Genomic DNA, 120,736 nt, shown 5'->3' with positions numbered 1-120,736 from the left:
TATGATGAGGAGAGAAGGAGACGGGGAGGGGCAGAAAAAAAGTCGACTGATAACCAATACCAAACGGAATGGACTCCCCAATAGGGAGGCCTACGGAGTGATAGAACCCCAAGCACATCCATGCTCACTGTAAAATATGATAACAACAAAATTGATTTGCCAAATTTGGAATTGAGTGTAGATGGGAAGAAATATTGTTTTCTTATTGACACTGGTGCTAGTTGTTCCTCTATTTCTGGTTTAATATACGAGGGCCCAGTTTCAGCAAGAATTACACGCTCCGTGGGTATAGATGGGGTTCCGATCTCCTGCCCAGTGACACATCCTTTGCCTGTGGTCACAAGTGATGGTCAACATTTAATGCACAAATTTACTATTATTCCAGAAACACCTCTGAACTTGCTGGGAAGGGATTTAATGCACAAATTGGGGATGGAAATTGTGTTTACTGAAACTAACGTGTCTCTTTTCTTCCCTTCTGTGCTGATGGTGTCCACTGAGCCTCACCCTCTTCATGTTGATTACATGGCGAGTGAGGTTGAGGGGGAGGGAGAGGAGATAGTGCAAGACGAGTGAATCCAAAACTATGGGCTAGGACGAAGCAGGTTTTATCAATGTTAAACTGTACACTACGTTACTAAAAACAAAAACACCAGTCTATGTAAAACTATTTTTGGTGCAAAACAACTGAACACGCGTGAGAGTGGAATTTGTATTTGAAGAGCATATCCACATATGTGTATCAATAAATTTGAAGTCACAGAGAAAAATATTTTAGGAGTTGTAAACTTCTAGATTTTTTTCTCACCTACAAACACAACACAACAGTTCCACCTTCACACATTCTTCACTGCAGGTGTGTAGCTACAAATCCTATTCTACCAATCACACATGAAAAAACTCATACGCTCAAATTTTTTGCTACAGTTGCTGCAGTGAATATGGTGCAAAACGCATTCACACACCCGAATCAAAAATGTGAAGTCACAGACAAATTTGCACATCTGCAAATTAATATGTGAATCCATGCAATGAGAGTTGCACACTTGTATAATATTTGGTCACAAATGCATTTCTTTTCTTGGATATTTTTCTAACACAATCACAAGTCCAATTACTACAACTGCTTGAATCTGCTGCTACGAGTCTCAAACGCAGTTTTTTCGCCTTCAAATTACAAGTTACGCGCGCTCTCACTTTTGCACCATATACTACGCGAAATGTGGAGCAAAAGTGATTTGTGCATCTGTGAGGCAGCAGTTCAGAGAGCAGAGAATGTCGGCCAATCAGAAGAGCTCTTTTAAACTGGCGGCACGCGACCATAGACCGTAAAAAAATATGGACGACGCGACTTCATTGACTTCCGCTAACCATAGTTGAAGCTTTCATAGGCCCGCTCACGGCGCTGACATCTTGGGACCGTAGGGTTGCCACCTATGTCTGATAAAAAACCTGGACCCGATGACCTGACTGACCGCTTTGCTCACAAGTGAAAATGTCCATTAGACATTAGACCCATAAGACAAAATTGGCCTTTGTGCAGTAAGATTGTGCATAGTCGTGACTTGTGAATATTTTAAACATCTCAAGTATTCTCACTTATCTTACTTAACTTATAGCTTACCTGATTGCTTAGATACTGGTGCTTGTGCTTGCTTTTGCTTCCTCTTTGCTAAAGAAATAAGTAGAGGGATGACCTGATTAGATTTGCATTTGCCATACCTTAGCCACTTTTATTTAGTATGTCTCAATCAGACATTGGAATAACAAAATCATACATAAATAGGCCTTAGCTTACCTAGTCTTCCATCTATACTTGGCGTTTCCCTTTGCTGCAGCTATCAGTGGTTTCTGTTCTTCAATGAATGTCTTGAATTCAGTGCATGACAATTTGAAATTCAATCTGACCTGAAGCTCAGACTTCACCATTGCAACTGACAGTCTGTTTCTTTTATCGGACCAAACATCCTCCATATGACTGAACACTCTTTCTGCATAGGCATTACTGACTGGTATGGAAAAAACAAAAGCAACTACTTTCAACAGCTCGTGGATTCAGTTGCCTTGCTAAAAAAATAGGCCCACTTTCTGTCTGGGGAAAGGTCTGTTGGAATGGTGTGTAAGACCTGATTCAGAATGACTACATCACCATACAGCTTGTCTACTTCAACATCCAGGGCCAGTTTTTCCACTAAAACGTCCAACTCTGACCACTGGAGTGATTGTCCTTCATGAAGGCTGAGACAGCCAATGTGTGCAAGAACCTGGTCATTGAAGTCAAATTTATCCTCAAGATACAGCACTGCCTTCTGAAAAAATCTGTCCACCAGGCTCCTGAACTGTTCCTGTTGCTGGGGTAAAAGGCTCCTCAGTATTTGTTTTGCTTTGCTGCCATAGAATTTGTCTGTGCGCCTTGCGATCAGCTGACTGCGCAATCGGTTCATCACAGAGTAAACGTCAATCACAGTAGCACTGTCACTCTCGAGCACCCTAATAGATGAATCAAATTCTTGCATCACATTGTGCATGAATGCAAGGATACATTCAGCTACAGTACAGTCTACATTTTCTGCATCACTTGCACCACACACAAATGTCCAGATGATACTAGGGCAGTCTTCCTTTCCTAGGGATACAAAATAAGACTTTAAAGCTGGCCAACACTCCAAAATCCTCTGTATCGCTGGCAGCAAAGACAGCCAGCGTGTGGGGACATGCCTCAGAATCTCCCTGTATTTTGTATTAGTAAATTCACAGAAGTCCTTAAGCAATTCCACTTTTTTAGCAGAACAACTGAATTCACTGTACACCTTCAGCACAAAGACCTCCACGTCACACCCTCCAGCACTAAAGACACGATTAGCTGCTTTGACAGTGTTGTTTATGATGTGACACTTGCAATTGCCCTTCACAATTTGTGGGTTAGCTTCTCTGAGTTTCTGAAAAACTGATGCGTTATCTGCACCATAGGCACTGATCTGGCTGACTGAAAGTCCATTGTTCTCAGTAATAGACACTATTTGTTTGAATATGGCTTCACTAGATTCGTTGGAGTCGTCGTAAAAGTCTAACAATCCATACTTCACACCCTCGGATACACAGAAATACTGGACTGTGTAGGGAAACAATTTTGTGTGCCCAAAATTGGATGCATCAGAACATACTGGAAAATAGTGCGCTATCTGCAACTCTGCAGCTAATATTTGCTGACTAAATGGTGCCAACACATTTTCCACTAAGGCCTCACTTTTAGTTCTGCCACAAGACATTTTAGTTGCAATATCAGAGTCACTGAATATTTTTGCACTGACCTTGTTCCCACAGTCAGTTGACAGGTAGCTATGGCCATGTCGCACACCGTGATAGGTAGCTGTTACATTTACATTTACATTTACATTACATTTAGTCATTTAGCAGACGCTTTTATCCAAAGTGACTTACAAATGAGGGCAATAGAAGCAGCTAGAACAGTCAAAGGGCAACAATATCAACAATATGTTGATTTTTTTTTTTTTTTTATAAATAAATTAGACAGACAGACAATGAATAGAATGATAAGTGCTATTCTCGATCGGTCAGGTGTTGTTGGAAAAGATGTGTCTTTAGACATTTTTTGAGAATGGCTACAGACTTCTTCACTGCTTCAATTTGCCGCCTGTAGTAACTGGCTAGCTGCCAAGATAGATGCGCTAGATGACGTGCCTACGTCACGTCACACGACACACCCGACCCGTCCCAGAGCCAATGATAGCACATTCTACACACAAGAGACACCCGATGAGAGACACCGACCACTCTGTGCACAATGCATAGGCTATTTCAAGTGAGAAAATAGTAAATTGAACATACATATTCACGTAGTCTTTCGAAAACCGACTGAATGTCCCGGGAGAGTGGATAAATTTCCCGGGACAGGTTATTAAAAAGAAGGACAATCCCGGTAAAACCGGGACAGGTGGCAACCCTATGGGACCGAGTCTGCGCAGTGGTGATCTCGGGACCGGAGTTGCGCAGTAGAGAACAGGAAGTAGAGGCGGGATTATCAAGAGCCCGCCCACACTCTCACAGATGCAGAACAATTCATAATGTTGGGGTGAAATAAACAGTTATAGAAATGTAGAAATTAAAGCTAAAGCTCCAATCTCCTCCCAAAAATCCCGAAAAAAGTCTGTTAGTGCCTCAGTGACAACTTCACTCAGAGAAGCCATCAAACTCAGCTGTCAATCATGACGTCACACCCCCGTTTTTATAGCATCACATAACTCACTAAAACTAAACTTATTTAAAAAACGAACACTTGAAATGAAATCATTGTAATAAAAACTGCCTAAAATGACAGAAACCATCTTTAGGAAACAATTATTTGAAGTGTAATCGAATTGTTTAGTGTGTCTCGCGTCCATTCAAATACATGGAGAGGCGGGGTTTAGGAGCTATACTGGGACCAGCCACCGGGGGGCGATCGAGGCGCGGAAGCTTCAGTTTCTGACAGGAGCGCTGCAGGCTTGCGCGCGACCAAGAACGGGAAAAATACATGAGCAATCTCTCCCTAGCAGGCGAAGTCAACTTGATCCTCTATATAGTAAAACATAGTAGGCTATAATTAATGGATATATATAGTATAATTAATGCACAATTGTACAATTAATATAGCTACAATTCAAGCAAGTAGCCTACAAACACCTACATTAACATGTTTAATGGAAACATAAATCAGAATATGAATTATATGTATCGCGCTTATATATAAGCACCAAGTTCCCGTACGAACGGAACGGACCAATTATCTGCGCACCATGATGACTTAAGTCCGGTTCATTTAATTTTGCATGCATGGCGCGCGAAAAACCATAAACTCCATAAAAACTCCAAAAGTGTGATAAGATGTGAGCCGTTCCTATCGCAGCAATGGTCTGAGAAAACATCCTCCTGCACCAACATAAAAATAAGCGTTTTAATAAACTACTCATGACCACCTTTAGTAGATCTCACATTCTACTGTAGCCTATTTATTATGTTAAATGTTGATTAACTTTATAATAGATTTATAATATATACATTTATAATAGAATATAAGATAAGGGAATAGGTTTTTCACTAAGATTTATATTACATCTGTGGCATGTTGTGGTGGCTATAGTTTCTATGTGTAGTGTAGGATGCTATTTTTCATAACTAATGCTGTAAAAAATGTTAATGTTGCCATTATGCTAATGAGGAGACATCAGTGGTCTCACTTGTAATTGTTTTAATTACTTGTTACTTATTAATTGTATTACTTTGAATGTGGATTTTGCACAAATAAACCCTAAACTCACACTTCAACCCCTCAATTATTATTGATGTAGTCTCCAGAAGCTAGAACTTAGCTTTGGCTACCTGTAAATAAGGAAAGAACTGGAGATGTATTTTATTTTATTTCAAATTCTCATGAACTAATACTCTTTTCAGCTGTGTTAAGACTTAAAGCAGATTGCCACGTTTCAGTAATGTTTTATATCCTGGTAATGCATACATTTAATCACTGCATTTGTCTGATTAAAGATATCGGAAAAAGCAAGAGTATTATTTAATCCTGGGCTCCAAAGGGTCAGTCCCTTAAAAAGATTGCCAGATCAGAGGAGGAGACAGTGGAAAAGGTAATGACAAAACAGGGAAGAAGAAAGCATTAAGTGGAGCAGCCATACTTTTAAAAGTGAGTGGTCAACCACATGGCCATTCATCGCCATAGGCACCACCAGCTCCTACTTCTGCAGACAGGAGAACTCATGTGCCCATCAAGGGGTGAACGATATGAACAGGCAAGTAAAAAGTAAAGGGCATCAGGCCAAAGAACAAGCTTCAGTCAACGAGCGGCATAACTTCAATTTGTGCTGGTCATTTATGAACAATAGGTAAAATTGGGGCAGACGGGCCGCTGCTGCAAATATCTGAGTGGCTCCTCCCCTAACAGATACAATATCACTCCAAACTTTTGATAAAAATTGAGTCCTGGAAAGGTATGTTTTTTTCTCTCTCCCCCTGCAATCACCGTTATACATTTATCTAAGTAGTTTTAGTATGTGCACTGGTCGACTAAGATGGTAATCATTGTTTCTTAGTTGGGTTAGCCTTTCTTGTTTCACAAAATGCATAAGTTACGCTAACACTAGCCTATCTGTACTGCTAAGTTTGCTATCCAATTGTCTCATAATTAAATATTCTCTCATATTAAGTAATGTATTCCTTATTTTCTCTTCAGCTTTACCTTCTAGAAAAATGACAGAACGGGGTGGGTCTTCACAAGTCAGCATCATATCAAGTAACTTATGCACCCATTGTAAGACTACCATACCATGTTTTTCTTTTTTGGTTTGTTTTTGGTGGATGATAACATTTATAGAAATACCATAGTAAAGTAAAGGGATATTTTTTGCCAAGTATAGGCCTAATTGGAACCTGCAGTGAGTCACAAAGCAGGTTAATTAACATTTTATAAAGCCTATATGGTATTTCTATAAATGTTATCATCCACGAAAAAAGAAAAGGCACAACATGGCACACATGGTAGTGTTACAATGGGTGCATAAGTTACTTGACCTGTGAAGACCCACCCTGTTCTGTAATTTTTCTAGAAGGTAAAGCTGAAGAGAATATAAGGAATACACCGTATAATATGAGAGTATCTTTAACTAGAAAAAAAAGTTTGTTCACTGTAAAAAATGTATAATCTTCCCAACTCAAAAGTTTCTAGTGACTGGTCACATCGAAAATTTTCAATTGGCCAAATTGAATTTCTGTGAATTGAATTTTATCCATTGTGGCAACAGTCTGTTAACATGGGCTCAATTAGAAATAATATGTTGAGCCAATGGAAAAATTTAATTTACCAACACTGTAAAAAATGTCAGGCCTCTCCAATTTAAAATTTTCTAGTGACCGATCACATCTAAATTTTTCAATTTGGCCAACTAAAAAATTTAGATGTGATCAGTCACTAGAAAATTTTGAATTGGAGAAATGTTTTACAGTGAAACTGTGTGGTTGGTCCAATTAAATATGTTAAATTGTAGTAACAATTGTTTATTTCTCACTGTCCCAAAAGACAAAAATGACTAAAAACATAAATATATTAAGCAAAATACAGAAACAGACAACAGGGTTGACATTTTATCACATTACTTTATTAACAAGTAAATTCCAACACAGGATATTTGGGTGAAAATACCTTATTTTCAATAAGGAAAATATCTGAATACATTCAAGAAGTCTTCTGCATAACAGGATGTCTTAATGTGGTGAAGAAAACGCGGCACTGCAGGCTAAAAACCTTTAACATTAATGACAAAGCTCCCCTGCATCACATCTGGCAAGAGACAGAACAGAAGTTTCTTCATTATATAATGAGGATGAGACGAATGAATGGAAATAAGAAAATCACGAGCTTGACGTGTTTGATATTAAAATCTAATCTAAAAGGCAATAACTTAAGCCCTGAAAGAGGCCGACGCCAAACGCACCGTGTTCAACAGTCGCATGCCGCACACATCACACAAATGACTTAATTTCCTTATTACCTATTGTTTTAGACATATAAGACATTAGGAAAATAAAACTATTGGCTACAGGCTACCATTAGATAATTATGTTGTAAACGAGTCGAGAACACACTCATGAAACCAATGAATGCATGAACTTCTGATTCTACAAACTGTCTTTTAAACTTCATACCCGGTCATAAAGCAAAACTCTGGAGAATAATTTCAGTGCTAAATACACACCAACGTCTTTGTGAGATGAATATCTCTCTATTCTCTTGGGAATGTCTGTCTCGGTCTTCAGCACCTGCTGGTTCGGCTCCGCTCGCGCTGCCGCTCCTGCGTCTCCGCATTTGAAATCGCCACACGAACGGTTTTCTTCAAGTGCATTTTGCGCATGCGAATACCGTTTTTCGGACGTAGGACTTGTTCAGCCAACATGGATTTTTCACTTCGACTTCATAGATTGACTGAGCACAATTAAATATGTTCGGTGAATATACAATTTTAATTTTGAGTGAAGACCTTAAGCTATGATTAGTACAATGCATCTTTTTGCATGGCGATAATTATTTGGAAGTCATTTATTGGGCCAATATGTAATAATCAATTTGCACAATTTTTCCCCACAATCTTTTTTACAGTGTTGAGACAAACTTTAAGCTGGCTTGAGAAAGCCTGACCAGAAAGTTTGAAGAAGTTTAAAGAAGTTAGAAGTTTAAAGTTAGATTGATAGATTAGTTGAAAGAAAGATGAATGAGTTAGAAAGAAAGAAAGTTGGATTAGATAGAAAGAAAGATACATTAGTTAGAAAGAAAAAAAGATGGATCATTTAGAAAGAAAGAAAGAAAGAAAGATGGATTAATTAGTTAGAAAGAAAGAAAGAAAGATGAATTATAAAGAAAGAAAGAAAGAAAGAAAGAAAGAAAGAAAGAAAGAAAGAAAGAAAGAAAGACTGATTAGTTAGAAAGAAAGATGGATTAGTTATTAAGAAAGAAAGATGGATTAGTAAGAAAGATAGATTAGTTAGAAAGAAAGATAGATTAGTTAGAAAGAAAGATAGATAAGTTAGAAAGAAAAAGATGGATTAGTTAGAAAGAAATATATATTAGAAAGAAAGAAAGAAAGAAAGAAAGATGGATTAGTTAGAAAGAAATATATATTAGAAAGAAAGAAAGAAAGAAAGAAAGAATGATGGATAAGTTAGAAAGAAATATATATTAGAAAGAAAGAAAGAAAGATGGATTAATTAGTTAGAAAGAAAGAAAGAAAGAAAGAAAGATGAATTATAAAGAAAGAAAGAAAGAAAGAAAGAAAGAAAGAAAGATGGATTAAATAGTTAGAAAGAAAGAAAGAAAGAAAGAAAGACTGATTAGTTAGAAAGAAAGATGGATTAGTTTTTAAGAAAGAAAGATGGATTAGTAAGAAAGATAGATTAGTTAGAAAGAAAGATAGATTAGTTAGAAAGAAAGATAGATAAGTTAGAAAGAAAAAGATGGATTAGTTAGAAAGAAATATATATTAGAAAGAAAGAAAGAAAGAAAGAAAGAAAGAATGAAAGAAAGATGGATTGGTTAGAAAGAAATATATATTAGAAAGAAAGAAAGAAAGAAAGAAAGAAAGAAAGAAAGAAAGAAAGAAAGAAAGAAAGAAAGAAAGAAAGATGGATTAGTTAAAAAGAAATATATATTAGAAAGAAAGAAAGAAAGAAAGAAAGAAAGAAAGGAAAGAAAGAAAGATGGATTAGTTAGAAAGAAATATATATTAGAAAGAAAGAAAGAAAGATGGATTAGTAAGAAATAAATATATATTAGAAAGAAAGAAAGAAAGAAAGATGGATTTGTTAGAAAGAAATATATATTAGAAAGAAAGAAAGAAAGAAAGAAAGAAAGAAAGATGGATTAGTTAGAAATAAATATATATTAGAAAGAAATATATATTAGAAAGAAAGAAAGATGGATTAGTTAGAAAGAAATATATATTAGAAAGAAAGAAAGAAAGAAAGGTGGATTAGTTAGAAATAAATATATATTAGTTAGAAATAAATATATATTAGCTAGAAAGAAATATATATTAGTTAGAAAGAAATATATATTAGAAAGAAAGAAAGAAAGAAAGAAAGAAAGAAAGAAAGAAAGAAAGAAAGATGGATTAGTTAGAAAGAAAGAAAAACGGATTAGTTAGAAAGAAAAAAAGATGGATTAGTTAGAAAGAAAGAAAGATAGATTAGTTAGAAAAAAAGAAAGAAAGATTAGTTAGAAAGAAAGATGGATTAGTTATAAAGAAATAAAGAAAGAAAGAAAGATGGATTAGTTAGAAAGAAAGAAAAACGGATTAGTTAGAAAGAAAAAAAGATGGATTAGTTAGAAAGAAAGAAAGAAAGAAAGAAAGAAAGAAAGATGGATTAGTTAGAAAGAAATATATATTAGAAAGAAAGAAAGAAAGATGAATTAGTTAGAAAGAAATATATATTAGAACGAAAGAAAGAAAGAAAGAAAGATGGATTAGTTAGAAAGAAAATATATATTAGAAAGAAAGAAAGAAAGAAAGAAGGAAGGATTAGTTAGAAAGAAATATATATTAGAAAGAAAGAAAGAAAGAAAGATGGATTAGTTAGAAAGAAATATATATTAGAAAGAAAGAAAGAAAGAAAGAAAGAAAGAAATATATATTAGAAAGAAAGAAAGAAAGATGGATTAGTTAGAAAGAAATATATATTAGAAAGAAAGAAAGAAAGAAAGAAAGAAAGAAAGAAAGAAAGATGGATTAGTTAGAAATAAATATATATTAGAAAGAAAGAAAGAAAGAAGGATTAGTTAGAAAGAAATATATATTAGAAAGAAAGAAAGAAAGAAAGAAAGATGGATTAGTTAGAAAGAAATATATATTAGAAAGAAAGAAAGAAAGAAAGAAAGAAAGAAAGAAAGAAAGAAAGAAAGATGGATTAGTTAGAAAGAAATATATATTAGAAAGAAAGAAAGAAAGAAAGAAAGAAAAAGAAAGAAAGAAAAAGAAAGAAAGATGGATTAGTTAGAAAGAAATATATATTAGAAAGAAAGAAAGAAAGGTGGATTAGTTAGAAATCCTCATGCCACTCTGGGCTCTCATGTCCTTGAGTCGACATCACAGGTCAATGCCTGAGGCTTCTTGCGTTCTTGTGCACACCTACACAACCGTAAGGGGTCCAGGCACCATCAAGCACGGCGGCGTGGGTATTCTCGTTCCCATTTGCATAAGCTTATGCAGCATTGAGTGTAGCTTTTGAAAGGGAACACTTGGGGTTACTTGACTGTAACCCTGTTCCCTGATAAAGCGGAACGAGATGCTGCATTGCTAGACCGTGCTGATGATGCTTCAGGACTGGTCTTCAAACAAAGAAGATCTGGTTTGCTCCAGCTGAAGCTCATCTATTTATAGCCTCGTGCAGCAGGTGCGCCTATGACGTCACCGGCCGAGGCTATAAATACCTCCGGGTCAATTTCATTGACGTGTTTTCACACTATTTTCACAGCTGGTTATGTCAAAGACATTTCCCATTTGCATAAGCTTATGCAGCATCTCGTTCCGCTTTATCAGGGAACAGGGTTACAGTCAAGTAACCCCAAGTGATTTAATATGTGGATGTTTGTGAACTTTTAAGTGCAAACGGAAGGCATTTCAGTGTAAAAGGAAGTCATTTGTGTGTTCACGGAAGTAACCTGCCTATTTACCGCATTTGCAACTTTGCAATCATGGAGAGGGATCGTGCTACAACTGAAGCAATTAGCATTTTGCGAAATGTGCTTGCTTCACCCACCCACTATTATAAGATAAATTGCTCATTCAGTTGAATCGAATGTGTAGCCTCAACTGCAGTCAGAATCAGAAACTGAATTGCGCACTTTGTTTCGGCCATCGACGCCTGCTGTACAAAGCATCAATAACAGGCCAACATCATCTGCCGGCGAAGTATATCGCAGGGCTCTCAAGTCTCACGCGTTGGGCGTGAGACACACGCATTTCAACCTGTTCACACGCTCACACGCCACACTTTGTATTTCTCACGCAGAGAAATTTCCAGGATAATGCCCACCAAATTGCGCTGCTATTATGCTGCGTTCACACCAAACGCGAATAGAGCGTCAAAATCGCGTCTAACGCGTCTAGTTTCACGCGCAAATATTTTTATGGAAAGCCAAGAGGGCCAAAAACACGTGAATTTTAACACGTATTTAACACGTATTTTACGTGTATTTAACACATATTTCACGTGTTAAATACGCATGAAATACGTGTTAAATACGTGTGACGAATCAGCGTGTATTTCACGCGTATTTAACACGTGAAATACGCGTAAAATGCACGTAAAAATTCAGTTTGAACGGGTCAGTGTCATTGGCTGCTGAAGACTTGGGTCTAAACATTTCTGTGAGCTTAGAGGGGTGTCCCATTCATAGACTAGGCTCCCACCATTTAACATGCTATAGATCAGCTTATTTATTTTGTCCTTTTTTTTGTTTCTTTGTTGGTATGGAAAATGTAGCCTAGATAAAAAATAAAATTGCTATAATATAAATAAAAATAAAATTCATGCCTTTTTGTGAATAAACACATTAGTGACATTCTAGCTTTAACATCAAAGCATTAACATTTGTGTGGGGAAATCAGTTAGAGATTGGACTCTCATCAGACAAACAGTAATTAGGTACACAGAATGTACACATATTATCCATTTAAATGATTTTTTAAAGACTTATAGGGTGGGTTACCAACAATTACTCTTAAATCTAGATTAAATCAAGGTTTATCTAATAATTGTATTGCACCAACTTTAAACCTTGTTTAAAAATAAGCAGGTTTACATTTAAACCATCATTTTGAACATGGATTTAATTTATATTTAAGATGGATTAACTTTAATCATGTTGCTCCATAACTTTAAACTCAGATTTAAATCTCAATTATGGATTCATTTGGTGGCCCACCAAACATGCTTTGAAGAACTTTTCCTGAAAAGCACGGCCAAACTTACTGCTGCTGACATTGTGGGGCTGTTTAAGCCAGGGGTTTTCAACCTGTGGGGCCCGCCAAATCTTCATTCATCCACTAGAGGGGGCAATCTGATTAGTACCGCAGTTAATCAGGCGAGGCGACCTTGTTTACATATTAGTTGGTTACAGAGCAGAGTTGACACGATCGAGTTCAAGCTAAATATTAAAAAACAAAACAAAAATGGACCGTTGGCTTAAACGTAATAATACCACCAGTGATAAAACGGGTGAAAAAGAAGAAGAGTGTACGACTGAACCCGTACAACGTCCGCAAATTGATGTCGAACCCTCCATGTCAACCGGGCTTTCCACGCAGAGAGGATTAATAGCAAAAACCAAAGGCCTGGGATCATCAAAACGACGAAAGTATGACGAACAGTACATAAAATACGGATTCACGTGCATCACACTTAATCACGAACCACGTCCACAGTGTGTTGTCTGTTCTGAAGTGCTTGCAAATGACAGTTTGAAACCTGTGAAACTAATACGTCACTTACAAACCAAACACTCAATGTTAAAAGATAAACCGGTTGACTTTTTTCGCCGTAAAGAATCAGGATTAAAAAATCAAAAACAAACTATGACCAGCCAAACCACTGTGACAGTCAAAGCGCTTACAGCATCATATGAGGTGGCTTATTTAGTGGCCAAGGATAAAAAGCCTCATACAATTGAAGAGAGCCTCATTCGTCCAGCAGCAATGGCCATCTGTAGAAATATGTTTGGAGATAAGTTTGCCAGTGACGTTGAACAAATTCCACTATCAGACAACACTATGAGCTGCCGTATTACTGAAATGGCAACCGACATCAAATGTCAACTAATTAAGATACGGGACGGAATTTTTTTTTTTTCAAATACGGGACGGAATTTTTTTTTCATTGCAAGTAGACGAGTCGACAGACATCTCAAACTCCTCGCAACTACTTGTATTTGTTCGCTACCGTCATGAGAGAAAATTGCTTGAAGATCTGTTATTTTGCTCCGCAATGGAAAAAACATGCACCAAGAGACATTTTTGAAAAAATCACTGGTGAATTGGATAAACTTGGTCTTTGTTGGGACAACTGTGTCGGTGTGTGCACAGACGGAGCGGGAGCCATGTTAGGGAAAAATAAAGGACTCGCTGCTTTGGTTCTTGAAGTAGCTCCGCATGTGCGTTTCACCCACTGTATGATCCACAGGGAGGCCCTTGCAGCAAAAACTCTTCCTGACGAATTGAACGCAGTGCTTAAAACAGCAACACAAATTGTCAATTTCATCAAGACTGGCCCCATAAAAACAAGACTGTTTGGCCTATTATGCAAAGAAATGGGGTCAGAATATGAATCGTTACTTTTGCACACGGCGGTACGGTGGCTCTCCAGAGGTAAAGTATTGCAGAGGATATTTGCATTGCGCGACGAACTCAGACTTTTTCTGCTCGATTGTGCATCTTCCTTTTGTAGCCGGTGCGGTGGTTACTGATGTAATTAATGGGCGTGGCCAGGTAGGGAGAGGGTTTTTAAGTAGGCACCTGAAGGGAGATCTAGAGACGGGGTCCGATTTGTTGTGTGGACGCGTGTGGTCTGGCAGCACTTCCGGTTTTTGCGCGGATGCGGTCTGGGTGAGCAGGTAGGCTGAAGTGAACCTCGATTTGTTTTGTCACTTATTAAATATTGTTAAATTAAATTAGGTGTTTTTAACATAGATGCAAACATTGGGCTGTCCGGCAGTACTGCTGTGGCTGAGTGTGCACGGACATGGTCTTGTGAGCAGGTAGGAGGAGTGAATCGATGGGATGCACATCCGTAAAGCCTTGTTTACTAAAATGAGGTATCATGTTTTAGTGCACTGCAGATGCAGAGAGCGTGGGTCTGCCTGCCGTTAGTCACGCCCGTTTTCATGTGATCGTGAGTTGGTGGCCGTGTGGCAGGTAACTGTAGAAGTTTTTTTATATAGTGTCTGTAAATGTTTTTAATGCTTTTTAGGATTAAAAAGTAAAACTATGTATGGTGTGTATTTTTTTGTTGTATAGTAATTTGTGTTTTTGTTTGTTTATTAGGCTTAGTTGATCGCTGTTCCTCCTGTGTTTGTTTTTTGTTTTATTTTCCTCAGCTAGCCAGTCCCCGTATGTGCACGCTGTTTGCCTCCAGCGCAGGGAGAAATGCGTATGTTTGTACTGAACTGGACTGGCTAGTGAGGTGCTCTTTTTTTTCTGTTGTCTTTTATTTGTTTTTGTTTGTATGCCATTTCCCAGCCTCGTATTACCAGCCAACCTTTTTATCCATACTACCGTATGGATGCTTGGAAACCACATTAATTCATTTGCATGAGATTTATGGTTGCCGTGGAGTGTATCTTTTCCTGGTTTGATTTCTAGTTTCGTTTGAGTGGTTTTCCTTTGGTGTAATATGAATTTTGGGAACACTTATGTAATTTGTTTTTCTCTTTATTTTGAATTATGTGTGATTTAAGCTGGGATTGTGTTGGGGTTTATGGAAGGTTGGTTGGTCATTGACATCTTCGAAGGGGGAATTTAACTGTTTGTTATTTGTTGTATTTTTCTGTGTTGATTAAATTCAGTTTGTTATAATTATTTTTGTATAAATAAAATAAGTTATTTTTATGAGATTTGTGTTTTTTTGGTCAGGAAAGTGGTCGCCCTTGCTTACAATTTGGCACAGTCGGCAGGGTCAGACTTTCTTTTCCCTTTTTTTGTGGTATTAAAGGCTGGGAAGTGGTTAGTGTTTTTGTTTTTTTTTCTTGTTTTTTTCTAAATTTGTAGGGAGGAACAGCGGTCAGCTCGTAGGACGACTGCTTCTGGGGACGTTGGATTCGTCGGCTGCAGTAATGGCGGAGGAGTTGCAAGAACTACGAGACCAGTTAGAGCAACTGCGACTGGAAAATGAAAGACTCAAACTGCCTCAAGCTGAAGGCGTGGCAGGTGCAGTGTCAAGTTCGGACTCAGAAAGGCAGGGGCAGCGGCGTGAACAGGCTATATATCTGCCTAGAGAGAGAAAATGTCCTAAATTTTCTGGTAAGGTGTCTCCTGGCTCTCCTTTGTTGGAGGATTGGATTGAAGAGGTGGAGAGTTGTATTAGGGGTAGATATATGTCCGAGTCAGACAAAGCCATGTTTGTCTATGACCATCTAGAGGGGGAGGCTCGGATCGAAATCAAGTTCAGGCCTGAGGAAGTTAAAGAGAATTCCACTGAGATATTTGCAGTGTTACGTGAATTATATTGTTTTTCTTCCCCTTATGTTATCCTGCAACAACAATTCTTTGATCGAAAGCAGAAGGATGGGGAATCTTTACAAGAGTTTTCGCATGCTTTGATGGACCTTATGGATAAGGTACGAAAAGCTAACCCTAATGCTGTGTCTGATTATCAGGTAGTTCTGCGAGATCAATTTTGTGAAAATGTTCAGGACCATACCCTTCGTAGAGAACTGAAAAGGTTGGTGAGGCAGAATCCTTCTTTGACCCTCCTTGACCTACGCAAGGAGGCAATGCGTTGGGTGGAGGAGGGACAGCCGCAAAGAAATAGATCAAGTAGAGTAGTTCCCCATTCATTTGAAACTCAAGTAGTGGCGACATGTGATGAAAATCGGGTTGTTAGTTCTGAATTTACAGAATTGAAAGATATGGTCCTACGACAGCAGGCACAATTGGATTTGATCCTTAAAACTTTGAGTACTTCAGAAGGGGTTGCAAGTAATGTCAATAGAGTCCCTAGGGGCAGTAGATTTCGCAGAACACCTGACGGCCAACCCATATGTATCAAATGTAATCAAGCGGGTCATATAGCGAGATATTGTACGCTCAATATACAAACCAAGTCTGTGCCTGTTTCGGGTTCTAATGGTGGGGTAGTTGCTGAATCTCTTTTGTCGGCGGAAAACTAGAGCCCTCCAGGGTGCAGAGCCACACACTGGAGATGGGGACATTAGGCTCAAAAGTTGATTCTCAAGCTTTTTCTAGTTTAGTAGGGTCTTGTCCAACATTAAATGTTAAAATGGGAACTGTTGATGTGTTGTGCTTATTAGATACAGGATCTATGGTTACTACTGTAACTGAGAGTTTTTTTAACCATCATTTTTTTGATTTGGGTAAAGGGGGTCTCCATGACTGCGCATGGTTAGCGTTGAAAGCTGCAAATGGGATGGATATTCCTTGTGTGGGGTATGTAGAACTGGATGTTAGTTTATTTGGGGTCACCTTACACAAGAAAGGTATTTTGATTGTAAAAGATGCCTGTTCTCCTAGTATGCATGCTCAGAAAGAGAAGATTCCAGCTGTACTAGGTATGAATATCATTCGGGAGTGTTATTTGAATTTATTTAATGAACATGGTGTGGAGCTTTTTCAGATTCCCCAAATGCAAGCAGCTACAGCAGCATGGAAACAAGCACTCCGCTGTTGTCAAAAAATTGAGGTGGTGTCAAATTCTTCTTCTGTATTTAAGGTGAGAGTGCAGGGTAAAACCCCCATCCGTGTTGCTGCAGGTACCATGACTATGGTTCCTGTTACCTGTCCCCAAGTTTCAGGTGCTGTGATAGAGTTTCTTTTAGAACCATTTGGGCCAGAGGAAAATGCCCTTCCGGAAGGATTGCTGTTGTCTCCCTCCTTGGTATATGCAGAAAGAGGGTTAGTGTATGCACCCATCGTTAACGTGGGTAGTACAGAGGTATGGTTGGGACCCCGGCGCATTATAGGTACAGTCCAAGTAGTGACCGTGATAACTGCCCCAGGGCCTAAGTTACAGATATGTCCTGAAAATGTTTATAGTGCCCAGGTGTCTGTTCATGTGGCTGAGCAGTTGACTAATTGCAACATGGATTTTCCTTCTTTTGAAGGACTTACTGAACAAGAAACTGAACAGGCAAAGCAGTTGCTAGATAAATATCAGGTCATTTTTTCCACGACTGAGGGTGATATAGGTTGTACAGCTCTGATTAAACATGAGATTCCATTAGTGGATGAGAAACCAGTGCGACAGCCATATAGACGAATCCCCCCCTCCCAGTATGAGTCTGTAAGGTCCCATATTCAACAGCTTTTGGACAGTAAGGTGATAAGGGAGAGTAGTAGCCCTTACTCGTCCCCGATTGTCCTGGTACAGAAGAAGGATGGAACAATTAGAATGTGTGTTGATTATCGTCAATTGAATGTGAAAACTAGAAAGGGCGCTTATTCACTACCAAGAATTGAGGAGTCTTTGGATGCTTTGACTGGGGAAAGGTGGTTTTCCACTGTAGATTTAGCAAGTGGGTATAATCAGGTTGAGGTAGCGGAGGCAGATAAGGCCAAGACAGCTTTTTGTACTCCATTTGGTTTGTTTGAATTCAATCGTATGCCCTTTGGGCTGTGTAATGCACCAGGGACATTCCAAAGACTCATGGAACGACTGTTTGGGGATAGGCGTTTCTCTTCTTTACTTTTGTATCTGGATGATATAATTGTCTTTTCCTCTTCTGTACAGGAACATTTGTTACGGCTGGAGGAGGTTTTTAAGCGACTGCAGCAGGAAGGTCTGAAGATTAAATTGAGCAAATGCAGTTTTTTCCAGAAGCAGGTGAAATATTTAGGGCATCTAGTGTCTGAGCAGGGGGTTGCTACTGATCCTGATAAAGTTGCAGCAGTAAAAGAATGGAGTCGTCCAGAACATTTGGCAGAGCTTCGTTCGTTTATAGGTTTTGCCAGCTACTATCGCCGGTTTATTAATGGATTCACCAAGATGGCTAGGCCGCTTCATGAGTTGGTAACAAGACTGAGTGGTTCTGCAAGAAAGGGTAAGACCCCACGGCTGCCTTTATCTTCTGTGTGGGATGCAGTGTGTGAGAATAGTTTCCAAACATTGAAGGCAAAGCTGGTTACTGCACCTGTGCTGGCATATGCGGATTTCCGCAAGTCTTTCATCCTGGAAATAGATGCAAGCCATCAGGGTTTGGGGGCGGTGTTGTCCCAAGAGCAGGGTGGCAAGATTCGCCCTATTGCCTATGCCAGTAGGGGTCTGCGGAGGACAGAGCGAAATATGGAGAATTATAGCTCCATGAAGTTGGAGTGTTTGGCTCTAAAATGGGCTGTATGCGATAAGTTTAGGGAGTATTTGTTGGGGAATGACTTTGTTGTCTACACCGACAATAATCCTCTCTGTCACCTGCAGACCTCAAAGTTGGCCGCTCTGGAGCAGCGATGGTTATCACAGTTGGCTTCTTTCAATTTTGTGATTAAGTACCGGCCGGGAAGGGTTAATCAAAATGCTGACGCACTGTCACGGCAGATCATGAATAGTGTGCTTCCAGGAACAGAACTTCCCCAAGCTTTACAGCAGCAAGTGAGGGGAAGATCTCCAGAGCGTGTAGTGGTGAGTGCTAGTGAAGTTGCTGCATTGCCTGGATGTGCGCAGGCAGATCTCTCTTGTCTGCAGAGAGCAGATCCAGTTATTGGGCCCGTTATGGAGGCCTGGGATGCGGGCAGCGTTTTACACTCTTCGGAGTTGGCTGGTAGGGATCGAGCTGTAAAGGAGCTGGCTAGGCAATGGGACCGATTGCGAGAGAAGGATGGGTGTCTTTATCGTTTGGCATATACACCTGATGGTCATCGTGAGATCTATCAGTTACTGTTACCTCAAAAACTTCAAAAGGAGGTGTTTAGCAGTTTGCATGACAGTCATGGACATCAGGGGAAAGATCGAACGGTAGAATTAGTGAAGCGTCGCTGTTTTTGGCCAGGGATGGTTAGAGATGTGGAGCGGTGGTGTCGGGAATGTCAGCGGTGCATTCTGGCGAAAGCGGTTCAACCGAAGGTGAGGTCTTTTATGGGAACACTACAAGCATCTCGGCCTCATGAAATCTTGGCAGTCGATTTTACCTTGTTGGAGCCTGCAGGTGATGGGAGGGAGAATGTTTTGGTGCTCACTGATGTTTTTTCTAAGTTCACTCAGGCTATCCCTACTCGTGATCAGCGAGCAAGTACTGTGGCCGATGTTTTGGTCCGGCATTGGTTTCATTTGTTTGGGGTCCCTTGTCGTCTGCATTCAGACCAAGGGCGGAATTTTGAAAGTAACCTCATTAGTCAGCTATGTAAGATTTATGGTGTACAGAAGAGTCGCACTACCCCATACCATCCACAGGGTAATGGGCAGTGCGAACGTTTTAATCGGACTCTCCATGATTTGTTGCGGACGTTGCCCCCAGAGAAAAAGAGGCGGTGGCCTCAGCATTTGCCACAGCTTGTTTATGCTTATAATACCACAGTAAATTATTCTACTGGTATGACCCCGTATTTTTTAATGTTTGGACGTGAACCTAAGTTGCCGGTTGATTTTTTGTTAAATAATCAGTTGGAAGAGGCCATAGAGGCGCCCGAACAGTGGATTGTGGAACATCAGGATAGGCTTCAGGCAGCATATGGTGAGGTACAGGAGAGATTGAGAGAAAAGGTCGCCCGTCGTAACAGATGCTACGAAGGTAGAGTAAATGATCAGGGTTTTAGAACGGGTGAGTTGGTTTATCTTAAAAGTCATCATCGTGGACGAAATAAGATTCAGGATGTGTACGATTCATGTCTGTATAAGGTTGTGCGTGTACCAGGGGAGCAGGGTGTTGTGTACTCTGTTGCTCCTGTGTCCCAGACAGGGCCTGTGAAGCAGGTCCATCGGATGGAAATGCGTAAGGCGTTTATTGACCCGGTCGTAAGTGATGGAGACTCTACTGTGTCTGAATCGGTGGGCTCGACTAGTGGGTCTATTATAGATTCAGACGATGATTCAGCCTCATGTGTATTATTGCGAGGTGAGTGTGATGCATCACCGAAGATAGCTGAGGCTAGTGTCCTGGAAAGTTCCCCGGTATCGGAGGCTCAACCCTTAGACCTGAGACGTTCTGGGAGAAGTACAGCAGGTCAGCATTCAAACCCATATAGACTGCCTAGGGCTGCAGTGGTGCCAGTAGTGGGGGATGAATTGTAATACTTGAGACCGAGTGGATGTGCTGTTTTCCCTGAGAATATTCTTTTTTTTGTGTATGTGTGCATTGGTGGGTCACCAATAAATTCCTAGGGGGAAGAATGTAGCCGGTGCGGTGGTTACTGATGTAATTAATGGGCGTGGCCAGGTAGGGAGAGGGTTTTTAAGTAGGCACCTGAAGGGAGATCTAGAGACGGGGTCCGATTTGTTGTGTGGACGCGTGTGGTCTGGCAGCACTTCCGGTTTTTGCGCGGATGCGGTCTGGGTGAGCAGGTAGGCTGAAGTGAACCTCGATTTGTTTTGTCACTTATTAAATATTGTTAAATTAAATTAGGTGTTTTTAACATAGATGCAAACATTGGGCTGTCCGGCAGTACTGCTGTGGCTGAGTGTGCACGGACATGGTCTTGTGAGCAGGTAGGAGGAGTGAATCGATGGGATGCACATCCGTAAAGCCTTGTTTACTAAAATGAGGTATCATGTTTTAGTGCACTGCAGATGCAGAGAGCGTGGGTCTGCCTGCCGTTAGTCACGCCCGTTTTCATGTGATCGTGAGTTGGTGGCCGTGTGGCAGGTAACTGTAGAAGTTTTTTTATATAGTGTCTGTAAATGTTTTTAATGCTTTTTAGGATTAAAAAGTAAAACTATGTATGGTGTGTATTTTTTTGGTGTATAGTAATTTGTGTTTTTGTTTGTTTATTAGGCTTAGTTGATCGCTGTTCCTCCTGTGTTTGTTTTTTGTTTTATTTTCCTCAGCTAGCCAGTCCCCGTATGTGCACGCTGTTTGCCTCCAGCGCAGGGAGAAATGCGTATGTTTGTACTGAACTGGACTGGCTAGTGAGGTGCTCTTTTTTTTTCTGTTGTCTTTTATTTGTTTTTGTTTGTATGCCATTTCCCAGCCTCGTATTACCAGCCAACCTTTTTACCCATACTACCGTATGGATGCTTGGAAACCACATTAATTCATTTGCATGAGATTTATGGTTGCCGTGGAGAGTACCTTTTCCTGGTTTGATTTCTAGTTTCGTTTGAGTGGTTTTCCTTTGGTGTAATATGATTTTTGGGAACACTTATGTAATTTGTTTTTCTCTTTATTTTGAATTATGTGTGATTTAAGCTGGGATTGTGTTGGGGTTTATGGAAGGTTGGTTGGTCATTGACATCTTCGAAGGGGGAATTTAACTGTTTGTTATTTGTTGTATTTTTCTGTGTTGATTAAATTCAGTTTGTTATAATTATTTTTGTATAAATAAAATAAGTTATTTTTGTGAGATTTGTGTTTTTTTGGTCAGGAAAGTGGTCGCCCTTGGTTACACTTTGCAAATTTTTTTACTGACCCAAAGTGGCTCACAGATCTTGCATACCTGTCTGACATTTTTGATAGACTCAATACCCTTAATTCGTCTCTTCAGGGCCCGAATTCAAACCTATTAACAATGTCCAATAAAATTGTGGGGTTTGTGAAGAAATTGGAGCGATGGAGAGGACAGATTGATGGGGGTAATGTAGACATGTTCCCAACCTTGGATGAATTTCTCACGGAAAATGAGCTTAATTGGGATGATACAAAAAAAGAAATAACTCTCCATCTACAAGCCCTGTCTGCACATTTCAATAAGTATTTTCCTGAGCAGCATAGTTGGAACCAGTACGACTGGGTTCGTAACCCCTTCATCGAAAGCGCAGTGAGTCTGTCATCAAACAGCAGGATGCCCTTCTGGACCTTTCAAGTGACCGAACTTTGAAGACACTGTTTGACTCGAACACACTGCCGGAATTCTGGCTGTCAGTGGAGACAGAGTATGCTGAACTTGCGAGACTTGCAATTGATATACTTTTGCCTTTTGCCTCAACTTGGCTCTGCGAAGCAACATTTTCTATATTAACTTACATCAAAAGCAAGTATCGCTCATGCTTATTGACAGTGGACGATGATTTACGGATAGCTGTGTCGGGTATCAAACCACGGATTGGTATGTTGTGCTCTCAGAAACAGGCTCAGCCATCACATTAGGTAAGCTGCTAGATATGTACTACTGTTCAATATAACTATTTTTATGCACGCTATATGCAGCACATAATACAGGTGAAACTCGAAAAATTTCAATATCTTTCAAAAGTTATTGTATTTCAGTAATACAAATTTAAAGGTGAAACATATTTAGTATATACATATGTGCATGATTTTCAGAGGGCCGACATTTCTGTATTTAAAATCCTGTAATATTCTAATATTCAAGGGGGGCGTGGTTCCGCAAGGTCTGTAACGGGAGAGTTTGACGGATCCTGTGGAAATACTGACGAGTGTAAAGAGTTTTATTGTGAGATTGTTTTGTATGCTGTAGCAACAGTGCCGGCGTTTGCTATAGGCGAGCTAGGCGGTTGCCTAGGGCGACAAATGTGTTGGGGGCGCAGCCAGGCGCCCTCTAGTGGCGCCCTTAAACTTACTTCCCATTAAGCATAAAATTAAAACAAGCGAAATAAAACATACTGTTTATTAAACATGATCATCCTTGGGCGCCCCCTCAGCCGCACGTTTAATTACTTAACCTGATTATTAGATTGAATTGAAAGTGAATATTGTCTAGCACAGGCGTTATGTCAGGCAAGTGCTCAGCACTGGCGCGTTCAGAAATGAAGCGGTCTAAACCCTCGAGTGCACAGGGACGGAAAAAGAGAAAGGCAGACGATCAAAAGAAAGCCCAGTATAGAGGTAAGTCTTCTCATCTCAGCCATAAAGGTGTCAAACGAAATAAATTTACTTCGTATTATCGATATTATCAACTAATATTGGACGGCATTGGACGTTTCATTGCTGTCACTAAGCTATCACTAGCTAGCTAGTTATCTACATATTTCTACGCATTTCACTGACAATAAGGAAATCCAGACGAGCCAAATTTTAATGCTGCGTCAATTTTGAAGGTGAATAGAAATGCCAGAAACAACTGTTCATCTTTTATTATTTGAGATAGGGATAGAGCTACAAGAACTTATATATTTTAATTTTGTAGTGGTAAGGACAGTGTATCCATAATAGCACTTTTGTTTGTAGAGGGTATAGTTAATCCAGTTTATGGGTCATAATTTGCTTAAGTGTCTTTACAGGTGCTTAAGAGAGTTTTTGCACAGTTTATGGAGTTAATATTTGGTAAATATCCTTGAACATTTTTTCTAGCATTTGTGTATGACCAATTTATTGCAGTTGATCCTTCAAGTCTTAACTTTCTTGATTAAGTGTTGGAGTGACTATAAAATCATTTTTGTTTGTTCATCCATAGTTTGAGTCATAATTTGTTAAATATCCTCCAACTTTCTTTGAAGCATTTTTGTATGTGCAATTTATTAGAGTGTATCATTTAAGTCATAATTAGCTTTTTAAGTCTTGGAGTAACAATAGGAGCATTTTTGTTTATATAGTTTTTATAAATACTTAACCCATTTGTGCCCAATTTTTTCTGAATGGCATGTTCTGCATTTATTTTCCCCAGGTTTTTGTATTTTTTCTTGAAAATCGTATTTGAATCTGTGGCAACTATAGTTGCCGGTGGGCAAATATGTTGTATGCACCCCTTCAAAGTCAAATATGAATAAGAGGAGAACATTTAGCATCTAACTCAAAATAACTGCTTTCAACAGATCAATCTTTATTCATAATCAAATTTATTATGTTTGACTAAGTATACTAAAAACTATAGATCTGTTGTAAGATGTGTTTCGTTTGGATGATTCTAGAGACCTTCATGATTATGTTGATATATATATGTCAACAAAAAATAAAACAAAACTCAATCTCGCCTAGGGCAACCAAAGAGCTAGAGCCGGCCCTGTGTAGCAAGGCTACGGTGAATGCACTGTTGGCGCGACTTTTGTTTATTGATTTGAGTTTTGTAAATAAAACGTGCGAGTGCAGTCACGCCGACCCTGTCTTCTTCCTTCCAAACACTGAACCTCTTCACAACTTGTATAGCAATGATGTTCGTTTGCACGCGAATTAAATTAGACAAACTTGGAGGGGCGCATATCCTAAAAGGTTGAAAACCCCTGGTTTAAGCCACAGTTCACCTCACCAAGAGGCTCCCACAAAAGGAGACAAGAGTCTAGGGCAGTTGCATTCTGGCGGGACTGGCTTCTGGAGGTCGAGGGTAAGACAGTCTTCAAACTCAGAATCACAAAAAACAATTTGAAATATTTACTTGTTAACTACTAAGTACTAGAGGTGCACGATTAATCGCTAAAAAATTGTTATCTTGCTTCAAACACCCACATGATATCATTCCTATTTGACAAAGATTTATCTGTCTGTTACACCTTGGACAAGTATGTTCGTTCACAAAGAACATAGTTTGGATATAAACACTGATGTCTACAGTAGTGATCAAAATAGAGTAAATCACCTTTTGAAAGTAACTGTGTGCTTCAAATAATGATTGCATCATTACACCAGCAGGTGGCGACAAGTGACTTGAAAATGTATTTGTCATTGAACTATTCAAGATAGTCATTCAAATTAATACAGTAATGAAACAAGTCTTTATGAGTTAGTCATTGAATCATTCACTCAACCCACATTTTTTTATTAGTTCATTGAAATTAATTTAACATTTTTAAAATAGACTGCAGCAACAAATTTTTTTTTAATTGTCTGTTCAGAATTGTGATCTCTATTTGAAACAAAAAAATGTCCAGAATCATGCAGCTCTACAAAGTACTTAAAGAAAAGAGTTTATATTCATAAATATGTCTTATCACTTCTGGACAGGTGGAGATGCAGCTCCAATTTCCCTGCAGCACGTTTTAATATTTGCCACAGGATTGGAGAGGATTCCAGCAATGGGATTTCAAACACAGCCAGAGCTGTCCTTCCTTCATGAACATGATGATGAACTAGCAATGTTCCCAACTGCCAACACATGTTCATTAATTTGTAGAATTCCTGTGAAAAACACCTATGCAGCATTTAAAAGTGCCATGGAAATGGGGATGGGCAGTTCAGGCCAGTTTGGTTTACAGTAGGCCTAAATGTTTAATTTTTGTTAAGTTGTATTTTCTATTAAGTTCCTTTCTAACAAGTTGCTATTTTATATTCAATGTTTTCACTGAAATGAACACAAATGTTTCACTGTTCATTTAAAGGAACACACTGACTTTTTGGGACTTAGCTTATTCACCGTATCCCCCAGAGTTAGATAAGTCCATACATACCATTCTCATCTCCGTGCCATAACTCTGTCTGACGCACCCACCGCTAGCCTAGCTTAGCACAAAGACTGGAGGTTAATTGCTCCAGCTAGCCTACTGCTCAATAAGTGACAAAATAACGCCAATATTTTCCTATTTACATGCTGTGATGTGTATAGTCACATCGTGTACTAAGACAGACGGAAAATTAAAAGTTACGATTTTCTAGGCCGATATGGCTAGGAACTATACTCTCATTCCTGAGTAATGATCAAGAGCTGTGAGCCGTCCCATGAGTGCAGCGGCGCAATGATATTACACAGTGCCTAAAAATAGGCCCCAGTAAGCGCTCTGTGTAAGCAGGTTGTCACTGGTTATGTTGACAGAAGTTAGCCTATTTTCAGGCGCTGTGTAATATCATTGCGCCACTGCACTCATGGGACGGCTCAAAGCTCTTGATCATTACGCAGGAATGAGAGAATAGTTCCTGCCATATCGGCCTAGAAAATCACAACTTCTCATTTTCCGTCGGTCTTAGTACTCAATGTGACTATACACATCACAACATGTAAATAGTAAATGTTGGCGTTATATTGTCACTTACTTGAACCCATGTACCGATCCGATACCATTTTCTTAAACAAGACCCGTGCTGCATCCCTATTCGCATACTATCCGTACTAAATAGTATTCGGAAATAGAATTAGTATGTCCCAAATTGTAGTATGTTGAAATTTATTCCAAAGATAACCAGATGGTCTACTATTTCCGGTCAGAATTTGAAGTGCAGATCGACGCACACTAGCGGCTGATATTGCCCACAACCCATTGCGAGTTGGCCCGAGGATTCGATTAGAACTACAAACGTGGATAAAAGTGTTAAAAAATGACAAACATGACGGTTGTGCGAGTCTGACGGCTAAGTAGAGAAGTTTAGATAAAAGGGTTTGAGTGACAGAGTCCGTTAAAGACGACGAAGTAGTATGTCCCAAAGCTTGCATACCCTTCTGCTACACACTCAAAAGTATGTACTTTTTCTTCACAAAAAGAGTATATACTTTTAGGTCGTAGTATAAGTAGGCGAATTGGGACGCAGCACTAGTTATGACTGCAAGCTTTGCCTATCTATTTATCTATCTATCTATCTATCTATCTATCTTTACTAGTTGTCTTATTTACTTCAGTTTTTAATTAAGTTTGTAATAATTACCTTCCAATTTACTGTAATTTATGTCAATATGATTATTTGTGCTGTACTGCTGCATAGGAATGCTATTTTGTCCTTTTTTAAAACTGAGCCAGACAATGTTTACTACTTTGTTAATAAAAATTAAAAAACACTTTTTACAACTATTTCATCCACATCCAGTCTATAAACGAATTGCTGGAGGTCTGTCACTTTGTAAATGCATTAAAGGGGTGGTAAACCACGATTTCACTATTCTAACTTTAGCTAACGTGTAATGTTGCTGCTTGAGCATAAACAACATCTGCAAAGTTACAACGTTCAAAGTTTAAAGCAAAGGGAGATATTTGCTTTTAAAGAAATCAGTTTCTAAGGACTACAGCAAACGGCCGCTAGGGACTACTACACATTCACCCAGGTTTTGCTGATATCACCAGGCCCAATATTTACATAAACCCCTCCTCCGGGGAATATTAAATGGGGGGGTGAGGCCATTTTGTATCGCGGCGCTGTTGTGGTATAACGTTAGTTAGGCTGGAGTGTTGTTGCCGCGATGCCAAGGAAACGCTGTTATTTTCATCCGGATTGCAGGTCTGGGGTACTTGCTCTGTTCAGCCTTCATAGGGACGGGGGTGCGTTGCAGAGCGTTTAACATACAGCATGTTATATGCACGTATGTTTGAGTCAGCGGGGAATCAGGCACGCGCAGGGCTCCCTGCAGCACATCCACGGAGGAGAACATCCACCGTCTTCGCGATTTCAATGCCAGATTTGCACAACGTCAGCTGTGTGAAAAAAACACTGCCGGTGCGTGGATGCATGACGCGCGCGCTGCACATTTCACGGAGGACAACACAAACTTCCACAAACTTCGCGAGTTCAATACAGGATATGCACAACGGCTTGTCCTGAAAGCTGGATTTACAAACAGAAGCTGTTCACGGGCCACAACCTGTAAGTCTGATTTATTTTTCATCGATGTGTTTTCCTGTAATAGGTTGTAGCAAGGAAGTAAACAGATGACAACGCTGTTCTGCAAACCAGTCTGTTAAATGCTCATTCATACTTAACGTTATCCAACGAACACGTTACAAACACTAACGTTAAAATCTCAACAGCGAACCTGGCATTAGTGTAAATGATTCTTTGATTAGAGCTTTTATGTATTGTTTATCTACAGGCATGCTAAACATGGTTCTGTGTGTGATTTGGCTAACTTACTAGTTTAAGCCAGTGCTTAGTGTTTGTTTTGGGTTAGTTCTTGTGACAGATATTTGGCTATAATCGTTCTAAAAATACAAAAGTTAAAGTGCCATTCAGTAGCGATCATTATAGATCCGCAGTCTTTACTCTTGAGGACTGAACAGGTTCTGCTCGATCATCTTCACTCAAATGTTCTGGGTCTGATTCGGGCTCAGATTGGTATGGTTTTATTGACGCCGTTGTTTCTAACACTGACCAAAGCACAGCCTCCGATAAAGGTAAGGGGCGTGACGTTTCCGACATACGTGCACTAGGCGTTTAGCGAATCACAACACACTGGGCCAGCTAACCAATCTGAGCCCATCGCGTATTTTTGAGGGACTGGCTTCATACAACCCGGAAAGCATCAGACCGTTTTACAAGGAGGGACTGAGCAGTGTAGAATAAAGGTCAAATATATGAAAAATAAGGCACTTTTTTTTAAAACGAAGCATGAACACATGTTACAGTGCACCCCACAAACACAGTCAAGCCTTCAAAAGAATGTGTTTTACCACCCCTTTAACACCAACGGTCACAATTCTGACAAGACATGAAATGACCCATTTCATGGAATTTAATTATTTATTTTTACATTGATTATTTAATAACTTTACAAAATAAATAAGTCCTCTCTTAGAAAAAAAAATGAAATTAAATGGGTTTCACTTAGCCAAATGTAACAACTCAGTTAACAGACATCACAGGGGGTTAACTGACCAAATATGTAAGTTGAAGATAATTCATAACTCATGAAACAACAGCAAGACTTATGGTTTCGATTTGCATCGCTATTTTGATGGTCAAAATAGCGATGCAAATCGAAACCATAAGTCTCGATAAGTCTCGTACCATAAGTTATTACGGCCTGCTGGTGCGCTAAATCGCAAAGCATCTACGCTAACCATGTGCTCAGCCGCACCGAACTCTTGACAAACTACTAATAAAGTACATAAAATCCTGCTTTCATCGTATGCAAGCCATTCGTAATATGTTTAACAGTGTTATATTCAACTCGCAAGTATTTGTGTGCTTTTTGTTCACCAATTACCTGGAAAGAAGTGTGTAATATCGTTTGTAAAAGATACTGCAATGCTGATGTAGAGTATTTGGATTCCCGTGAATGAAGCACATCACAGGCGCGCCGCGCTAGTCTTCAGATTGACGGTAGATGACGTAGGACCATTCGGTAAGCATTCGGTAAGCACTCGTTCACAATCTCATGAATAAATACAATAAAACGAAGGTGCGCATCGCCACATTAATAGTCATGAGAATGATTACAAACAGTTACGACAGGCAGTGTCAAGGTGACACAACACATTTGTTTAATTTGAATTATTCACGTAATAGTGACCCAAGCACTACGCTGAGCTTACCTCATCAGCCATCATAAAGCCAACGACATTGACGGAAGGGTAATGCACACGGGAAGAGCCACTCTAGCAGGAAACTGAATAGATAGATCTGGAGTAATAGCAAATATTTCCAAAATATGGCATAATCTCTTTATTTTTAATATTTTTATTTCCTTGTGGGTATATTCCTTGTATGATTTTACAAAAATGTAATTGTAAGGAAGACATTGTCTGATTTCAATTATTACTAATTCAAGCCACTTCAGATTTCTTTCTTTCTTTCTTTCTTTCTTTCTTTCTTTCTTTCTTTCTTTCTTTCTTTCTTTCTTTCTTTCTTTCTTTCTTTCTTTCTTTCTTTCTTTCTTTCTTTCTTTCTTTCTTTCTTTCTTTCTTTCTTTTTTTTTGCATATTGTTACGACCCTCCATGGGTTTGTAGACAATCCACCCTCCTCCACTTCAGGTGAAGGTAGGAGAAATGACCGCTCTGTTGCAAAGCTGGCGTCACTCCAGTCATTCTCCATCTTTGCGACTCGCGAGTCTGACAGCTGTCAATCAATCCGTCACTGCGGGTCTCAGGTGCACGCCCTCCGCTCAGCCCCGCCCTCGGTTCGTCCCCTCTGTCTGTGCAGGTCTTAAATGCCTTAAAATAGATTTTTAGTGTAGGTGATTAATAAATAATTTTGCATATTTTTAATGCCTAAAAATTAACGTTTCCATACCTTTTCATTTAATTGTTTATTCATATATAGTAATGATTTATAAAAAGAAAACTAAAACCAGTGTGAAATAAATGTTAAAAGCAGGAATAATAAATTAATTGTACTTTTCCTGCAGGTACTAAACATCTGCAATGTTTAGTCTGGTGTCCACAAACGACAACGGACCTTTCGCAAAAACAGAAGCATGAATTTTTTTACATTTTAAGAAACCCCATAAAAAAATAGACCCACTGTTTTGTGACTTTACTGTGTAGCCTATAGTCTCAGTTCGCCTATAGTCTCAGTTCAAGCAGTAGGCTATACGTGCACTGATCGATCATCTCTTCTACAGCACGAATATGTTGTTTAAGTGTGATAAAAACCAAGGCAGAATTGAAAGAGTATCCCTGGCTCTAAAATGTTAATTCTCTGCTAAATGATATGCTAAATAATAATAATGAACTGCTCGTCTTTCTCTTTTACATTTACATATATTCATTTTGCAGACTCTTTTATCCAAAGTTTGAGGAATAAGGCATAGGGAGGCATTTGGAGGTGTAACTGTTTTAATAATTCTGTTAACTGTCAGATCGCCTGTCAATCAAACTTTGGCGAAACTCAGTTAAAAACTAAATATTACAACTATAAAATTATTACAAATTATAAATATTATGTAGTTAGCTAAATTACCCCGAATGTTTTATAAAAACCTGATTATTGAGTATCAAGATGGTGTTGCTATTGAAGCTTTAAGGCCAATTTATACTTCTGCGTCGAGTGCACGCAGAAGGTACGGCGTACCATACGCATAGACGCGTTGGATACGCCGTACCCTACGCCGTACCCTGACACGCACCTCTCCAAAAATGTAACAACGCGTCAATTCTACGTGGACCGCAAGCACTGTGATTGGTCTGCCAGAACCCATCCCTCATAAAAAATCTGCGATAGGAGTGTGTGTATGTGTGTCCAGAAATGGGATGATAGTTCCTTACGTCTGCTATAACACAATATTTTGTAGTCCAGCGATTCTTTATGGTAGTAAATAAATACATAGATCCGCTGAGTATAGTTTATTTATTTTCTCATTAAAACCAAAGATGTTAATCAGTGATTGCATTACAAGAAAAGGGACACATTAGGGTACATTTCATGAATGAAGTCTCCGCAACAGCAATCGATTGCTCGAGCCACCGCTACTGAAAACAGCGGCCACGAGCAGTCTGCATGATTTCACAAACGCATTCCAGCACCAGATCGCCTTATTTAACTTTACTAATCAACTAGAGATGCTTAATTTGTATTAGATACAACAACTCAAGCTGCAAGAAAAGCCGCTATCTCACTGCTGCTGATAATCCGACATGAATGTACACATTCTACACAACAAGCTGCTTCTTCTTCGGCTGTTGTCTTGATTACACCAACATGCCCGTGGACACTGCCTACTAGCGTCTGCATGTGTAATTGCACATTGACGCAGACAACAGCGCAGAAGTATAAATGCTCACGACGGCGTAGCCTACGGCGTACAATCGACACAGAAGTATAAATTGGCCTTTAGCCCCTCTTCTGCCCTACACACATGAACTTTAGGACAATCCAGAAGTATAATACTATGTTCAAGCTCTGGCAAGTGTGTACACCACTAAAGTTGGCTGCAGCGTTGCCAAAGCCTACCTTGATGAAATAAAGAAGTTAGCGAAATTGAGTGGACGAGGCTTCGAAGAGGTGAAAGACATGACGTCAGAGATCAGTGAGACAATCGAGACTGATGGCAGTGGTGATAATGAGTTTGGAGCCAGACAGCTCAACACGTCTCTTGACACATTTGAACCCTCACATCCCCAGCTGCTCCCAGATTCTTCTCAGGAAAGGTTCATTCAAAGTGGTGTTGAGCAATGCCCACCAGCTGATGTGAATCGAAGTCTGCCCGTTGTGGAGAGCGACCTGAATCCACCTGAAATTCAAAAGGTCATTGTTGAGCACATTGTGAGGAGAGATGAATTAAACACACTTTCACACTTTCCCATCAAGCTTTGTTCATTCTCAGGCAAGCTCCCCAGACCCAATAGTGAGACAGACTACGACACATGGCGTTCACATGTTGAGCTTCTCAGGAAAGACCCCACCCTCTCTAATCTTCAGAAACCACGGAAAATCTTTGAAAGTGTAATGGGGTGCCCCCTGAAGGTGAGCTCTGGTGCGTGAGTGGATGGAGCTGGGCGGAAGTTAAGCTCGCGGCCCCTTTAAAAATGCGGTGATTTTCCCGTTCACTTCCGTTTTTCCTCTGGCATGATAGGCAGGTGTTGCGCAGGTGCATCTCGAGAGCATTCTGGTTTGCATTAAGCATTGTGCTCGTTCAGCGCCGTGGACCTGTAGGGCTGAAAATCCTCTCATTTTGGGCCTGAGGGTGTTCAACCGCATCGACGCATTTTGGGGGTACGTCACTGCATATGATTGTTGCCGCATTATTAATTTTAGCAGTGGCACTTATTAATGGTGGCCTATTTATTTAGCGTGATCCAGACAGTATTGGTGGATTGTTCACCACTCTTACCGAGGGCCGGTTAATTCTGCTGCAGGTAGGTTTTATGTGACTTTGTAAGTCGTTTGTTACTGAATGCAATTTAGATTCTATATTTGTTATATAATTACAAATGTGGGTAACTATTTTATAGAAATCGGTCTGCTGCTGTTTTGCTGCTGTGCTGTGCGGTGGCTCGTCACTGCGTCCCGCAAGGTTTCCTTCAAGTACACACGATCGTGTGTGTGGGTGTATGCCCAATCGCACCAACCTGAGTTAACGCGCCTCTTTGTGAGCGCGTCTTCCTTGGTGAGCACGTCCTCTTCAGAGCGCGTGTTCGAGTGAGCGCTTGCGTGAACGCGTGGTGGAGTGTATGTGTTGAGACCATTTGATGTTATGTTTCCTTTGTGATGGATTTTTATTGTATTTTGTTTCTTGTGTTGTCGTTTTATTTTCTTTTTGTGTTTTGAACACTGTGAGTGGCCATTGTCACCTTTTTGATTGTTTATCAATTTCTAACCATCAATAACCATTAAGGGCTATTATCTACTGTGACAGGAAGGTTTATATTTATTTTGCTTGTTTGTGTGGATTGTGGTGTTGGTTGTTTATTTGGGTGTGCTTGATTTCGTTTGTTTAATTATTTGTATGGTGTTAATTAAGGTTGTGTGAAACTTTAATTCTTTTTTTTCTTTTTAACCTTCCCTTCATAAGTGTCGAATTATTTATTGGGATCTTGATATTCAAGAGATACATTCACAGGTGGCCACGGGATGGTAACGTTTTGTTGTTGTTGTGTGTAAATGTTATTTGATTTGGTATATTTTCTTTTGAAGTTGTTTTATGTATGGTTATCCTTTTAAACCTCTACGAAAGGTTGATTAAAGATTTGATGTACACATCTCTGCTTGTCTTTTCCATTTGTTTGGGAGACCTGTAGTTGAACATTTACAATACATATATTTTATATTTGGCGGCGGTAGCCTCCGCCACATTTGGCGTAGTCGACAGGGTCTGGTTTCAAGCAGAGGTGTGTGCTTCTAATTCTTGGATGCTTGGTTGCTGGTTTGAAATTAGAAGTGAATTTTTTTTTTTGTTTTGTGTTTTTTTTTGTGTTATAAATTTGGATGTTGTGTGAGTATCTATTTTACAGCAGCAAAGCAGCAGCGGGCAGTGATCAAGGCAAGCTTTCTCGAGACTGGTGGTTTCGTAAAATTCCAGTGAGTAAGGTATTTTTTTTCTCCCCCTCTTCTCTTTTTGCGTTTTACTAATGGAGAGTGAGTTGGAAGAGCTGCGACAGCAGGTCCAGTCCCTGCGGTCGGAGAATGAGCAGTTACAGCGTCAAGCTAATTCTGCAGCAGGGCCCTCGGTTAGTGCTAGCTCGGCCTCTGACACAAATGTTCGTGCCCCCAGTATGGTGGATGCCCCCAGGCCCATAGCAGAGCGTGTTATTCTCGTCCCTAGAGAGAGACGATGTCCCATATTTAGTGGAAGGGGAGATGAGGATGTGTTTGAATGGGTGGAGGAGATTAAGAGTAATTTACGGGCTCGGAATTTATCAGTAAGGGAGGAAGCTCTGTTTATCCTTGATCATCTAGGGGGGTCTGCCAGAAGTGAAATTAAGTTTAGATCAAGGGAAGAGCGGGAGGATCCAGAAAAGGTGTTTTCTGTGTTAAAGGAGTTGTATGGCTGTGCGCACTCCTATATTTCCCTTCAGGAGCAGTTTTTCTCACGTAAACAGGAACAGGGGGAGTCCTTACAAGACTTCTCACATGCTCTTTTTGCTTTGATGGAGAAGGTGGTACAATGCGCTCCAGGTGGTGTACCCAACTCAATTACTTTACTCAGGGATCAGTTCGTAGAACATGTGACTGATAACAGCCTATGCCGTGAGCTTAAGCGCTATGTCCGGCTCCATCCACAGTCAACCATTTTGGATGTAAGGAAAGAGGCAATTAGGTGGGTTGAGGAGGGATTTCGTCCTGATGCACGGGAAAGAAGTTACTCTGTTCCATCTCTCGCTACTCAGTATAGAGTCCAAGGACATAGTTTACCTCCCAGTGCTAGAGAGAATCAGACCGAGTTGGTTGAATTGAAGGAGATGCTGAGGGCCCAACAAGAGCAACTCAACCAGCTCACTCAAGGCCTGCTGCAATTGCAATCTCGGCATGCGTTTAATCAGCCTAGGCGGGTTAACCCTATTATTTGCAGGCGTTGTAACCAACCAGGCCATATTGCTCGAAATTGTGTTTTGGATTTTCATAGATCTAGCGAGCAGCAGGCGTCTTTGTCACAGAGGGGTAACTCTCTGAATCCTAGTAGGCCGACGGAAAACTTCAACCCCCTGAATTGATGAGCCACACTTCAGGAGGGGTAGCAGTTGGCTCTCGGCTCTCTGAATTTGGTGGGAACCAGGCCATTTTTAAATTATTAGGTAATTGCCCTTCTGTCACTATTACTATGGGTGGGGTAGAGGTTCCTTGTTTATTGGACACTGGGTCAATGGTGACCACCATTTCAGAGAGGTTCTTTCTCCAACATTTTGAGCCTTGGGGTAAAGAGAAGTTGCATAGTTGTGGGTGGTTGCAGTTGCGTGCTGCCAATGGCTTAGATATACCATATCTGGGCTATTTGGAGTTGGATTTTGTTGTCCTGGGGAAGAGAATACTGAACAAAGGGGTACTTGTTGTGAAAGATCTGTCCCATTCCTCCTTACCCGGTGGGTTCCCTGGGTTGTTGGGCATGAATGTTATTTAGGAGTGCTATAGGGAGTTGTTTAGTCAACATGGGCAGAATCTTTTTGACCTTCCTACTGTGAAAGAGACACCTGCGTGGCATTCTGCCTTGCAGTATTGTAAGAAGACTGAAACTGATGCGTGTAAGACCACAGAACGTCTAGCTAGGGTTGGAGGTAGAGAGGGGTTGCGAATCCCTGCCGATTCATTGCGTTTTGTGCCTGTTACATTCTCCGTATCAGTAGGATCTTCACCTGTGCTGTTGTTTGAGCCTTTGGGGAAAGAAAATCCGCTTCCTGCTGGCCTATTGGCCTCTGTATCTCTCGTACCAATTGCCCGAGGGGTGGCTTATGTACCTATAGTTAATGTAGGGGAACAGGATGTCCTACTGCAGCCTCATGTTGTGGTGGGCACCTTGTGTAAGGTCCAGACTGTTTTGCTGTCAGGTGGGGGTGATCTTGTTGTACCATCAGAGGAACAAGTTTGTCATCAAGCCACTATTGCATTGCAGTCTGTCAAAGTGGATAGAGTGGAGGAGGCAATTGAGAACATGGATTTGCTTCAATTACCTCAGGACAAACAGGCTCAGGTCAAGTCCCTTTTGCGCCAGTATAGATCTGTTTTTTCAGCTCAGGAGGGTGACTTAGGCTGTACGGAGCTCATCGTTCATGAGATTCCCCTGCACGATAGTGAGCCTATACGGCAGAGATATAGACGTCTACCTCCTTCAGATTATGAGGCTGTTAAGCAGCATATTCACCAATTGCTACAGAGTCAGGTAATCAGAGAGAGCTCCAGTCCGTATGCCTCTCCGATTGTAGTTGTGAGGAAAAAGGATGGTCAGATTCGTCTTTGTGTTGATTATAGGCAGTTGAACCATAAGACACGGAAGGACGCTTTTCCTCTGCCCCGGATCGAGGAGTCACTGGATGCCCTGTGTGGAGCCCAGTGGTTTTCCACATTGGACCTTGCCAGTGGCTATAACCAGGTTCCAGTGGCAGAGGAAGATAAGTGTAAGACCGCTTTTTGCACACCCTTTGGGTTATTTGAGTTTAATCGAATGCCCTTTGGGTTGTGCAATGCCCCTAGCACCTTTCAACGCCTCATGGAGCGCATGTTCGGTGACCAAAGGTTCCAGACGTTACTGCTGTATTTAGATGACATTATAATATTTTCGTCTACCATTGCACAGCACTTGGAGAGGCTGGAAATGGTCTTTGCCCGATTACAGCGGGAGGGACTCAAGGCCAAGTTAGAAAAATGTTGCTTTTTCCGGCAAGAAGTGGGCTATCTAGGGCATGTGGTGTCTAGGGAGGGTGTGTCTACAGATCCTGCCAAGATCAGTGCAGTGGCTGAATGGAAGCGCCCAACTAACGTAACTGAATTGCGGTCTTTTTTAGGATTTGCAAGTTATTATAGGCGTTTTGTAGAGGGGTTTGCTCAGTTGGCCTCCCCGTTACATCGCCTTGTTGCAGAACTGGTAGGGACAAAGAAGAAGAGGGGTTCTGGAAAACCGATTGAGAGCTGTTGGACTGAGGAGTGTGAGCAGGGGTTTCAGAATTTGAAGCAGCGATTGGTGTCTGCTCCTGTACTGGCATATGCAGATTTCTCCCTCCCGTTCGTGTTAGAAATTGACGCTAGTCATTCTGGCTTAGGGGCTGTGCTTGCGCAAGAAAAAGATGGTAAGATGAGGCCAGTGGCATATGCTAGCCGGGGACTTAGACCCACCGAAAGGAATATGCAAAATTATAGCTCCATGAAGTTGGAGTTATTAGCCTTGAAATGGGCTCTGACTGAAAAGTTTAGAGATCTCTTAGGGCAGAAGTGTACCATTTATACGGATAACAATCCCTTGAGCTATTTGAAGACTGCTAAACTCGGTGCTTTAGAGCAACGCTGGGCTTCCCAGCTAGCAGTGTTCGATTTTGATATTCGATATCGTCCTGGCCGCACTAACGGTAATGCAGACGCTTTGTCTAGGCAGTACACCGTGGCTCCTTCTCAACAGCAGGAATATGGTACTGCTCTGCCGACCACTCTGGTAGAATTGTTGGACCGAGGGAGGTCAATAGAGGCAGTACAGAGCACAATCTCTGCTTTTGCTACAACCTCAAAAGTCGACTTACGACAGGCACAGGAGCAGGATTTGGTCATTGGTCCGGTTCTGGATTTCTTTTCTTCCAAAGTGTATCCGAATAAAGAACAACGTCAGTCTATGTCAAAGAGATGCTTGGAATTGCTTCGTCAGTGGAGCCGGTTGTTTGAGAGAGATGGCTTATTGTATCGTTGCTTAAAACTACCAAATGGGGGAGAAGAGGTGGACCAGTTGGTGCTGCCGGAGGTTTTGCAGGCAGAGGTTTTTGAGAAATTGCATGGTGCTCATGGCCATCAAGGGAGGGAGCGAACATATGAGTTGATCCGCAGCCGGTGTTATTGGCCTGGGATGGAGGCTGATGTTCGGAAACAATGCCAGGAGTGTAGTCAATGTGCAATTGCCAAATCAAATCAGCCACCAGCCCACGCTCCAATGGGCCATTTGTTGGCATCAAGACCTAATCAGATCTTGGCAGTTGATTTTACTACTTTGGAGCGGGCTAGTGATGGCAGAGAGCATGTCCTTGTTATTACAGATGTGTTTTCGAAATACACACAGGCTGTTCCCACACGGGACCAGAAAGCATCTACGGTAGCTAGCATCTTGGTTCATGAGTGGTTTTATAGGTTTGGTGTACCGGCGCAAATACATTCAGACCAAGGTCGGAGTTTTGAGGGTGCAGTAGTCTCCCAGCTCTGCCAGTTGTACGGAGTTCAGAAGACTCGCACTGTCCCATATCACCCTCAGGGAAATGGGCAGTGCGAGCGCTTCAATCGAACCCTCCATGACTTACTCCGTACACTGTCCTTAGAGCAGAAAAGGTCATGGACTTGTCATATTGCGCAGGTATGTTTTGCATACAATACAACTCCCCACCAGACTACCGGTGAGTCACCGTATTTTCTGATGTTCGGGCAAGTCCCCAGACTTCCGGTTGATTTCCTGCTTGCAGCAGTGGACGAACCTGCCAGTGGACGAGTGAACGACTGGGTGGTTGAGCATAGAGAGACGCTTAAAGCAACCTATGTACGAACAAGGGCTCGTTTGGATAGAGCTGCAGAGCTTCGTAAGAAGCGCCACGGTCAGGTAGGAAGGGAATGTGTACTGCCGGAAGGTCGAGAGGTTTATTTGCGTGACTATGGTGTCCGTGGTCGCCATAAAATACAAAATCATTGGTCCAACGTGGTTTACAAAGTTGTTAGAGCTCCTAGGGGTGATGGTGGGGTATACACGATCGCTCCGGTAGACAACCCTTCCCGGGTAAAGCAGGTGCACATATCTCATTTAAAGTCAGTACCACAGATAGCATGTCCTGACCATATGGTTGACCCAGGGTTAGAGCTATCAGGCAGTGATGAGCTTTTAGCCTCTACTACCACAGTGGATGATTTGGACGTAGCCCTTATAGATGTAACCCCCGCTACCTCAAGTTCAGCAGAAGTAGATCTACCACTGGAGCCTGAGAGGGTTTTAGGAAGCCCGGTTGGAATGGGGATTGCAGGCCCTATGTCGGTTGTTGATCCCTCCCGCCAAACAAGGGAGGGGGGCCAGCGTCAAACAACTCGGGTTACTGCTGGGAAACATTCGAACCCTTATAATCTACCAAGGTCCGCAGCAATTATTCAGAGTGTACATTTGGGCAGAGAGCTTGTGAATGAGTGTGACCGAGTTGCAATGGAACAGAGTTGCCCTTTTCGCCCATGGTTGTAGGTTGTATCATCGGGACGATGATAGAAAAGCCAGGGGTAGAATGTAATGGGGTGCCCCCTGAAGGTGAGCTCTGGTGCGTGAGTGGATGGAGCTGGGCGGAAGTTAAGCTCGCGGCCCCTTTAAAAATGCGGTGATTTTCCCGTTCACTTCCGTTTTTCCTCTGGCATGATAGGCAGGTGTTGCGCAGGTGCATCTCGAGAGCATTCTGGTTTGCATTAAGCATTGTGCTCGTTCAGCGCCGTGGACCTGTAGGGCTGAAAATCCTCTCATTTTGGGCCTGAGGGTGTTCAACCGCATCGACGCATTTTGGGGGTACGTCACTGCATATGATTGTTGCCGCATTATTAATTTTAGCAGTGGCACTTATTAATGGTGGCCTATTTATTTAGCGTGATCCAGACAGTATTGGTGGATTGTTCACCACTCTTACCGAGGGCCGGTTAATTCTGCTGCAGGTAGGTTTTATGTGACTTTGTAAGTCGTTTGTTACTGAATGCAATTTTAGATTCTATATTTGTTATATAATTACAAATGTGGGTAACTATTTTATAGAAATCGGTCTGCTGCTGTTTTGCTGCTGTGCTGTGCGGTGGCTCGTCACTGCGTCCCGCAAGGTTTCCTTCAAGTACACACGATCGTGTGTGTGGGTGTATGCCCAATCGCACCAACCTGAGTTAACGCGCCTCTTTGTGAGCGCGTCTTCCTTGGTGAGCGCGTCCTCTTCAGAGCGCGTGTTCGAGTGAGTGCTTGCGTGAACGCGTGGTGGAGTGTATGTGTTGAGACCATTTGATGTTATGTTTCCTTTGTGATGGATTTTTATTGTATTTTGTTTCTTGTGTTGTCGTTTTATTTTCTTTTTGTGTTTTGAACACTGTGAGTGGCCATTGTCACCTTTTTGATTGTTTATCAATTTCTAACCATCAATAACCATTAAGGGCTATTATCTACTGTGACAGGAAGGTTTATATTTATTTTGCTTGTTTGTGTGGATTGTGGTGTTGGTTGTTTATTTGGGTGTGCTTGATTTCGTTTGTTTAATTATTTGTATGGTGTTAATTAAGGTTGTGTGAAACTTTAATTCTTTTTTTTCTTTTTAACCTTCCCTTCATAAGTGTCGAATTATTTATTGGGATCTTGATATTCAAGAGATACATTCACAGGTGGCCACGGGATGGTAACGTTTTGTTGTTGTTGTGTGTAAATGTTATTTGATTTGGTATATTTTCTTTTGAAGTTGTTTTATGTATGGTTATCCTTTTAAACCTCTACGAAAGGTTGATTAAAGATTTGATGTACACATCTCTGCTTGTCTTTTCCATTTGTTTGGGAGACCTGTAGTTGAACATTTACAATACATATATTTTATATTTGGCGGCGGTAGCCTCCGCCACAAAAGTTTGCCCTTCCCTGCAGCAGATATTGTCAAAAGACTAAGCCCTGAAGCTACTCCTGAAACCTAACTTCAACTGCTGGACGCAGCCTTTGGAACCGTTGAGGACAGCGAGGAGCTCTTTGCCCAGTTTATGAATACTCTTCAGGATCCTGGTGAAAAGGCCTCTACTTACCTCTGCCGCCTTCAAGCTGCCCTGAACCTTGCTGTTAAGAGAGGAGGAGCTGCTGTTGGAGAAGCAGATAGATACATTCTCAAACAGTTTTGGCGTGGGTGTTGGGACAACTCCTTGCTCTCTGACCTCAATCTCGAAGAAAATAAATGTCACCCACCAGCATTTTCAGAGCTCCTGTTATTAATCCGCACTGAGGAGGATAGGCAGGCAACTAAAGCCACACGTATGAAGAAGCACCTTGGCTCACACCGGCAGCGGGTTATGGCAAGTTCTCAGAGTGCATGCGTCTGTAGTCAACAAGCAGTATTCCAGCCTGAGTCCGACCCATTGACAGAGCTTAAACAGCAGGTGGCGTCTTTGCAGAGCCAACTGACCACGCTAATTTCTAAGAAAGAAGGTCCTGAAGACCAAGGGGGACATTAAGCATCCATCAGGTGGGCCAGCATCTAAACTTGACCCTAGAGCACCAAGCTGGAAACCTACCAACTCAAAGACAAGCACCCAGCCGAGACCTTGGTATTGTTTCAACTGTGGCGAGGATGGACACATCTCCTCAGCTTGCAGTAACAATATAAACCCCACTCTCATCAATGAAAAAAGAGAACAATTGAGAGAACAGCGGTGCCTCTGGGAGGCTAAAGAACACTCACCAGTCAATAGGGATTTTTAGATGGAATCTCAGTTGCAGGGCAAACTGAGGCTGGAGCAGTTCAACAACGCCCTGCTAAGGATAAAAGTGCTGCCTTGAACCAATCTAATGTTAGAGAACACCCCTTCAGAGTCCCGCAAAAACTTATAGGCATGAAAATGCCACCCCATGTGCATGAAAAAGTCATTTTTCAGTCAGTCATTTTTCAGACCCCAGCGCCTCCTGCATGTCAATTGCCTCGAGTTGCTGGCAGTACGGTTCGCCCTGCACCGCTTCCGGGCTTTGCTGAAGGGTCAACATGTACTAGTCAGGACAGACAACATGGCTACTGTAGCGTACATCAACCACCAGGGGGGTCTACGCTCCCGCTGTATGTCTCAACTCGTCTGCCATCTCGTTCCATGGAGTCAGAAGCATCTGAGGTCCCTTCGTGCTGTCCATATCCCGGGAGAACTGAACCGTGCAGCCGATGAGCTCTCCCGGTTTCAGCCACTTCCTGGAGAATGGAGACTCCATCCCCAGCTGGTCCAGCTGATCTGGGAACAGTTTGGCGACGCATAGGTAGATCTTTTTGCTTCCACGACTCTTCCCACTGCAGCCTGTTCTTTTCCCTGACCGAGGGCATGCTCGGCATGGATGCACTGGTGCACAGCTGGCCTCAGGGCCTACGCAAGTATGCGTGTCCCCCAGTAAGCCTTCTCGCACAGCTATTCTGCAAGATCACGGAGGACAAGGAGCAGGTCCTTCTGGTCGCCCCGTACTGGCACGGCCAGACCTGGTTCCCCGAACTCTTACTCCTTGCGACAGCCCCTCCCTGGCCTATTCCTCTGAGGAAGGACCTCCTTTCTCAGAGACGGGGCACCCTATGGCACCGGCATCCCGATCTTTGGAACCTCCACGTGTGGCTCTTGGATGGGACGCGGCAGGTTTGAGTACCCTACCACCTCCGGTGGTGGCTACCATCACTTCCGCTAGGGCAGAGTTTACCAGACACGCCTATGAGTTGAAGTGGAACCCCTTCGTCACCTGGTGTTCTTCTCGCCAAGAAGACCCCTGGAAATGCCCGATCGGGTTCGTGCTCTCGTTTCTCCAAGAAGGGTTGGAGCGAAGGCTGTCTCCCTCCACCCTTAAAGTATATGTGGCCACAATATCTGCCCACCACGACCTCTTGGAGAACAAAAAGGTAAGTCAGCACGACCTGGTCATCAGGTTCCTTAAGGGAGCGAGGAGACTGAATCCTCCTCGTTCTCCCATCGTACCCTCTTGGGACCTCAAAGTAGTTTTAGATGCTCTGCAGAGGCCTCCCTTTGAGCCTTTGTGGTCAGTCGATCTTAAGTTCCTGTCAATGAAGACAGCGCTCCTGACTGCTTTGGCCTCCGTCAAGAGGGTAGGGGACCTGCAGGCATTTTCGGTTGACGAAGCGTGCCTGGAGTTCGGGCCGGCTAACTCTCACGTGATCCTGAGACCCCGGCCTGGATATGTGCCCAAGGTTCCCACCACTCCGTTCAGGGACCAGGTGGTGAACCTGCAAGCGCTGCCTTTGGAGGGGGCAGACCCAGCCTTGGCACTGCTCTGTCCAGTACGCGCTCTCCGCGCTTACGTAGACAGGACGCAGTGTTTCAGGACCTCAGACCAGCTCTTTGTCTGTTATGATGGTAAGCTGAAGGGAAAGGCTCTCTCAAAGCAAAGGCTGTCTCACTGGATAGTGGACACCATTGTTTTGGCATAACAGCAGCAGGGTCGTCCATGCCCCCTTGGGGTCAGGGCTCACTCCACCCGGAGTGTTGCCTCCTCCTGGGCTTTAGCGCATGGCGCCTCATTAACAGACATCTGCAGAGCTGCAGGCTGGGCGACACCGAACACAGTCGACAGATTTTACAATCTCCGAGTGGAGCCTGTGTCCGACTATGTACTCGCCTCTACTAGTGGCCGGTAATGGACTAGGCTCAGGTGTCTTCGCTTGCTCACCATTCCACTCCACGGACTGGATACGTGCGATATTCTCCTCAGGTGAGTTTCCCGGAAGCCCTGAGCTCCTCCAGCACTGTCTACGCCGACACCAGTAAGTCTGCCCTCTATGAGCCCAGACCCTTGTGTCAGGCCAGGTGCCTCCGTGGGCATGGTTCCCCCTCTGGGTGACCCCCACACGTGTATTTCCACCATAAGCCTCCTTGAGCAGGTGTCTTTCCCTTGGCAAGCCCTTGCCACCCTGGGATTAAAAATCCACCTTCGGCTGGTTCCCCAGAGTTTCCCATATACAGCCCTCAGCGGGTCATATGTGTACTTTCTAAGTCGTCCCTACGGGTAGGCATTCTGGTGCATACTTCCACCTGAATATGCCTCCCAGTGTACCTTGGTATTCCTGTGATAAGTGGGTGTCCTTCGTCCGTACTAGTCTTACAACAGGGCACTCGCACATACGCAGGGCACTGGAAGACAGCCGAGTGGCGTGATTCTATTGGGACCCCATTCGTTAGTCACTGACATTACTCGGAGTGACTGAACGAAAGGGAACGTCTCGGTTACGTATGTAACCCTCGTTCCATGAGGAGGGAACGGAGACGTAACGTCCCTCTGCCACATCAGCTGTGCCGCTGAAGCGGCCGGGAGTTCAGTCATGGCTCCTCAGCAGGCAACATAATGCGACATTGCCAGCGTACTTCCTTATATACCCACGCGATGGGGCGGAGTCTGCTATGCAAATCGCTCGCCGGTCTTCACCAGGAGCACCACCAAGACCTGCTGGCCGTGAGGGAGGAGCAGCAGAAACGCTTCGAGGGCCTCCTTCGCACCCAGCATGAAGACCGCGAGCTGTTCCGGAGCTGGATGGACCGGGAGATTCGGGCCGTCCCCACCCCCGCCACAGACTCGACCGCCGCCGTGCCTCTCACCAAAATGGGTCCTCAGGATGACCCAGAGGCATTTATTGACCTGCTCGAGAGGTCCGGGGATGGCCCCAGACGTACTGGTCAATGCGGCTCCTGCCGCTGTTATCCGGAGAGGCGCAGGTAGCCGCACACCAACTGCCAGTCCAGAATCTCCTGGTATACGACGACCTGAAGCGCGCGCAACAGCTCCGGGACTCCTGCCGCAAGTGGCTGATGGCAGACGGAAGCGACATCGAGGGAATCAGCGACCGTGTGGTGCTGGAGCAATTCGTTGTGTGGCTTCCAAGGAAGATCGCGCAGTGGGTCCAGTGCCACCGCCCGACGTCGCTGAACCAGGCCATCCAGTTGGCGGAGGACCAGATGGTGGCGTGCCACGGGGTCGGCGAGCCCCTTCCTTTGGCCTCTCTCTCTCTCTCTCTCCCCTTCTTCCCCCTTCTTCCCCCTCCTCTGTTCTCTCCAAACCTGTCCCTCTTCCCAGGTCTCGCAGCGGGGTGCTGCCCAGGCCGGCACCGAGGTGGAGGACAGGACTGCTCGCTGAGGTTCCAGCGGCTCCTAGACTAGCGCCTAGGGGAGGGGGAGTGACCAATGACCCGTTCCCCTCCGCACCGGCGCTCTCTCCACGGCAATTTCGGGAACCGCTTCCAGCCACTAGAGCGGCGGGGAAGTCTGGGCCAGCTTGTTGGCGTTGCGGGGACCCCGGGCATTTTATTGATCGGTGTCCGGTGATAGAGGTGGGGACATTGATCCAGGTCTCCGACGCGCCACAAGCTGGCCTGTACCAGATACCCGTGAGCATCAAGGGGGGTACTTATCAAGCTTTGGTGGATTCAGGTTGTAACCAGACCTCCATCCATCAAAGTTTGATTCAACCTAAGGCATTGGTTAATGGCCGCATGGTTAAGGTATGTGCATGGGAAAGTGGTGAACTATCCGTTGTTGCCCGTGGATATACAATTTCGGGGTGTTGAGGTTGCAGTTAACCCGCACCTCCGGCATCCGCTAATTCTGGGTACCAATTGGCCAGCATTTAATAAATTATTGGGGCACTTGTGTGCGGATGCCTCGTGGGGAAAACGTGTACAGAGGAAAGAGACGGTTGCTCATTTGGGAGAGGTGGATTCGGGACCTCTGGGAGCTGTTCCTGGGGAACAGAGCAGTCTGGAGATGCCCAGTCTCACAGACCGCGATGACTTTCCCCTGGAACAGTCCCAGGATGAGTCGCTTAAACACGCGTTTAGTCAGGTCCGTTCCATCGACGGCCACCTCCTCCACCCTGACCAGCCGCTCTCTTATCCGTATTTTTCTGTTATAAAAGATAGGTTGTATCGGGTGACCCAAGACGCCCAGACAAAACAAGATACAACCCAGTTGTTGGTGCCTAAAAGCCGCCGGGAAATGCTTTTCCAGGCGGCTCATTCTAATCCAATGGCCGGGCATTTAGGACAAACGGCTACACTTAACCATCTCATGGCCTGGTTTTTCTGGCCGGGCATTCACGAGAATGTACGCAGGTGGTGTGCGTCTTGTCGTGAATGTCAGTTGGTGAATCCACCGGCCAACCCAAAAGCACCATTGTGCCCCCTTCCGTTGATTCAGGTCCCCTTCGAACGAATTGGTATGGACCTCATCGGGCCATTAGAAAGGTCGGCACGAGGATATCGCTTTGCGTTAGTTCTGGTGGACTACGCAACGTGATATCCCGAAGCAGTTCCGCTACGCACTATTTCCGCAAAAAGTGTTGCAAGCGCACTGTTTTCTTTAATCTCCTGGGTGGGGATCCCGAACGAGATTCTCACCGATCAAGGCACGGCGTTCATGTCATGGACGATCTGCGAGCTTTGCGAATTATTGGGCATTAAATCGATTCGCACCAGTGTCTATCACCCACAAACAGACGGTCTGGTGGAACGTTTTAATCGCACGTTGAAAGCCATGATTCTTAAGTTCGTTCACGAGGATGCCAAAAATTGGGATAAATGGTTTGAGCCTCTGTTGTTTGCTTTCCGCGAAGTCCCCTAAGCCTTCACGGGGTTTTCCCCCTTCGAGCTTCTCTTTGGCCGCCAGCCTTGGGGGGTGCTGGATGTCCTTAGAGAGACTTGGGAGGATGGGCCTTCTGCGAGTAAAAATTAAATTCAATATGTCCTGGACCTCAGAACAAAACTCCACACATTGGGGCGGCTGTCAATGGAGAATTTGTTACAGGCTCAGGACAAACAACAACAGCTCTACAACAGAGGCACTAGACTTCGTCAATTTTCACCGGGAGATAAAGTCCTTGTATTACTCCCTACTTCTTGTTCTAAGTTACTCGCAAAGTGGCAAGGGCCCTTTGAGGTCACACGGCGAAATGGCGATCTCAACTATGAGGTATAGGGACGGGGCACGTCAAATTTACCACCTCAACCTGCTAAAAAAATGGTCTGAGGCGGAGTCAGTGATGTTAGCGACGGTAGTGAGTGGAGAGGAGGATCTCAGGCCAGAGGCGGTCCAAAAGCCTCAATCTCTCCAAGATGTCCTGGACCTGATATGCTGCGCCGTCATCAACTAGAAGTGGAGGGGGAGGCTCCGGAGTAACGCCAGGCTCTGGGGAAACAGAAACAGAGGGGTAGTGAGGTTTCAGGAGAGACACGTGGAAAGTGGGGTGAATCCGTCACTGAGGTGGTAGTTGGAGTCTATACGTCACCGGATTGATCTGCTGCAGGATCTCGAAGGGGCCAATGAACCTGGGACTCAACTTCTTGCACTGCAGACGCATTCTGATGTCCCGGGTGGACAGCCAGACCTTCTGCCCCACCTGGAATGTCGGAGCGTCGGAGCAGTGAAGGTCGGCTGTCAACCTGCGTCTGCAGAGTGCCCGTCGAAGTTGGTGATGGGCTGAGTCCCAGACCCTCTCACTCTCCCGGAACCAGTAGTCAACCGCAGGAACGTCGGAGGGTTCCCCAGGCCAGGGGAAGAGGGGCGGTTGATAGCAGAGTACGCACTGGAAAGGTGTCAGGCCGGTGGTGGATTGTCGAAGTGAGTTCTGTGCGTACTCGGCCCATCCTAGGAACTGGTTCCAGGAGTCCTGGTGGCCGTGACAGAAGGTACGGAGGAAACGGCCAATCTCATGGATCTTTCTTTCCGTCTGCCAGTTCGTCTGAGGATGGTATCCGGACGTGAGGCTGACGGTCACACCTAGGAGTGCAAAGAAGGCCTTCCATACCTTAGAAATGAATTGAGGACCTCTGTCAGATACGATATCTTCGGGAATGCCATAAGACCGGAAGACGTGGTTAAACATGGCTTCCGCGGTCTCTAGGGCTGTGGGAAGTCCTCGTAGTGGGAGCAGCCGGCAGGACTTCGAGAAGCGATCGACCACTACGAGGATACAGGTACAGTTCTCTGAATTGGGCAGGTCTGTGATGAAATCCACCCCTAGGTGTAACCACGGACGGTTGGGAACGGGCAGAGGCAGGAGTTTCCCAGCTGGCAGGTGTCGAGGGCTTTTGGCCATGGCGCATTCCCGGCATCCCCTCACGTACCTTCTGACATCAGCTGGCATGTGTGGCCACCAGAAGCGCTGGCGTAGCAGCGAGAGGGTTTCATTGACCCCAGGGTGACCAGTGCCCAGTGATGTATGTGAGGAGTGAATCAGAGGGATGCGTTGTGCTCGAGTGATGTATTGCAAGCCCGGAGGACAGCCCGGCGGCACGTTGGTGGAGGCATTGGTAGAGGGCAGGGTCTCTTCTGACCATGTGATGGGACTGAGGAAGAGCTTCGTGGGGAGAATGGGTTCCTCTTCTTCCTCGGAACGTTCCTCTGGGCCGTGGATGCGGGAAAGGGCATCCGCCTTGATGTTCTTGGCCCCTGGCCGGTAGGAAATGTGGAAGTCGAACCTCGTGAAGAAGAGTGCCCAGCGAGCCTGTCGGGGGTTGAGTCGTCTTGCCTCTCGGAGATACCCCAGGTTCTTATGGTCAGTCAGGACCAGGAACGGATGTTTGGAGCCCTCTAGCCAGTGCCTCCACTCCTCCAGTGCGAGCTTGATGGCAAGGAGCTCTCGGTTGCCGATGTCATAGTTAACCTCCGCCGTGCTGAGCTTGCGGGAGAAGAAGGCACATGGATGGAGACGGCTGGGGTTCCCCTGCTGCTGAGAAAGGACCCCACCCACCCCGGTGGTAGAGGCGTCCACCTCCACGACGAAGGGAAGCTCAGGATCCGGATGGACCAGGAGGGGAGCTGTCGTGAAGGTGTCCTTTAGGGTCTGGAAGGCTTGGGTGGCGGATGGAGTCCAGGACAGAGACTTGGGCTTGTTGCGGAGCAGGCTGGTGAGGGGACTGGCGATGGAGCTGTAGTTTTGTATGAAGCGTCGATAGAAATTTGCGAAACCCAGGAAGCGTTGTAGTTCCTTTACGGAGGAGGGAGTTGGCCAAAACCGGATGGCTTCCACCTTCCTCTCATCCATCCTGATGCCACTGTGATCTATGTTGTACCCGAGGAACTGCACAGTGGGCTGGTGGAATGAGCACTTCTCGGCCTTGAGGTAGAGCTGGTAGTTCCTCAGGCGTTGTAGGACCTCCGCAACGTGACGGCGATGGTCGGCCATGCTCCGGGAGTAGATCAAGATGTCATCTATATATACCAGCACGAACCTGTGGAGACACTCCCGGAGCACCTCGTGGATGAAGTCCTGGAATACGGAGGGGGCGTTGGTGAGTCCATAGGGCATCACTAAGTACTCGTAGTGACCAGTGGGCGTGACAAAGACGGTCTTCCACTCGTCCCCCTCACGTATCCGGATGAGGTTGTAAGCGCTGCGGAGGTCCAACTTCGTGAACACAGTGGCACCACGGAGATGTTCCAGGGCAGCTGGGACGAGAGGAAGTGGGTAACGGAACTTGACGGTGATGTTATTTAATGACCGGTAGTCGATACAAGGCCGCAAGCCTCCGTCCTTCTTTGCCACGAAGAAGAAGCTCGAAGCAGCAGGGGAGGTAGATGGATGGATGTAGCCTTGCTCCAGCTTGATGTACTCCTCCATGGCCTTCTCCTCCGGGAGAGAGAGGGGATAGATTTTCCCCCTGGGCACTGGTTCACCTGGCAGCAGATCGATGGCGCAGTCCCATGGCCGATGGGGAGGCAGCTTGGAGGCCCGTTGGGGACAGAAGACGTCTCTGAAGGGGGCGTAACAGGAGGGGAGATCCACCGATCGTCTCTCTACTGGACTCTCGATGGACGTGGCACAGACGGGGAGATCTTGGGGATGCGGAGAGGGACGAATCAGTGGAGATGGGAAGCAGTCCGGGAAGCAGCTGTCGCCCCACTTCAGGACCTCTCCTGTCTTCCAGGAGATGACGGGGTTGTGCTGCTCTAACCATGGGCGCCCTAGGATGATGTCGGCGGTGGATTCCTCCAGAACCAGCAGGTGTAGTCGGTCCATGTGGAGGATTCCGACTTGCACTCCGATGGGGCCCACGGAGCGACTAACCTGCCTCCGACTGAGTGGTCTGCCCGTTACCGACTGGACCTGGTAGATCGTCGAAGTTGCAGACGTGCGGAGCTTGAGCTGACAGCAGAGGGTTCCCGAGATGAAGTTCCCGGCTGACCCAGAATCGAGGAGGGTAGTAACTGAAAGGGAGATTCCAGCAGCAGTAAGGTTCACAGTTGTGGTGAGTGGCTTCATTTTAGAGAGTGAAGGAATGATTGCACTCACCATGGGTCGAGGAGGACGGACTGGGCATTCTGAGATGTAATGCCCAGGTAGACCGCAGTAGAGACAGAGATTCTGGGTCAGCGGTCTCTGCCATTCAGCTGACGTCAGTTGGGAGTTCTCCAGTTGCATGGGCTCGGGGTTGGGTTCTGGAGTGCTGACATCACCTGGTCGGCGGAGGAACAATGACGACTGGCCCTGGTGCTCTTCGATGCACGACTGCATACGAGAGGCGAAGCGAATGGAGAGTTGGATGAAGCGTTCTAGCCCGATGGTATCCTCGTATGCAGCGAGATGCAGCTGCACCCGAGGATCCAGACCCTGTCGGTACGTCGTAAGCAAGGACTGCTCGTTTCATCCACTAGCAGCAGCGAGGGTTCGAAACTGTAGAGCATACTCATTAACTGTGGAAGTACCTTGTTTCAGATGGTATAACTGTTCTCCGATCGACGAATCCCATGATGGTTTCCCAAAGACCTCCTTAAAGTGAGACAGGAACCCCGACAGGGTCTGGATCACTGGACTGTCTGTGGACCACATGGATTCCGCCCAACGGAGCGCTTTACCGGAGAGTTGAGATGTGATGAATGCTACCTTAGCGCGATCGTTGGGGTACAGGCGCGGCTGCATCTCCAGGACCAGCGAACATTGCAGAAGGAATCCGTTGCAATCCTCCGCCGAACCAGAGAAGGGCGCCGGTCTGGCCATGGGACTGGCGTACTCGGGGGGCGAAGAAGTGGTTGTGTGGATCCCGGAAGTGCTCGCCGGTGAAGGTGTAGGTGCGCTGGTGGGAAGAGCTTGCCACGAGCTCTTGGAATGGATCCGGGGTACTCATCCTGGTGCGCTGTGTTGGTCCGGTATTCTGTTACAAACAGAGTAGACACGGATAACAGAGGCAGGTGAAAGCAGAGTTTATTTTGGAACCAGGAAGTGAGCAGGTGCGGTGAGAGTCTGAGTGAGAGTATCTGGTAATGCTGGAATGGTTGGTAATACAATACGTCTTGGGATCTTGAACACAGGAACAATGGATCAAAGGAGACGAGGACCAGGAGACGAGACGAGGAGACACTCAGGGTTCGTTGGGGATCAGGTAAGTAGTCAGGTGAGTCCGAGGAAGCAAGCATGTAGGGTCATGTGCAAACGATACCGGACAGGGTGGTGATTGCAGTGATGATGATGTGCAGGTGTGTGTGCTCAGTAATCAGGTGACAGGGATCGTTGTGGTAGTGAGGGGGTGGAGCCTGGCGTGCATGTAACATGTAAGCTGTGTCCCAATTCGGGGGCTGTATCCTTCAAAGGCCGCATTTGAAGGCCGATTGCGTCACCGCAGCGCGACGAAGGCTGTCTCAATTCGAAGGGGCCTTCAAATGCAGCCTGCCGTCCGTGTTGCCAAGTCCCCGTTTTTCAGCCGAATTAGGCTACTTTTAAGTTGTTGCCGCGGGTGAAAAATTATTTCCGCGGGTTTGTTTCTACCCCATAAGTACGATTTCGCCGCTCCAACACCCCTAAACGTACAACTGCAGTGGAGAATTTGGCCGCTCGATGGAGAAAATCGCATTGGGAGTTTTGGACTACTTTTGTTGCAGAGACCTGGCAACCCAACCCGTCCGTCTCCCCGGCCGCGAAGGATAGAACCAACCAGAACAAGTGGATCCTTTGCAGTGTATTCCTCTGCCCATCCCACGGCCGAGGAACACTTATACATGTAAGTAGCCTATTGTGTTTTAATTTACTAAAATAACCAACGAAACGTTTTAAAAGCCGGTGGTCTTTATTTCTGTGTTACCACGGCACAGCTTTATTCGTTAGGTGATCTGATGTAATATTTTGTTTTGTTTTATGGATCAAGTTACTTTTGAAATGAAATGAGTATTTATTTACCAGGCCGGAAAAATATAGAATTTGAGTATCTATAAATATGATTTCTGGAGTATTTTGTATGTTTGTAGGCTACTGATGCTTCATATTTTTTAATTTTCTTAAGATTACACCCCTGCCTTGCAGGTAAAAAAAATAAACTTATTACAACTTAAAAAATAAATAAAAAATATTCAAGTTAATAGACACATCTTTACTGAAATGTATTGTGCTGTTGTGTTTGTTGTTGACAGACATGTTTATTTTCTCTGCCTTAGGATTGAAAGTGTCCTGGGACAGGTGAGGGAGTGGGACACTTGGCCATGGTTTGTCTTCATGAATGAGGTGTTGGGACAACCCCACTGTCCTCATTGCCTCCATCATCCCTGAGGACACACCAGGGCCAAGTTCAGCAGTGGATGACCAAAATGAGGAGGAGCAACTCCAGCCAAGAGGAAACGAGACGAGAGGATGAGCTGATGGAGATACTGAGGAAGGACAGGAAGTTTCAGCGAGAGACAGAGGAGAGCAGGGAGATAATGGACTGATTGTTTTCTCTTCTTGAGAGATTGTTGAGAACTAAAATGTTGGTTTTGTAAATTAAAATGTGTAAATGAAATATTACTGTTCTACACATTATTTTTGTTATGCAAGTTATAATTTGTAAATAAAATAAATAATTCTGTACATTTATTTTTGTCATGTCAATTAATTTGTAAATGAAAAAATACATTCTATACATTTTTATTTACAGTACTTTTTACAACTATTTACATAAGTTACGTTTAAGATTAGAAAAACTAAATACATTTTAAAATTAACAGTACATAAAACAGATGGAAGAAAATGTTTTTATGTAGACTTTTATTGAGCTGGGCTTTATTGACCCTGGTGAAGCCTTTCTGGGTCAGCGGGACATCATCTGGGATCAGTGCATTTTCCACTGTCTACCAACAGGTTTGCAGTGCGGACTTATGCTGCCTTCACGTGCTATCGGAATTATCGTAAATACGAGTTTCCGAGGTAAAAATTGCACATGAACGCCCCACATTCTGAAACTTGAATGCAATGAGCTCGTAATCACGACTTCAGAAGTCGGAATGATCAAATTTCCGATAGCACGTGAAGGCAGCATTATTCGACGGCTGCCATGTCGCTAAGATGTTTTCAGAAAGAGGGAAGAATAAATTAAATTAACTCACATCCTCAAAGCAAACAACAAAATATTTTAAAGGTCCCGTTTTTTGTGTTTTTTTGAAGCTTTGATTGTGTTTACAGTGTGCAATATAACATGTGTTCATGTTTCATGAGTAAAAAAACACAGTATTTTTCACACAATTGACTTATCTGTATACCGCTGTTTTCACTGTCCTCAAAACGGCCTGAGAATTTCCTCATTCTATGAAGTCCCTCCTTCAGAAATACATAACGAGTTCTGATTGTGCCAGCGGTTCCCGTGTTGTGATTCGACAGCAGCTTAGGGCACGTTACCCGGGAAGGTCACGCCTCTTACCATAACGGGGAGATGAACGCGCTCAAACTACAGCCCCTGAAGGCCAAATGAAAATAATGAAAATAACAGCGTCTGGACGACATGGCGACAAACGCAACCGAACCGAACGCAACACTTCCTCTTCTCCACGAGGGAGCAACAAGACCATGCCCCCTTTTTCGCGTATTCTTGTGGGCGGAGGTTAGTCAACAAACTGTTCTACTGGCGTAATTAAAGCAGGAAGTACCAGGATGTAGTCCGAACCGGCCGTTCGCTGTAGGCTTTGAAAGGGAACTTCTGTTAAATAAAATATCTCGCTTGGCATTGAACTTTGAGCTTTATAATTTTACAGGTATTATTTATGCACTAACAGCAACATTACACACTAACTAAAGTTTGAAAAATGGGATCACGAAGAACAGGACCTTTAACATGCATAACTGTTCTATGAGCTGAACTCTGCAGGACAGTGGTCCTCCAAGACCAACGTTGCCTATCCCTGATCTATAAGACATATTTCTAGTGTATTTTTATTTTTAGATTCTTTTTTAAACGATAACTAATATCAAAATGTAATATCCATGTGTTAAAAGTCAGTTTTTCATAAATACACAATATTTGCCTCTGAGATGAAGTTGAATAAAAATCTGAGGTACTTCACAATTATACTCAAATACAGAGTAAATGTATTTCGTTACATTATTTGTACTATTTAGCAACTGTTGACAGCTGCCATTGAAGAGAATTGAAATGAACATTTATACTGGACTTTAAAGTTATATTCAACTGCCTAAAAACAAAACAACTAAAGATGTTTACCTCGGCCCATTTATGTGCATAATAAAGAATATAAACTATATAAAATCGTATGTTGGTAACATATTAGTCAACATTTTATTTTTATCAGTAGATACATTAGATTACTGGAGTAAATTGAAACCCAATACTTGCATTTAAAAGTGTAATCTGGCAATTTCTCTTCAAAAATCTGACGTCGCGGCGCGCAAGGAATTCTGGGGTAGGCAAGGCTGCGAAGCATCCATCCGAGTATCCTTCATTTCATGGGAAAAGAAGGACGAATTTGCAGGCCGTATTTTGAAGGAGCCTTCGAAGGACCTACGAATTGGGACAGCCTTCGTCGCGCCGCGGTGACGCAATCCGCTATACCTTCCACTGTAAACGAGTCTCGGAGCGTCCTTTGAAGGCTGCGTCGGCCGCGCACTTCAAAGGACACGGCCTTCAAAGGATGCAGCCCTTGAATTGGGACACAGCTAAGCTATCCATTCTTCTCCCTTCTCTGTTCATTTGTAACCGGACTGCATCTATGACCTTTACCCCCTCTATATTATTTTTTAATTCCTCCATAGTAACTCCTAACGGAATTCCATTTATCACTCCATACACCCACGATTTCTGTCCTACGATCTTGCAACTCATTACCATCTGTTTCCCAACTGTCTTTATTTTCAGGGCTTTATTTTTTTGGTCTTCGTTCCTGCATGAAGTGAAGTGACGTGTGACCCATACTTGGAATTTGTGCTCTGCATTTAACGCATCCAAGTGCATACACACAGTAGTGAACACACACACACACCGTGAACACACACCCGGAGCAGTGGGCAGCCATATTGCTGCGGCGCCCAGGGAGCAGTTGGGGGTTCAGTGCCTTGCTCAAGGGTCTCACCTCAGTCGTGGTATTGAGGGTGGAGGAGAGCACTGGTTATTCACTCCCCCCACCTACAATTCCTGCCGGACCTGAGACTCGAACCCGCAACCTTCCGTTTACAAGTCCGACTCTAGCCATTAGGCCACGACATGTTATCATTTAAGCTCCGTCTTGTAGCACTTTTGCAAATGCTATCTCACCTACCTGTTTTTTCAATTCATATGTCAATGTCAATAGATTAACTCCTGAAACTCCTACCTCTTCTCTAAACTTCAATATTATCCTAAATTCATTCTTGATATTATTTAATTCATCCCCATCTTCCTCACTAGCTAACAAACAACTTTCTGATCTTTCCTCCTTACCTTTTTTCCTCTTTTTATTAACCTTCTTTTCTGCTCTGACCTGTGTCCAACCTATCTCCATACCATCCTCGTCTTCACCTGTATCTTCCATTCTTAGAGTCTCTGATCCATTCCCAGTTTGATTTCCTCGAGATTTAGTCTTCGTATTTTTGGTATTATTTGAATTGGCCGCCATAAACCACACTTCCCCACTCCTCCACCATCCAAAACTCGCGTCAAGTGTCGTAAGGCACACCTCAACAACCACACTCAAGCTCACCTTTTCTTCTTCTTCTTCCTTAATTTTTATTGGCGGTTGGCAAACAACTTTCAGGTGCATTACCGCCACCCACTGATCTGGAGTATGGACTAAAGATCTATATAAACACCCAAATTATAAGGACAAAGAGAATAATTTTAAATTAGATTAAAAACAAACAAACAAAAACTGATAAATAAAATAATAACAAATAAACAAACCTATATAAATATAAATAAAATTATAACTCAAATTCTATTCATTAATCTTGTTGATCCTAAATACTCTAGAAGAAGTTTCCAACCATTATCACCTGCAGATGTTTTAAGAATATTACTGATCTTTTCCTCTCCATTTTCTCTTAATGCATGCTTTAAAACTTCTCTCTCTGATTCATACTTCAGACAATGTAATAAAACATGATCTACTGTTTCTTGCTCACCACAATATTCACACTTCCCATCAATATGTTTTCCAATCACGTAGAGAGAACTGTTTAGCCCAATATGCCCATTCCTTATTCTTGTAATAACCCTCTCCTCTTTTCTATTTCGTCCTCCATACCCTGTACTCCCAACTAAAGGATTATTTTTGAACAGATATCTTCCTTTACTTTCTTTGTTCCATTGATTTTGCCACATGTTTTTTATTTGTCCTTTAATCAGCACTTTAGCTTCTGACTTACTAATATTTACATTTATGTTTTTATCCCCATTCTTTAAAGGTCCCCTTCTTCGCGATTCCATAGTTCAAACTTTAGTTAGTGTGTAATGTTGCTGTTAGAGCATAAATAATACCTGTAAAATTATAAAGCTCAAAGTTCAATGCCAAGCGAGATATTTTATTTAACAGAAGTTCCCTTTCAAAGCCTACAGCGAACGGCTGGCTTGGACTACATGCTGGTACTTCCTTCTTTAATTACGTCAGTAGAGCAGTAGAACAGACTAACCTCCGCCCACAAAGAAACGCGAAAAAGGGGGCGCGGTCTTGTTGCTGTCCCACGTGGAGAAGCGGACGGTCGCGTGGAGAAAAGGAACTGTTGCGTTGAGTGTGTTTATCGCCATGTCATCGAGACGCTGTTATTTTCATCCAGGAGTCAAATCACCTTTGTTTGGCTTTCCCAGGGACGCTGTAGAGATTATTGAACGCATACATCTCTCCGTTAAGAGGCGTGACCTTTCCAACGTGCGCCAAGCTGCTGTCAAATTACAACACAGGGACCGCTTTCACGTGCGCTAAGCTGTGGTCGAATCACAGCACAGGAACCGCTTGCACAATCAGAACTCGTTACGTGTTTCTGAAGGAGGGACTTTATAGTACAAGGAAATCACCAGCCGTTTTTAGGACAGTGGAAACAGCGGTATACAGATAAGTAAATAGTGTGAAAAATACTGTGTTTTTTTACACGCGAAACATGAACACATGTTATATTGCACACTGTAAACACAATCAAAGCTTCAAAAAAACACGAAGAACGGGACCTTTAATGCACATTTTGCTACTTTATCTGCCTTTTCATTCCCATCAACCCCCACATGTGCAGGGACCCACACAAAACTAACATACAAGTGCATTTGTCGAATTCTAAATAATGATTGTAGTATTTCATACAATAAATCCTCTCTACTTCTGGAGTTGCAAAATGTCAAACTCATTAATACTGCACATGAATCTGATGCAATGATCACTCTCTCTGGCCTGACCTCCTCTACCCATTGCAATGCAATAACAATGGCAATCATTTCACATGCAAAGACAGATATATCATTTGTGAGTCTCTTTCCACATACCACATTAAAATCAGGGATTATTACTGCTGCTGCTGTTCTACCTGTCGTAGGGTCTTTAGAACCATCTGTATAGATTTGTAAATACCCATAGTAATTTCTTCTGATGTATGCATTAAAAATGTTTTTGTAATTTCCCTCATTTACATCTCTCATCAATTCAAGGAGGCTTAGATCTATCTCTGGCTGTGGCAATAACCAAGGTGGTATAGCTGGCAGAACTACAGTTGGAGAGTAACTCCTATCTAGTATACCCATTTCACCTGCCTTCTTTCTAACAACCCAACCAAAGCTCTTTGTTTGCCTTTTTTCATGTTCCCAGCACGGCTCAATTGCACTTATTGCAGGATGGTTATTATGTCCTTGTAAATTAACCCAGTATGTTGTCATGATTTGCTGTCTCCTTTACTCCAATGGCATTTCCCCCATTTCAACCTGTAATGCAGCCACAGATGTTGTTTTAAAAGCCCCACTACATATCCTTAATGCTTGTGCTTGAATTACATCCAATTTTTTCAACAAGGTTTTAGTTGCTGACCCATACACCACACATCCACAATCCAGAACAGATCTTATTAAACCTATATATATAGTTCCCTTTCGAAAGGGAACTCTCGCTGCGTCTAGCTGACGCTATGGGGAACGCCCTCGGCGTGACTGGTGTCTGAAGCTACTATCGAATCACGGCAAAGTCTTTGACCGACGTCAGCCCATGACGTCATCAACGTGCGACCCGGAAGTATAAAAGGGCGCCGTGCCAACACATACACATCTTTCTCGTCTTCAGGGACTGTCTGTTTGAACTGCTATACGAGTTAAGGTAAAACAAATTCAATTATTAATACACACGAGTGTGTATTTACTGCCTGGGATCAAGAGCATGCACAGTCAAGTTCATTTGAAGTTGTTTGTGTGTGAGTGTGAGCGGTTTTCAATCTGAGATCGCTCCACTCTAGTCTGGCTTTTTTCCTGAGGGAAGAAAGTTTGGCATCTGGGACTGGATGATGCTGTCCCGCTCAAGCTGAGGCTGAGCGTTGGCATACATCATGGGTTCTCAGATGCAGCTCGCCGATCGTCGCGACGATCTGGCGGTTAACGAGACTAAACAGCAAGTGCTCTTAGGGATGGCTGGTGAGAGTGGTATGAATCCTCTCAGCCACCCTGACCGTGTATGCTGAGCTGATGAATGTTATGTAACGTACTGCAGGCAGGCTGCGGCTGCCAAGTTGGCGCGTTAGAGGAGAGATCGCTCGTGGTAGATTGCACGATCGTTTTCTCCTTGGCCATAAACCATCAGCTCAGATGAGCCTTCCATTCCTTCTTGATCTTCTTACAGAGATCGAGAGGGCATGGAAGAATCCATATTCGACCCAATATTCATCAGCATCAGCGTTTAACTTCGCTGATGTCGAGGGGATAGGGGAATATGGATATGTGTTGAGGCTACCGACTGGCGAGGAAAGTTTGTGGACTTTTCTCGCGTTTCGTGGGCATCAACACTGAGAGCTCAAACTGTGCTTTAATGGCAGGGGCATACACGGCAGCGGGTCAGGCTGGTGCTGCTTTTCACACCATGGCGGTGTTTCAGGCGTACCAGGCGGACCTGCTGGAGGATCTCGACCAGGGGGCCGGGCTGTCCCCTGAGGCGGTTGCTGAGCTGCGCCGCACCACAGATCTTGCTCTCCGGGCCACCAAGCAGACTGCTGCTGCCATCGGCCGCTCTATGGCGGCTATGGTGGTCACGGAGAGTCATCTGTGGCTGAGCCTGGCTGATATCGGGGAGAAAGAGAAAGGCTTTCTCCTCGATTCGCCGGTTTCGCCGACTGAACTTTTCGGCACCTCCGTTGAGGCGGGGGTTGGAAAGTTCAGGGAGGCGAAGGCACGTTCAGCGGCATTTAAGACATGCATACCGCTGAGATCCGCGCCCCCACCCAGGCAGGCGGGACCTGGTCCTTCACGGTCTGAGGACCGTAGGCAGGACCAGAGGGCTAGCATCTCCTCTCGTGCCCCCCCCTCCGTGGAGGAGCAGGGCACAGAGGAGACGGGATTCCCGGGGGGAAAAAGGATCTGAGGGAGGTGATCCAGGACCAACGCTCTCGGCGTTGGTGATGGATCACTTCCCTTGAGGGCGGTTACATCCTAGCCCTCTCCTTTTTCCTTTTTAATGTCTTTTAATGATTTTTTACCCAGGCACTTCTTACGTCAGGCCTGAGGCGGGCCCATGATGAGTAGAACTATGTTCTGACGGCCCGCCCGGACCTGCTCAGTGAGAACGCCCCTTTCAGGCATTCAAGGGCGGTAGAACATGGTGGTGAGAACCGCACAATGAGTCTTCGCTCAGCATGCCGCAGGTGAGAGTGGTCATTTTTGTGTATTACACTAAAAATATGTATTTCTTACAGACCCCAGGTTTCCTGTATAGAGTTGGGTATTCATCAACGACTGAATGCTGAGGCGTCAGTTGGGATGTGGATGAAGGAGGCGCGTTGCTGAGGCACCGCCACCGTTGGTAATATGTACCACTTAGATCGGAGGCTCTAGTAAGGCAGGTGCCAATGCTGAGGCATCAAGGTACTGCTAGCCTAGCTGGCTATCAGGTTAAAAAGGGGCAAATACGCTCTCCTGAAGGTCGGCTGTCAATTGTAGGCCTCAGTAGGCCTCTTGAACAAGGCGCGTTTTCAGTTGGAAGGCCTCAACCAGGCCTCACTGGAGGTATGTACCGATGTGCGCATCGGGACAGCTAGCCTGGCGGCTATCAGGTTGTAGGCCTCATCAGGCCTCCCTGAAGGCCCGCTGTTAGTTGTAAGGCCTTATTAGGCCTCCCTGAGGGTGAGCTCTCAGGTTGTGATCACTACCAGAGGCAGGTTGTAGGCCTCATCAGGCCTCCCTGAAGGCCTGCTGTTAACTCTAAGACCTTACTAGGCCTTTCTGAGGGTGACACTCCCAGAGGCAGGTTGTAGGCCTCATCAGGCCTCCCTGAAGACCTGCTGTTAAATTCTAAGGTAGTAGGCCCCATCAGGCCTCCCTAAGGTGTTCCTGGGATCCAGTCATCTAAAACAGTTAAGCACGAATTGCAAACAGGTAGCAGGCCTCTCCAGGCCTCCCTAAAGGCTGATTATCTGGTAGTAGGCCTCAATAGGCCTCCCTTGAGAGCGAGTTCCTTAATCAGGATGCTCGGATAGCCTGCGTAGCTTGACTGTCGACTAGTAGGCCTCAATAGGCCTCCCTGAGGGTGAGCTCCCAGGTTGTGGTCACTCGAACGAGGTAGTAGGCCCCATCAGGCCTCCCTAAGGCGTTCCTGGGATCCAGTCATTTGATACAGTTAGCACGCATTGCAAACAGGTAGCAGGCCTCTCCAGGCCTCCCTGAAGGCTGCTTATCAGGTGGTAGGCCTTAATAGGCCTCCCTTGAGGGCGAGTTCCTTAATCAGGATGCTCGAAAAGCCTGCGTAGCTTGACTGTCGGGTAGTAGGCCTCAATAGGCCTCCCGGAGGGTGAGCTCCCCGATTGTGGTCACTCGAACAAGGTAGTAGGCCCCATCAGGCCTCCCTAATGTGTTCCTGGGACCCAGTCATTTGAAACAGTTAGCACGTATTGCAAACAGGTAGTAGGCCTCTCCAGGCCTCCCTGAAGGCTGCTTATCAGGTGGTAGGCCTTAATAGGCCTCCCTTGAGGGCGAGTTCCTTAATCAGGATGCTCGAAAAGCCTGCGTAGCTTGACTGTCGAGTCCCAGATGGTGGTCACTCGAACGAGGTAGTAGGCCCCATCAGGCCTCCCTGAGGTGTTCCTGGGACCCAGTCATTTAGCACGTATTGCAATCAGGTAGTAGGCCTCTCCAGGCCTCCCTAAAGGCTGGTTATCAGGTAGTAGGCCTTAAATAGGCCTCCCTTGAGGACAGGTTCATTAAACAGGATGCCCGACTAGCCTGCGTAGCTTGACTGTCAAGTAGTAGGCTTCCATAGGCCTCCTTGAGAAAACAAGGGTAACCTCAGCAGGCGGTATTGCTGTCAGGTAGTAGGCCTCACCAAGGCCTCCCTGAGGACGGAGTCCCGAGCCTGGATGCTTGGGTTTCCAGCATGGCTTGCGGTTAGGTAGTAGGCCTCTATAGGCCTCCCTGGAATACCCGCTATCAAGTAGTAGGCCCACAGGGCCTCCTTGAAGTTGAAGTTCCTGAGCTAGGCACTTTGATTACCAGTTCTCTGTGAGAAATTGTGGTAGTTGGGCCTACAGCTGGAGGTTACTCGCCAGGCAGCCTCAGCTGCTCCCCTCAATGAGGGTCGTCTATGAGTGCTCAGCCGCCTGAGCCTGGTCAGACGGTCGTAGGCCTCTCATGAGGCCTCCCTGTTAGATCAGTCATTAAGGCCCTTTCGGCCTCCCTACTGCTTTGAAACACAAGCACCTGGTAGATCCTTGATTTGAGCAGGCAGACTCCCCTCGATAGCAAGGGTTGAAAAGCACTACGCTGAGTGTTGCTCTCTTGGATAACCCGTCTCTGAGTTCCGGGCTAAGTAAGACTGCCTGTGTTTCAGTCCCTTAGCTTGGACGCCCCTTGGGCACCATCCAGAGGCTCTGTTTGAACAGACAGGGTTGGCTAAACCGAAGTGTCCATAACACTTAGGGCACCAGGTCAGGCCTCCCTGGTGGCACTCGGGAGAACATTTCCCGAGTAGTGACTGGCTGGGGTTCCTTCGGGTCCCCTAGCCACATTCCCTTGAAGGGACCCCTTCTTTGGAAGTAGTGGTCCCGGGCCTTCGAGCTGTCTAGATGGAACTCCACGCAGTGCGTTAGGGTTCCGTTTAGTTGTATAGCTTGGGCTATGACCGTAGGGAGTGCTGTCACTGTCAGCCCAGGACCTGAGGGGGAATCGCTCAGGTTTTTCTATGAATTACTTGAGTTGACAGTTGTCACTGCCAATGGGCGGACACTCCCCTCAGCATGGCGGCGTTGGTATATCGTTCCCCATAGCGTCAGCTAGACGCAGCGAGAGTTCCCTTTCGAAAGGGAACGTCTAAGGTTACGTATGTAACCTCTGTTCCCTGAGAACAGGGAACGAGCGCTGCGTCGCGTTGCCATGCTTCAGGGCCTATCTGCCATACAGTCCCTTCAGACGAGAAGATGTGTATGTGTTGGCACGGCGCCCTTTTATACTTCCGGGTCGCACGTTGATGACGTCATGGGCTGACGTCGGTCAAAGACTTTGCCGTGATTCGATAGTAGCTTCAGACACCAGTCACGCCGAGGGCGTTCCCCATAGCGTCAGCTAGACGCAGCGCTCGTTCCCTGTTCTCAGGGAACAGAGGTTACATACGTAACCTTAGACGTTTTCAAAGCAGATCTATCGGCTCCCCACTCTGTTCCCACTAAACATCTCATCACATTCAATACCTTTTTACACTTATTTACAATACTGTTAATATGTACATTCCATGTGAGCCTAGCATCAAACCACACACCTAAAAATTTGAATGATTCTATCCTTTCCAGCTTCTTGCCATATAAATACAGTTGGACCTCTACTCCAATTTTCTTCCTTGTAAAGAAAAGTGTTTTTGTTTTTTCCACCGAAAATTTAAATCCCCATTCCCAGGACCATTGCTCCACTCTTTTAATTGTTTCCTGCATCTGTTTCACAACATATTCAACATTCCTACCTCTTTTCCACAGTGCCCCATCATCTGCAAACAGAGATCTCCCTATACCTTGCCCAATATTATTATACACATCATCTATCATTATTGAAAACAATAATGGACTTATAACACTTCCTTGTGGCGTTCCATTATCCACCAAAAAGCTTGCTGACAAGGTTTTTCCCACTCTCACCTCTATTGAGCGTTCATATAAAAATTCCTTTACCCATCTAAAAATGTTTCCTGATATTCCTAATCTTTTCATTTTAATCAATAATCCCTCTTTCCATAATAAATCATACGCTTTTTCCACATCAAAAAACACTGCTACCACTACCTCTTTATTCACTTGTGCCTTCCTCACCTCTGATTCTAGACATACTATCGGATCCATTGTTCCCCTACCTTTTCTAAATCCACTTTGAAATATTGATCTTATATTCCTTGCTTCCAAATAATATGTTAATCTGTCTGTGATCATACGTTCCATTATTTTACACACATGAGAAGTCAATGCTATTGGTCTATAGTTAGATGGATTCGTTGGATCTTTCCCTGGTTTCCTGATGGGTATTATAACTGCTTGTTTCCAACATCCTGGTAATTTCCCTTCCTTCCAAATCGTATTATATAAATGTAAAATGACCTCTAACCCTACATCTGACAAATGTTTCAACATGATATAGCAGATCTGATCTTTTCCTGGAGCAGTTAATCCTGATTTAAAGATAGACCGTTTCAATTCCTCTAATGTAAAATGAGAATTAATAGCATTATCCCTCTCTTCTTCTCTTTCCAGCAATTCTTTATTATCTTTACTAGTTTTTTCCCTTCCTATTATCCCCTCTTCTGACATATTACTAGAACTATGCACCTCAACCAATGCTTTAACTAACATCTGCTTTCTCTATATCTTTACTAGCCACCCCCCCCCCCCCCCCCATTTTCTAATACTGGGTACCCCCACTCCCGTCTTACTCCACTCATTTTCTTTATCATTGTCCAGACTTTCTCAATTGGTGTGCTTCTCCCTATTGAATCACAAAATGTTCTCCAATACTTCCTTTTATTTTCTTTAATAGTCTTTCTAACCACTGCTTGCATTCTTTTGTATTCTATAAAATGTTGGAAATTATGGGTATTTTTTAATACCTTAAAAGCCTTATTGCGTTTCCTTATTACTTTACTACACTCATCGTTCCACCACGGAACTAACTTCCGCCTTTTCATAACATCTTTTCTTAAAATTGTCTGATTAGCAGCCCCAATTATTGCCTCCCTCACATTTTCATTAAATATTTCTATATCCTGCTTTTTATTTATATTTTTTAAACTTGTTTCACTTATTTCTTTAAAATTATCCCACTCTGCTTTACCAAATATCCACCTTTCTGATGCCTCTTCTAATACCACCTTACTTTCATTACCTACTCTACATAAAATGGGGTAATGATCACTTCCTACAGTTGATTGTTTTATAACCTCCCACACACAAATACCTGCCAAGGACTGTGACACTAATGTCAAGTCTAAACATGACTCACTCCCTGTACTACAATTAACCCTTGTAAAACTCCCATCATTTAAACACACCAGTCCTAATGTATCCATCAGATCCTCCACTATCAAACCATTCCTATCCGTCCTTTCCCCTCCCCAAAGAGTACTGTGAGCATTAAAATCACCGCACCAAATTATTCTTTTACTATCTAGTCCCTTTATATGCTCCAATTTTTCCAATTCCAACCTCTGACATGGATTATAGAAGTTCACAATAACCAACCTACCATCCCCTACCCACACTTCAACAACTACATACTCCATATGAAACCCCTTGCTTGATAAAAGTAGCACATCCACCCCCATTACCTCCTTCTCTATCCCTTCTTATTGACACATATCCCTGTATCACAAAATCTAAATTAGGTTTAAGCCATGTCTCTTCAACACATATGTCAGGTTTGTATTCTAACGCCTCAAGAAATCCTTTAAATTCTTGCCCATTCGACAGTAGACTCCTTGCATTCCACTGAAGAACTAACATTAAAATTAACAATAAAATTAGTCTTGTGACCATGATTCCTTGCTTAACTGTTCCTGTTTTTTAAGCTCTTCTTGAACCCCTATCCCAGTCAAGCCTTATTTAAATATCTTGCTGCACTTTTTACTATTATTTCAATCTTCTCAGATCTCCCCTTTGCTTGGAACGTACAGTTAATTACTTCAGCCATGAAATACACAAAATCTTCCTTTTTAACTCGTAACATATCACCATCTTCCCTCTGACTTTTTGTTACAAGCTGCTCACTTGAATGTTCTTTTTCTATTTCTTTTACTTTCTTCTCCACTCTACTCTCCCTCTGAACCAACTTAACTGCTTCTACATATGATATGTCCTTGTTAGCTCTCAGCTATTGTACTTCTACTGCCTTCTTCCTCACTTCACATCCACCATAGGCCACACTATGTGCACCTCCACAATTAGCACATTTAATCTCTGCCCCATCCTCACATTTCCCATACTCATGTTCCCCTCCACACCTTCCACACTTCTGTTTTCCTTTACATCCAGCCGCAATATGTCCATATTTTTGGCATTTATAACATCTCAAAGGAGGAGGAACATATGCTCTTACATTGTAACTTAAAAATCCCACTCTCACTTTTTCTGGCAACACTCTTTCTTGGAACACCAGCAGCACTGACAAGCTATCAACCCTTTCTCCTCCCTTTCTCGCTTGAAGTCTTTTAATGTTAATAACTTTCCCACCTTTTATGCTTAGCTTCAAATCCTCCAACTTTTCTTCAACTGGAATACCATAAATAACACCTTTCGTAAAGGGTCCATCACCTGTCTTCTTGGCTTCCTCCACCGATTTACCGCACACTTTAGCCATCTTCATCGCCTTTTCTCTCTGTTTCTCATCTTTACATTTTATTAACAGCCCACCATCTCCCAACACTTTCGCCATTGAAATTTCACCAATTTTCTCCTTTAAACCCCATGTCAATGCCACCGGACTAACTTTCCTTATATCATGTCCTTCCTTAAACCTCAGAATTATTTTAAACCCCTTCTCTTCAACTTGCCTTCTCCTCACCACCCTACCTTCGTCTCCCCCATCTGAACTACTCCCTCCTATACTACTATTATTCCTAACTCGTTTATTTCTCCATACTTCTGTCCAGTCATTTAAATCCATATCCTCATGCCCACCCTCACCATCACTACTACCTGCCATCCTTAGTCCAGTCACAGATCAGTTTATGCCCCACCACCGTTTAGATCCGATCCACGCTTCTCACAACACTCGATCCCAGGGAAGATTGTAGCGTGAACCACTTCTCCACAACACCCACAACCACACGGGGCACCAGCTCACCTTTTCCTTCTCTTCCTCTGCTTATATTCGCTCTTCTTAATGAAGTACAGGTGTGGCCAATCAGCGCCTGCCCCTGGCTGCTGATTGAATGACAAGAAGTAATTATAGGGCGACGCTGAAGTGCACTCAGGATACTTGTCACAATATATATATATATACGTGTGCTTTGGGCTACTTAAACACTGTTGCCGCGGGCTGTGTTTCATGTCCGGGAACGCGATTGGGCTTGTTTTGTGCTAGTTTTGAGTAGCCATTGTGCGGGTTTTGTTGTGAAAACCTGGCAACCCTGGCTCACCTCATCATGAATATTAATTACGTTGCCTGCCGCTTCCAGGAGTGCAACACAGTTCAGCACTGAAAGCCCTCGCGCTACACATTTATGGTTTTGTGTCAGATATTTTCTCGTTGACCACCAGCATGGCGAAGAGAAAGTCACAAGTATGGATTAATTTCCAAAGAATGAATGATAATGAAGCAAAATGTAACACATGTGAAAAGTTAATAACATGCAAAGGAGGCTGCACTAGCAATTTGACAAAACATTTGCTACAGCACAGAGTGCCACAGGGCTTATACCAGATTTATAGTGAAAGGCCTATATATATGTGCATTTTGTATATATATATATATATGCATATATATATATATATATATATATATATATATATATATATATATATATATATATATATATATATATATATATATATATATATTTATATATATATTTATATATATATTTATATATATATATATATATATATATATATATATATATATATATATATATATATATATATATATATATATATTTGTCAACCGTTGAGTCACCATGGTTTAGGTAAGCGTTTAGGCACAATTACCTTTGTAATGCTGAATTGCAATTTATTATTTACAAGTTCACTGAATAACTGAATTACTATTGAATTAATATACAACTAATTAATAAATATAACTAATAAATATAATTTATAACTTGGTTTTATTCAGAGACAGAGAGATACAATGTAATAAGACAATTTCAGAGGTGTTCATTTGAAAAAAAAAATGTGTTGCAAGAATGGCTTAATTAATACTGCAATATATGTACAGTACAGGACTTTTTTGACATTGCCAACCTGTAAATTAATTTTAGAGCAAGTAATAAACACAAAATGGATTGTTTGAGTTGCGTATTGTGCCTTTTTCCTTTACCACTATTTGTTTAATAATTTTAATGGAACCGGAATCGGAACCGGAATCGTTAGGCGGAACCGGAACCAGAACCGGAACCGGAACCGGAACCGGAACCGGAAAATTTCTCACGATTCCCAACCCTAGTCCTGGTAAACCCTATGTTATGAGGTCAAAATATCCACACAAATATGGCAATTTCTGAAATCTTTGTCCTTGTGGGGACATTTTTGGCAGAAATTTTACTGTGATGGGTAGGTTTAGGGTTAGGGAATAACCCAATATTTGTGTGTGTAATGACACTTTGAGTCTTCAGGCACATAATAGCAGCACAGGTTTTGTTTACTGTTGTAATACACCAGGAGTCTTGTTTCACTCATACACCCAACCCTTCATTCAGGCCTGGGCAATGACTGCCTAATATGTTCATACAAGCTTTGTTATGTGTGTTTTGATTTAGAGATGGCAGATTGGCATCTCTAAATTTAAAATAACAATCCATTGTGTCCAATTTAATACAGATTATAAATATATATGCAAAAACCCTTACTACTGAACACATTCACATCCATTATTAGATTTCCTGTTGTTGTTTTTGTTTTGTTTTTAGGTTGTACAAAATGACACCAGCAGCACCCGTGTGATGACTGATTAGATAAGATAGAACATCCAGGTTGGTTTATGCTGGTTAGTGCTGGTCTACTAATTGACCAGAAATAGTCAGCCTGTCAACAAGGCATGATCTCAAAAAGAACCATTTTTTAAATTATGAATCAAGGGAATCCTACTCAGGAGAATCGACTCCAGTAAATGGCCTGTCCATGTTTAACATGACTGAGATCCCAAAAATAGCAGGTATTTTGGTAAAAAGTTTAAATCGTTACACCAGTAATAGTGTCACAGGGTGTTTTGGTGTTGGTTCATGTTCATTGTTCATTGTTCATGTTTTTAGTTTATCATGTTCACGTTATGTTTGAGTGTGTCATGTTCGCTGTCTTGTTTCATGGTCTTGTGTTGTGTCATGTCATTGGTTCATTGTTTAATCACTGTTCACAGGTGTCACTTGTCTTGTCATTAGTTTGTGTGTATTTAGCCCTCATGTTTGCCATGTGTCTTCGTCTGTTATTGTATGTGTAACCGCTGATGGTGAGTTTTGTTATAGTTAAGTCTCGTTATAGTTTGTTTTGCCAAGTCCTTGTTTTATGTTTTGCTTTATGTTGGAATAAATGCACTTGGGTCCAGCAACTTGCCTCTTCAGTGGAATCTTGTTACAAATAGGTGACAACCAGTGAGCGTTTAGAGTAATATGTGTTAGTCATTTAGTCATTCACTGATTTGTTCAAAAACAGTTGTTTACATTTACATTTATGCATTTGGCAGACGCTTTTATCCAAAGCGACTTACATTGACCTTATTACAGGCCAATTTAAGTTGTTCACAGCCATAACAACAAAAGGATGGAAACTAAATGAACATAAAAATCGTGACTTGAATCTTTGAAAAAAAATTGTTGTCACCACCAGTTCCTCTTAACTCATTTCAAACGACGCTTCACTGAGGCCACTTTTTTTTTTTTAATGCTGGAATGTTGTGCATGTCACCATGACTGATGTAAACCTTGTCATGACGCTAAACCACTCTGGGGGTTTTATTTAGTACTTTTTTTAGTTCCTTTTTTTTTTTTTTTTTTTACATGTAGACTTGGCACAGTGCAGCACTAAAGTATGTCCCTTGCAGACAGTTGTCATTAAAGTGACATAAGCAGATTTTGCATTACCACACCATCATACCTCCGCAAAGGCAGATTATCATCAGCAAAGTACATGCTGTGTTTGCATGTGACTTGTAATTTCCCATAAACTTTAGAATCCCTCTTTCATTTCCTTTTTTCCTGTTGGACTTTGTACCTGTTCACAGCCTGTTTCATTTGCTTTAGATAGGAAGAACTTGCTTGACACAGACAAATCACACAAGAAGAGCGGATGAGTATATATTTTCATATATAAATTACAGTTTGCTATGTAAATAAAATCTCTGTATTGCTTTAGTGGATAATGGTAATCTGAGCAACACAACCACATCACAATTCAACCCATCCTCTAATGAAAATAAACAATGTGTAATGTCAGGCATCTTTAATGTTTAAAATGTGTGCTTTTTGTTTAAGGGGAAATCCACATGACATGCTCTGTGTATGTGTGTATGTTGGTGTGTGTGTGTTGCGGGAAAGCCTCTCCTTGTTATTCAGGTTTCCTCACGCACCTGCGAGTGTAAAAGGGGAGGAGATTTAACTTAACCTGTCTTACATTCTCACTCCTTCTCATTTCTCATTTCACTTCTGCTGTGTTTATGCCTGCATTGGAGTTGTTTTTATTGCAGTTAGTTTTAAATTTTTTAAGCATTTTTAAAATCCTCTGTGTTTATATGTTTGACAAAGTGTCTGTTTCAGGATTTCAGCATGACTGAGAGTGTCCAGAGCACTCCAGACTTAAAGGATCTAGAGGAAGAAGAACTGTGGGACCTTATTAATGATAACCGCCATGCCATCTCTCTCGGCGTCCGTCCCTGTGTTCTCATCCCTTACCTGCGCCAGGCACGTGTCCTCACAAACCTGGATGAGGATGAAATTTTTACCAATCCCCGTTTCACCAACCGCTGCATGAGGACCAGTAAGATACTCTGACTTATGGGAATCAGGGGAGAGATGTTTGAAATACTGTATACCAGAACATGACACAAGTTAATGAAGTGCAAAAAAAAAAAAGATTTTTTTTCTTTCTAATATTTACCTTAAAAAATAAAACAAAACAAAAAATAATGGAAAGGTGGAAATTAAGATATATTTTCTTCCAGGATAGTTGATGTTTTGTTTTGGATTAGAGTGATGAAGGTGAAAATGAGCAAGTATTGAAAGGTTGGGTGGTTTATCTATCAGAAATGTGAGCAAGCTTATTGGAAATATAGATACAGACATATTAGAGATTATGCTGATAAACGAAAAGGCAAGAGTGAAAGGAGCATGTAAATTAAAGCAATGTCAACTTAAAAGTTCAGTAGATTCCTTAAATGTTTAAGTAAATTGAGTTGACTCTCGTATAACTTAAATTATTTTGACGAGTTCAAATAATGTAAAAACATAAGTTAACATGACTTACTAATCATATAATTTTTTTTTACAGTGTAGGTCACCATAAATGAAAATTCATAATTTATTCACACTTATGTTGTTCCAAACCTGCTGTATGCTATTATTTTTTCAGTGAACTATAAAAATAGACATGGCAAAAGTAGAATCGCTTACCATACAATGTTCAAAAGCAGTGCATATACACTGTTTGTTGAAACTATTTAAACTAATGTTCAGTTACTACACATGTGAGAATCAATCATTTAAACGTATATTTTTGAACCCGGATGAAAATAACAGCATATGGGTTTGGAAGAACATGAGGGTGAGTAAATAATTATTTAGGTGAACTCTTGTTTTAAGGAATACTTTTAAATTTGATTGATTGTATTGAAAATAAAAACATTTTAATGCATCTTACGGTATTTGTGATATAATGTCTGAATTGTCCATCTTCTTCTGCAGGTCATATGCTTGACATGTTGCATGTACAGGGTCGTAATGGAGCAATGGCTCTGCTCGAAAGTCTGATGATTCATTACCCAACTCTCTACACACAGATCACTGGCCGCGAGCCCAGCATTGAACCTTCAGGCTTCAGTGGTCAGTCAGTGCACCTTTATCCTACTCAGTTTCTGATCATGAAGCACACGCAAAGTAGTTAAAGCGGGTAACTGTAACATTTGTTGATTTGAACCCCAGGCCTCAATCTAAACTTCTAAACTGTCGATTAAACAATGTAACTCAAATTGATATATTTCCATGTGTGTTGGAGGGATATGTTTATCACTTTATTTAAGGCTAATTTGTAAAACCTTGCTTCTGTGCTTGCCAGGCCTGATAAATTACACTGAGCTGACAGAGTACCTAGTTAGTGCTGTGAGCAGTATGCAGACAGAGCTACAAGTGGCACGGCAAGAAGCTGTACGGCTGAAAGCTCGATGCTGTGAGCTGGAGGGGAAACTGAAACAGGTCCAAAAAAATAACGAAGAGTTCAGCCAGATGCAGGAAGAGCATGGACAACTTCGCAGTCACCTAGATGGTGTGCACTTAACACAGCTTCACATCAATGTGGCTATAATGTTTCATTAATAAATCATTAGCAAACATGTCATTTATGTACATTAAAATGACGTTTTATAACATTAACTACAGTTAACTATTAAATGTAAAATGTTAATGCAATTAATGAAAGTAAATTTTAAGTGTTTTAAATTGTTACATGTTAATTATATGCTTTGAGATATTCAGAATTTCTTTTAAGTTAAGTGTGCGGTACAATGTTTTTGCACAAATAGACAGTGTTTCTTTGCCCATGTCCAGACTATTTAATGTCTGCTTGTCATCTGCGTAGGTTTAAACAGGAAACTGCTGAAACTGAAGGATGAGAAATGTGATCTCTATGTCAGATATACTGCAGTTCTTGAGGAGAAGTCTGCAACCATCGTACGCAACAGAGACCTGCAACTGGAGGTAAGGAACTAGGTTTTATGTCTCTGTATGTATGTATTTATTTGGACTTTATTTGCCATTCAGTAAGTTACAATAACAAATTGTTTCATTCATGTGCCTGATAGAGAGTAGAATTACATCATTACTCATGTAAAAATAACCCTGATGTAAAAAAAAATGTTTTATTATCTTTTCTGGTGGAAATGGAAAACTTTCCAATTGATAATGTAAAGATTTCAAAAATACCAGACAAATGTTAAGGCTTGTCTAAAAAAGTACATGCTGTAAGCAACATAAATGTTTATATTAATACATGACATTGTACGATGCCGTTTAGTGCGGAATCTGTGGAATGTATTACATAGCAATTGCAAGCATACTTTCATATAGTTGTTTTGTTTGGTTTGAGCTTGTTTAGATGGTTACTGGGCAATGGATTTTGAGCTGCTGTTTACAAGAAATCTGAACCCTTTTGCTTTGCTTTTTTTCTGCTACATTAACAAAAGAAACTTGGCAAAGATCCACTAAGAGGACAGAAAGAAACTATTAATCAGCACAACAAAAACAGTAATGCTGGATTGTTTTACAATAACATCAGGGCACAATTCAATCTCTTCTCCTCACCTCTTCTCCAGATTTACCAGCTGCAGTGTGATTTAAGGAAGGCACAGAAAGAGACAGACTTCCAGAGGCAGCGTTCCTTAAAGAATCCCAGTGACACACAGAAGCTCAAAGATGAACTCAATGCTGTACGCGCAAAGTTATTGGAGACTGAGATATTCTCCCCGGTGAATAAGAGACTCGTTTTTTTAGTAATATATCTAGACAAATTTTAGCACTCAATCTTATCTGACTGACCTTCACAGTAAATCTGTCCGTCTCTTTCTTTTTCAATCAGGTACAGCAGGATATCCTTGAGAACGATTTAAAGGAGACAGAGACCAGACGTTCAGAACTTGCTGAGGATGTCAGTAGACTAAGTGAGGAGAATGAACGACTCCAGCAAGAGAAAGAGGAGGTAAAACTGGTCTCTCGTTAACCTGAATATTGTTTGTTTGTTTTGTCTTTCAAAATGTTGTACTTTGTATAAAACTTACGTTGTACTTTTTTCTTATTTAAAGGGATAGTTCACCCAAAAATGAAAATTACCCCATGATTTACTTACCCTCAAGCTATCCTAGGTGTATATGACATTCGTCTTTCAGACAAATACAATCAGAGTTATATTAAAAAAATCTCCTGGCTTATCCAAGCATTATAATGGCAGTGAATGGGAGCCCAAAATTTGAAGCCCAAAAAAATCCATCCATTATAAAAGTTGTCAACTCGGCTCTGGGTGGGTTAATAAAGGCCTTCTGAACCAAATCGATTGTTTTTTATAAGAAAAATATCCATATTTAACACGTTAAATAGTAAAATATCTAGCATCCAGCGGACCACCTTCCAAATTCAATTTACGGAAAAAGCTTAAAGGTGTCATGAACTGGCTTTTTAAAAATTTTTATACTGTTGTCTGAGGTCAACTTATGACATTCGCATGGTTTTTACATTCAAAAACATCATAATGAATAAGTAATAGGCTATTTTCTGCCTTGGTTTTGAGGCTCTCTGAAAAACGGTCGGTTTTCATGGGCGTGCCGGACTGAAGTCTTGGAAATAAAAGATTCACGGCTAGGATTGGATAAGATTTGCATATTTATTGAGCTTCAGCTCCCCTGTCAGTACACGTGAGGAATTGTTTTGAAAGCGTCTGGGAAAACGCTCACAGGGCTCGAAAAATATCGAGTCGTTGGGCGGGCATGAGGCGGTGCTTCTGCATCCTATTACGTCAGTGGTCGACATATTGTGAGATCTCTCATTTTCTGGACCTGGTGTCTATAAAAGCTTTTCTTTGACTAACAAGGACATTTTCTGAAACTTACAGGATATTCTTATATCACAATGAACTTTTATATACCAAAGGCTCAAAGGAAAGTTGATTTCTGAATTCATCACCCCTTTAACTGCCGTGACGTTGGACGTCGGACTACGTCGTTTGAACTGTGAGAGTTACACTTTCTGCGTAAGTTGAATACTGAAGGCGATCCGCCGGGAGCTATATATTTTACTCTATAACATGTTAAATATGGATATTTTTTACACAAACGAATCAATTCACTTCAGAAGGCCTTTATTAACCCCACGGAGCCATGTGGATTACTTTTGTAATTTATGGATACACTTTTTGGGCTTCACATTTTGGGCAACCATTCACTCCCATTTTAATGCTTGGATTAGCCAGGACATTTTTAAATATTATTCCGATTGTATTCGTCTGAAAGAAGAATGACATAAGCACTATTTGGACGGTAATTGTTTCTCATGTGAATGTCCGTAAAAAATTTTTGGATGCCACCTGATAAAACTTGTGCATTCGGATTGCGATTTATTCACACGGTGGAGGAGTGAGTTTTTTGATCATACAAACATGGGAATAATAAGAATAAATTCATATTTAATTTAATAATAGGAAATTATGAATTATTTAAAGTTCCTGTTAAAATAGTATGTCATTTTAAAAATATGGAAATTAGCAGAAATAAGTTAATTCAGCCTCTTATTACATGAGGTAAACATAATGCTGCTAATTTAACGTATATAAAACCCATTTTAAATGTTTACGTGTTTTTCTTCTCTTTCTCTTTTAAGCGGTAATAAAAGATAATTCTTATAAATACTTTCCAGTATTTCAGTAATAAAAGTGTAGGCTAGATCTTTAAAATGCATCCAAATTAAATTACCACACGTCCATGGTGTTTGTCTAAAAACAGTAGGTAATTCAGCCAGGGATTTTTACGCGAGCGGTGGGAGAAAAAAAACTGACATTCTGGATTCGGACGGCAATAAAATCACAGACTAGCCACTGTAGATGATGAAAATACCTTACGACCCCACGAGAAACAATTACCGTCCAAATAGGGCTATTAACCTAGGATTGCTTGAGGGTGAGTAAATCATAGGGTAATTTTCATTTTTGGGTAAACTATCCCTTATAAACTGCGTTTCCACTGAAATTACCCGGAACAATTTGTACCAGGAACTTTTTTCCCCCCAGATCTGCTACTGTCTGCGTTTCCACTGCGGTCTAAAGTACCGGAAAGATTAGGCAAATTAGTCTGGTGATGTAGGACTGCGTGCGGCTGCTCCTCCCAGTCAGTGACGGACAGTAATCATTTTTGCGCGATTCTGTCTGCAACAATAACAAGGAGATGCAAGCAGTGCTGCTTTTGGTAGACATGTATTGGTTTAATAAAGAGGTTGTTAACAAAACGGCGGAAAAGAGACGAGCATTGATACTAAAGCGTATTCTGAAAGCTCGTAAAGCTAGATTTAAAATAAGACAACGTATGTTATTATCAGCTACTACGGACATTGACCGTGAGATGGCTGAGACGAATGCGCGCCATCAGACAGAAAGAGCTGAACGCAGAACGAACGAACCTCGCAAAAGACTTTTAAAAATACCGGTTGAAATAAAATGCTGCGTGATTTCAACCAATCAGCATGTTCAGCGCCCAAGTCCCACCCCCCGAAAGTTCCCGAACTTTGAAAAAGTACTACCCCGGGAGCATGGCCGTTTGGAGGGGGAAATATTTACCCGGAACTTCATTTAGACCCTGGTTCCTGCTGTCGAAACAATAATCTGCTCTCACCCTTTTTAGCTCCTAGAAGAGAAGGACTATTTAGCCCTGGAGGTGGAGAAGTTGACTGTGGACTGTGAGATGTACCAGCACAGGAGTACACTGTTCCAGAGTCAGCTAGAAGAGGTGCAGGCAGAAAGAGACAAGGTCAGTATCATCAGTGCTCATAATTAACAAATATCATACAAAAGTCTTAAATATGTTTTCCACTACTGAGTCCACTACTGGCCAATTAAAGTATTCTTATCACAGATACTACTCATGTTTTTTTTTTCAGGCATATTTGTCCCGTGATGAGGCCCAGGCTCAGATCGCACGGAGTCTTGCAGAGAAGGACATGCTGAGAGGCCAACTAATGGAGCTACAGGAGAAGGTTTTCGCCATGAAAGCCTGTAGCAGGCAAAGAGAAAGAAGAGGAAAATCCAGGGTAAAAGGGATAATTTTCAATTATAAATTCAATACCCAACATACAGTAGTTTACCACAATGATTTAGCAAATCCAGTGCAATTTTCAATATTTTGTCTCTTGAATGAGCAGGACAGGAAGTTTAGTTGCGAGAGCAGTGAGGGCCCTCCTTCCAGCCCCCCACCCAGAAGACGGCTATGTCGCTTGAAAGCGATCCTTCCTGAGTCTTTCAGCTCATATGAGGTACATTTGTACTGTAAATATTCTGCTTATCAAAGACTAGTGTGTCCCAATCTGCGTACTTATGCACTGTTCTATGCAGTTTCGTAGTATAAGTAGTGTGAATAGTGTGTTTATGCTGAAAATCCCAAATAAAAAAAAGTACACTTTAAACACCTGGATGACGCACTTAATGAACTGAAAAAACAAAGTGTGAAATTTTGGACACTTCATGCAGCTTTAATTACGTAGCTGAGGGGGAGAGGCTATCAGACTCTGATGTTGAATGAAAAAATAACATCACATACACGTATGAGTACATAGTGCTTAAGTGCATAGTGTAGTGTTGGGGTAACAGCTTAGGACCCAGGACCAGTAGTGAAAAATGAAGACCAGGAGTCAGATTAATTAAAGAAAATTTTACTGAAGAATAGTTTGCAGTTTCATCAGCAGAAGCCAGCTTCAAGAGGAGTTTGTAGGCCGCGCTCCCTCTAACAGTCTCCCCGCCTCCGTCTAACGTACATACAATTTTCTGAACAGTTATACGGTTTTCAAGGTCTAGACACGTCATTACTGCCATGTGGACTGATTCTGATTGGTTCTAACAACATGCAATGTAAGCAACTTTCCACACGTAGACAGATAGGAGCATATATCACTAAAAATGCGTAGACTCCGTGTCGCCCAGGCCCAGATTAATCCTCAATGACCTCGGAGGTCACAGAAAAGACGCCTCAAAGTCTGGAATCGTTTGCAGAAAGGACCATCTCCAATACTGGATCTGCACAGAATCATGAGACGCACACACAAAGTTTCCCAGAAAAACAGTTTCCATCAAGGTCGGGACATCTTAACTAACTATCAACAAAGTCCTTCTTCAAAACATGCTGATACTAACTCTAGTTCAGAAGTGAATTTATTCTATTCTATAAAGAAAGAAAAGTATTATCAGAGAGGTACATTTCTGTTACATTTTGAGTCCCCAAAAGAGTCACATAGCTGTAACATAGATGACCCCGGGGGTCGCTTTAGGAAGACATACAGTTAACACATGCTGAGCTCTTCTCACTTCAAACACCAAGGACATTTGCCTGTCAGCACATCTTGACACAGACATCAGAGCTGGATTCAAAAGCACAGAGCAACTAAAACACTACAATATTCAAAATCACTCCTTGAATATAGAGAACTGATTTATCAAATGTAGGACACTGTTATAACTTGATTATCATTCATTCTTATTTTAATATTGAACATAAAATATTTAATATTTAATATCATTCTTGAAGGATATGTGTCTGATGAAGAGACAAGTGATGTTTGGCTTGACCCTTGACCCTTCATTCCCCCCTTTTAGACCATATGTGGGGGTCCCATACCGCCACGTCTGGTCTACAAGTGAGGTCACTACGGAAGGTCAAGTGGTGACGCATGTTTCCCTTTTAGGGTCACAATTGTCTCTTCACCTCATCACGGACATGCTGGCCACTAAAAAGACCAGTCCCCGTTTTGAGGCTCTTTACCCCTTCCACTCACAAACAGGGCCCCAATGTTCTTCTTTTCTCAAAACTCCTGATCAACATACTGATAACGTGCTTTCTCTCATTGAGAGGGGAACAGACAATATAGTACAATAGTTTTCATACAATTCTTGAGGGTTTCAGTAAAAGGAAATATAAAATAAAATAAAATAAAATAAAATGAAAGACAAATCCATATTTAATCTCTGGAAGCCGGGCTAAATGAGCAATCTCTGTTGCTGCATTCCCATCAAGTTAGAGGTGTGTGATGCCTCTAAAATCTGAACACATGACTGAAATTTGCAAGGTTAAAGTGACCAGAATGATCTCAGCTGACCCTTGAATGCCAATCTTTAAGGTGTTTCCTGGCTCTCAATTATGCGGTATTTGGTGAGCGGTATAGAGGGGCCAATATCAGGGCAGGGGCTGCTGTGTCCAGTCTTGACCTTGGCCCCTACGAAACACAGCTTCCCCCCCCAACAGAGATGCTGCTGGCCTTACAGACATCTGCCTCACCTCTCATACACACCTCACATAAAAAAAAAACACCCCCCTTTCTTGGAGGTGCCCCAATGGCGGTGACCCCCATTGGTTTAGGTTGTCCTCTGCTGGCCAACAGAAGAGCTTACCCGTCATCGGCGAATCACCTCATGCTCATTGGTCATCGCTTAAGATCGTTGACCCTCAACAGGATCCGATATTCTCTGGAACCTTTTGGAAAGTGCATTCAAGAGTCAGCAGAGCCCCGGGTCTGCTTTCAAATGAGTAAAAACATGGAGACAGGTTAATAATAGTTCCTGATCACACAGTTTTCCTGATACGAGTGTTCTCGTGAGACATCACACACGCCTAGGACAGACCCTCAGTCACCACTCAGAGAGCAAATACAAACTTTAGAAAATATAAAGGAAGAAACAAAATCATGCCTAGGGAGGATAATTAAATTCATGATAATAATATAGAAAGATAAATATTGACTAAGTCTTTGATTATAACTTTAATTAAGATATATATATACAATTATATTGGAGAGGCAGTGGATTCTAGAACCCACCCTTTAAGTTTCTCCTGAGGCCAAAGTGGGGGTATTAATGGTCTACCAATTTAGGCTGGTTCCTAATTTTTACTCAAGAACCCTTTTGCTAAATTTACTTTTCCCGACAGACCCATTTTTACTCATCATAGCCCACATAACCGTTGATGGACTTATCCATAAAAAGAAAATAGTTAATGTTAAAACCTTTTCATCAAAATGACTTAATTATCAATTCGTATTCCATTCAATAAGCTTGTTCACTCATCTTTATCTTGTTGACATTATGCTTAATCATACTAAATACCAAATTATTAATCACCATGTTATTAGTAAAACATTTAAGATCATTCATCAGGGTTTTCCTTAAAGTACCCTTTTTTAATTTTCTTTTATTCTCAATGTCTTGTTCATTAAAACTCTTCAGGTGTAAGCTCCAAATGACCAAAATCTTAAACCTCTTAATTCATGTCACTTGGTAGTGATACTTCATCAAATCCTCACTAGCCTTATCTTGCCACTTACACCCAAACGTGTCATAACTTTACAAAGAACTTACAGATTTCATAATTTCCCATATTACTTTAAATTTGGACTATAAGTCATCATCAATTTCTTTAAAGCTGTTTTAGAATGATTTGTTCATCCATATCACTAATTTATATCTATATTAACTCTTTACGGCTGTTCCTAAATTCTATTTCACAACATTAATCTTTGGGCTATTTCTCATTATTCTTCTATCAATCTGCAGATGCCACACAATATCGTCATTATGGTTTCTTATCTCTACTGCTCTGCAGAAACCAAAATATTATATTCCTCTTATCTCAATCCCAGTCACACAGAAAGACTTAAAGTCACTTGCTGGTTTAACATTAATTGTGGTTCTCTATATAAATCAAAATATCATAAAAAATTAAAATAAAGTAAAAATAAAACTTTTCATTTTTTTAGAAGTTATCTCTTTGGTCGCCCTCCGGCCTTTCAGAATTTTGAGGGAGTCTCTGGATAATTTAGATAGTGACTTCAGCCAATTTGTCACTTTGTCTCTGCCGTCAAGTCTATAACATTTACGCCTACTATTTTTAATCAATTGACATTATTAAATTTAAGCCCTCAGTTGAATTTAGACAATGGTTTTAACCCATGATGGACGGCAATCTTTAACTTTACAATTCCACTTTAACTAATCCAGAGAGTAATTCAAATCAACATCATAAATGACAAAAGTCGTCATAACAGACAGAGCTGGATAACAATCCATTTAAAGCTCGTCCCGTGTTCTGGATCATCTTTTCACCAGATTCCTTCAAAATTAACAGTTTCTCTAAAGGTTGTCGTTTACCTTAACCCATCTGTAATGGTCAAATACTCATTCCAGAGGTTAATGACACCCCATCAGGACAGAACAGTTCTAGGAACACATACAACATAAAGTGCAGTCACACCCACACACACCTTAAACATTAATTGCTCATCCGCAAATTTTACTTTTAGTGTTTACTCAAATTATTATTTAAACTCAGTTTTTGCATCTGCTCATTATTAATTTGTCTCTACAAAAGTCAGCTGGATTGTTTTGGTTCTGATATAATTTCTTTGTTTTGTTTCAGCTTTAGCAGGGCGATAACAAATTGCACCATCCCTGCTTCCACAAGCAGTCTCTCTCTCTCTCTCTCTCTCTCTCTAACCTTTTTAACAGTCTTCTAAGACTTTAACTTCAATGTGAAATTCATCTCATACCTTTTTAAACACTGTTTTCCCTAAAACATGTCTTATTATTTTCAAGTGATGCCATGTGCTTTTACTCATCAATATCTTCTATCATCTGTGGCGCAGGCTCAGATATCAGCCTTGAGCTGGTTTCGATAGAGAGAGAGACTTCTATGCATTCAGGACTGGTACTGCATTTTCATAAACTTTTAACTTGTCACTCTAGCACAGCATAAGACTTGGCTAGAGATCACATTTATCTTCCAATAAACGTCAGACTTCACACTATCTCAGCGTAAGACCTGGCTAGAAATTAAAATTGTTTTCAAATAAGCGACAGATATTTTCCTTTTAACTCTATCTTTTGCCAGAATTGACGGTTCCAAATAACCATAATTTTATATTTGTCTTTTACCCAAACAATAAATTTAACTTCAAACATCTAAATTGAGTCTGAGTTACTCTTCCAATTTTAGCCACAGCACCAGAAATGACATGGTGGGCCAGATTCAGATAAGCGAATTGTTTTATTACAGCTCAGCATGAGCTTATCTTTTGAAACCAAAACATCAGCTTCTAGGGTTTTTAGCTTTTAACACCCATTCTCCTACGGTGTTTTTACCAACATCCAGTCAAATAAACTTTATCAGAATTTTTCACGAATCATTTTAACATTTTTATCATTTAAACCCTCTATGTCTCTAATTATATAGTTACTGCCATTAATTTTTAACCTCATAATTTATTTTAAAATGATCATGGATCTTTCCTTTAAAAGGAATTCCTTAAGACTTCAATTTATTGAACTTATTACTTATTTCCTTATTTTCAATCTGTGTACCTCTGTTTAAAATCCCTCCGTGTCCGTGACTATATCTGCTTTTTCCTTTTTCTTTTCAAAAACAACTTCAAGTCCTTTTACTCAGACTACACAAACGAAATCCTACATCATTTTCAGTGATTTCTGCCAATTTATCTCACAAACAGTTAGGAATCAAACATTTTTCCAGTCTTTTAGCTTTTAGCAAGTCAAGTTTCTGATTAACTTTTCAAATTAGAATTAAAACCTTTGCTGCCCATTTACTTGATAATTCTTTCAAATTTCTTTGACGTCAGGGCTTCAGAGCAGCGCTGCTTACAGCGTTTGCTGTCTTTCGTCTCAAAATCTTTTTCTGGACTGATCATATCACTCAAATTTTTAGCCATCCTTTTAGTCAAAGTTCATACTCACCTGAAATTATACCAGCAGAGATGGAGGCGAAGATCTTTAACCAACACAGCTGTGGCTTCTGCGTGATGAAACTGCAAAGTACACTTATACGAAAAAGTCACTTACTGGTCCATTCCAATTTGGGTCATACCTTAAATTTTTACTCGGGATCGTTCCTGATGCATCCCTGGCAAACAACCCTGAATCTATTTTTATTTTGTTTAACTAATAACTTAATCCCTAACTGTCTATAGTCCTAAATTCGGGGATCCCCTATCTGAGTTGGAAGAGACAGAGAAGGTTTGCGGTGATGCACTGGCCCCCTTTGTCCAGTGCCGCATGCCCCTTTTAGGAGTGGTATCCTTACCTTAGCCCTTAATCAGCTCTCTCCCCTTTAAGCATGCCTACGTTGCACCCCGTTTCCAAATTATTGGCCTACTGGAGCGACTTCTTATACACCTTGTGTGTTTCTCAAAAAGCTCTCGACTTACTCAGAGTAGCCGAAACACAATCCTTAGTATAATTATTCCCTATTTCCCATTGAAATAAAGCTCTCCCGTTCCCCTAACCCAGTCTCTTCCAGTCAGACAAGTCTAATAATAAAAATATACTACCTTATCTACTTGTTTGCCAGAGGTGTACCAAGGAATGATTGCTCGCCAAATCTCCACCATAAACTGTTGGGGTAACAGCTTAGGACCCAGGACCAGTAGTGAAAAATGAAGACCAGGAGTCAGGAGTCAGATTAATTAAAGAAAATTTACTGAAGAATAGTTTGCAGTTTCATCAGCAGAAGCCAGCTTCAAGAGGAGTTTGTAGGCCGCGCTCCCTCTAACAGTCTCCCCGCCTCCGTCTAACGTACATACAATTTTCTGAACAGTTATACGGTTTTCAAGGTCTAGACACGTCATTACTGCCATGTGGACTGATTCTGATTGGTTCTAACAACATGCAATGTAAGCAACTTTCCACACGTAGACAGATAGGAGCATATATCACTAAAAATGCGTAGACTCCGTGTCGCCCAGGCCCAGATTAATCCTCAATGACCTCGGAGGTCACAGAAAAGACGCCTCAAAGTCTGGAATCGTTTGCAGAAAGGACCATCTCCAATACTGGATCTGCACAGAATCATGAGACGCACACACAAAGTTTCCCAGAAAAACAGTTTCCATCAAGGTCGGGACATCTTAACTAACTATCAACAAAGTCCTTCTTCAAAACATGCTGATACTAACTCTAGTTCAGAAGTGAATTTATTCTATTCTATAAAGAAAGAAAAGTATTATCAGAGAGGTACATTTCTGTTACATTTTGAGTCCCCAAAAGAGTCACATAGCTGTAACATAGATGACCCCGGGGGTCGCTTTAGGAAGACATACAGTTAACACATGCTGAGCTCTTCTCACTTCAAACACCAAGGACATTTGCCTGTCAGCACATCTTGACACAGACATCAGAGCTGGATTCAAAAGCACAGAGCAACTAAAACACTACAATATTCAAAATCACTCCTTGAATATAGAGAACTGATTTATCAAATGTAGGACACTGTTATAACTTGATTATCATTCATTCTTATTTTAATATTGAACATAAAATATTTAATATTTAATATCATTCTTGAAGGATATGTGTCTGATGAAGAGACAAGTGATGTTTGGCTTGACCCTTGACCCTTCAGTAGTGTGTCATTTGGAATGCAACAATTGTCTCAAGCCTGGGACACACTAGACGATTTTCAAATCTTAATCGATTTTAAAACTATGGGAGACCACAGACGTGAGGGCAGTTTCAACTGATTTTTTGCATTATAATCCTCCGAATGCACACACTAGAAGATTCGTCCAGACCGCGAGACCACACACCTTTCGATTGTCTCTCAATTTTCACAGTGAGATGAGATCTCATGGAGACTCGCAAGATCAAACGTGACTTGAGAAGAAAAACAAATGGAGGACGATCGACAATGTCAGCTGGTTCTCCTGGCGTGAGTTTTGTTTCACGGGAAGAAATAATAGACAGTAAAAGAAATGGACAGAGCGACCTCATGGACTTCTACGGAGAAAACTGAAGTCAGATAGAAGCACTCACTTCCTGATGGCTGAGCGGACTGCGCAGCCTCGGACTGAGCTTGACGACGTAGATGTGACGTGAGCAACCTGTCTGACAGTGGCAAGTCTTCTAGTAGTTGTGCAAAGTGAAATCTGAATCACTGAATCTTGCAGAGAGGGTGAGCAGGAGCAACTTTTGATGAATGAAGCACGATCTGCAACATCTCTATTGGCGTTTATGCCTCCACGTCCCCCGTTCCCCCTCATAGACAGTAAAAGATTGCCTACGAGCTTCTCCTCGGGTCTATATGATAATTTGACACAGTCGCGTGGTTATGACACAATCGTTAGCCTATATATTTACAAAAACAGCTTCTACGGGGCGATAGTGTAAGATACAAGGTAATGGAGCCTTTTATACATTGTCGTGTTTGTTTAGAAATAAACAATGGACGAATGGAGTCTTTAAACGCCTCAGATGTAAAGATATCCGCTGTCAAAGTGAGGCCAAAATGAAGTCAATGGGATGCTAACAGCAGGTGATGGCTTGGTTAGCAATGGCTGCCCCTATGGAAGGTACGCTTTCTGGGGGCTGGATTACCCCCTTGAAAGAAATACAAAGGAGAAAAAAAGAATATGGATGATTTTCTGATCAACATTCGGTTGGTGAAGCTTGCTCACTCTCACTGGCAGCCTGATCAAGAGTCGTAAATAAGTTTGATATTTACAATTTGGAATAGTGCGGGCTCCAACGCAATTGGAGCAGTAAAATAATCATAATGACACCACACAATTGAGGATTTTTGGGACAAAAAGTTGTTTGCGACAAGCATCGAATCGTTGGAGGATTTGGTTCAGAAATACAAAAAAGAACTACAAACATGGAGGATGTTTGTGGCGATTGAGAGGTTTTTTTCAGTCACTAATAATCAATATCTAACTTTAATTAAATAAAATGTTGAGTAAAAAGTATGTTAACTGTGACAGGATGATTGACAGGCCAGTCTTTGGTGACAGAATGCACGTAACTATGCGAGCACAATATTATGACGTGGTACTATGTCCCAAAAACTGGCCTACTCTTTTTTGTATGTATCTACTTTTTCTTCACAAAAACAGTACATACGTTAGGGTTAAAGAAGGTGAATTGGGATGCAGCAAAAGTTGTGTTTACAAGAGACATTCTAACTTAATGGTAAAAAATATGGTAATGGTTGAAAATAATCTAATCTAATTTAATTTAATAGTGGAGTCCACACTTGATCCAGCAATTTTTTTCCAGCTAATGATTAGCCAGTCAAAATCGATTCAATTTTAAAAATGCTTTATATAAACAGAACTTCATTGTCAATTATCATTCTTGGTGTGAATGGACACTTCATTTCACAGTTAATTTGGGTCAACTGTACATCAATCTTTTACAGTTCAGTGATGAAGTAATCCACAGTATCAACTCCAATCAAGCGGAGCCCCCCTGTGCTGAATCTCTCCGTAGACGAGAGTTTCAGTTTCCCTCCAGAAGTGATATGGAAGACATTTACAGGTGAGTTGCTTATCTGGTCCATAGCAATGAACTGTAATGTCACTGTATAACCTGTTTTACACTGCAGTGCCACTGTGTAAGTGAAAATAACAGTTTGGTTTTGAGTTTTTCAACATTGCTTTAAAGTGCTTAAATCATCTGGAATCAGTCAAATTTACTGAATAGAAAGTGTTGTTTGCATGTCACTGCATGTGGAACTTGCATCAACCACAATAGACACTTTCAAACAGTGGCTGTTTTAAGGTGATTTATGCAGGTGGTATGAGTGTTATAATCTGTTAATATGGTCACCAAAATGAATAGGTAATGATTACACCCTGTTTTGCGTCCGTTGGGAAACAGGACTGAGGGCACATTTTCTTTTTGCTTTTTTTAAATCTTTATTGTGTGTATGTATGTCTTCCACTGTATAATTAAACCAACCATTAGTGTTTCCTGTTTTCTTGTCTCTATGATCTTAATGTTACATTGTATGTGTCCATGACTCAGACAGACTATCATAAAACTCGTAAATCGTCAATGTTTCCGTATGTAACATTCACCTTGTGGTGGAGATAAAGATGTTGTGTAGTAGGCCGATCTAAAAATAACTTCAGACCTCAGAGAGAGGAAGAGAGTTTGCATGCGGATACTCCAGGGAACTGGTATTCAAAATAATTTCAAAAATCCCTCTTTGTTCCATTTTCAGCAGTCAGGAGCTGACCGATGACTCTTCTGATTATGTTGTCATTCCTAAAGGTACTGTTACTTCCCCCTTACATTACATTGTGTACATTGAGTGAATGCATAAACATTTGTGACAATTTTAGCTTATTTGGGTTCACAGTTACATACAGTGCCCCAAAAATACACTTAAAAACGTCTTCGCATTATAATATCAAATATGCCATTTATTTTCACACTTTTCAGGTAAAACCTTTGTTAGGAACAGTGGCGGCTGGTGATAATTATTTTTGTGGGGGCGTTTTTTTTTGGGGGGGGGGGCAGTATCAAGATGCATGTTGACTAAATTCAAGCATTAAAGAGAAAACTGTGTCTTCACTTTTATCTTTTTACACATTCATTTCCCACATATAAGTTAATGAGGAAAGGAAAAACAAAAGAAAACCGCAACAACAGACTAGCATGTTGACTACTTGGTTTAACTGCTGCCATCTCTACGAAACTGATCATCCTAACAAGCTCTTGGCGGAGTGGGAGTGACGATGTTGCCCGGGCACTTTCGCTTGAGTGGCCAAGAGCGGAAAGTTGAATGACAGGTGATGAGAACCAATCAGATTGGATAAAATAACATGCATCCAATTCTGATTCGCCAGGGACGCAGCGACCTGCGTCCGGAGGAGGATCTTTAAGAAACCAATTAGAGACCAGCTTCAGGTCACATGCTGCCCGTATATTTTTGGACTCCGATAGACATCCATTTGTCCGGCGTCCCTCGCCCATGAAACAGCATGAAACATATTGAAGAGCATATAAAATAGTTAACCCATCAAAGCCAGTTTTTATTAAATGCTGAGGCTCTTACTAACAGCCAGCACATCGTATGAGTAAAATATATTTTTTTTATTTCACTTTTATATAATTTTTGTATACATGTATAGTTCTGGAATTTTGATGGGGGCGGCGCCCCAGCACCCTCTATTGACCAGCCACCACTGGTTAGGAATTATATTCAAAATTAAGATAGAAGTATTGTACAATTTCTGTTTGCTAAACAGTTCACAAGATCATGTAATGAACAACACCTCTGATAGGGCTCAGCCCCTTTATCGTCAAACAAGATATTTCCTATGAAATCAAAATATGCTGAAAATGTTTTCTGTATGCTACAGTATAACACTACATTTGTTTCAATTCATTTACAGTCACAAAACAAATAATTTCTACTCTTCGGTTTTTAAACTTGATTTTCTTTATCAGTAATTAAACGTAATACTAGTACTGAGCTTCATGACATACTTCTATTACATACTTTGAAATATCTTCTTCTGAATGATAAGTGGCAATGGCACAACACAATCAGAAACTAGTGAGTTGTTTTATTTGACATATAGGTATGTAATGGAAGTATGTCATGAAACTCAGTACAAATATTCAATTTATTTACTGATCAAGTTTACGTTTTTAAGTTTACTGTGCGTAAGAAGAGGAAATATTCGGAGCATTACCATGTATATCATCTTTTACATTAATGATTAAAAGCTCTAATTTAAATATTTCCATCTTACCACTTCATACATCCACTAAAAATGACCTTGGGACCATAATGGCTAAGCAAAGTGTAGTTAGTACTAAGAACAGCTCTAGCATAATTTTTCTTCGGATTCCATTTGCTTTGATATTTTGCAGTGACATTCAGACATTTGTGACAGAAAACAGTGTCAAAGTATTTTTTATGCACACACTCTGCAATTAGAATGAATTACAATACACCCCTTGTTAATCTCCATTTTGATAGGAAATAATTTGAGCGAGTCAATATCACCCACATCACTTTCCAAGAGGAGCCCTACTGACAGGTAAAATAAAAATGAAAGGTTAAACATAATCACATTTATTTATTTAAAATGGTCACACTGCTAAAAAAAAAAAGAATATGTCATTTTGTATAGATCTAGTTTCACAAGAGCATCAGCTCCACCCTTCCTAATGCGGTCCAGACCTCAGGCCCTGCGTATCACTGGTCGCGTACTGACCGCGTTTTTCCAGGGAGAAATGCTATTGAACCAACTACAGGTCATCGGGGGTAATAAGACCGGTGTGTTTGTGCATCATGTGGTGGAAGGATCATCTGCTCATAACAGTGGCATCAGCCCTGGAACTCAGATACTTCAGGTGAGAACGTCTGGATTCTGAACTCTACTATTTTTGTTTGGGTAAGATTTGGGGATTTATAATTCCCAACTCTTATGGCCAGATTTACAGACAAGGCTTAAGTCTACTCCCTAGACTAAAATGGATGTTTAAACTGTCTGAACTGAAAGTGACTTGTGCTGACATCTCATAAAATATATCAGTGCCATTGTTTTGTGTTACGATGCACACCAGTAATGTTTTTTTTCTAAGGCACGTTAATCAAAGCTACTTAAATGTCCTAATTGAACTAAGGCCTAATCCTGGCTTAAGCTAAGCCTTGTCTATGAAACCGGGCCTTAAGGCCTGTTCACATCAAGGACAATAACTATAAAGATAACGATGAAGATATAGTTCTAAAAAAAGTCTCAATATTAAATAATAGCAGAGTTCACACCACAGCTATAACAATAATGTCACAGAAATGGTATTGTTGGAATCACTTTCAGAACTATTTTATCCACCTGCTGTGGATGCTAATATTGTTATCTTTATAGTTATCTCTTTAGTTACCGTTCTTGGTGTGAACTGGCTTTTAGAGTTATAGAAAACGGCTTTTAATTTTGCTTTCATTCAAAGGCTAAATCATAGTCTTAAGAGCTAAAGTGTCCATTACTTTCCAGAACTTTTGGGGGGAAAAAGAAAAAAAAAAGTCTAACTTGATAGTGAATTAATTTTCTCTGAAAAACAAAGTGGTAGAAGACATGAAGAGAATTCAGTGATGAAAGCAGTGGCAGGTCTCTCCTCATTCTTTCAAAGATAAGATGCACTGACAGAAAACAAAAAGCTCTCATTTTCTCTTTGTCTTTTATGAGTGAGATATTAAGGTTTTAGCTGCAGTTAAATGGAGTGGGAACTAATCAAAGCAAAAATTGTGTATTTGTAGCTAAAGTATGAGCAGGAGCAGAGAGCTGTACAAATGGTTCTGGAAGACACCACTATGGAGGAGGCCCTGTGGGCCCTGGGGCAAGTCCAGGGGCCATGCCACATTACACTTAGACCCAGCCAAGATGGTAAGAGCAAAGAATCACAATTGCACGATCATACGCACTGGTGAGCGTAATTTCACCAAGTACAACATGTTCCTGGATCAACATTCCAATCAACCAATCAGATTTGAGGGACAAGTTTACAATTTATGTCAAGTTTAGGCTTACAACCAAGGTTAGATTCTTCTACATCAGTGTTATTCATCATTTCCCTCTGGTTTTAGCAATAAGTTATTGGTAGGGTTAGGTTTAGGGATAGAGATTCGTGAAAAAGTGTTCAGACAGGAATATTGCATCAGGTCAGCAGTCTCGACAAAATCATGGTGACTTATACGCGCTATATGTATTATTTAAAGCAACCACTTATGAAGACCATAATGATATTGTTTTCAAAATCTTGCACTTCGAAACCCGTTTTTAAAAGTTTTAATGAAAAGTTTTCTATTTTTAGTTGAAAATGGTGTCCTGTAAATGGCCCCTAAGATTAGTTATCCCTGTGCTCAATTGCCTGTGTTCTTGATCCTTGTTTTTTTCCTTTGTTGTTAATTAGTTCTACACCTGTTTTGTTTTCCATTGATTACTCTCCCTTTGTATTTAAACCCGTAGTTTATTATTTGCAGAAAATGAGTACTTTATACTACTAAAGTAATACTTTATTAGGGTATCTGCACTTTTACTCAATTACTTGATTTGTCTACTTCGTCCACCCACCACTAATAAAAAGTCTGCACATCCCTCTTAAAACAGCTGGTTTTTGTGTTGTAAAAATGAAACCAATATAAATCATGTTAGAACTTTTGATGACACAAAAAAAATGTATTAAAAATAAAACACTTAGAATAACTAAATACATAGGCTTAGTGTGCACACCCCAAAATGCTCTAGTGTGTTTGCTTTTTAACTCCTGAAGCGACAACACTCTCCCTCTTTTTAACTCGGAATAAACCGGCAAATGATCTATGCCGAAAAGACACTGAACAAGGCACAGTTTATTTTTAGGATACATTACAATCACTCTAAAATAGTTGATGACAACTCACATACCTGCAATAACGCCTAGTCTTTTGCTGCCATATTTGGATGTTAAGGTTATGGAGGCCCCGCCTCCCAGCCTGAGGGAATTGCCTACACTGCATATAGCTAGCGCCGGTGTTATAGCAACACCAGCCCAACCCATGGCCAAGACTGACAGAGCATACAGGAGATAGTAGTCACATGTAGGGGTCAAGTACTTGCTAGAAAGTCCTGCAGCACTTTTAATGTTGCTGTAGGCCACTTAGAAAAAAGTCAAAACTTTTGCACTTTAAATGTGTGTTAATATTTTACATTACAAAAAAACAGCTGTTTTAACAGGGGTGTGTAGACTTCCACTGTATGTGTTCATTAATTAAACCGAAACGCTTTATAATGTTTAACCTTGATTTGGGATGGCTTATTTAATGTGACTTGTAAATAGTCAAGTTTGCACAGTAATGTCAGAGATTTACTAAACCAAAATAAAGATGTGTTGATTTTTTTTCCTAGCCTACGAGAACCTTCTACAGCAGCTAAAAAACGGTGAAGTGATGTCGGGTGATTCCTTCTACGTCCGTGTTAATATGACGCTGCCAGGTGATGTAGCAGGAACTCTGCCGGTCAAGTGCAATGACATTGTCCATGTTACAAACACTCACCATTCCAATGACGGCTTCTGGTGGGCCAGTCATGTGCACCCTTCTCACCTGGAAGACCTGCAGAGTGGGACTCTACCCAACTACTACAGGTAGTACAATAATTTTTATTATTTAGCGGAACTTACCTTTTGGAATGCTTTTTTCCATTGTAAAATGTACCCAGTCAGTGTCAGTTTTCTTGCTTATAGTTCCTGGGATTCAGAAGAAAAGCACACATTTTTCTATTATCATTGTGTGTAGAAATTTGGACCCATTAGACCTGTAGTTCGATCATCTATACTACCTTTTAAAAGTTTGTGGTCAGCAAGATTTTTTTTTCTTTGCAAGAAATTAATACTTTTATTTAGCAAGTATGTATTATATTGATCAGAAGTGACCGTAAAGACATTTATAATGTTTCAAAAGATTTCTGTTTCAAATAAATATTTAATATTAAGCAACTGTTTGCAACTGATAATAACAAAAAATGTTTTTGAGCACAAAAGCATATTCAAATGATTTCTGAAGAATCATGTGACACTGAGTAATGGCTATTGAAAATTCAGCTTTGCTATCCCAGGAACAAAAATTACTTTTTAAAATTTTATAAAATACATTCAAATATTTTAAATTGTGATTATATTTCACAATATTACTGTTACTTTACACACACATGCAGACACTCACATTATCTTTGTTCATTTTTCAGAGCACAGAGGCTGTTAATCAGGGCTATAGAGGATATGACCTACCCTCGCAAAACTCACAGAAAGGTGAGTCCATCAGTAAATTCACACAGTTCAAATAGTCATTGCAGAAATTATTTTTCTCTGTTTGTGAATAAAAGTTGTTTGTGTTTAAGAATATAAAGCTCACAGGCAATTTTGCTCTGTGTTGAAACAATTACACATGAAGTTAATTAAATTCTGTACAATGCTTAACTGAACTGTAAAACGATTGTCTTTGCTGCCCCATTGACATGACAAATTAAAAGGTTAGTCATAATTCATGTCATAGGTTAGTCATAGTCCATGTTTCAGATGAATAGTTGTGAAATATCTAACAAATTCTTGTCTAGATTTGTATCATCATTGTGAATTACGGAAAATATTGCTCACCAAAATATTGAACTCTGGGTGTGGTATGAAGATCTTTGTTGAGTGAATAATAATGCATAACTTATAACTCTGAAACTAGCCATAGACAGAAAACAGTCAAACTAATTCTAGAAAAATGAGTCATGCATTATTGCCATTAAGAGGGCAACTTTTTTATTGTCCTGTTGTTAAAAGATTAGAGAGACAGACACGCACAAAATTATTGTAGACTTGCAATGTTAAATTCTGTTGAGATGTGTCATGAAAAAGCATTGTTAGCACAGATTGCTAGAATCTATTATATTAGTCCTCAGTACTTGTTTTCTGTCCACAGGAGAGAACGGCAGCTAATGAGAAGCAGAGAGAGGTGAGAATCGTCAGCACGTGTCAACAGAGCAGAAACCCCCTGTGGGTCAGTGTGGAAGACGACAACAGCACATCACTGGACAGTTAGTACAAGACAAACTCATTCACTGTTGAACTGTTTTACTCATAACTATAGGCATAGGAAACGTCTCGGTTACGTATGTAACCCTCGTTCCCTGAGGACGGAACGGAGATGTAACGTCAGTGTCTGACGAATGGGGGTTTGGCTTAGAAGCCTATCATCTTCAAGATGTAAAAAAGCGCCCAATGGTGATGAAATGCCATGGGCATGCGGAATTTGCATAGCGTAACTCCGCCCCACCTCGTGGGTATATAAGGAAGTACGCTGGCAATATCGTACTGTTACCTGCTGAGGAGCCGAGCACTTGCAAGCTCACCAACTGGTCCCTGTAGGGAGTGGTGGGAACCTTGGGCAAATATCCAGGCCGGGGTCTCAGGATGATGTGAGAATTGGCCGGCCCAAATTCCAGGCATGCTTCATCAACCAAAAATGCCTGCAGGTCCCCTACCCTCTTGACGGGGGCCAGTGCGATCAGAAACGCTGTCTTCATTGACAGCTCAACTGATCGCAAAGGCTCAAAGGGGGGCTCTCACAGGGCAGATGAGACCACTGCGAGATCCCAAGAGAGTACGAGGGGAGAGCGAGGAGGATTCAGTCTCCTCGCCCCCCTCAGGAACCTGATGACCCGGTCGTGCTGACTTACCGTTCTTGTCTCTACAAGGTCGTGGTAGGTTGAGATAGTGGCCACATAGACTTTCAGGGTGGAAGGAGACCTTTCATTCCAACCCTTCTTGCAGAAATGAGAGCACAGACCGATCGGGCATTTTCGGGGTTCTTCTCCGTGAGAAGAACACCAGAATGAAGAGGTTCCACTTCAACGCATAGGCGTGTCTGGTAGACAAGGCCATAGCGGAAATGATGGTAGGCACCACTCAAACCTGCCGCAACCTGTCCAGGGGCCACACGTGGAGGTTCCAGAGATCGGGACGCGGGTGCCAAAGGGTGCTGAGGCCTTCCTCAGAGGGATCGACAAGGGAGGGGCTGTCGCAAGGAGCATGAGTTTGGAGAACCAGGTCTGGCCGGGCCAATATGGGGCGACCAAACGGACCTGCTCCTTGTCCTCCCTGATCTTGCACAGTGTCTGGGCAAGAAGGCTCACCGGGGGAGAAACATATTTGCGGAGGCCCCGCGGCCAGCTGTGCGCCAGAGCGTCCATGCTGAGGGTGCCCTCGGACAGGGAGTAAAACAGGCGACAGTGGAAAGGGTCGTGGGAGGCAAACAGATCTACCTGTGCCTCGCCGTGCTGTTCCCAAATCAGCTGAACCATCTGGGGATCTTCATTCTGCCCTCCACGTCAAAGCACCCCGTGGACACCGTAGTGCGCAACAGAGCGTTCAACGGAGGGGGCCCCAGTGTACCCTTTGGAAAACACGGGGACACCTCGGGGACACCTCAAGCAACTCGGGAACGAAAGGCATTGGGGGCGGGGCCTGAGAGCTTTCCGGTACCGCCCCCCAAAAACTAATCGTCCAACTGCGAGCACTCGTGACAGGGCGGAGGCACCAGCCCGAGGCTCGCGGCTGCCCGAGATAACATGGCTGTCAACTCTGGGTCGGTGTGATGACGACGAGCCCACCAGCTCGCCTTCGGGGAAAATGTGAGTCCGTAAAGGGATGTAAAAATGATGGCGCACTCGCAAAAGCACTTTGTGAAAGGTGGAATTTATTTACAGTGTCAGAGAGGTTCGTCCACAGTGAAGAATATGTACAAGTGTCCAAAAAAATGCCAAAACAAACAGAAATAAATAAATAAATAAATATGTTTACAATCCAAACAGGTATCCACAGTATACGACGGATTTAGGTTTTCCTGAGGCACCACAGTAGCACTCATCGACTTGGTAAAACAAGTCCTGTCTTTCTTCTTCTTCTTCTTCTTCTTCTTCTTCTTCTTCGGTGTTTAATGGCGGTTGGCATCCAACTTCAATGGTGCATTACCGCCACCTACTGTACTGGAGTGTGGACCGGAGCTTCAGAGATACCTATATCTAAAAAGTCCTGTCTTTAGGTTTGGCCTGGGTTTATATAGGCCAAACCCCGCCCCTTTTGGGCCACACCATTTACAGGTACATATAACATTTAATGCCTACACAAGTACCTCATCTACTTGCCATCAGTTATAACCAATCACTAATAACCCATTCCCCATTTATAATTATAATAATAAAGACATAATCCCTTCATACATAATACACTTAACACATAATCTTGACCATTGAATACTGACACAAACACCTATTCATACTTAACAATGGTTTCGTCAGCTTCCGGTTGCACTGCGCTAGCACAACTCAGGCCGTGACGTCATAAGTGGCCGCCACTCGCTCGTTCGGTTTGGCCAGCGCAGCTTCCCGCGGGAAGACTGACTACACTCACACAGACAAACAATACGGGACGAAACGATAAGACGGTGCAATGTAAGTGTATGAAATGACCGGGACATAGATGTGGATGAGAGAATGGAGAAATGGGTCAATGTCCATGTGCCCTGTGTGCACCCGCGCTTCTGATAGCGGCAACGGCAGGGAGGAACGAGACGGGGAATGAATTAAATCAGTATGTATGTGCGTATGTGTGTGCCAGTGCTGCTTCCCCAGCGGTGGCAGCTAATGTCACTTTATCACAGTCGGACCCGAGCAGTGCTGGCACGCCCGAAGGTGGAGCACAGCCGAATCTTCAGCCCCAAAGGACTCTAGCCCACCTTGAGATGCGGCAGTCGACATCTCGTTGCTATCTGGAGCGTGAACGAAACGAACGGGGCGTCAACAGACGGTCCCGCCGCTTCAGTCCGAGCACTCGCGGACAGAGGTGTGCGAGAGAGGGGTGTGGCCCGAGGAATGATCGTCGGGGTTCTTTATACCACAGCCCAACCCTCAGGTCACCCTGGCCACCAGCCAAAGTACCATCTCTCTACAGTGAGTTGGGGTGTGACAGAGGGGACTCTCTCTCCTTTACTGAGGTCATTTAGTCTCGACCGCAACATCGCGATGGTCACGTTCCCGCGGAGGGAATATGACACATCCACAAACACTGCCTGAGCGTGTTGAAGCCCAAACACGTCAAGCAGTGACTGTGCCCATCAGACGGCAACGGAGATCGATCACACCCGGAAGTGCACAGGCGAACCGTCTTTAAAAAGACGCGCCACGCGCAAGCTCTTTTTGTAAGAGGAAGCTCTGCAGAGTGCTGAAGCGCCCAGGGAAAACATACACAGCTGTTGCAGATCACTGCACAGATCAGCAGGCAGGCAGTGTGAGATCGCTGGAACGCGTCACCACACCAACACACTGGAGAACCGCTTGTCTCGAAGAACTGAAGAGAGAAGTCAGACTTCAGTCTTGCAGAAGTGAAGAGATGCTCTTGGCTCCGAAGCAGAAACATAGTGCGATATTGCCAGGGTACTTTGTTATATACCCAGGAGGTGGGGTGGAGTTACACTACGCAAATTCCGTGAACAGACATTTTGGAGGCTGCATAAATGCAACACTAAACAAACTAAACTAAACTAAACTATTTGGAAACATATTTCATTTATTTTAGTAAAATACTACTGACAAAACTGATGACAACTACATATTGTTATATTTAAGTCTCATGATGATTTAAGTCTCAGAAAGATTATGGTTATTTATATTTATTATATATATATACAGGGCCGTTTGAAGAAATTTGGGGGCCCCAAGCAAAATGGACATGGAGGAAGTTAATAAACAGTACCAGTAAAACTTGTGGGCAGTAGCCTACCAGTAAAACATGTGGGTTGTCCTGATACTGTACTTCAAAATGTAACAGTGTAAAACTTGCCACAGAATAAAGTAATTGTTCAAGATCCATTGGTAACTCATAAAAATAATGTCATATTTGCAAACGGTCACTACCGTATATCCCGACACTAGCACATTAAGATATGAAAAAGCTATGAAAAAAATCATGTTCCTCTGCCTTTCTGGTTAAATAATGTTTATAATAATTGTTAATATAGCATGCTATATTAACTATTCCAGGTTATTTATGCATAGCATAAATAATAGTTAGTATAGCATGCTATGCCACTTTCATCAAAACCTATTACAAAGCTATAGCGATCTCATGTCATTCCGTCTGTTCGAAAAAAATGTGTTCGTGTGAAAAAAAAATGAGTGTTCGTTACAAGCAGCATTTGCCGTCAGGCAGGTAACGATAGCTAACATAAACATATTTTTGCTAGCCTACCTGCTGCAAACTTACACCATTTTTGTACAAGACAAGTAGAGCTATTTTATCCAGTGTAATTTATCACATACCACTATCTTGTTTTTTCTTATCCTCTTCTTCCTTTCTCTTTTTTCTTTTCTGGCTTCCTGAAGCATAAAATTCCGCTTCAAATCCGAGGAGGTTTTGTATTTTGCCGGCTGCAGAGATCGCGTGGTTGGCTGGCTGCTGTCAGCGACTACTGAGAGGGGCCCCTTAAGGGGGATCCCGATAACAGTGTCATTGCACTTACTGCATTGACTATCAATGGGGCGCTCACACAGTTTGTTGTTTCATTTTATTCTTAACCTGTCGTTGTCTTGGGGCCCCAGGCCAGCTCGGGGCCCCAAGCAATTGCTTGGTTTGCCTGTCTTGTCGCGACGGGCCTGTATATATATATATATATATATATATATATACACCGTATATGTGGCGAGGAGCGAGTCCTCTCGAGTCCTCTCATGAGAGAGCCCAGAGGCATATAAGGACGAGCGACACTAGTGAAGACTGAGAGAGGACCAGGCCTGGACTTTACGTTGTGTTTTGTTTACGTTTTGTTATGTGTGTGCTTTTACTTTCGGTTAGTGTTTATTTTGAATTAAAGTTGTTGAACGTTCGCCAGTTCCCGCCTCCTTCTACCCTTATCTACGAACCCTGTTACATTATATATATATTCATAATATTATTATTCATAACATCCATATTAAAATTTGCAATCTCTCTGTGTGAAATGCTATTAACTTAAAAAATTTAAATCAATTGATCATTCAGGCAATTTTTTTTGTTTGTTTGTTTTGATCTTAATTGTCTAGTAAATTTTTCTCTTCTGTAGGTTATGGTTGTGTGCAGAGCAGATGTGTGACTCTGATGCCTTACACCCTGGTCACACCTCAGTTCCCTCCCATCTGTCGCCCAGTCCTCCTCCTTCCCACAATCTTTGGCCGTGTCTTGCACAAACGGTTGGCAGAACAGGAAGGTTATCAGCTCTGTGAGCCAGGTAAAAAAAAATCCATTTATTTTCAAGCAAGAGGAAAAGAAAAGGAAAAAAATATAGAAATAGAGCCACAGAGAACTCTCCCATTATGGTGAGAAATTCAGGCATGAGTCACAGTATCAACAGGGCTTTCTACTTCTTTACAGCATGAAGAGGCTACTATGGAAGCTTGTTTCTGCCACTGAATAAAACATAAAAAAGATAAAACGACTTTTCATCTCACAATTTTTTTTGGAATTGTGTGATGTAAACTCCCAATTCTGAGGAAAAAAGAACAATCACGCTCTGACTTGGACCACAGGAAACATGCCCAGTGTGAAAGCCCCTTAAAAGTCTCACTAACATACAAAGCTCTTCTTATATCTGTGGGTGCTTTTACATCTGTAGATCTGTTCATTTGGTCTGGACCAAGGGCAAAAAATTAAACATTGTAGCATTTTTCAGCCGTTTTGGTTCCTTTTCACACCACACTGATTGCTCTGGTCCGAATCAGTTGACGAGTAGGTGACCTCGAACCAACATCATAATTCATAACAGCAAATGTGTTATATAAAAAGCAGCAGTGTCTGGCCCTGTTTACATGCACTAATGGTATTAAGATGCATTTTGGTCGATCGGATCACAACGCTTAAACGACACTAAATACAGGTGTAAACAGGGTCTAAAACATTTTGAGCTTGTCAACTTTCAACCACTTCCAGAGGTTGTTGAAATTGCATTCGACCGGATTGCAGTCATAGTGTTAATACTCATGTGGTCAAATGTGTTTGAACAGACACAAAAGTCTGCCTACTCTCCGCCCACTAACCTTAATGCGTAAACATAGGAAGTGCACTAGCCGGGATTTAAACTTTATGGGTTAAAGACCTAAAAAAGAGTGCCTCTTCATCTTAAAATGTTGCGTATTTGTTCTTGTTGCAAGAATTTTACTTGCATGTGTAGCAATTATGGCCGCAGACATATAGATGAATTAATCTTCCAAATGATTCGATCAAATTAACATCCTTTTCACAAAAGCCCAATTCAGCTCTAGACCTCAGGAAATCGACCATCGATCACGAGAGAGATGGAGGCTCGATTCTGCCCGGAGCTACTAGTTGTGACTTCCTACCAACTGACTTCCTATGGACTCATGACCAAACTCAGTTAAAGAGGACAAAGGATTCGTTGTGTCACAAGACAAAGAAACAACCAGACCTCTGTCTTTGCAATCAGCAGTAAATGAACTCCACGCGACAGCTAAAACTCCAAGCAAGCTCACAGAAACTGTTAGCTTATGGAGTACATCAAATAACTGATTATTGGACTTTCATTCAAATAGCCTTCGACATAGCTTGTTAGTGTGTTTACTACTAATACCCGTTAGTTAGACTATTAGGCATGCATATTACTCACAATTCATGCAATTATGTAACTATTGAATGAGTGGATGAAAAGGCATGTTTGATACCGCTGTGTTCGTATGGGTATAATCCAACAGATGAGCTGAATGAAATCTTTATAGAATTGATCATGTCCTTATAGTCAGAAATTAGGTCTAAATTTACTCTCTGCTTAAGAGCAGGAAACTAAATTCTATAGATAACCCAATTTTGTGGGAGGGGTGGAGACACAGTCACCCCTGAAGCCTAATTGGCCAGAACCCATCCAGAGGATGGGCAAATGTTTGAGTTTAATCTCAGAACACGAACGAAGAGTTCAGTTCAGAGTTTGCAGTTCAGAGTTCAGTTTCCAGTTCACGTCACAACCAGTTCGGTTCGAGCTGGTTCGCGGCCTGTTCGCAGTTCAGAGATGAGCTAAGTCCTAGCAGTTTGACCAGAGTGAGTTCTGAACGGAGAGCTCCCAGGAGACGATCTGACGATCGTGACAGACCGACATCAGAGAAAATGGGTTAACAACGATTTCATTCAGGCCATCTGCTTTTCTCTCACTTTCCTTTCTTTTACTTAAAGTTTATTTTATTTCCGTTAAGTCTCGGGTTCTGTTAAGTTTCGCCGCAAAAGTTACTCAACGAGTCTCCAAAAGCGCGCTTCAACTTCAAACAACGACCACAGACTTCCATCCATCGCCAAACACGCCCCGTGATTGGCTTCCTCAGACGTCGACCAGACCTTCAGCGAATCAAAGATCCGGGAAAACCCCTGTCCAGCCAGGAGAAGGGAATCCCCCTTGTCAGACGACACACGAGACACAACGCAAGTAATGCCTCTTGATTCCAAGCTGAACTGGTGCATTAGATCAAATGTAATAACCCTGCCTAAGAAACGATAGGAGGTTAAATTACTGATCAATGGTTTCTTCAGGTCATGTGTCATAAATGCATTGATTGCTTAGTATTTCATAATTTCTCTCTCTTAGAACTTATTCTTTTCCTCTCCTTCTTCCTTTCTGCAACGTGTGAATGTGCGAGTACGTGTGTTTATGTTAGATATTAGTTTAATGTGTTAGAGTAATTAATAAAGTTCCGTTTGTAATCAAAGATAACTGTTCTTGTGTTATGTGCTTATCAATTTAATGTCTTGAACTGCCGATCTAAGTTACCTGGCTGTTAAATAGTGTTTCACTATTATTCTGATATTAATATCCGCTGCAGAGTTGATATTTACGGCCCGTTCAAATGAACGCTAGAAGAGTCATTTGCTCGGCTGTAAAATAGACTCTCAAAATTCCCTATGAATTCATTAATTCATTCATTTGAGCTAAATATACATGTTTCCCTTTAACAGAGCCCCCTTTAAGTTCTTACATATCGGCGGACGAATAAGTTAAGGTGTAAACATTATAATTTATAAATAATTCAGAATTAGTGTCATTTGAGTCTCTTTCATTTTAATTCAGTTCCCCGTTGAGTTATTATTTTATCTGACTCATAGTCGCTACACATGTGATTTGCATAAACGCATTTTGGTATTTGAAATGCTGCCTTGTGAAAACGAACCAAATCAAAAAGAAAATGCTAATTAAGTTCCTGTCTCGGAACAAAGCAAAAGGTTTACAGGTCTGAAAACACCCTTAGTCACCCTGTACACGCCTTCTCGTTCCCTTTGTTCTGCTCATTCTCTTACTCTTTAGCAGCCTCCTTGTAGATTAAAATGTATGGGGGAGAGAGCTTTCCCTGCTGGAGCACCCAGGTTCTGGAATGCACTTCCTCTTACTGTTAGAGATGCTCCCACATTAGCCAGTTTCAAGAAGTTGCTATAAACCCATCTTTATAAAATCGCTTGCATACATTGTGATGATTAGTATTCTATTGTGTTGATTAGTTGTATTGCAATGATTAGTATTTTATGATTTATTGTTTATTTTTATTATATTATTTTTGTACTGCATTTTATTTTTTATTTGCTATTGTTTGTAGCACTTTAGGTGTTAGAAAAGCACATTATAAATAAAATGTATTATTATTATTGTTATATCCTGACATTCTGACTTTAAAACTAGCAATTGCCAGTTTATATCTCACAGTTCTGATAAAAAAGTCAGAATTATGAGAAAAAAAGTCGCAATTATCTTTTAAATTGTTTTATTCTGTGGCATACACAAGCTTCCATAGGCTACACTATAAATGGTGACAAGAAAAAAAAAACACAAGTACTTTAAATAACTTTAAAGAAAAATAAATTATTATATAATTATATATTATAATAAGTCCTGGCATTAATGTAAATTAAGAAAATGAAGACCAAGGTGATGTAAATTGACCTATGGCAACCTCTGTTTCTATAGTCTTATTTATCTGCATTGTTCTCTGGCCGCTCCCTCCTTTCCTCACCTCTGTCATCCATCTCCTATATTTTAGAATTGCTGATGGCAAGTGAGCATTCCGTACAAATGCAGAAGGGGGAAATTCTTGAAGAATGTGACTCAAAAACACACCGTTGCTATACACTACAGGGAGTGGAGAAGATCATGAAACGGGTGTGTCATAAAACATTGCTATCATATTACTAACTGCTTGCTCAACAGGATTCAGATAGCATTTTTATTTAGTAAGTTCAAATAAAATATCAAAGACTGGTTTTACAATAATACAATACAATAGTAGGATTTACTATAATTAATCAGAAAGAGAAAGCCTATACAAATGTTTTGTAACAATTAAGATCAGAGGTGAAACTTTATTTTAAGAAAGATTAGTCAGACAGACAGACAAACATAGATAGACAGACAGACAGACAGACAGACTGACGATAGATGTCATATGACGTCAGACAGACATGACATCATAATTTTACAATCTGTTTATATTGATATGAATTCATATTCAATTCATTGTAGTAAAATATTTTTATTCATTAACTAATTTTAATTATCAAAAAATTCCACATTTAGCCCCCAACCTTGATTCCAGTAAGACCATTTTATATGACAGAGTTTGCGGCTTTGAAAGTGACCTGTATTTAAAAATAGTTAAAGTTGCCTACAGTATATATTAGGTAAAACATATATAAGCCATGTATTAGACCGTGTGTGTCCACAAAAGTATTGTTATATAATGCTTTCCTGTTTGATATCCATTGTATAGGGCACTCACTGTGTGTTACCGCTGGGTTTGGACTGTGTTCGTCGTCTCCACCGTGCTGAAATCTTTCCCATCATTGTCTACATCATGTCTACGGAGAGAAGTCTCCGCAAATTGAGGTATTGTTCAGTTCAGTTCAGTTCAGTTCAGTTCAGTTCAGTTCAGTTCAATTTATTGTTATTGAGCAAGTAAGAATACAAGTCAATGAAATGCAGTTAACATCGAACCAGGATGCAAAATAAAAGTAACAATCTTAAGTAGTGCTAAAAATGCTGAATATGACCACGAATATGCATACTTATAACCATACATACACATATTTATGTGTGCATTCTCACACCTGTTAAAAAGATGTGCAGTTAGAAGAATGCACAATATGAATAAATAATTGAACACTGTTAGGTGTTCAGCTGATGCTAAAAAAGAGGAATGTAAGTGCTACTAAAAAATACTGTTGTAGTAAGTGATAATTATTATGTCTTAAGGCAGAGAGTTTAAAAGAGTCACAGCCTCAGGAAAGAAACTTCCTGAGCCTGCTGGTACGGGACCGTAGACTCCTGTAATGCCTATACCAGATGGAAGAAGAGTGAACAAAACATGGTTGGGATGAGATACATCTTTGATGATGAAATTTGCTCTTCTCAAGCAACGTTTCCTGTAAAGGTCCTTGATTGATGCAAATGAGTACCGATAATTCTCTGCACCGTTTTTTCCACCCGCTGGAGTGCCTAACAGTTTGATACTGAACAATTGCCAAACCATACTGAGATGCAGTTGGTTAATATGCTCTCAATGGTACATTGATAAAAGTCAACCAATATCTTGGGGCAAAGTTGAGCTTTTTTAAGATTCCGTAGGAAATAAACCCGTTGCTGTGCTTTCCTGTTGATTATGGAGGCGTTCAGGGACCAGGTAAAATCATCAGATATATGAACCCCCAGAAACTTTATTATATAATATTATATTTATAGAAATTATAATTTTTTCAGTGGCTGTAAGAGCATTATCAAATCAATCTACATATTCTATGTAGCCTTTGATATAAAGGTTCTTTTTAAGACAAAAAAAAAAACCTGTTCTGGGAGCATTACGATTGCTGTATTTATCTTTTCTGTCATTTGTTTCCTAGACACAAACTACGGCAGAACTCTGTGACTGAGTCTCAGGTACTGGAGTGTTCCTGCAATGAGGAGCCCCTTCTGGATAAACTGCCCTGCCTTTACCGAAGCATTCCCCCAGAGAGTTGGAATGACAGTGCCGCCCTAGTGGATACTGTGAAATCTGTGGTGAGAGAGGAGCAAAATAAGATTGTGTGGGTTGAGGCAGATCCCTGGTGAGGGACTAATGGGAGTGAGGGCGTAAAGTCAAATTCCCACACTACAGGCAGCTAATTATTAGTATTACGGTAAATGTATAATTCTTCGTCAAACCTATGCTGTAGACCATGCATAGCCATGGTGGTTATGGTGTAGTCTGATGTGCATTTTTCCAGAAATGCTGTAATTGGTTAGCTTTATAACCACAGAACTGCTCCATGATGATTGGCACAAAAAAAAAACCTTTGCATCCATGGATATTGAATAGTAGAGCCTGATTGCTTGATGCTTTTAATGAAAGATTAAAACACAGCATGTTAGACAGAGATGGTGATAAACCATAAATTAACATAGTGATCCAAAAATATCCGTAACACAGACCAGGTTGCAACACAGTCAAACCAAAAATTATTCAGACACCAGATATATTTTTTTTACTAGTGGGTGCAGGACACTATAGTTAATTTATGTACTGTAAGTGAGGACAGCATAAATAAAGTAAACTGTGATGCATTATACCCAAAAATTCTGGACTTCCAGTAAAATTCATAAAAATTTGGGACCAAAATTATTCAGACACTTTGACCTGACCGTGTTTTGATTACATGATTTTTCTTTAATTGCTAATGCAACCTTTTACACCACAGACAGATGGTATTATCTAATTGTGTAATTAAATTGAATAGCTGACAGCTGATTAAATTGTAATCCATTGCAAACCTTTCTATCAAATTTGTCTGACATTATCAAGATGAATTTGTTCTGACACAGTTTAACTCTGTGTTCTTGTCATAGTTTAACTCTGTGTTCTTGTCATATTTTATTACCATTTTCTAAACTATAGCGAATAAACTGTGATGATGTGAAAAAATGTTGAAGGTGTCTGAATACATTTTGGTTTGACTGTATATTTGTTTATCCATATACCAACAATATCAGTCATAACATAATTAATAGAATCCCATTAAACATTTTTTTCTCTCGCTGGGACCAGGGATGAAACGGCCATTTCTTCTCATTCAAAAGACAGCGGTGCGCGGCGCCAGACTGACGCTGACTGGACAAGATTTACCGCGAGTTTTCACAATCGTGATAATCACACGCAGTTTTAATGATAATTAAATTTTATACGATATTACTAACCGTCGCTAAATTTTATCGTGGTTTATCGTGAAACCGGTAATCGTTTCATCCCTAGCTGGGACACATTTCTCAGTTTGGCCCAGCAGTAAATTTCACATCCAAAATGCACTAAAACCACCAAAACACTGATGCTAATCAAGTCATTCTTCCATAATACTAGCAAAGGTAATCACCCAACACATGTGCTTTTTCACTCATAAAACAATTACCTAAAAAACATGAACAGGCAGCATTATACAATGTTTTCTTTTGTCAAATGTATTCAGAAAACAAGAATGACAAATCTGTACTGCTTAGAATTTTATTCCAGAATATGTTGTATGGTCCATGTGTAAATGTTCATCCATTTCTTTTGATAGTATTTAATTTTTTTTTTTTAGATTTGGAATATATTGCAATATGGTATTACTATGCAAATGTTGCAAATTCTGTTGCATATTCTGCTGTCTAATACAATTTTGTTTTATGTTAAGTTTAACCGTTTTGAAAAAGTGTATGAAAGTGTACAAATTAGTCTGTAGGCATACAGTTTTGGTAGTGGTTGTGTTTGAGTGAGAAAAGAATTTATGCAATTTGAAAGATGATAATGATCCACATTTTAGCCCACATAGACTACTACTGTTGTGCTCAATGTGTGAAGAGTTTTGAGAAAGTATTGATAAATGGATCCTAGCAATTGTGTAAAAAAAAAAAAAAAAAAAAATGGTTAATAACCACTTAGAGCCTACACCACAGGTCCAATGCAGAAATATAATGGGCCAATTCTGTGCATTTAGAGCAAAAAATGGAGGTCTGCTACAGAGCTAAAGGAAGTAACAGGCAAAGTGTTGCCTTATTTCAGACCTATGAACTATGCATTTAGTGCAATAATCAAACAATGCTAGTTTTAAACGTTTAAGGTCAGGATTTTTTTGAAAGAAATTAACACTTTAGTAAGGACACCCTGAGGGTTCCATGACTATGCGTACCAGAACTTAAATAATATTTTTATTGCTCAATAATGGGTATATAAGGTGCTTTATTGGGACATCAGGATAAGGTGCACGCTATACATTATCATTTCTATAGCTAGTCTACTCTTACTCGTAATACTGTTCCTCTTTTTTGAATAAAAAAAAAGAAAGAAAAAAAAACATTTAAACATTTACACTGAAGGAAGTTGTAAATAATTTCCACTGAGGGATATTTAAATAATTTAAATAAGATAACATGTTCACAACAGCACAATAGATTCATATTTAATGGGATTTCACAGTGTGTACAAACTTGTGGACTTTTGTTTACAATAAGCCAGTTACTTAAAGGGGCTATATGCAACTTTTTTCCCAAAATAAACGTAACAATAGCCTTTTTATTTTACCATTTATGACTCAAACATCTCCTGATGAGCATACTGACACCTTGTCCGCTCACAGTGGGTGCACCTATAAGCCTGTATCCTATTTTTCCTGTTTTCTGTCGGGTCGGATTTTTCCCGCGCTGTCTGCGGATGTGACGTCAAGCGCGTTCATGTTAAGGAAGAGCAGTTCTGTTTTTTGGCCACAGGTGTCAGTCGCAAATTTTTTTTTTCAGAAAAACGCATATAGCCCCTTTAAGTTACTTTGCTGTTTACCTCAGGCTCACAAATAGAGGTTAGGTTGTTCAACTTACGAAAAAGGCACACAAGACGTCATTACTGCACAGAAATCCAAAGAATGAGGATATAGAGCACTTCCCCTCAAGCCTTAATCTTTTGCATGCGTCTTTCATTGGGAATGTTATTACTTTGTAAAACAAAATGTTTTACTTTTCACAGTTTGAAAACAGCCAGTTTAAAACTGAGATTAAATAACTATTGTATAGTGAATTATAGACAATACACATTACAATGTAAATGTTCTCTTTTATTGTATATTCTATTTCCTTAGAAATCCTATGACATTTGTCTCACCATTTGTATACTATTATTGTATCCTATATTTGTATTATTTGTACAAAGATTATAGAGAATATCTATTGATTATGTAATAATTTTTATTTTTCTTAATTGATGTGTAGATCAACTTAACTACACCAAACTACACCAAATAAACACTTTTTTTCTTCATCAATAAATGGATGAACATACAGGTGAATTATGATTTCTTAATGCACAGCTAATTTCTATGTATTTGACGTAAACAAACAACACTGGGAAAACTGTGTGTGTGTGGGGGTGGGGGTGGGGGTGGGGGGGGGATGAACATGCCCTTCATTCACACTATACCACAAATGTTTTGATTCACTTTAATGCTTTTTCTGAGGTAAAAAAGTCTTGCTTGGGGGCAAAAAGGTTAAGAAATACATTTTCTTCAGGAAATAGGCTACACTGTATTTTTTTATGTTGTTTTAATCCTTTCCCCAAATAAACTAAGAGACTTAGAGAGAGTTAGAGAAACTTTAATGACCTATACAAGGGCTGAATGGGTTCTTTGTATGGCAGTGCTGCTATATTGCAACTCAATCACCCCAAAGAACCTCTGAAGAACCACACTGGGCTTAACAGGTTCTTTATACGGTATAGTACTATATAGCACCTCAACCACCCCCAAAGAACCACTGAAGAACCAATTGTGTGTGTGTGTGTGTGTGTACTTTGACTCCTTTTCTGCCACGAGAGGGTGCCAAAGAGCAGTGGAAAAATAAAAGGGAGTGGTTGATAGGAGAATAATATTATACAGTGTTCTGGAGAAAGGAAAATAAGATGTGGAGACCCATTTTAATACCCAAGAGATGGCTCCTAGATAATGTATAAATAGTTTTGCTGATGCAGTTGTGTTGTTATCAGTGGTTGGTTTGTACTGTTGCTTTGGATTTTCTCTTTCTGTAAAGATAATACCAAGCCAAATCAATGCACATTCCTTTCTGCTATTGACGTTAGTATTGTACAGCAGTTCACCAAATCAATTTCCTCGCTGAGGCTGAATTTTTTTTTTGGTTCGACTGGGGTTCTGGAACCCCTCTGGTTGCCAGGAAACGGCCCGAGTGATTTGTTGTGTGTGTTACAGTATATTTGAGATGGTGATAAACCCTCTCAGTACATGCAGCCAAACCACTGCTTTCAGGATTAGAGAGAAGAGCTGACAGTGATGATTTGTGTGGTGGAACACACATACTATGCTCAAACCCACATGCATGCAGTAGACTACTTCCACCATGGCAGTTAAACACTCAGATTTGTTCTCGTCTGTTTTTGTGACTGGTTTGACTCATTGCGGTTTGACCTTTTACATTCTGACATGGATGCCATTTTATTACAGTGAAGATGACGTTCACAAACCTTGTTACGACCTCACTTTAAGCCCTGCCATTTATGAGTGCTGTGTAGTTAATCATTTAATATTAGCATTCTTTTTCCCAAACATATTTATATTCCAAAAACTTGTCACAAGCCCAACAAGCATCAACTGCTTGTGTTTTTCTCCCAGTGAGAAAATGATTAAGGGTTCTTTTTCAAACTGTTTTTTTTTTCAAATGGTGTATCAAACACCTCTCAAGCTCTGGTTATTTATTTATTTATGTTTGTTTTATTTTTTGGTGCTTCTATTCGAGCAAACACAGTAACATAGACAGGAACCAAGGTTAATGTTCATACTGTCAGTTGGCATTAGTTTTGAACTTAGGCTGCCCATAAACAGTTGGCTTTCTTGTACTGTAACTTGTAAGATCAGCCAGTTCTTTTTAAAGTACAGAAATAGATGTAAAAAGTTTACATCAGCTCTAGAGGTTCTAAATATTCAGCATGGGAACCTTGACACACTGCTGGGTCATGAGTTCAGAACACACAGCAGTAGGTCTGATTTTTCAGGAGAATCCGACTGTGAATCACATATCCAGCACATAGAGAAATGATCCTCACAACACTGAATTGAATTTGGAAATGTGTTTAGCTTTAGAAACTGGAGGAGAAAAGGGTGGGGGAGGGAGCTAGACAAATTCTGAGAAAGAAAAAAATCATGACTCTTTTATCGCTGGTGCTATTTCAGGGTTATTTGAGACACTGTTAGAGTTGCCGAACAGTTACTGGGAAACTGAACAGATACCTGGGGATAATATACACAAGGTTGGAACCCCTTACTGCTCAGGTAGCAGAGAGTGTGTGGTCTGTATAGAGGTGCATCTATGTGTGCCTGTGTGTTGAGAGCTTTCATGTATCCAGACAGCCTGCAGTTGTGGAAGCTTCTCCTTAGGTTACCACAGCAGAGCCCCCCTCCTCAGGTTGCCGGGAGACGTATAGTCCAGATGCACTGTCAGGGGGAATTAAGCTCAAACAATCTGATTTTAGTGTCTGTCCGGTTTACTTCAGGGCGCTCTAGTACAAAGTCGCTCATGCGGCCCACGTAGCACCCAGCTCATTATAGAATGCCTTTAATTGGTTCTAGCAGATCACAGGTTAGTTAGTGGTTCCATTACATCAAATAGTGATGGTAAAGGTCAGAGCCAACGTAATTATTAGAGCTTCAGATTTGGGTGTAAATGACAACACTTTTTTAATTTATTGAAATATATATTAAAAAGCAACTCACACACTCATGAATACACAACTGATTTGAAATTCATTCTGATATATTTTGGAGAGGCATGAATGTTATTTCAGGGTGATAGAAATGTCGTAAAGAATAATTAAAGTAAATATTTATCTTAAAGCGAAATTAAAATCTTGATAAGAAAACCTTTTTAAAGTGACAGTTTACCAAATATTATTTTATTTTATTCTAACCAAAACTATTTGGTTACACTAACATTCTTCAAAATTATTTTTTGGGTGAACTATCCCTTAGTTTGGCATAATATTTTTTTTATAATGTGCTTATATATATTTATGAAACCAGCATGAATACATTTCTAAGAACCACATGCTTTAAACAAGATTTCTGAAAGATTTTCAGTTTCTTTAGTGTGGACATTGCATTGATCCATGGTTATGTTTTACTGGCCAGGTTTGTTTAATACAAAAAAAAAACTAAAGTAAATCCACAATGTTAAACTAATTATAAGTAATGCATATGACATGTGGAATCTGTGCAGTTCATTGTCAGTAAATTAACATAATGGAAACAACTATTGCAAAAAACAATGGTTTGTTGGTTTATTTTATTAAAATTAAAGTAGTTAACTTGTTTAAATTCTGTGGGGTGTGCATCACAATGATTTGCATAAAATGTGTTTTTTATTTTGTAGTCTCACTGAAAAAAAGGCACATAATTTACAGTTTCTGCTTCGATTCTAAGCAGTGAAGGTTTTTGGCAGCCTTCTTGCATGCTGAGGCTGTGTGTATTTGTCACGCCTGAGCAGACGTGTAACTAAAAATGTGTTACTTTGCACTCAGCGTGTGTGACAGCCAGAGTGTGATACCTGGCTTATACCACTCTAGTGCCCTCAGGTGGCAGATAAAACTAGCAGGGGGCTCTTAGTCTCACACACACTCCCTACATCCACAGGTTGCCAGATCTCACCCTCACTTTCCTTTACAGCATGGATGCCAAAGTTCAGCTGTAATTTCCCTGTCTGCTATGGTTGCTTTCTTTATTATCCCTGGCCATACATGTTCTTTTTAGACTGTTTCACAGGAGGCCTAATGCAATGCCATTTGCATTTTCCTTTTTCCCCCTCTTATACCTCAAGGCCTTTGTCAAACCACTGGTGCTGCCAGATACCACTCACACCTTCTCTAACTGTGCAGGTGGTCATATCTTTCCAAACCCCTTGCCGGGCAATGTGTTGGCTGTGGTCTTGAATCCAGCTGGACTGGCTTATTATCTCCAGATGACACCAGCGGGAAGAGCAGATGCCTGGTGGCCATGCTTGGCTCAGCTGTGAGCTAGAACATTCATCATTCTTCCAAAGATCAGTCCTAATACTGAACTAACCACATACAGGCCTGTATGCAGACTACAAACCTGTCCATGGGCCCCTTTATGACAAAAAAATGCTGAACGTCAGCTCGGTGATTAAAAATAATAATGACATTAATGCATCATAATCAGTGATTGAGAATGAAATAGGAAGGATTTGTCATTAAGTTCTGAGATTGGTATTGTTTTGCAGTTCAGAGCTATAAACCCAGCACTATCACTTTGTCTTTATAAAGTTGCTCATTTATTAATGCATGTGTGTCTGTGTGTGTGTGTGGCAGCCATATAGGTAGTCGGTACGCTAGATTAGACAATGAAAACAAATCAAAGCAATGCTGCCAGATTTTGATTAAACCAGCTTTAGAACGCATGTGTCAGTGAGTGTCAGTTTGTGTTGGAGGGACCATCTCTGTTTGTTTTTTTTTTGTTAGCATGTTAGCATTGTGTGTCTGTCTGTATGCATTAATCTTTCTGCAGACTGATGCATTAGTACAGTAGCGTGTTTGTGAACATACGTGTGTAAGTGATCTTTATCTCTGTTATTATATATACCTTCTGCAGCGTGTCTCTGTATGAACTTCCTTCCCGTCTGCATGCCTGTAGCAAGAAAAGAAGCTGAAGTCAGGAAATGATATTTTTAATCTGCCCCCTGCAAAGAGCTTTTCTTATTAAAGCTGCAGTTGGAGAGGACAGATCATAACCGACTCAGGATTCTATTAAAGCTTCATATGATCCTTTCTCATACTATCTCTCTCTCTCTCTATCTCTCTCTCTCTCTCTCACCTGTTCTGTCTCTCTTCAACACCTAGATTCACACTCTTTATTCACCAGTACTTTTCAGCCTTTTTCGTAATTTATAAACCTAATAAATGAACAAAATGGCATATACACTATATTGCCAACAGTTTTGGGACTCCTGCCTTTATAACAGCTTCAACTCTTCTGGGAAGGCTTTCCACAAGGTTTAGACATTTTTGACCATTCTTCTATAGCAGCGCATTTGTGAGGTCAGGCACTGATGTTGGTGGACTGGGAAGGTTACGGTCCGGAGGAGAGAAGTTGGGTGCCTTCGAGAGACATATTGGATCACTCCCTTATCGATGATTACAATCGACAGGTAACGGTTCATGGGAGTGCCAGGTGTGTGGTGCTCACGCTCTGTCCATTGCAGTTTCTGCCCTCCGTTTCCTGAGTTCCTGTTTTTTCCTGGCCTGGAGTTTGCCTGCTGTGGATTTCCAGGTTTCCGTCTGGATTGGAGGTTTACTGCACCATGGATTTCTCGTTTGGACTGTTGTCTGGAGATCGGCCCATTGTAGTCCCTGTGCTGCCAAGGACCAGCTGCACCATGACATCTTCTGCTACTTTCTCTGTTGAACGTTCTGAGTTATTCCTTGCTGTCAAGGACCAGCTGCACCATGACATCTTCTGCTACTTTCACTGTTGAACGTTCTGAGTTATTCCTTTAAATAAAGGATTGGTACTTGCATTTGAATCCTGAGTTTTCTATCCTGACCCTCCTACCTTTGTAGATATCCAACAAGGAACCTGAACTGTAAAAGCACCCAGACAGGGAGGTGATCATCTAAGAGAAGCATTAAGAGTCTCTTGTGGGGGAAAAATTTCTCCAAATCGCTTCTAAAATGAAACATTAAATCTCCTTTCACCCTGGATGTGCTATATCCTAAAATTACATCTATTACACTGCCAGCCCCTGCCTGGCCATTATTTACTTTGAGAGGATACCTGGAAGACTAATGATTGGTGTGTGTGTGTGTGTGTGTGTGTGTGTGTGTTTTTGTGTGTTCATGTTTTTCTAATCCCAGTGGGGAATTCAACCTGAATGCACAAAGGCTCATGGGGACTTGTGTCACCGTGGGGACATAAATTGAAACAAGCTTATAAATCATACATAATGAGTTTTTTTGAAAATGTAAAAATGCAGAAAGTTTTGTGTGATTGTGTGTAGGTTTAGGGGTAGGGGTAGTGTAAGGGGATAGAATATACAGTTTGTACGGTACAAAAACTATTATGTCAATGAAGAGTCCCCACAAAGATAGTAAACCAGATGTCCTGTGTGTGTGTGTGTGTGTGTGTGTGTGCGTGTGCGTGCGTGCGTGCGTTTCAGGTATACCCTACATTATGGGGACAAAATGTCCACACAAAGATGGCAATAACCTAAATCTTTGTGTGGATATTTTTGGGCTTTCTGTAATGGGTAGGATATAGAGGTATGGGGTTAGGGAATAGAATATGGTTTGGACAGTATACAAATCATTACTATGTCTATGGAAAATACCTATAAAACATAAAAACCCAATGTGTGTGTATGTGATCAATATTTGTATTTTATCATGCATTTCAGATATGCGTAATATTTAATGCCATACTGTCTAGTCATAATCCAACCATCACACACCACAGTTATTTTTTGTATATGTATTTTAATTGTCAGTGTGTTGTGATATTGTTTGGTGTCTGGGCACATGCTTGCACGTGTGTGTGTGTGTGTGCTGGGGGTGGGCAGCTCCTGCTGAGAGATTGTACTGACTGCTGAGTTATTGCTCTTTAATTATCAATTATTGCTGCAATGGTGGGCCAAGAGCAGAAGAGGTGCTAATGAAAACAGAGGGAGCATTAAAATACAAACAGTCTAGAGTGTAGTTGGGGTAGGTGGGTAGTTGGGGGGTGTGAGTTGGTTATAATGTGTTCATGAAATAGAGCCCGACCAAAACTTCCAGAGACACAAAAATAATGGATTAAGCAAGCACATTTGAAATGTACCTCTCAGGCAGTCAAACGCTAACACATTTAAAAAATCAGAGGTTAAGAAAATTGTGACAAAATAAGAGGGGAGGGTCTCAATGGAATTCCGAAAGCAGGAGGTCACAGGAGATGCAATTAAAATGCATGTTAATACCAGATGTCAACCGTAACGTGTCTTGGCTAACCACTTGTGATTGGATCACCAAAAACGCATCTTAAAGGGATAGTTCACCCAAAAATGAAAATTCTGTCATCATTTACTCACCCTCAAGTTGTTCCAAACCTTTATGAGTTTCTTTGTTCTGCTGAACACAAAAGAAGATAGAGTGAAGAATGTTTGTAACCAAGCAGATAGAGCAACTATTGACTACCATAGTATTTTTTTTCCTACTATGGTAGTCAATAGTTGCTCTATCTGCTTGGTTACAAACATTCTTCTAAATATCTTCTTTTGTGTTCAGCAGAACAAAGAAACTCATACAGGTTTGGAACAACTTGAGGGTGAGTAAATGATGACAGAATTTTCATTTTTGGGTGAACTATCCCTTTAATGGCAGGTGGAAGCAGGGCGTCTCTCTCCTCATTTGATTTTCGGGATATTGTATATAATTTGGGGGTGTCAGACAGCTGCTATCTGTATAATATCAGATTCTGAAAGCATTGAATGAGATCCCACAATAATGAATAATAGCTTTACAGTATTAACAATAACTAGAATGTACATTTCCTGAAGAAAATGTGAGTGGTGCTTGCCATGGCAAAACTCTCCACTCGGTTGCTAGGTTGTGTGTACTGGTTTCTCACCCGAAACAAAAGAGCCCACCCCCATGTCTGTATGATGTTCTGGTGCTGAGATATGGCTTATTCATGTGTTTGTACGGTTGCTAGGGTACTCTAAATGGTTGCTAGGGTGTGGATATACAGTTTATGGGTTGATATTTAAAGACTTTTTGCCAGTCAGAGTCAAAAGAGCCCAACTCTGTATTTCTACAATGCTCTGGTGCTGAGATATGGCTTGTTAATGTTGATATACGGTTGCTAGGGTGCTGTAACTGGTTGCTAGGGCGTGGCTATGAAGTTTATGGGTTGATATTTAAAGACTATTGGCCAGTTTTAGTCAAAGAGCCCCACTCTGTATTTGTACAATGCTCTGGTGCTGAGATATGGCTCGTTAATGTTGATATATGGTTGCTAGGGTGCTGTAACTGGTTGCTAGGGCGTGGCTATGTAGTTTGAATGTTAGGACTTATTAGCTGCTTGATAGGCCGATTCAAATGAGACCAGCCCCAAGTCTCTGTAATGTTCTGATGCAGAGATATGATCACACAAACCTCTTCTCTATGTTAAGTCTATGGGGACTCAATTCGGACGATTTTTCGCCTGCCGAAAACAAACATTGTACGCCTGATCACTTAGAAAAGATATAGCACACCTCCTCAAGCCACACGTTTTGACACCTCATTCATGGGTCTACGACAAATGTTGGCGGAGGAGTAGCGCGCAAAAGTTTTGTCAAGGTGAATAGTAATCACGATTAGCTTTTGGCTAGCATGATGTTAACATGATTAGCATATAGCTAGCATGTTTTTAAGAAGATGCTAACACGATTAGTATATAGCTAGCATGGTGTTATCATGATTAGCTAACATGATTATCATGTTGCTAGCCCAATGTTAACACAATTAACATATTGCTAGCATAATGGTAACACAATTAGCATTTTGCTAGCATAATGCTAACACAATTAGCATGTTGCTAGCACACTGCTAACATGATTAGCATATTGCTAGCATGAGGCTAACATGATTAGCATGTTGCTAGTATGTTTTTAACCAAATGCTAACATGATTAACATTTTGCTAGCATGATGCTAGCACATTTTGACTTGTTTTTAATCATGTTCTAAACCTAAGCTAATTGCTATTAACATGTAGCTATTCACTGCTAGCATGTGTAGCATGTTGAAAGTCCAGTTTGCTAGCATTAGTCAAAAGACCCAACCGCCATGTCAAGTCAAGTCAAGTCAACTTTATTTATATAGCGCTTTTAACAATGTAGATTGTTTCAAAGCAGCTTTACGGTGTTAAACAGGAAAATAATGCAGCATAATTTTATTCAGCTGTATAGCCATTCTGGAAAAAAACGCTGATGTCATCAGTTCATTTCAATTATCATACAGTGACAATGTGGGCTTTAGATCAATAATTAGATCAGTAATTTAGTTTAAATGGTTCATTTAGTTTATTAATTAGATTTATTTCGATGTTTAGTTGAAAAATGTAGTGTCCCCAACTGAGCACGCCAAGCCAGTGTCTCCATGATGCTCTAATGCAGAGATATAGGTCTTGTTAAACGGTTGCTAGGATATTCTGTTTGGTTGCTATGGAGGGGGTTGGCAGCTGCCAATGATAATACTCCAAAAGCTCCTTGTCAGTATGAATGATATAAATCAACCCCCGTGCCTCTATGACATTCAGATGTGAAGATATCCCTCTGTGGATTTGGGATGCTAGGGTACTTGATAATAGTTGCTAGGGCGTGGCTAGGAAGTGTTCAAGGTGATTTGTGATTGGCTGTTGATGCCCCGAGTCAAACAAACCCACCCTCGTGTTTCTATGACACTTCTATCAAAAGATATCCCTTTGAAGTTTTTTAATGGAAGTCTATGGGATCCGATGCTAGGGAGCTGTAAATGGTTGCTAGGGCATGGCTTGATAGTTTTTTTATAATCCTGAGATAGAGATTGGTTGGCTGAGTAAATTGAGCCCACCCCCTTGTCTCTGTGACACTGTGATCCAGAGCTATGGTCAATACACAATCTCTATACAAGTTCCCATTGTGGGCTATGTGACGTCAGAGCTCGTAACTGGGAGTACATCGATCTAGTACGAGTTCACGGGTGGGAAGTCACGGGTTTGACTGCCGTTCCAGTGCACTTTCACGTGTAGAAGGTTGGAAAAACACGGGTTATGGGTTGCCTGTAATGCGGCATTAGCCGTCTTTTTTGACTAAATCATGGTAAATCGTGCTAGGACGTGGTAAATCGTGAATGTGGTAAATCATGGTAAAATATGGTAAATCATGCTATAATCCTGGTACATCAGAACGTGGTAAATTGTGATAAACTATGGTAAATCCTGATAAGCTATGGTAAATCATGAAACGATTCCCTTCCAGTGCCGTAACATGCACCTCGACAACATAAAACTCTCACGATGGAATGTGCATGCGCGGGGCAAAACTGTGGGGTAATGCTGACTTCCCATGCTATTGGAATCATCGTAAATACTAGTTTATAGTTAAAAGATGGGACATGAACGCCCTCTCAAGTCAAAATTTGAATGTAATGAGCTCGTAATCACGATTTCAGAAGTGGGAAGTAGGACATTTCCGATAGCACGTGAAGGCAGCATTAAACTGGTAAAACTGTGGCTCTGCAGTCAGACCCTTCTCGATCCAAGTCTACATCCATGATATTAGCCCTGATCTGAACTAAATCATCGACTACACGTTCCGAACGAAACAGAAGGTAGTCACTTGATGCATGATCTATATAATTTGCTATTAAACGCAAATCATTAGCAATGGGACTTAAAGGGGTGGTAAAACACATTCTTTTGAAGGCTTGACTGTGTTTGTGGGGTGCACTGTAACATGTGTTCATGCTTCGTTTTAAAAAAAATTGCCTTATTTTTCATATATTTGACCTTTATTCTACACTGCTCTGTCCCTCCTTGTAAAACGGTCTGATGCTTTCCGGGTTGTATGAAGCCAGTCCCTCAAAAATACGCGATGGGCTCAGATTGGTTAGCTGGCCCAGTGTGTTGTGATTCGCTAAACGCCTAGAGCACGTATGTCGGAAACGTCACGCCCCTTACCTTTATCGGAGGCTGTGCTTTGGTCAGTGTTAGAAACAACGGCGTCAATAAAACCATACCAATCTGAGCCCGAATCAGACCCAGAACATTTGAGTGAAGATGATCGAGCAGAACCTGTTCAGTCCTCAAGAGTAAAGACTGCGGATCTATAATGATCGCTACTGAATGGCACTTTAACTTTTGTATTTTTAGAACGATTATAGCCAAATATCTGTCACAAGAACTAACCCAAAACAAACACTAAGCACTGGCTTTAACTAGTAAGTTAGCCAAATCACACACAGAACCATGTTTAGCATGCCTGTAGATAAACAATACATAAAAGCTCTAATCAAAGAATCATTTACACTAATGCCAGGTTCGCTGTTGAGATTTTAACGTTAGTGTTTGTAACGTTAGGTGTTCGTCGGATAACGTTAAGTATGAATGAGCATTTAACAGACTGGTTTGCAGAACAGCGTTGTCATCTGTTTACTTCCTTGCTACAACCTATTACAGGAAAACACATAGATGAAAAATAAATCAGACTTACAGGTTGTGGCCCGTAAACAGCTTCTGTTTGTAAATCCAGCTTTCAGGACAAGCCGTTGTGCATATCCTGTATTGAACTCGCAAAGTTTGTGGAAGTTTGTGTTGTCCTCCGTGAAATGTGCAGCGCGCGCGTCATGCATCCACGCACCGGCAGTGTTTTTTTCACGCAGCTGACGTTGTGCAAATCTGGCATTGAAATCGCGAAGACGGTGGATGTTCTCCTCCGTGGATGTGCTGCAGGGAGCCCTGCGCGCGCCTGATTCCCCGCTGACTCAAACACACGTGCATATAACATGCTGTATGTTAAACGCTCTGCAACGCACCCCCGTCCCTATGAAGGCTGAACAGAGCAAGTACCCCAGACCTGCAATCCGGATGAATATAACAGCGTTTCCTTGGCATCGCGGCAACAACACTCCAGCCTACTATACCACAACAGCGCCGCGATACAAAATGGCCTCACCCCCCCTTATTTAATATTCTCGGAGGAGGGGTTTATGTAAATATTGAGCCTGTTGATGTCACCAACCCTGGAGGAATGTGTGTAGTCGCCTACTGGCCGTTTGCTGTAGTTCTTAGAAACTGATTTCTTTAAAAGCAAATATCTCCCTTTGCTTTAAACTTTGAACGTTGTAACTTTGCAGATGTTGTTTATGCTCAAGCAGCAACATTACACGTTAGCTAAAGTTAGAATAGTGAAATCGTGGTTTACCACCCCTTTAAAAAACCCCGCCATATTTAACAAAACTAGCATCCACAGTAGTACAGCCATAGTCGACAGGACGAACCTGTTTAACCAATCCTGCATTGAGAGAGGTTATGACCGCCTACCATATTAACATACGTACACATAAATAAATAAATGTAGAAATGCATAAATAAATGTAAAAATAAATAAATGTAGAAATACATAAATAAATGTAGAAAAATTATAGTATAACACAAATAATGCAAAAATAGCACAATTCAAAATTATACTTTTGACAAAATTATTTATTTATTTATTCATTCATTTATTTCAGCATTTATTTATTAATTTTTTTTTTTTATACTTTTATTTATTTATTTCAGCATTTAATTATTTATTTATTTATACATTTATTTATTTATTTCAGCATTTAATTATTTATACATTTATTTAAGCATTTAATTATTTATTTATACATTTATTTATTTATTCATTTATGTATTTCTAAATGTATTTATTCATATATTTATTTATTAATTCATTTATTTATGTATTTTTACATTTATTTATTTATTTAATTCTGCATTTATGTATTTATTCATTAATTCATTTATTTATACTTAAGTAATTTCTCGTCCTCCATATATGATGGTTTCATAATAAATACGGCGATTATCTCTAAGGTGGAGGTATTTACCATCTTATTCCAACCATGTCATGTCAACATTGTACTCTAATATAACACAAAGTATGTTATAAATGTACTTTATTTTGTTAAAATTAAAAAGATTGTGATGTTAATAACTGGGAACTCATAGTCTGTGAAATGGGAGGGTCTAATGGGAAGTTGGCTTATTGGTGCGTTTAAGATCGTATTTATGATTTGAATGCACATGAACACCACCACAAAGTGATAAATACAAGTGGGAAGCTCAGACTTTCTTTAATGCTGCCTTCACATACTATCGGAAATTTTGTACTTCCCACTTCTGTGATTACGAGCTCATTGCATTCAAATTTTGACTTGAGTGTCAGGGAAAGATACACAGGATCCAATTGTGAGCTCAACAGTGTTTATTATACTCAAAAGCACAAAGGAAGATCAAGCAGGAAGTCCAAAGACACAGAGAAACCAGGAAGTCCAGGAAGGCAGAGGAACAGGCAGGCAGGCACGCAGGCAGTGACGCAGGGAAGCAATGAGCCACTCCGCGGCGGATCCTCCAGAGACCGGAACAGATGAATCTCCCAGGAATCCTCCCGTACGCTGGAGGTAGTTTGAGGCGGACTGCCACCGGACTAATGATCTTGGTGACAGGGAACGGACCAATGAATTTTGGAGCAATTTTATTACATACGGAGCGGAGAGGAATATTCTTGGATGAAAGCCACACCTTTAGACCTACGACGTAGACCGGAGGCTCAGACCGGTGGCAATCGGCTTGGGCCTTGGTGCGCGCTCCCACCTGGAGCAGAGTCTCACGGGCTCTGCTCCATGTGTGGTGACACCTCTGGACGAAGGCGTGAGCGGAGGGGACCGCGACTTCAGATTCCAGACTAGGAAATATTGGTGGCTGGTAACCGCTACATTCAAACGGAGAGAGGCCCGTGGACGACACTGGTAACGTGTTATGTGCGTACTCAGTTGTTGGCTCCAGGAGGAAGGATTCTTGGATACCAGACATCGCAACACTCTTTCAAGATCCTGGTTGGCCCGCTCGGTCTGACCATTGCTCTGGGGATGGAAACCCGAGGACAGACATACCGTCGCTCCCAGTAATCTACAAATCTCTCTCCAGAATTTGGATATAAATTGTGGCCCCCTGTCAGAAACCACGTCTATCAGGAGGCCATGTATACGAAAGACGTGATCTTCGACAACTACTAGAGGGTAATTTGGGCAAGGGAATAAAATGAGCCGCCTTCGAGAACCGGTCCACGACGGTCAAAACAACCGACTTGCCCGGGAAGGGTGGTAATAAAATCTAGTGCAATGTGGGACCAGGGTCTCGAAGGGACTGGCAGTGGTTGGAGTAACCCATCTGGAGGACGATTGGAAGTCTAACCAATGGGCCAAACCGAACAAGCCAAAACAAATTCCCAAATGTCACAAGCCATACCAGGCCACCAGAATCGTTGCTTAACCAAAAAAACTGGTTCGATTGGCTCCTGGATGACAAGCCACATTAGA

At 41.5% G+C, this 120,736-nt stretch overlaps 1 protein-coding gene across 1 annotated transcript; it reads left to right on the top strand.

The window, feature by feature from the left end:
* The first annotated feature begins 69,541 nt into the window (after positions 1-69,541).
* On the top strand, positions 69,542-105,922 carry card14 (caspase recruitment domain family, member 14). The gene is made up of 21 exons (XM_079839997.1): positions 69,542-70,281; positions 71,205-71,342; positions 71,575-71,781; positions 72,094-72,212; positions 72,827-72,979; positions 73,090-73,209; positions 75,893-76,018; positions 76,149-76,298; positions 76,410-76,520; positions 85,454-85,572; positions 86,261-86,310; positions 88,031-88,091; positions 88,185-88,407; positions 89,312-89,438; positions 90,939-91,176; positions 91,776-91,839; positions 92,498-92,612; positions 97,673-97,837; positions 101,634-101,752; positions 102,360-102,475; positions 103,486-105,922. Exons 1-21 carry the CDS (start codon positions 70,071-70,073, stop codon positions 103,691-103,693), a joined length of 2,940 nt encoding a protein of 979 aa, XP_079696123.1. The 5' UTR covers positions 69,542-70,070; the 3' UTR covers positions 103,694-105,922.
* The last annotated feature ends 14,814 nt before the right edge of the window (positions 105,923-120,736 follow it).

Source organism: Gobio gobio (genome assembly GCF_949357685.1).
Source record: "Gobio gobio genome assembly, chromosome: 17".
In the NCBI taxonomy this organism is placed as follows: domain Eukaryota; kingdom Metazoa; phylum Chordata; class Actinopteri; order Cypriniformes; family Gobionidae; genus Gobio; species Gobio gobio.
This window is presented reverse-complemented; position numbering and strand designations above follow the sequence as displayed.

Bases quoted from the DNA above. Each gene is read 5' to 3' on its own strand.
- card14 (XM_079839997.1), top strand. From the start codon at position 70,071: ATGACTGAGAGTGTCCAGAGCACTCCAGACTTAAAGGATCTAGAGGAA. The intron at 88,092-88,184 runs GTAAAATAAAAA...CATTTTGTATAG, and splicing joins AAGAGGAGCCCTACTGACAG to ATCTAGTTTCACAAGAGCAT. The intron at 89,439-90,938 runs GTAAGAGCAAAG...TTTTTTTCCTAG, and splicing joins ACTTAGACCCAGCCAAGATG to CCTACGAGAACCTTCTACAG.